General features: G+C 50.7%; 5 protein-coding genes, 1 non-coding gene and 1 pseudogene across 11 annotated transcripts; 2 read left to right on the forward strand and 5 right to left on the reverse strand.

The window, feature by feature from the left end:
- Positions 1 to 18,361: 18,361 nt before the first annotated feature.
- HM13 (histocompatibility minor 13) lies at positions 18,362 to 57,844 on the reverse strand. 5 transcript variants are annotated; one of them, XM_026503223.4, is made up of 13 exons: positions 57,523 to 57,844; positions 48,566 to 48,664; positions 43,539 to 43,621; positions 38,477 to 38,565; positions 36,664 to 36,749; positions 36,454 to 36,579; positions 35,172 to 35,229; positions 31,944 to 32,027; positions 28,497 to 28,533; positions 26,495 to 26,597; positions 21,596 to 21,681; positions 19,702 to 19,848; positions 18,362 to 18,802 (listed from the first exon to the last, which is right to left on the reverse strand). In XM_026503223.4, the coding sequence occupies exons 1-13, from the start codon at positions 57,703 to 57,705 to the stop codon at positions 18,700 to 18,702; spliced, it is 1,284 nt and encodes a 427-aa protein (XP_026359008.1). In that variant the 5' UTR covers positions 57,706 to 57,844; the 3' UTR covers positions 18,362 to 18,699. The 5 variants fall into 5 exon arrangements, with proteins under 5 accessions (XP_026359008.1, XP_026359007.1, XP_026359010.1 ...); XM_026503222.4 differs by having other exon boundaries at positions 36,664 to 36,803; XM_026503225.4 differs by lacking the exon at positions 19,702 to 19,848 and having other exon boundaries at positions 36,664 to 36,803; positions 57,523 to 57,823.
- Positions 57,845 to 79,402: 21,558 nt separating this feature from the next.
- Positions 79,403 to 87,860, reverse strand: REM1 (RRAD and GEM like GTPase 1). 2 transcript variants are annotated; one of them, XM_026503221.4, is made up of 5 exons: positions 87,756 to 87,860; positions 86,351 to 86,908; positions 85,185 to 85,267; positions 81,313 to 81,514; positions 79,403 to 80,060 (listed from the first exon to the last, which is right to left on the reverse strand). In XM_026503221.4, the coding sequence occupies exons 2-5, from the start codon at positions 86,733 to 86,735 to the stop codon at positions 79,789 to 79,791; spliced, it is 942 nt and encodes a 313-aa protein (XP_026359006.2). In that variant the 5' UTR covers positions 86,736 to 86,908; positions 87,756 to 87,860; the 3' UTR covers positions 79,403 to 79,788. The 2 variants fall into 2 exon arrangements, with proteins under 2 accessions (XP_026359006.2, XP_057168588.1); XM_057312605.1 differs by having other exon boundaries at positions 79,549 to 80,060; positions 85,185 to 85,264.
- Positions 87,861 to 89,304: 1,444 nt separating this feature from the next.
- Positions 89,305 to 92,423, forward strand: DEFB124 (defensin beta 124). Its single transcript, XM_026502853.2, has 2 exons — positions 89,305 to 89,362; positions 92,275 to 92,423. The coding sequence occupies exons 1-2, from the start codon at positions 89,305 to 89,307 to the stop codon at positions 92,421 to 92,423; spliced, it is 207 nt and encodes a 68-aa protein (XP_026358638.1).
- A 4,922-nt stretch (positions 92,424 to 97,345) lies between these two features.
- Positions 97,346 to 97,452, reverse strand: LOC113258839 (U6 spliceosomal RNA). Its single transcript, XR_003317363.1, has one exon. It is a non-coding gene; the product is annotated as a U6 spliceosomal RNA (small nuclear RNA).
- Positions 97,453 to 102,812: 5,360 nt separating this feature from the next.
- On the reverse strand, positions 102,813 to 110,017 carry DEFB123 (defensin beta 123). Its single transcript, XM_026503220.4, has 2 exons — positions 109,743 to 110,017; positions 102,813 to 103,421 (listed from the first exon to the last, which is right to left on the reverse strand). Exons 1-2 carry the CDS (start codon positions 109,798 to 109,800, stop codon positions 103,276 to 103,278), a joined length of 204 nt encoding a protein of 67 aa, XP_026359005.1. The 5' UTR covers positions 109,801 to 110,017; the 3' UTR covers positions 102,813 to 103,275.
- Positions 110,018 to 112,396: 2,379 nt separating this feature from the next.
- On the reverse strand, positions 112,397 to 112,671 carry LOC123001261 (small ubiquitin-related modifier 2-like; annotated as a pseudogene).
- Positions 112,672 to 131,983: 19,312 nt separating this feature from the next.
- DEFB121 (defensin beta 121) lies at positions 131,984 to 133,362 on the forward strand. Its single transcript, XM_026502852.2, has 2 exons — positions 131,984 to 132,041; positions 133,235 to 133,362. The coding sequence occupies exons 1-2, from the start codon at positions 131,984 to 131,986 to the stop codon at positions 133,360 to 133,362; spliced, it is 186 nt and encodes a 61-aa protein (XP_026358637.1).
- Positions 133,363 to 139,639: the final 6,277 nt, after the last annotated feature.

Below are 139,639 nucleotides of genomic sequence, written 5' to 3' on the forward strand. Positions count from 1 at the left end.
CTCTTCCCCGCCGTACCCCAGGGTCTAGTGCAGTGCCTGGCACACAGGAGGCACCCAGGGGAATATCTGTCGAACGAAGAAAAAATGATCCATGACCTAAGTAGTAATGTTAATGCTCCCTTTACCACTGAGGCCACTGAGGCCCAGAGAAGTTGAGTGGTTTGCTTCAGATCACACAGCTGGGATGTGGCATTGAGTCTAGGGGGTCTGGCTCTGGAGGCAGTGGCTGTGTGGGGCTGAGGGACTTGTGTGTGTGCATGTCTACACTGCAGAGTACATCCTTTCTGACGCGGGTTCATGTCCGGCATGTTCACCACTGCCCCTCCTGGAGTCTTGGCCTTGTAGGCTCCAGGGCGGGCCTGCCTGTGCCACGTGACCTGCTCTGGCCCTGGCCCGGCAGCTGTTCCCCAGATGTGCCCACAGCATGGTCTTCCAGCCGCCAGGCCGGCGCCTCTGGGCTGGGACTGCCGGAGCTGCGGGGGAGAGACCTTTGGCTCTGACTGTCCCCGCCCCCTCCCTTGTAACAGGAGACGACAACCCCCCCCCCCACACTCTACCCCCAGAACCATGCCTCCGCCAACACTGCCTCTCTGCCCATCACACCAAGAATACAATCCAAACCCCTCTCCAGCCTGCAGCCCCTGCCCACCGCTCAGCCCTCACTGCCTGCCCCGCCCTTTCTCTCCCGGGCCGCAGGCCTGCGCTACTACTGAGCAGGTCCTGCCTCAGGGCCTTTGCCCTCGCTGTTCCCTCTCCCTAGCACACTCACCCCGAACTTCACAAGACTTACCCTTCTTCAAGTCTCAGGTTAAATGTCACCTCCTCAGAGCCTTCCTAGAACCTGCCTTGGGTATTCACTTACTTGCACATTCTCCTGGTCTTAATTATTCATAGAATTTATCTCCACGTGAAATGATTGTTGTTTTCTTGGTATTGTCCATCATCTTCCACCCCCTGCTCTCCCTGGCTTGTGAGCTCTAGGAGGGCAGGAACCGTGGTTCCTTTGGTCACTACTATGTCCCTAGAGCTAAGCACAGGGCCTGGCCCAGAGAGGGTAAGTGACTTGCTCAAAGTCACACAGCACCGGGGGCGCCTGGCTGGCTCCGTCGGTAGAGCATGCAATTCTTGATCTCAGGGTTGTGAGTTTGAGCCCTGTGTTGGGCAGAGAGACTACTTAAAAAAAAAACAAAAAACAGTTGTGAAATTGCACTAATTATCAGTGATGTCAAGGTCACACAGCATGGTACTTAGAGTAATGTTTAGAGTAATATCTGTTTAATCAATGAATTGTTACCTGATGGCCTTCGGTTTCCTCATGTACAAAATGGAGACAAAATTTCGACTTAACCTACAGTCATGAAATATCAATCCTCAGCACATGGTAAGCACTCAGAAATGGGAACCAGAACACAGTTGTGTGTCCTTCCAGGGCTTTCATTTCTCTGTGCCCCAAACCCAGCAGGGGCCACGTATGGGCACACGAGGGTGCGGTGGCTTCAAGTTCTCTGTCCTTAACAGCTGTGAAACTTCTGCCAAGTCCCTTTCTCATGCTGGACCTCAGTTTCCCCATCAGCAGAGGGGACTGCTGCTGACCCTCCACCCTGGGGGTTCTTTGCTGGACTCCCGGGCCATGTCAGGGAGGACAGGGGTCCAGGCTTAGGTCCACCTTTTGCCTCTCATCCTGTTTTCCAGAGAAGCCCCAGAACAATGGACAGGGAGGCTGGAGCCCGCCAGTCTGGGCCCCTCCCTGGGTCCCCTGCAGATGGAGGGAGGCGGGGCCTTCCTGTGGCCTGACAAAGGACCACTGCTGTCCTGGGGTCTCAGGGGCCAAGAGGAAGAGCAGTCAGGGCCCAGGGAGCTCCCATCTTAGGTCACTCAGCACAGGCCAAACTTGCAGGGCTGCACAAACACACGCTACCCACACCCACACGCACGGGGCGACAGAGAGGTGCCCATCTACACAACCTGCACAGCGTATGTGTGTCGACTGCCGTGTCCATCGGCAGCAACACCTCACTGCGCACAACCACCAGAGCAGCCTCCCAATGCACAAGCCCTAGCTACACCCCTGCGCACAACTGACGACGCAGCTGCACCCCTGCGCACAACCAACAACGCAGCTGCACCCCTGCACACAACCGACGCAGCTACACCCCTGCGCACAACCCCACGCTGACCTCGAAGTCAGCATCAAAATGTGCACACCCAACACACGGACGAACACATGGGGACCAAGGAGGTAACACATTAAAACGCCCGACGACCACACCTAACAGAGGCACACTAAAGCAACACACCACAATACCCCCAGCACACACAGCACACAGACGCACACACCCTGCCCTGCAACGTGCCTTGACCACACACACCGCCCGACACTCACCCTCCCCAGCTCAAGCCCCCACACTGCCTCCTCCCACCGCAGGCTTTTTAGGTGTAGACGTCACCCCCCCACACACACACACATACACATACACAATTCAGAATCCTGCAGAAATCCCCAGGACACACCCCATTCAAGCATACCCAGCCAGACCCCGGGAACTCGGGCCGGGAATGCAGGCCTGAGCCCTGCCCAGGCCATTGGTGTGGGACCGGGTCTGACCCCGGCAGCCAGAGGCTGACGCCACCAGCCAGAAGCGTCCCAAGTCGGGGCCTCTGCGGAGCCCCGCGGAGATCACTGCCCCTGCTGCAGGGCTGTGCAGGGCTAGGGGTGGAATGGGGGAAACTGGGCAAGAGGCCTGCAGGGGCTTTCAGTGGCTTCCCCCCGTATGCCCTCTGGGGATGGACAGGAGGCCCCCGAAGCCCCCCTCCCGGAAGCAGCGCCTCTCCTACCTCTCCTGCTTGGTGCCCAGCCAAGCCCTCTCCTGACTCACCTGCCTTCCAGGCCCCTGGCTCCTCCTCCTGCCTGGGGGCCCGGAACCTGGAACCCGCAGTGGGTGCGCCTCTCCCGACCGGCCCTGTTCCCTGCCTACCCAGAAGAGCCTGGAGCAGTCCCCACCCTCCCGGCTCACCCCAACCCTAAGTACCCTGTCACTAGGGGGTGGCACCTCCAGCTGCACCCTTGCCTCAGGTCGCAGGAGTGGCTATACTCCTCAAATACTATGACTCAGGACGATCTCGAAAGTCTTTAAAAAGGCTTATTAATTTTTGCTGATGCAAAAGCAGAACCGTCCGGTGAAAAGGAAGTGACATTTCAGAAACACTCAAGGAAGGAAGGGACCCTTTTCCTGGAAGACTGCAGTGTGAGGTCTCTCAGAGAGCCAGAGAGCCTGGGGTGACATCCTGCCCACCGCTGCTGAGCTGTGGGACCGCAAGTCATGCCCTTCTGTCTCAGTGTTCCTATCTGTGAACGTGAGGGTGCTATGCGCGCCCATATCTATGAGGCTTAAGTGAGTTAAGTCACGCAAAGAGCTTAAACAGTGCCTGGCAAAGTCCAGACTCATTAGATTCTAGTTGTTATTACTGCCCCCCCCCCTTTTAAAGTAGGATCCTTGCCCAGCGTGGGGCTTGAACTCATGACCCTGAGATTAAGAGTCACGTGCTCCACCGACTGCGCCCGCCAGGTGGCCTGACTCCGCTGTTATTAGTGCTGTGACGTTTCCACCTCTCCTCCGGGTAACCCCTGTTAAGCAATTGGGTATATGCTCCACGACGGAATTACAAAACTGGAGAATCATGAAGTGCCAGCCATTCATGCCATAAACCATTAGCGCACGCTACTCCGCGCGAGGCCCGGCAGTGAGAGAACAAGATGTGGGTTCGTGATTTCAGGGAGCTGTGTTCGGCCGGGAGTGACCCAGTGAAAATAAACAGCACTGGCCAGGTGGTTGGTTTCTGGCTGCTGTGTCCACATGCTGGGGACGCGGATGACGCCGGAACGTGGGCTGCTACCATCGCGAGGGGGCACTTTGTAGGAATTAGAAAGAGAAGCCCTTTATTTGGAGCGGATGAAGCCTTCCCGAGGGCGCTCTCTGTAGCCCCTTCGTGCTTCTCGCACGCAGCCTGTGCAGGGGCCCTGCAACCCTGGGCCTGCTGGGCGAGCGCTCAGTCTGGTGGGGGGACGGTCGCTTGCCAATCCCCAGTGCTGTGATGGGGACGCACAAGGGGCTGGGGATGCCTGGCCGGGGAGAGACCTCAGTTCGCCAGCCGAGGGGGGTCAGGGAGGACCTTCTTGGAGAAGGAGGCGGTATCCCTATCCTGGCTGAGAAGAAAAAAGGGGAGGAAGGTTCAGGCAGATGGCCCTGAGTCCCAGCGTTTGCACATCTGGGACGTGCAAGGGACACAGCTGCCACGTCCAACTGCAAAAGCTTCGAAGTCTGATCATATAAGATGTGGTGAGGATGTGGGAAAACTACTCTCGTCCCCATCTCATGAGTGTGTAAACTGGTATGATCACGTCAGAGCTCAGTTTGGCAATATTGAGTAAAAGTGAACACTGGAACACCCTATGACCCAGCAATTCACTCCCACGGACATTCCCCTCCAAGTCCTGCGCACAAGACACCAAAGACACGGGCAAGAACTTGGCGGCTGTGTCTAGAGCCGCAGCAAACGGAAAACTCCCTACGTGTCCCACCAAGAATGGGCAAATAAAAAGGCGGTGACACCGTCCACACAGTGCGTGGGAATGAATGAGCCCCCAAATCTGATGTTGCTTAGGGAACACGCAGAATGATTCTTTAACGAGCGTAAACACGGAAACACACATGCAACGCTAACACATTTATGTGTAGTAGAAGTGTAAGGAAACATGCCCAGTCGTGGTGCTAGCTGGGGAGGAGGTGGCAAAAAGTCTCGGAGAGAAGGGTAGGGCCCCTGGTTACAGGGTCAGCACGATCTGTGAAGTTTTATTTTGTAAAGAAGATGAAAGGGGAACAAATACAGCGAAGGGCCCACAATCGCCAGCTCTGGGTGCTGGGAACATGGTGTCGGTAACACACACAAAACAAGTTAGACGAGCAATGAGAGACCCGGGCATCTCCAGGCAGCGGGGCCCCGCAGTTACGGGTCTGGGGGCTGGAGGCGGAGGGGCGCGCAGGGGCACCCGGGCGGTCAGGTGCGGGCGGGAGAGGTGGTGGCGGCGGCCGGCGGGCAGGTTGGCAAATGGGCCGGGCGGGAAGGGCAGGAGGCGGGGAGGAGCGCCGGCCGCCCTTTGGCCGGGCAGCCCGGGGCGGGGACTGCGGGCCCAGCCGGGTAGGAGAGGCCCCGCACCCCGGGCTTTGTTCGGGGCGCGCACCCGCCTGAAAGGCATTCCTGGGCACGGCGCCCCGCCCCTTGGGGACGCCTGGCTGCTGGACCCGCCGCGCCGGGCAGATGGGCAGCCCGGCTTCCCGCGCTCGGCCCGTGGGAACCAAGCCTGGAGGGCGGGGGCGGGGGCGAGGGCGCCGGGAACCGCCCCGGGGTGGGGGTGCGTGCAGATGGGGCGGGGGCCGCGGGCGCCGGCAGATGGGTGCGAGGCCGGCCTGGGGCCGGGCGACAAAGGCTCGGGGCAGATGTTCGGGTCCAGATGTTCGCGGGAGGGGGGAGCCTGGGAAAACCCAGCTTGCTCTCCCGCCGCCTTCCCCCTGCGGCGGCCGAGGGCGTGCCGCGAGCAAGGTGCGGCTGCGGTGTCCACCGCCCGGGGCGACCGGGAAGGGGGGAGACGAGGCGCGGTCTGAGGGCTTCTCTGGGGCAAGTAGTTTACTTCTAGCCCCGCCCCCCGCCGTCCCACTGTCCGGCTGTAAAGTGCCAGAGAGGAATCCGGGCTGAGCGCCCTGCCCCTCCGCCCTCCCCCCGCCAGCCTCCGGTATTCCTGCGGCAGCCTGCAGGTGGACAGGTGGAGGTGTCAGGGCGCACCCCCGGGGCTGCACCACCACCGCCGCCGCCGCCACCGTCATCATAACAGCAATGCTGGCGGACATTTATTCAGCATTTATCGGGCTTTAAATAATTTCCTTACTTAAGATGTCACAGCCTCCCCCCCCCCACCACCTGTGCAGAAGTTGCCTAACTATCGCTTCCAGCTGAGGGAGGATGAACATGGACTTGGGGAATAGGTGACTTGGGGAAGGGCACAGCAATTCTGTGGCAGGGCTAGGGTGGGAGTTCAGGATTCTCAGAGCATGTGGATTCCTGGATACCACACCTCTCTTCTCTTCTCCTGGGCTCAGTGCTTTAGGAACCTTCTTTCACTCAGTAGACCGGTATCTGCGGGGCACCTACTGCATGCCTGGCTCTAAGCCAGCGCAGGGACATTGTCGTGAACACAACAGACAGAACTCCCTGTCCTGTGGAGTTTGTATTAGGGAGAGGGAGGCACACAGTGGACAGGGTCAGTGCAATATATATGAGCTTATCTGGTGATAAATATTATGAAGAAAAATAAGTCAGGAAAGGAGGGGATCGGGAGGGCTGGGATTTGGGGGGTGGTGTCGGCAAAGTCCTCTCTGAGAAGGAGATATTTCAGTAAGGAACTTGTTCTCTCACATCCTTCAGCTATCAGAGGAAAAACATTCCAGGCAGAAGCCACAACCAGTGCAAAGGTCCTGAGGCTAACAGTAAGAAGTGTGCCTGCTGTGCTCAAAAAACCAGTGTGACTTCAGCTGAACAAGCAAGGAAGTGGGTGCTAGGAAGTGAGGTCAGGGAGATGTGCGGGAGTGGGTGGAGGGCACAGCTGCATCTGTAGGCCGTGTGAGGACTCCGGCTTTTACGCTGGGTGAGGCAGGAGCCACGGGAAGGTTTTGAGCAGAGACGACTTTGACCTCACTCTGTGCTGAATCTCAGCTTCAGCAACTGCCCACCCGGGGCCTTGTGTTTCTCCATTTGAACGACGACAGCCCATGGTTTAGATCAGAGTTTCTTCACCCTGATGCTTCTGGGTAGGCTTCAAAGTTGGGTGAATTTAATGCCTTTTTTTTTTTTTTTCAGTAGCGGGGAAAGACCCACAGCTTCTAACACATTGCCAAAGGGGTCTGGGAGGGATGCATAAAGTGTTCATAGCAGATTTGTTCATAAGAGCAACCAACTGGAAACAGTCTAAGTGTTCATCAAAAGGAGAACGGTTAAATAAACTATGAATGCCACGTGGCCCTGGGAAATCATGAGACAGCACTTCCACTTTCAGGAATTTATACTAAGGACACTCTCCGATGCGGGAAATGATGTATGTACAGGAAGAACAGGTAACTGGAAAAAACCCATATGTTCATCGCTAGGGGACTGCTTAATTAAGGATGTTCTCTCCATATAATGGAATACAAGCAGCTGTAAAAGAGGAGGAGGACGCTGCCTGCTCTCCGGATCTGCTAAGATCTCCAAGGTTCATTATCACGTGGAAATCAACCCCAAATGAAATGAGTTGACAGTAGTATGCATAGACTGCCACCATTTATATTTTAAAAATAAAAAAAAAATTTAAATTAAAAGGGCACCTGGGTGGCCCAGTCGGTTAGTTAAGCGTCTGCCTTGGGCTCAGGTCATGATTCCAGGGGTGGGGGTGTGGTGGGGGGGCTGGGATCACATTGGGCTCCTTGCTCAGTGGGGAGCCTGCTTCTCCCTCTTCCTCTGCCCCTCCCCCTGCTCCTGTGCGCACTCTCTCTCTCAAATAAATAAATAAAATCTTTAAAAAAATAAATAAAAAAATTAAAAATTGAAAGAAGAAAAAGGAAAGAAACAAGATCACATACGTGTTTTGCACTTGCTTGTGTCTCCCTTCAAGACTGATCAGCTCTGCCTCTGAGGAGGAAAAGGGAGATGTTTACACTTTTAAAATGCTGTACTGTGACCATGTATTATCTATTCAAAACTGAAATGAAAATGTCAAGGGGAGAGGTCTAGACCCAGACAAGATGAAGGCAGAGTGCTGTAACCCAGGAGGGACTGTGTGGTTTGGAGACACCTGTGAACGCTGAGTCTGAGAAACACACTTGCTCTTGAGAATCAGAACCACCTGGAGGTGGGACCCAGAACGGGGTGGCATTTGGAGGTGGTGAACGCCCCGCCCTGTCTCTAGGCTGGAGGCTCAGAGACAAGGGCCTCTCTGGAATTTCCTTTTTTTTTTCTTTAACAGCTTTATTGAGTTACAATTCACATATCATACAATGCACCCATTTAAAGTGTACAACTCGGGGCGCCTGGGTGCCTTAGTTGGTTAAGCGTCTGACTTCGGCCGGGGTCCTGATCTCAGGGTCCTGGGATCGAGCCCCATGTCAGGCTTAGTGGGGAGCCTGCTTCTCCCTCTCCCTCTGTCATCTCTCTCACTTTTGCTCTCTCAAATAAGTAAATAAAATCTTTGATAAATAGGGGCGCCTGGGTAGCGCAGTCGTTAAAGCGTCTGCCTTCGGCTCAGGGCGTGATCCCGGCGTTCTGGGATCGAGTCCCACATCGGGCTCCTCTGCTGGGAGCCTGCTTCTTCCTCTCTCACTCGCCTGCTGTGTTCCCTCTCTCACTGGCTGTCTCTCTGTCACCTAAATGAATAAAATCTTTAAAAAAAAAAAAAAATCTTTGATAAATAAATAAAGTGGACAACTCGGTGGTTCTCAGTCCATCATGGACTTGTACAACCTTCACGACAATTAATTGTAGGACATTTTCATCAAAATGTTCTAAAGAAAAAGAAATACCACTTGTATTAACAATCACGCTCGCTCCGTTTGCCCCGACCTCTCAGCCCCTGGCAGCCACTAACCTACAGTATCTACTCTCTGTCTCTGGGTTTGCCTGGTCTGGATACTTCATACAAGCAGAGGACTTGGATTGAAGGTGGGCCTTCCCTTTTCATTGTATGTACTTCTGTACGGTCTCCTTTCTCATAACAATGTATTCTTTGTATAGAAGCTGGTTAAAATGATAACACATACTCCTTATAGAGAATTTGGAAATACAGATAAACTCGAAACAAAATTAGAATCATCCTTAATCCTATCCCTGCACCCATAAATGCAGAAAGAAAACCTCTGAATATTCAAATGTGTGCGTGGGCTGCCGGATTTGGGCAAGTTGTAGGAAGGCACTTTCTGCGCCAGGGAGCAGCAGGGGTGGTGGGGGCAGAATCTGGCGATTTCCAAGGCTCCGTTTATTTATTATTTATGTATTTGAATAGGTGATACCTTTATTTATTACTTTTTTTTTTTAAGTCAGCTCTACGCCCAGTGTGGGGCTTGAACTCAGGATCCGGAGATCAAGAGTCGCATGCCCTACGGACTGAGCCAGCCAGAGGCCCCCAAGACTCCATGTAAAGAGGCAGTGATTTTGATTTTCTGTTGCTTGCTGTAACTGGTAAACTGTCCCTCCTCCCCGAGACCTGCTGGGAATGCTCTCCCCCTGCACCGCCACCCTCGTCCCTGTTACTTGTTGCAAGGCCGAACTATGCATCCATTTGGGGAATCATTTATTCAGGAGCATTGGGGTTCCTGGGGGCTGTGAACCAAATAGGGACAACACTGCCAGCCTCGCTCAAAGAGCAAGCAAGGCCGAGAGAGTTGGGCAGCAGGCAGGGCGCAGGGCCCGCACTCGGGAGATGCTCGGCAGAGCGTTAGAGATGAGGAAGCGGACTCCGCTACGCAGAGAATAAAGACGTGCGCTTCATTTCTCAGTGACCTCCCCCATTCAGTCCTCAGTTATTAGGCACCTACTGTGTGCCAGGCTCTCTGGCCAAATCCCATGGAGACAGAGATGAGTAACAGGTAGGCCTGCTTCCCTGCCCAGCTTCTTTTAAGGACTTTCTGTGACCTTTTCCAAGATCATTATCTAACTCGGTAATCGTGATGGTAATAATGATGGTGGTGATCTCATGTGGTTAAGACTTCAGGCTCTGAGGTGAGGCAAAAGTGGATTCCAGTCGTGGCTCTGCTGCTTTGGGGGACTGTGGTGCTTGCGGCCCTCCATCCATCTTCCCCGGGCCTCTGTGTCTTCTTCTGCAAATGGGATCCTAATGGTGCCACTCCGTAGGGCTGTGGTGGGGACACACCGTGACAAGGGTGCCGTGATTACTGACAGTTTGTCATCCATTGGGCTCTCTGTTGTCCGCAGTCCATGCTTCCTGGAGCTTGGCGCTTAGCGCCATTCCCCAGAGAATCCTTCCAGCCACACTGGGACCCAGGTGTCATCACCTCCGTTTTGCAGATGAGGAAACAGAGGGTAGACTGCTGAGCGGGGTGGGCAGTCGAGGACACGGGCGCGCTCCCTATCTGACTCCCAGGACCAGGGGCAAATGGGGCTGGGAGCTGGGAAGAAGGGGCTCTTCTCCTCCATCCTCTCCCTCCCTTCCCTGGGAAAGTCCAACAGGTGGCAGGCCGAGGCGCTGGGGGCCATTGTGCGGGGGGCCTGGGAGGGTCGGAGGGCCCAGTGTGTGTCTGGGAGAAGATGGATGCCTTCATTACCATGTGAATCCTGGGAAACTGCCGCCAGGGGCTGGGTGGTGGGTGGGCGTGGGCCCCAGGGCGGGGGGCTTGGCGTTCTCAGGCCTGGACCACACAGCAGCTGGGAAGGGGGTCCCCGTGGAATCCTAAGGGACCCATTAAAAAAAACCTAGATAATGGGATTTCCTCTCGTTTAATATCTTATTTTAGGACATCTCCATCCTGTGGGGCTTGAGAGACACAGACCGAAAACAAAAAGATTTTTTTTTAAAGGACAAAAAGCCCCCTTTTTCCTCCTCTCAGTGGATTGCGTGCACATTTGGGCCTGAAGGGTTGAAGTCCAAGCCTTGCAAGGCCGCGCGGCATCGGTCAGCAGCTCTGTGGGGGCGGTTTCCAGGCTGTTCCCTGAATGGCTCTTTCATTCCAGTAAAGTCTGATCTAGGTAAATCCAGGGGCATCAGCCAATAGCCAGTGAGCAAACTGGGGAAAGCAGGTTTTAGGCGTAAGAAACAAAGATGTCATCAGTTTGGCCAGAGCAGAAAGGACTGGCCGGTGTTTGGAAAGGAGGCAGGCGGTGGCCAGAGAAGGGGTGATCAGAACAAAACGATGTCCAGTGACCACGTATCCGCATCTCACGGATGAGAACCGAGGCTGCGGAGTGACCCGCGCAGACGGGAGCAGGGACAGGGAATGAGACCTGGAACACGGACACGCACACGCGTGGGCAGGGAGACGTTTGCAGCAGCTCCTCGGCGCGGAGCCCTTCCCCAAACCCTTTTACAAGCCCACTGACCCAGTCACGCACGATCTTGCTCTCTCGCTCACACCAACGTAGTCATTTGCTCACAGATGTCCTCACAGACACACACTCTTAAACACACAAGTACACGTCCGCGCAGCCAGGCACAGGCACATCCACAACACTGTCCCACAGAAGATGTCAGCACTGTCACGCTTCCTGCACACTTGTCCAGAGCCGGGCACACATTCTCCCAAGAACACACCCTGCTTCTCCCTCGAGCGCACACACCCATAGAAGCACGGAGAAGCTCAGAGGAGCTCTCCGGCAGAAACGACCCAGGTCAAGCAGACAGGGGCTCGGCCCCTCCCCCAACTCCACACTTTGGCAGCTGGCTTCCCAGCCTTGGCCCCCGGGGTTTTCGCCTCTCCCCCGCCAACATCTGTGACGCGAGTGTCTCGTGTGCCTCCACCTCCCCTCCCCCATTCCAGGGCCCTCGCTGGACCCTGGGGGAGCCGGAGAAGCCGTGGACACCCAGCTCTTAGCAGCAAGGGTGGGCACCTTGCCTGCGAGGGACAGGCACGTGGAGGACTTGAATGCAGAGCCCAGGGGCTCATGCTACTCTGGGTTCCCTCCCCCCACCCCCCTCCCCCCGCAGGTCTGCTCGCAGGCGGGCGCAGGGCCGGGCCCCCAACTCCACAGCTCCGGGCCGGCAGGGCGCGGAGGGGAGGAAGGGCTCGGCGCGGAGCGCAGCGGGCCTCATCCGCCGCGCGGGGCTCTGCCTTCACATGCAGATCGCCTGTTTGTCTCACCTGGTCCGCCTTTAAATGACAAAAAGGTGGGAGGCAGGCAGGGTATTAGATGAGAGGACCACTGACCAAAATGGGAAGGGGAAGGTTGTTAACTGTGGAAACAAAATAGATGTCAAAATAGATGCGCAGTAGATATAATTTGCGTTACAAAAAAGGACATAATAAGCATTAAAAAAAAATCTGAAATCCGTGTTAAAGTGTCAACAGCAATCATCTCTGGGTGGCGGGAAGATGCTGCTTTATTTTCCTTTCTTTCTTTCTTTCTTTCTTTTCTTTCTTTCTTTCTTTCTTTCTTTCTTTCCTTTCTTTCTTTCTTTCTCTCTCTCTCTCTCTCTCTCTCTTTCTCTCTCTCTCTCTTTCTTTCTTTCTTTCTTTCTTTCTTTCTTTCTTTCTTTCTTTCTTTCTTTCTTTCTTTCTTTCTTTCTTTCTACACATATTCTGATTTTCTCCAAGGCATGGATACAGCTTCTGGATAATAAAAGGTTTTTGCAAATGATTATTTAATGACATAAAAAACGACAAGGGGGTGGCGACCTCGTGTAAGTCCGGAGCTCGGGCAGGTTCTCGGCCGCTGTGTGAGCAGGTCCCTTCTCCTCTGGGCCTTTATTCCCTCATCCGCATAACGGGGAATTGCTCCGTGGAGGGTGACGTGAGCTTTAGGGGTGTAACGCACGTAAACACTTGGGGGTGCTTGGCACACAGTAAGAGCTCAACACACGTAGCTGCCTTTTTTTTTCCTTTTTTTTTTTTTTATTTAAAGATTTTATTTATTTATCTGAGAGAGCAAGAGCATGAGCAGCAGAGGGGCAGAGGGAGAGGGAGAAGCAGGCTCCTCGCTGAGCAGGGAGCCCAACTGGGGGCTTCATCCCAGGACTCCAGGATGGTGACCTGAGTCCAAGCAGACACTTAACCCACTGAGCCACTCAGGTGCGCCAGGGTAGCTGCTCTTCTTCCAGTGCAGGTTTCTGTTCCCACTGCCCAGTAGGGACTGGCCACCTCCTGGGTGCCTGCAGGGCAGGGTGTGCCCGGGTCCCCTAGGCTGACCACACGTGCAGGTTCACTGGCATAAAGCTCCCCCCAAAGCATGGAGCATCAGCTCCATGCACAGGCTCATGCAAACAGGGGCCAGGCCTTTGGCCCAGGGCCTCTTGGTGGGAGATGCTGACACCATCTCAGCTCTTCACCCCGCCCAGCACTCTGGTCCTGGGTCCCTTCAGCTCAAAGCTGCTGGAAATCTAGGCATTTTTTTTTAAATGATTTTATTTATTTATCATTTGAGAGCGAGGGACAGAGAGAGATTGAGAGAATGAGTGGGAGGAGGAGCAGAGGGAGAAGCAGACTCCTCGCTGAGGCCAATGTGGGCCTTGATCCCAGGACCCTGGGATCATGACCTGAGCTGAAGGTAGACACTTAACTGACTGCGCCACCCAGGTGCCTAGAAACCTAGGATTTTTCTGGCACCTCACCAGGCCCAGGGCTGCTTCAAGGGTCTTAGGACATTTTTAAGGGTGAGAGACTGGTGTGGTTTGAATAACCTCCAGGGAAAAGGACATTGATAAGGAGAGTTGGGACACCTGGGTTTGTGGCCATGCCATGCTGCAGAGGCATATCTGGATGGCCATGAGTCTGTCTCTGGCTGGCTCTGAGTTCCCAGTCTCTCTTGTCCATTCACGCCCACAGCCCTTGCCCTTTTATCACTCAGAACATCACTATCTAGGGCCTTGTAGCTCCACTCCCGGCTTCCTGACTTCCATTTCTAATGTTTAGAAAGGACTATGTCACCGTGCTTAGAATCCTTCCTTGGCTCCCCAACACCTCCAAGATAAAGCCTACACTCCTTGGCCTAGCCTATTGGACCTGCTCACCTTTCCTCTTCTCTCTCTCTTTCTCACTCTGCTGGCTTTTACCCTCTACTCAGCCTAGGAGCCCTCCTGGAAGCAGTGATCCCTCCTCCTCTGTGTTTTTAATTTGGAGTCCAACTAATTGCCATTCAATTTGCATCTTTGCCATTTCTTAGCTCTTTGTGACCCTGTGCAGTTTCAGACCCTCTCTGAGTTTTAGATGCCTCCTTTGCCACATGGAAGTAATAGTTAATACGTTTTTCTGCTAGGGCTAGATTTCTTTTTATTCTCAGTTGTATCTGCATTATTTCAATTGTATTTGTTTTTGAAAAATATGTTTACCTGGCTCAAAATTTTAAAAATACAAAACATACAGGGGTGCCTGGGTGGCTCAGTCCATTAAGTGTCTGCTTCTGGCTCAGGTCATGATCTCAGGGTCCTGGGATTGAGTCCTTTGCCGGGCTCCCTGCTCATCGGGGAGCCTGCTTCTCCCTTTCCCTCTCCCCCTGCTTATGCTCTCTCTGTCAAATAAATATGTAAAATATACAAAAGAATACATATACAACAGAAATTTCCTCCCAAGCTGATTCCTTTTTACCTTTCTTGCCCTCAAATTTACCCAAATAGTATCTCTTTTTACATATCTGGTAGATGCTTCAGTAAATACCATCTATGGAGGCCCTGCTATGTGTGCTTCCCATGATTGGTTCACTTAGTCCTCACAGCCACCCACGAGGCAGACGGGAAACAGGCTCAGAGACAAGAAGACACTTGCTGGAAGCTATACCTCTCGTGAGCGGTAGACTCAAGATGATGTGTGTCCGTCTATGAAGTGCTTGTTATATGGCAGGTGCCAGGATTGTCCCAGACCTGGGGCAGTCAACAAATACTGAGTGCCCTCATCTTTTGGTCACTGGGCCAGATGCTGGGTTACAACAGTGGGGAGGACGGCTCAGCCCTCCCAGAGCTGGTATTTGCGTGGAGATGGCTCGTCACTGTCACCCCACTTGCTGGCTAAGGAAACCAAGGAACAGAAGGGCAAGAAACTGCTCAGAGTTACAGGGTGGTAAGAAAGTAGGAGGGGTGTCTGCTTGGCTCAGTAAGTTAGGCATGTGACTCTTAGTTTTGGCTCAGGTCATGATCTCAGAGTCCTGGGATGGAGCCCCATATGGGTTCCCTGCCCACTGGGGAGTCTGCTAGTCTCCCTCTGCCCCTCTCCCTGCTCACCCTAAAATAAATGTCTTAAAAAACAAAAAGAGCCAGGATAAGCACACCCGTTTCACTGGTGGGGAAACTGGGGCACAGAGAAGGGGAGGGCCTTGCCCAAGGGAACCCAGCTAGCGGGAGCGGATCTGGGAGTCAGGGCTCTCACAGGCTGGATGTCCCCGCAGGCTCCGCTTGGCCCCTCCCTTCAAGGGGCGGTCCCAGGGCGGTCCCCGCCCCCGGCGCTCGCGGCCGCGTCCCTGGCAGCCCCGGCGGCCGTTTCCTGCCTCCGTCGCTGGGCGGGCGGCCGGCCCATCTGGCGGCCCCCACGGGGCGGCGCGGGGAGGCGGCCCAGACTCGCTGGAGCCAGGCGCCGGCCCGCGCCCCCCGCCCGCCCGGAGAGCCCAGGTGTGGCCGCGGCGGGGGTGGGGGTGGTGCCTTCCTTCCCGCTCGGCCCTTCCTGACGCACCCGGGCAGGATGCAGCCTCCGCCTCCCAAGACCCGGCCTGGAGTCGCGGAGGGAATCCCAGCGGTGGGAAAGCCTGATGGGTCGGAGCAGCCCCGGGTATCCACTCCTTTTGCGACCCCGGGCAAGGTTCGCCCTTTTTTTGGGGGGTGGGGGGGTGCTCAGTCTTCCCATTTGTGCAAGGACAGATGAGGTCTGACCTCCTGGATCTCGCAAGCTTTCGCCTTGCCTCTCGGGGACCCCAGACAAGATTGTGGAAACCAGAGGCACCACTCCTGCCCCAAGTGTTGACATTTTTCACTTAGCCATTTCAAGTCTGTTTCCCCCTCACTGTTTCAGCTCGGGAGAGGGCAGTTGACCTGTTGTGCCCAGCGACTTGACAGGTGCCCAACTCATTCCTGGTGTTGAGGCCTGAAAGGGTACCTCGAGGCTTTACCCCCAGAAGTTGGAGCCGCGCTGGGAGGGTCTTACCCATTTCACAGCTGAGGAAACAGGAGGACAGAGTGGGCAGGCCTCTCCAGTCAGTGTGGCAAGCCAGCCCTGCTCCGCCAGACGCTGACCCTCTTCTCCAGCGCTGCTCCCAAGAAAGGGAACCCGGAATCCAGCAGCCTGATTTATGTCAAACAGCACCTGCGGTGAACATCACGGTCTTGGAAGCCAGGCATCCTGGGTTCAAATCCCCCCCTGGGCACTTAATTCTCTCTGCTGCAGTTTCTTTTATCTGTAAAAACGATGGTACTACCTTATGGGGTGGTTACAACGACTAAATAAATATTTCTGAAATACATGACATATTGCTAGAAACATGTTAAATACCAATGAAATAGTATCAGGGCTCTCCGCAGGGCTGGTCTTCCCCCTTGGAGCCCCCTTCCACCTCCTGTAGTCAGGGGAGAGTGAGGCCAGAGAGAACACCTAACAAATCAGGGGCAGAACTTGGGAATTTTGGAGCAGTTTCCCAAGAATCCACCCCCACCCCGGGGTAAGGCTGGCACTAGGCCCACCCAGAGCCCTGCCCAGTCACCCACCCCCACCTCTCCGGCGTGCAGGCCCAATCCGTGCCCGGCCTGGTGCCATTTTTCCATGGGACTCTGGCGGTGGCGGTTCACATCTGGAGTCTAGACTCCGAGGCTCTGCGGGCCGGGCCTACCGCCCGGGCTGGGCCACCGCTGCCCGCTGTTTGCTCAGCTGAAGCTGGTTAATTGGAATTAGAGTGGCCTCTGCGGTGCCGGCTGGCCGGGCGGGCCCTGGATGGCCGCTGCCGAGGTCTGTGGAACATCTGGCCGGGCCAGGACGGTCATTAGGTGGCAGGCGCCCGGCGCCACTGCCACCTCAGCCTCCGCCGGGGGCCGGCGGTGACTCAATGAGGCCTTTGTGGGCCCTGGGCCGCAGAGCCAACCACGCTGTGTGCCTGGGCTGCCTGCCCCATCTGCTGCCCTCAGAGGGGCCTTGTTCCAGGACCACACGGCCTCCCCTCCGGAGGCGGCAGTCGGCGGAGATCCGAGAAGCCCCTGAAAGGGACCCCCAGGCTGGGAGAAACCTTTGAGATTTCCTACCCTTACTTTCCTTCTCTATAGGCCCAGAGAAGTTGGGTGGTTATATCAAAGGTGTCCAGAACACCAGCCAGTGACTCAGGCCCAGGGGTCTAGAAGGGAGCCGCACAGTCCTTCGGAACTTGGGAATTCAACGTGGATTGCTTGAGGTCAAATCCACACCTGTGGCAACCCACCTCAATTGTCTCATCTGCACAATGGGGCTCATACTAGCACCTGGAGCCGAAGACTGAAGTGAGGTGAAATCCTCTATCGAGGTGCTTGGGAACAATTTAATACCTAGCTTGATTATCACATGGATACTTCCCGTTCTCTGCTCATACTTGTCTTCTGGCCACCTCCAAACTGTCTGGAAACCACTGTTATTTTCAGCCTTTGAACCTGAAGCCTGGGTAGGAGAGAGCCCTGGGTTGGGAGTTGGAGGCCTGAGTCCCAGACTTGTGGTCACCCCCTCCCTCCTGTTTCTCCACCCAGTGGCCCCATACCAGGCAGGTGGATAAGTGCTGTGCCCATGCCTCGCCTGGTCCACTGGGGATTCTCCTGCAGGCCAGGGTTGCTTTCTGTCTTCAGCAAACTTGCACTGGGCCCCATCCCTTCCCACTCCAGCCTCTCAGGGGCCCTGGGCCTTGGGCTGACTGTGGGGAATGGGTGGTTTCTAGCATCAGTATCCTTCTGGCTTTGCATAGTCATTTTGGGAAGAACCCCAGGAATGAGCAGAATAGGAATGAGGGGGCCTTGATCTCCAGGGCAAACTAGAGTCCACATGCTCTCCAGCTGAAGGCATAAAGACCCGGTTCCTGCCAGCCTGGGAATAAAATCTAAACTCTTCCCTGGGATCCATGAGGCCCTGCCCATTTCTCTAGCTTTGCAGATACTGGTCTCCTTGCTGAATCAGGTTAGCTTTGGTACCCACCCCCCCTTATTGTCTCGCTGGCATACGTGGGTGATACATGGAGCACCTAACAGCCTCACTGCCCCCCAAGTGTTGGGAGCAATGTGGTGAAGAAAACGGAGTGGGGAGAAGGGGGAAATGAAGGAGGGCTCGTGGGCTCCCTCTGCTGGCTAGAGGGGTCCCTGAAGTGCTGAGCTAGCCAGGCACTAGGTGGGCATCCAAGAGGATGGAAGGACCTGGAGGTCAGGCCTTCTCCCCGAGGTTTTGAGTTCACAGTCCCCAGAAAGGGGCTTCCAGGGAAACTTCTGAGTGGGAGGGTGAGAGCTAGTAAAGGCAATGCATGATGCCGGGTGCAGAGAACCCCTCCAGGGGCACAGTGGCCTGCCTGAGCAATGGGATAACATTTTTTAAGTGGGCTCCACACTGGGCACAGAGTTCAAGCCCCAACCACGGGGCTTGAACTCACAACTCCGAGATCAAGAGTCGGACACTTAACCGACTGAGCCACCCAGGCGCCCTTGGGATGAATTTTTAATGTAAGGCAAAGTCAGTCCACAGTACAAAAATCTAAAAATCAGACCCACTTTTCCCACCTGGTATCTGGGAGGGTGGGGGAAACTGGGGCTTCTTTTGCCTGCAGGGGTTGGGAAGGGGCGGAGGAAGGCTAGAGAAGGGGGACAAGGGAACAGGCCATGGGAGGCCCTGCTGGAGGGATCCTGTCACCCCCACCCCTCTCCTGGAGCTGCCCAGCCTCCCACACCCTTGGCCTCCGGCGCCCGCTGCCCGCACAGGCCTGTGCTGGCCTGCCCCCGTCTGCCTGGCCTGGCCCTCAGAGGGTCAGGCCCCAGCCGTATCATTTCTCCTTCTTCTCCAGCCCCTTTGATGCCGAGGGCTCTGTTCCCTCTTTGGATCCCTCTGTCACTGCTGCTGCATCCTTAGGATTTGACTCCTCATAACTGACCAAAAAACAAAACAATAAGAACAACACCTTTAGAGGGGAAGAGCAGAACTTCCAGGCCCCGCCTCCCCACCATCCCAGGAAAATCCCTGGGCACACGAGGAACACCAGCCTGGCATTCACGGCCCAGCATCTTCCAGGACTTGGCCCCGGCCCCACAGTATGCCCTTCTCAGACAGGTTGCTCTCCTTTCTCTGTGCCTGGTGGTGCCAAGAGGTGGTAAAGGGCAGAGGCAGATGGAGGAAAGGATGGGCTTGGGTGGATTAACTTAAGCTTCCTGGACCTTCCACTGGAGAGTGGGGAAAAAAATGGGGCAGCCAGGACGAGGCTATGGGAGAGGGTCTGCTTCCCAGGGCGCATGGCAGGAGTCAAAACGATTCGGCCCCAGGGGTGCAGGGAGGCAGGGGGTTGCTCTACTGGCAAGTGGCAAGGTGCCACTCTCGAAGGCCGCCACCTGGCTTAGCTCTTGCTATTGGGCCCCATTTATCAAGCAACTGAGTTCACACCAAGGACAGTACCTATATCTCTTCCCCAGGTCAACTCCAGGAGGCAGGAATGTACCCACTTAGACGAACAGAGAGAGGCTCTGGAAGAGGAAAGTGATCTGCCCAGGGTTTATATGGAGGCCAGCAGTAAGAGAATCTACTCCTGGATGACAAGGGCTGTCGCTACGTGCTGTTTCACAGGAACCCCATACCACCGGTGAGGACAGTGACTTTCTAGAACCCTGCTCCCGGCCCTGAGGGACCGGGACCGCCTGGTGATTGTGGAGGTACCACTTGCTGCCTGCCCCTGGCAATGCTCCCTGCCCCGTCCACTGGAGCTGGGGTGTCTGCCCTACCTTGGGCCCCGGGGCAGTGGGGGGGAGCGGGCAGGTGGGCACCCGCCGGGCATTACATGGCGCTGGGATTCTGCGGGCGCCGGCGGCGAGGGCCAGCTAGCTTCTGCTGCATGGAGTCGGCCAGGCTGGCTGGGGAGCCCGAGACTGTGGGGAAGTGGGTGAGCCTCGGGGTGTGAGGCAGGATTTCCGCCGAGGACTCGTAGCTGTGTGAGAGACAGAGAGAGACAGAAAAGAAGAGATGGAGAGGAAAAGATGGGGTGGGGTGGGGTGGACACAGAGACTTCTCTTGCAAGGTAAGGGAGCAGAGCTGTGTCTTATTTTTACCTTCCTCTGCATTTTCAGACTCAGTGGGAAGCAGCCGGACTTACTAGGTGGATAAAAAAGATGTGCCTCGCCAAAGGGACACCGTACAGCTGTGCAAGAGCAGGACGCTCTAGACGTACGGGTGCTGCAGCAGAAACGTCTCTGAGATCTACCGTTTGTGCGGAAAATCCAGATGCAGACCGCTCTGCCAGCGCCTCCATCTGTGCAGGAACGTGCACGCGCACGGGTGCTGTTAGGAGCAACGCTGTCTCTGAAGGTCTGTGTGACAGGGTCCGGGGTGCGGCTGGGGCGTGAGGGGGTTTTCCCTCTCCTGGCTATGAAATTTTGAGCCATGTGAGTGTGTGAGCTAAGTGAATACAAAAAAGGAGAGCACTTCCCAAGGGAAAAGTAAAACAAAAGGTAAGGTGGAGAATTAGGGAGAGAGATGAAGAAAGAAAGAGACCAACCTGCTTTTTCATCTCGACCCAAGAACCTCCCGGGGGCAGGGGCAGAAAGGGGCGCCAAGTGCCCAAGTGGAAGAACATTTAGCCAAAGCAAGCACCAAGCAGGTGCCCTGGCTCTGGAGGCGCAGAGCGTGACCCAGTGTGGACACAGCAGGACTGGGACTGATGGGGGGCTGGTTACCCCAAGGCAGGGGGGTGGCTGAGAATGGATGAGCCAGAGGGTGAGGGGAGGTGCTGAGTTCCGGGATCAGATAGCACCCCGGTCCCGAGATCTGCCCCAAGTTCATCTTCCAGCCTGGCCTCAGAGTCCATAGGGCTTTGCCAGCCAGGAGATATGGGCAGGCAGCTTGGGAGCCTGGGGCTTCTAGGCAAGACAGGGAGGGCAGAGGCAGGTACGGGGGAGGGGTGAGTCACAGGTTCCCCTGCAGGCAGCCAGGTGCACAGATGGCCTGGCAGGCACTCGAGGGACAACCTGGAGGCCAGGCAGGTGGAGCTGGGTGGAAGGCCCCCGAGTGGGCAGCTTCGATCACAGCTGGCAGCTATTTCTGGGTCCCTGGCAGGCGGGGTCAGTGGTGCCAGGGAGCAGACACCTGTCGGAGTCACGCAGGCCTTGGGGTATGGGTGGGGCTGGGCACAGGGTGTGGCAGCTGTGCATATGGCCACAGGGAAGGGGTATGAGTGCAAGTGAGACACTCGCAGAGGCAGAGCTATGGGTTAGAGCCACTGAGGCGGCTCAACAGGGACTGACACTTGATTTCCAATCTGAGGCACCTCCCACCACACTAGGATCCTCCCTATTACTCACATGGGAAAGCTGAGGCTGGGAAAGGGAAAGACTTGCCTGAAGTCACACGGTGGCACAGTCAGGCTGGGAACCCAGGGCTCCTGACAGTAGGACTGGGGCGGCCTGGGGTGGGAGGGAATTATACCAGCCAGTCCCTTCCGAAGACCCAGAAATCATCTGGATGTGGGGGCTGCCCTCCCCTGGCTCCCAGCCCCGCAGAAAGGTTCCTGCTGGTGCCACAGGCCAGGCACCCACATGCTGGCAGAAAGGACAAGGGGTGGGGCCGGTGGCAGGAACAATGTTCCCCTGGAGACGTGTATAAGTAGCCCCGGCAGGCTCTGTGAGCTGCCCGCAGGTGCGCCTGTGCCTTGCAGATGTCCGCCCCCTGCCCTGCCTTACCTGAACATCTCCGTCACTTCCCCCTTGGCCAGTGCCACCAGGACAGGAAAGCCGATGCAGGCGGGGACCAGGTACAGAAGGGCAGGCTGTGAGAGAACAGAGCTACTGACCAACTGCTGGGCAGCGTACCCGCTCAGGGCCATGCCCATCACTCCAACCCCCTCCAGGGTGTGACTGATGGACAGTGACGGCCCAGGTTCCCAGAGCAAGTCAGTGGGTGCCTGGGCCCACCCCTGGGGCTCCTGACTCCCTGAGCAGGGCTGCTCCTCCCTGGGAGGGAAGGCAAGGAACCCAAAGAAAGTTAAGGGTACCCAGGAGTCTGGCGGGCAGGATCCTAATCACCTGGGACATCAGGTTCAAACAAGGAACCTCCTGGGTCGGTCCTATTCCCAGAGATTCTGCTTCCCTAGTCCAGGGACAGAAGTTTGCATCTTTAACAAACGCTCCAGGAGATGCTGTTAGTTGCCGTTACAAGAAGACGACCTAGGCAGTCTGGCTCTAGAGCCTGGGCGGAGACTCCTGGCGAAGCTGGGTCTGGAGGACAGGACAGCTGCACACGCCACCCTGCGCTCAGCCTGCCAAAGAGCATTTCAGTCCATCTCTCCATCCCCTACGACCATCCTCCTTGTTCACGTGAGGAAAGCTGATGCTCTGGGAGGACAGGGGACAGTGCAGGCCTCAGATATCTAAATGGCCAAGTGGGGACTGGACCTCAGGCATATCAGACTCTAAAGCTATTCCTTTCCCTGCAGCGTCTGAAAGTTGGACATTACTGTTCAACCCTCCATGACCTCCAATGCTCTCAGCGGCCTGCAGTCCTCATGAGATGTGACCCTGCTTCCTTCTCCGAGGTTGACCTGACTTGCCCTACTCTGGCCACAATGACCTTGTTGTGGTCCTCCTTGTCACCTCTAGCCACAGGACCTCTGCATGTGCAGTTTCTGCCGCTCGTGGTGCTCTTCCCACCTCTGCCTAGACGCCTCCTCCTTCGGACCTTCGTTACTGGTGGGGAGCCAGCCCTCCTGTCGCCTACTCTCAGGGCCCCTGCAGCATCTCCGGCAATCCGGAGCGGAACATCACTCCGCCGTTACAGACCTCGATCTCTCGGCTGCTAGGCTGTGAACTTCATGAGGGCAGGGTCCACGGCTGTCTTGGTCACTGTGCTATTCCTGGCATTCAGAAGAGGGCCTGGTAAATACTAAGCAAATGGCTTTCCCATGGGTGCTCACAAAGTTAAGAGGGTGTCTTGGAGACGACTGGGGTAAGGGCGAGGAGACCTCACTCCTAAGGTGAGTAAGGTCACAGAACAGGGCTCCAGAGGCTGCCAAGCCTGACATTCAGACCATTTGTTGGCACCTGCCATGCGTGGCCTGTGAACCATACCACTTCATACGTACTACCCTTGAAGCTAAAAACATAATCTGAGTTCTACTGATGATGCTACTGAGGTTTAGATAGCGGGAAAGGACTCGCCCAAGGTCACATGAGGTGTGTAAAAGGAGCTGAGCTTCTCCCATCGTATCACGTATTTGCTATGAGTTAGGCTTGGGTAAGTCAGGCTTTAGGCCTTTTGGGGGGTAAAGAAATGACAACAACAAAAGTCTACACCAAAACATGTGAGAGGCAGCCAAGGGAGTACTCAGAGGCAAATTTATAACTAAGTCTAGGTGCATTTATCAGAAAACAAAGTGCATTTATTAGAAAACAAGACTTGAAATAATCTTAGCTTTCAAGTTAAGCAGCCAGAAAAAGAGGGGTGCCTGGGTGGCTTAGTCAGTTAAACATCTGCCTTCGGCTCAGGTCCTGATCCCAGAGTCCTGGGATCAAGCCTCCCATTGGGCTCGCTGCTCAGTGGGGAGCCTGCTTCTCCCTCTGCGTGTGCTCGCTCAAATAAATAAATAAATAAAATCTTAGGAGAAAAAAAGAAGAAGAAGAAAAAAAAAAAAAAAGCCAGAAAAGAATAAAACACCAAAAAGTAGAAAGAAAACAATGATGACAAAAGACCAAATTGATGAAACAGAAAATGCAACAAATACAAACTTATTAGAATTTAATTTCTCAACAGGCCTTCTCATACCCACTTTACAGATGAAGACACTGAGGATCAGAAGAGGGAAAGGAATGCCCTCCTCACGCGGTTGGCCAGGATGGGGCTCTAGGTGCCTCCGTCTCAGTCTTCATCAAGGCCAGGCCAGGCAAAGTACAGGGCTTCCCACTGGGGGTGGCGGTGGTGGTGGTGGTGGTGCGGAGGGGAGGGTGGTACAAATTTACCTTCCCTAAGGCCTGCCTTGAGAGCCAGGAGCCACTGAAGGGCTGCTGTGGGAGGTGGCAAGGCTGCTACTCTCAAGGCACCAGGGGACCTCTCCAAGGTCAGTGCTGAGGAGAGGCTGGGATGTCCAGCTCAGGACAGCAAGCTGGGCTTCAGAATCCTGGCTTTCCACCAGCCTCGACTCTGCTGTGTGACCCCAACTAAACTGCTTCCCACTCTGTTACAATGAGGACACCTGATCATCTTGAAGGCCCCTTCTAGGAGGCTGCCGGACCCCCGGCCTGGAGTCTTTTTTTTTTTTTTTTTTTAAGATTTTATTTATTTATTTGAGGAGAGATACAGCCAGCAAGAGAGGGAACACAAGCAGGGGAAGTGGGAGAGGAAGAAGCAGGCTCCCAGTGGAAGAGTCTGACATGGGGCTCAATCCCAGAACTCCAGGATCACGCCCTGAGCTGAAGGCAGACTCACCCAGGCACCCCATGGAGTCGTTTTTTTTTTTTTTTTTTTAATTTATTTGAGAGAGAGACAGAGAGTGAGAGAGTGCACACGAGCACAAGTGCATGGGAAGGGGCAGAAGAAGAGGGAGAGAGAGTCTTAAGCAGACTCCATGTTGAGCACAGAACCTGATGCAGGGCTCAATCTCACCACCCTAAGACCACGACCTGAGACAAAACCTAGAGCAGGACACTTAACTGACTGTGCCACCCAGTGCCTCTGGAGTTTCTGATAGAGGTTACATGGGTTGAAGACCACATAACCAGTGGTGACTCCCACCTAGGGAACTGCTGGCACTGGGACTGCCTGTGTCTTAGAAAGGAAGAGGGTCCTCAAGAAACAGGTTCCCCTTGTGTCCTGGATCCTCTTTCTAAGATTTCCAAGGAGATGCCGAGGTGGATGATGGACAATGGCTGGGCTGCTGCGAGGGAGGAGCACAGGCCTGGGGCCAGGGGCCGGAAGTCCAGGGCTCCAGCTGGGGCCTAGCTTGACTTGCTGTGTGTCCCAGGAAGGCTTCTTTTCCCTCTGGGCTACACTGTCCCCACAGAGAGGACCACCTTTCCAGCCAGTGTGAGAGCTCCCAATGGGATCCTTGGAGTCTAGCCCAGGCAGAAGGCAAGGCTGCCACCTGGTGGCCTCTGGGGGAATGGCTCTCCATTGGAACACAACGGGGCTGGGACCCCAGAGGCCTCTAAACTAGTCCCTTGGGCCAGGTTCAATCACTCTCGGGGACCTCCCTGTCAAGTGTCACTCTCAGCCAAAACAGCTCCCGAGGCCATCTGGAGTAGAAATGAATGAGAGGTGGTTCCTCCCTGGTTCTTGGTTTCTCCACCTATATGCTAGGGGACCCTGGACCGTGGACCTTCTGTAGAATGAGAAAATACTACTATCTACTTCGTAAGTATCATAGATACCATAGGGACTTAAGTGACTTAATGAGCAGAAGAATCTAGCATAGTGCCTGGCACACAGTAACTGCTCAACAAACAGCTATTGTGATTAATTCAAAGGTGGCTTCTCTGTGGCTGGTGACCTGGGGAGGCGGAAAGAGGGAGACCAGGGGAAGTGGAGGATGGAGGGGACAGTGACAACAATGACAGCTAATACTACCTGGGCCAGGCAAAATTCTGAGCACTCTCCTTATACTAACTCATTTCATCTTCAAAAAGCTCCAAGCTGGCTACTATTACTTATCCCAATTTTTTTTTAATTAATCACTGAGGGAAATCAAGCATAACTTCAGCAATCTGCCCAGAGCCCTGCAGCGAACAGATGGAGGAGCGTGGACTTCCTCCCACCTGCGTCCCCTTAGCCTTCATTCCACCCGGCCTTTCTCACTGCCAGGGGTTCAGAGCCTGGGCTTGGATGCCACGTGACACGGGTTTGGATCCTGGCTCTGCCACACGCTGGCTGTGTGGCACCTGACCTTCAGTCCCCTCAGCTGCTCATGAGGACCCTAATGAAGTCAGCAGAGCCTGGCACATTTGGGAAGTGCTTTGATTTCCAGTAGAGAGTAATCCTGTCTGCTGGCTGTCCCCTCCCAGTCTTACCCTCTTCAGGCCACAATGACATGCTCAGCCTTCATCCCACACCCTGATTCACTCTGGGGCATCTCGGTACCCATCTTAGTGGGAGGAAGAGGCAGAGGCTGGCCTGCTTGGGGAGTCAGAGAAGGCCCCTGACACCTTATCACTCATCTGGGAAGGTAGGCACTGGGCTGAAACACCCAACACCCACTCCAACACTGTTCCATCTGCCCCACTATGGAGGCTCAGAAGCCACAGCCCCTCTATCCTAGACTCCCTGCAGTGGGGGCCACGTGACACTGATACGGCCCATGAGATGTGAGCAGCAATCTGCCGGGAGGGTTCTGGGAAAGGTTTTGTCTTCCTGATGAAGGCCACAAGCACGGCTGGTATCCGTGCTACCCCCCTTGCCACTCCCGCACCTGTGCTACCTGCAACAGCTGCTGACATCCTGTGACGGCCGCAGGTGAAAGGCCAAGGGTCACAGACATGCCCACTCTGACCCTGCTGGGGAGCACCTACCTCTGGGCGGCTCGTGTATGTGACAAGCCCTACGCACGAAGTCCCTGCTACCTGCAGTGGGAGCATTCCCGATACAGGCCCACTCACCTGGGCGTGCTTGAAGATGTGCATGATGAAGATGGTGAGGCCCAGGCCGAAGATGTAGGCTGCGAAGCTGGTGTAGAAGTAGGTGTGGGTGTTCTTCTTTAAGCTTCAGGAAGGTGCGGGGAGAAAGAGGGGGAAGGTTAGCTGCAGCCATGGGAGCAGCACCATCACGGCTGAGGGGGCAGCTGGGGAAGACCCTGGAGGCTGAGAGGCTGGCATTGGGCACGCACTCTGGTACTGTCCCAGCTATAGGTCTTTGGAGAAGTCGCCTTCCTTCCTTATGCCTCAGTTTACTCATCTTGGGAAAACCACGATCCATCTGCTCACTGGTTGTGAATATCAAGTGCCGTCACCTAGAACGGTGGCTTTAGGGCTTTAGCCAGCATTCAGATCACCTAGAAACTTGCAAAAAAACTCCAACACAAAAAATAACAACTTCCAGGTCCAATTAACCAGGGAGTCTGACTAAATAGTTCTGGGACAAAGTCCAGGAATCTGCATTTTTGAGAAACCACCCAGGGAAAGCTGATCTGGGGGTCAAGCTTTGGGAGACACTGACACGGAAGCTGCGCTCTTCAGCGCAGCGGACGAACAGTTCAGTGACCTGTCGCGCATGCTAACTAGCTGCTGACTACGTGGATAAAGTGCCAGTGGCTTTCTGGAGGCGAGCCATCCGAGAGCAGCCTCAGGACTCAATCACACCGTTACAGGGCTTCCCTTCAGGACCTCTGCACCATGACCTCTGGCTGTCCCCGGCACGCAGCACAGTGCCCAGCACCATCCGCGGACCGGAGTACTCACAGCTCCCTTTCCCCTTGCCCTGGCTGCCGCCGAGCCCAGAGCTGCGAGTGCACTGGGGGCTCTGCTGCCATGGGGCCTGGGGTGAAGCTGACTGCTGTGGGCATGCTGCACAGATTCTGGAACCAGCTCGGAAAGGCTGGCCGATCCTGCCCACCCAGGCTAGGAATGAGATTCTGCCTCTGAGGGTGCTGGCATCCGAATGTGAATCTGTGTCTCCAGCAAGTGGCCCAGGGACGCTCATGGGGTTCTCTCTGTGTCACCTCTGAACAGCCAGGAGTACAGCCTGCTGGCACAGACGTGCCTCTATTACAGACTGGCCAGGTCCCTCCCCAAGGCTGCCTGTAAGCCCATGGATGTGAGGTCTGAGTGGCACTATACAAATACCCCAGATGTGCGTGAGCGGGGGCAAGTTTCACAGGCAAACTCGATTTCAACGACACTGGTACAGTTTCTTGTTACCACTGTCAATACTATTACTGCTTTTGCAATTACTGGGCAGAAGGAGATTAAGAAAATTTCACAAACCATCTTGAAATTCAGTGTGCGTACTGCGAACCTTCCACTGGAAAGACATCGCCACCTGCTGGCAGCACACCCAGCTGCGTTCACAGTGCAACCTCTTCTGTTGGAAGTAGTGACTCAAGTTGGCCCCCTTCCCTCTCCCTGTGCTCACTTTCCACAACGGACTACACAAATCTGAGTGAGGGGAGCGCGGGGAGCAGCCAGAGCAGCTGGGACACAGTGACCTGAGCCTGGGCTGATAATGCACGATGACGACTGGACTGCAGCTGGGTCTCCCTGCGGCCCTGTGCTCAGCGCTCCCTCCAGGTTTTTTCTTGGTAATGCCGAGGTCGGAGCTCTTGTTTACCATGAAGTTAAGAATGAGAAACCTTAGCCCAGAAAGGTCAGATCACTTGCCAAGGTCACACAGTGAGAAAGCACTATGAGTACCACTAGGACCTTCTGGGTTTAAGTCTCTTGGGAGTGTGATCTTTTTTTTTTTTCTTTTTGGCCACAGGGTCTTTGAACACGCAACCTTCAAAGTGCAAATAAATCAGAATTGCACCGTCTACGCAGGTGGAGAGTGGGATGGCAGGTTACCTCCTCTGGGCTCCTGAAAGCCACTGAGAAGCCCCTGGGGTACCCCACCCAGGAAGTCCCCTCACTCATGGAGCTTGAGGGCTGGAGTTTCCAAGCGGCTTACCTGATGTCAAACCGTAGCAGCAAGGCAATGAAGATCCCTGTGGGCGGAGAGCCAGGGTTAGATGGTGGCAGGGAAGCCGGCACCTCAGGAAGGCTTGGGGATGGAGTCCCTGCCCGGGCCAGGGAGGAGCAGGCACCGAACTAACACGCAGGTGGGTCCCCAAGCTGGTGTTCTCAGTCGTGGAGCAGGCACTGGGGGCCAGCACTGCCATGTGCCGGCAGAAAGCCCGTCTCTCTACCGTCAGGCCTCCTTAGAACAATAAGAAGGTCCCAGGAGCTTGCTTTGGTCTGGGACCACGCTGACCTGGCACCTCACAGTACCATACTGTGTCACACTGGGCCCATCCACCCAAGTGTTTATTGAGGCCTTCTAAGTACCAGGCAACAGGAAGCAAAATCACCATACCCACAGAGCTCAACCAAGGTGACAGGAGGTAGACATGCTGATCAAACAGGAACAAAATTCAATACAAGATCCTGTGAAAGGGTGCTTTCTGTGTCATGGGAAGATATATCCGGGGACATGCCAGACTGGGGGGAGTGGAGGGGAAGAAAAAGAAGGGCTTCTGTGAGGAAGTGACACTTGCCAGGGAGAGGGAACAGCACATGCAAAGGTCCTGAGGGAAGAAGGGCTGTGGTGTGGCATGCGTCAAGGAGCCAGGAAGGCTGCAGCCCAGAGAAGGAGACACGGGGGATGGACGGCCACGCAGGGCTGTGGGGCACAAGGAGGAACTGGGTCTCTACTGTAAGGGAACACACAGAAGAATTCCAAGCAGGGGAACAACCTAAACAGATCTGGAAATCAACCCGTGTGGCAACTGTTTGGCTGGAGTGAGAGGCAGGAGCAGGCAGACCATCGGGAGGCTCTGCGGGAGCAGGAGAGGGTGATGAACTCCGTGCACCCGCCGCACTCCTCCTGGCACTGCAGGTCCCAGCCCAGACACGCCGAGAGCCTAAGACTCCCCGAGACCCAGCAGCCAGGCCGGCCTCTGGATGTTGCTCACATACCACAACCATCAGTGACTGTCTCCTTACTGGGCTCTGGGCTCAGGGCAAGGGCTGAATTGCACTGAGCTGATCAGAAGCACTGGCTGGCAGCGTAGGACTAATTTTATTATTTATTTATTTTTAAAGATTCCATCCTTAAGCAATCTCTACACCCAATGTGGAGCTCGAACCTATGACCCAGAGATCAAGAGTCATACGCTCCACTGACTGAGCCAGCCAGGCGCCTCCACGTACGACTGATTCTAAACTGGGAAATGAGGGGCGCCTGCGTGGCGCAGTTGTTAAGCGTCTGCCTTCGGCTCAGGGTGTGATCCTGGAGTCCTGGTATCAAGCCCCACATCAGGCTCCTCTGTTAGGAGCCTGCTTCTTCCTCTCCCACTCCCCCTGCTTGTGTTCCCTCTCTCGCTGGCTGTCTCTCTCTCTGTCAAATAAATAAATAAAATCTTTAAAAAAAACAAAACAAAACTGGGAAATGAGTTAGTCCTCCCCGAAGACCTTGAGATTGTGTGTGAGTAGGGAGTGGGTGGGTGGAGAGAGAAGACAAACGCTGCCTTTCTGGAAACAAAGCTGGGAACTCAGCATCCCCCTGGCGGCCGAATTTACAACTGTTCTACTCATCCAGGGGTCAGAGCGCTTTCACCGCTAGTTACGCATCTGGGCTTCAAAACAATGGTCTGCAGCAGCCTATTCTTTGAAGAGTATCACTGGGGCACTGTGAGGGTGCGATCGACTTTCAGCTACTGAAATTGCTTAAAGACTTAGATACGTAGGTACATGCAGGGTTGTCCTGCGCATGCCCCAAGCCCAGAACTATGACCACCAAGGACACTGGGGAAGTCTGTGGGGGTGCTGGGGCACTTTCCGGGACTCAGTTTCTTCTCTCTGATGGAGCTGCGTCTCCCGGCCTCACAGCACTGCAAGTTATGGAAAGTCTTGGGTTCAAGACCATACTCCCATGGGCCCAGGAACTTGAGCAAGTCTCTTTGAGCCTCAGTTAACTCATCTGCAAAATGGAAATACCCTTTACCTCACTGGGTTGCTAGGAGCAGCAAAGAGACAACGCAGGAGAAGCAGCCAGCTTGGCGGCGGGCACCCAGCAGGGTCTGACCCATGCGGCTGTGGTCATCACCAGCCTATTACTATCATTGCTGTTACGGGCCATGCCTGCAGACGGACAACCCGGGCTGGGGCCCAGCCTTAGCCCTTATCAGTGCGTGAAGTTGTGAAAGTCCCTTTACTTCTGAGCCTCAGTTTCCTCGCTGGTAAAAGAGAAAACCTCTCCTTCACTGCCAAACAAAATCAAAGTGTCACAATGGAAGTGCCTGTACCATCTCAGATATTAGAACTGCCATCATTGGGGCGCCTGGGTGGCACAGCGGTTAAGCGTCTGCCTTCGGCTCAGGGCGTGATCCCGGCGTTATGGGATCGAGCCCCACATCGGGCTCCTCTGCTATGAGCCTGCTTCTTCCTCTCCCACTCCCCCTGCTTGTGTTCCCTCTCTCGCTGGCTGTCTCTCTCTGTCAAATAAATAAATAAAATCTTAAAAAAAAAAAAAAAGAACTGCCATCATTTCTTAGAGTGAAAAACAGGCTGGCTTTTCATTTGTCCCACACTTTCTTCTTTTAAGCAAGCACCAGGGGCGCTCTGATCCTTGGACTCGGAGCCTCTGGACTACAGGAACAAGTGTGCCCTTTGGCTACCTGTCAGCAGGTCCGGATCTGCAGATGCACACATCCGGGCTCAGCCCCTGCAGCGACCTACAGAGCAGCAGCTCGGCTCTGCCCTGAGGCTTTGGACTGGTAGTTTAGGCTGCTGGCGCCCCAAGGCCGGGCAAGGCTGCAGGCGCCCAGGGCTGTGTGCCCGGAGCCCAGGTGCACTGACTCGCAGCCACATGTAGACGGTTCCGAGGTCCGCTCACGTGGACCAGCAAGTGCGTGCCACACACCCCTTTGCCAGAGTACAGGAGCACACGCTCATGGTGTCCTCCCCCCCACCCCGTGTCCACACACACAGGCGTGTTCTCGCTGGGACCGGGAGAGGAGGACCACGGGGACTTCGGCAGTTCTGGCACACCGGTACTACTCGTAAACACTGGCAAGGGGCGGGTGCGCGTGAGAAGCCTCAGGAGATGCGCTTGTCACAGAACGTATTTCAGTCTGTCACAGACACCTAACTTTTCCTGTTCTTGAGTAATGTCTGTTCAGTCAGACCAGAAGCTCCGTGAGGATGGTCATGCTCACCGCTGTTCCCCCGCTGCCTGGCTCAAGGCCTGGCACGTGACTGCTGCTTGACCCTGGGCTGATCCAGGGCTGGGTGTCCAGAATTGCCTGGCCTCTCCCTTCCCCATTCCCAGTGGCGAGGCTGCGTCACATGCTCGTCCCCTGCCTCCTCTCAGGCCCCTCCACCACTTGCACCTCGACCCCCATCCCGGCCTGCTCACCCGGAATGACGATATCTCCGAGTCCCAGCATGGCAAAGTTGTCTGCTTCGAGGCCCTTCTCCAGCAGGTCCTGGGGAAACACCACTGTGGGGGGAGGCAGGGATGCGAGGAATTGGTGAGAGGCTGATTCAGACTGCCTCCCAGCCCCCCATCTCTGTTGCATGAAACTCACACACCTGCATTTAAGGGGGGGGGAGTGTGGAGGTGGTGATAGGTTGAAGGGCAAAGTCTCCATCTGGAACCACAGCGGGTTAGAGGGGGAAGAATCTAGGATCATCTAGATCGAAAGTTGCCTGCCTTTACTGAGCCAGAACTCACACAGCACACCATCAGTGCTCTTTGGTAGCCATGGAACCCTCCGGTGAAGTGGGATCGACCCCAAAGCCACATGGATGAAAGAGACCAAAGAGCCCACGCAGTGCTGACATCTAATAGGCTTTCCGTCTCATGACGGCACGGGTGGGGACAGGTGGTGGCCCTTGTCTGCAGCAGGGGGAGCCTGGGCTGGAAGCCCTTCCTGGATGTGTGGAAGGAGAAAAGGCCACACTCCTACAAACTCCTTACTTAAAGCCCCTCACTCAGAAATCCTGCTGACCCACTCGTTTAGATAAACACAGATGGAGAGAAATGCCTCCTCTGTGTTCAGTTATGGCAAGAGGGGGCTGTAACCGGATCTCATTCACAGCGCCTATTTTTCTTTTTAGTATTTTATTTGAGAGAGCGAGAGAGCACAAGCAGGGACGGGGGTGGGGGGAGAGGGGCAGAGGGAGAGGGAAAAACAGGCTCCCTGGGATCAGGACCTGAGCTGACGGTAGACGCCTAACCGACTGAGCCACCCAGGCGCCCCTCCATAGCACCGCGTAAGCAGAGAGCAGTTAGGTGTGGGCTTCAGGGCGAGACTGCATGGGTCTGAATCTTGGCTCTGGTCTGTGACTTTGCACAGGTTACTTAGCTGCTCTGTGCCTTAGCTTTCTCACCTGTGACAGGGTATAAGAGAACCGACCCCACAGAGTTGTGGTGAGAATCAGGTGATTTGCACACATTGTTAACGGTCACCCCATGCCTTCTTTACTAACCCAGTTCTGACTTTGGGTGGGGCAGCCTTCCCAGGGGATGGATCAAGTGGCACAAGGCTGGGGCAATCTGGACAACCCTGGTCCCTGAATTCCCCACTTCCCTTCCAGCTAGGGGTGGCCACGTGACCTGGCTCTGGCCAACACTATGTAAGCAGAGGTACACTGGGGGTTCTAGGTGAGCTTGTGCCTCCCTAATGAGCGCACAGATGCCCCCCCCACCTACTTCTTCCCCCCCTGAAAGCAGTCCCAGTGATTCACAGATCTCCGCATTCTATCTTCCCAATCCCAGTACCATTCAATTCTGAGAGGTGGAGGTGAAAACTAGGGCCCAGAGAGGTGAATGGTCTCTTGCCTAAGGCGGCCCAACCAGCTAGTGTCGGATCTGACACACCAGTCCAGGCAGCCCAACTTACCCACTCTGCCATCCTGCTTGAGCTCTACGGCTAGCAGTGGAGGGCAATGGGCCTTCTCCCCATGCCAGAACCCAAGTATGACAGTGTCACTACCCTCTTCAGAGCCTTCCAATGGCTCATTCACTGCCCACTGGGCAGTCCAGGCTTCCTGGCATGATACTCTTGGCTTCCCAAATCTGGCCTCTTTTCTGCTGCTCCCCTAAACTCAGCCACATTCCCTCCCTGATTCTCTGCTCCCAGGGCCCTCCGTGTATTTCCCTGCCTCTGCCCTTTGCTGAAGCCCTGCTCTCTCTTCCAAAGGCCCACCCTGCCCCTGCTTCCTTGGTAAACACATGATCATCCTTCATGAGAGCTTTCCTGGCACCCTGGCTGGCTTCCGCTATCATGGCACATGGGGAGGAGCTGCTGCTCTGGCTGGCCCAGCATCTGTTCTCCTGCTGCAGAACTGCCTTGCTTTACACCCTTGGTTCTGGGGGGGCTGCCAATTCAAACGCTCTGCTCCCAGACACTGGGGAGGGCAGCAACCCAGGCCTATCCGTCGTGATCCTTGCCTCCTCAGCAGGAGGGCCTGGCTCACGGGCCCACTGGTTTATTCAGACCAAAGCTGGCAGAAGCTTGTTTCCCTCGGGGTCCCTGAGCTGAGACCATAGCACCTGGGAGCAGTGTGTAGCCACGAACGTCTGTCCAGCTCATGGGGGCCTGTCTGCAGCAGCGGAGAGCAAGACTTTGCGGAGAACAGTTATTTCCTGCTTCTCGGAGGCCGGCCTCCCCCTGGCTGCCCAGTGCCCGTGGTGCACACTTCCCAAGACCAAGGCCTTCCCAACAGGACTCCCCCTTCTTCCTTGCTATCAGCCTGACTCATTCTATCCTCTTCTTTGGTACTCATGATCCCAAAACGGGGCTCTTCAGTGGTCTGAGCCTTAAACTCAAAGCTAATCACGCTTTTCCACCCCCGCTGCCGATGACCAGTTTGGATTTGGGCCTGTGGGGGGAACCTCCCTCTCTAATGAGAGAGACACAAAGTTCCCTCTCTCTGCCTCTGGACATGGCTGGGTGAGGAGTCAGTACTAGGAGCTGTGGCAGCCAGCTTGGGACCAAGAGGTAATGAGCTGAAGGGACAGGCAGATATGCTGAAGATGGTGGGGTGGACACTGAAGCCAGCCAGCTCTTGGTGACCGCACTGGGGGACGCTCAGGAACGCGCTGCTGAGGCGCTCTGCCATGGGCCCGCTACAGAGACAACACTTCTGCGTTGCTTACTGATGCCTAGATGCCTGTCGCTGGATTTTCTCCTCTTTATCAACAACGGGTGGCTACCCGGAAGAACAAAACCTGAGCCATGTGAGGGGGGTGGGACAGACCACGCCAGCTAAAGCACCCGGTGAGAGGCTTCGGGCCCCAGTGTGGACTCTCCTTTCCTGGAGAGCCCCCGCGTGCCCCGCTGCAGGCTGTGTTAGACACCCCCTCTGTGCTTGCTCCCCTCTGGCTCATCCCCTATCACACTACACTGGGGCCAAGCGGCAGGACGTCAGGGCCTGGGCAGAGGGCAGCTGCGTGTGAACACAGCCGATGAATCAAAGAGGGGAAGGAAACCAGGCTGGAGACACGGGACAGCCTCGAGGAGGAAGAGATGTGTGGGGAAGAGCCAAGGGAGAGGTACTGACCAAAACAGGGACCACGAGGGGGAAGGGCCACGAGGTGGAAGTACAGGGGCTCCCCACGGTGGATGTGGTCACTTACATTTTATTGGTGCCTCAAAGGACTTGGCCACTGTCACCATCACATTGGTGCCAAATACCTAGGAGGAGAAGACAGGAGTCTGGAGGGAGGTGAGGGCCAGGTGGGAAAGGAACGCTGCCTAGGAACTCTTTTTTTTTTTTTTTTGAAGACTTATTTAAAGGAGAGAGAGCACATGTAGGGATGGGCAGACGGAGAGAGACAGACAAACTCCAGGAGACTCCTGTCTGAGCTTGGAGCCTGATGCAGGGCTCGACCTCAAGGCCCTGAGATCATGACCTGAGCTGAAACCAAGAGTCAGACGCTTAACTGACCGAGCCACCCTGGTGCCCCCGTTCTAGGGACTCCTGATGCAATGTTGCCTGAGATCCACAGGGAGGGGCAGGGAGTGAGGAGCTGTTCCAGAGCAGATGGAAGCTGAGATTAGGTAGCTACTGATATTGGTCATAGGAACACCTCAGGGGGCTCCTGGTTCTGGGCAATAAGCAGGGCTATTTGAAGAAGCTGGAAAAGGGCCTCTGACGGCCCAGGCCAGGTCTCCTGTTTGTTCAGGGCTCTGCCCACCCCTAAGAGATAAAGTCCTCCAGCACCACCCACTAAAGGGGGAAAGAGGCTGCCTGAGGCCAGAGAAAGGTGCCTAAGTCAGGCTGACCTTGATCCCTCAGCATGCCTGTGGGGAGTGGGCGCAGCAAGCCCCTCAGCCCAGGGCTGGTGTGTGCCAGAGCGTGCTGCCAACGGCGGCCTCTGTCCTCAGACTAGTGCCCTGGCTGCGCCCATTCATCAGCATTAACCGCCCCTGCCTGAATTTCTCTGAGTCTCAGCTTGCTTGCTAGGAAGACACAGGAAAGGAATAGCTCTGCCAGGCCACCAGGAGGAAGTGAGGGTGGCTGGAAGGCCTGGGGCACAGGGTGGGCTCTCAGCCACCTGGGGAATCTGTTCTCTCATTCGTTTCACAGATGAGGGCAAGTGGGCCCAGAGAGGACCTGCTCTGGGGTCTCGACTTCCAGGCTGAGGCAGCTGCCTTCCATCAGATGACTGCTGCAAGACAGGGACGGAGGAGGCAAGGCCCGCCCCAGCTCCCCGCCTTAAAAAAAATAGATTATTTTATTTATTTGAGAGGGAGAGAGAGCACAGAGGGAGAAGCAGACTCCCGCTGAGCAAGGAGCCCGATGCAGGGCTGGATCCCAGGACCCTGAGATCATGACTCGAGCCGAAGGCAGACGCTTTACCAACTGAGCCAGCCAGGCGCCTGGCAAGGGGGCTTTTGCGTCCCAGGCCGACTCACCCAGAAGACGTCATAGATGAAGAGTCCGCCCAGCAGGATGCAGCCGGTGCTGACGTTGTTCAGGTGCAGGAGCTCCACCCCATTAAGGGAGAAGGCCAGGCCAAAGAGATTGTTGGCAATCCAGTGCTGGGGAAAGGCGGGAGTGAGACGGGCTGTCTGCCTGCCCTGCTCCCGTGTCCCCTCATGCTGCCCCAGGCCCTGGCTCCTCACCTTCCTCAGCAGGTACCAGACGCCAACAATGCTGCTCAGGCCCAGGCATACCAGGTCCTTGGCGTCAAACTCATAATTGATGATCTCTGGGCAGAGAGGCCGGGTAAGTCCACTCCCCGGGGCGGGGCTGCCCCTCCCACCTGTCAGCCCCTGGACGGAGGAGGGCATGGCTGTGGGCACCGTCAGAGCCTCCCCAGCAACCCTCCCCCCCGACTTCCTACAGGAGGGACTGGAGGCCTGGCGCAGGGTCAGTGGGAGGTGGTCTGTGGTGTTGGAAGCACAGACTCTGCATTTGTAGCTGGGTGACCTTGGGGGAGGCAGTTCCCTCTCTGAGCTTCAGTCTCCTCCTGTGTATAAAGGGGACTGTAGCACCTCCCCGATAGGGCTGCTCTGGGGAGCAAGTGAGATGGGTCTCACAGAGCACTCAGCACAGTGCCTAGCACACAGTGGGTGCCCCATCAGTGCCAGCTGCTACTGAGCCCAGGTCTTTAGCTAGGTCCCGGTCCATTCAGCAGTCTTCCTATTTTGCCACCAAAGGAAATCAAGAAGATTGCTCGCAACCCTACATCACCAGCAAAGGAGGAAGAGGAAGAAGGTAAGAGCTGGAGGCCTGGAGAAAAAGCAGGAAGGAGTCCCTGCGTGCTCCTGTAGGGGGCCCTGTGGTAGACATTCCTCTTACAGCCATTCTCCATCACTTCCAAGTTTCCTAGTGAGGAAGCCCAGGAAGGTGGTGGGGCTCGCCCAGGGTTACAGAGCACAGCCATTTCTTTCAGATTCCAGAGTGGAACGGACTGTCGGTTGGCCCCAATTTTTGTTCTCTCCTCTGTGGTAACAGCACCCTGGGGAATTTTTTTTTGGTTTTAATTCAAGTTAGTTAACATAGAGTGTAGTATTGGTTTCAGGAAGCACCTTGGTGACTTTTAACTGGATGTGAAGCCAGTCAGCTCACAGCCACATCTTCTGGCTTGCGCTGTAGCTAAGTGGGCCTGTGACATGGTGATGGTACACCATCCTGGGCCTAAGGGCCACCCGCGTGTGACAGAGCATAAGACAGACGGAGCCTTGGCTCTCAAAGATTCCGTGGTGCAAGCTTAGCACTTTTTTTCCTTTTTTAAATTCAACAATCACCTCTTGGGCACAGACGCACTCGAAATGCAAAAAGGAATGACTTAAAGTCACCACTCTTTAGGAATAAGGCAGAATGTGGCAGGCACCCATAAGAGAGAGAGTGACGTTCACAAGCTCAGACTTTTATGCAAGAAATACTTTTCATCTGGTCAAGTCACTGCCAATACTGTTACAGCACTAGAACGCATACTCGAACAAACCCCCAAAGCCCAGGCATTCCCCAAGGTCCCAGAGTTTTCATTTTTTTTTTTTTAAATCAAAGAACCCCCTTTCCAAGTCTTAGGTGGGAGAGCCATCACATTAAAAACAGGTATAACACAAGGAGGTACGCCAGCCACCGTTATCGGGTGCTCCCTACCACGAGCCAGGCTGTGTGCTGAGTGCTCCCCTCATCACGGACTCCCATCCTAACAACATATCTATGAGGGAGGTACTAGATGGATCATTTTCATTCTACACATGAAATAAAAACGAAAACACCCAAGGCTCGGAGGAGTAAAGGCATTCACCCAGAGTCCCCCGTGTAGGCAGTGTAGGCAGTGGCAGAGCGGGGGTGGGAAGCCAGGCAATGTAATTGCAGAGCCCACCTTTTCCATCCCTTGCTTTGTTGAAGAGCCCCGATACTGGAGACAAAGGGGAAGGGGGTGAGAGATCCCCAAGGCAAGGGAAAGCGGGCAGCACTGACCTTCCTTGTTCTCCCCAGAGCCCTGCGTGAAGAGCAGCTGGTACTGTCGATTTGGAAAGTTGGCTGGAAAAAACTTATTCATGAAGGGGCTGGAAGGAAAGACAAAGCAGGTTGGCAAACAGGACCCCCACGGGCAACTGCAGCCCCAACCCATCCCAGAAGCACCCATTCACAGCTCTTTCCTCCCGGCACCCGCACAGCTGCCCTGACGGGGAGGACTTATCAGCCCTATTTCGCAGATGGAAACAGAGAGTAAGTGACTGCCCAGGGGTGACTCCCCATCTCAGCTGAGACTCAAACACAGGTCTCTGGAATCCTAGTGCTTCCACATTGCCTCTCGGTTATCATCCAAGAAACAAAGCAGGGCCAGACATCCACGTAAAATGCAGTTTTAGAACAGGAATGGATGCCAAAGCCTGGTCCGTGCACTGTCTCTGAGAGTCCATCGTCAAGAATGCGTATTCCTCGACTCTCTAGAATCCTAGACTTACCAAGTCAGATGACCTGATGGTTACTGCCTACCCCCCACGCCATGACTTGTTAGGCCTGAGATCTTTCATAAACTCAGCTGGACTCAATCACCTAGAAGAATCACAGCCCTAAGGTGCAGGTGGGAGGTGACCCTCTCATTCCTCCCTTCCACGAGGCCTCTGTTGCTCAGGATGGGCTTAGCCTCATCTCTGGAAAAATGGTCTCTGAATACCCAGCATACTCTATGCCTTGGCCAGGCAGGGAACAGAAACTTTCTTTTCTAGATCATCTTCAGAAAAAGATTAGCAAATCAGGGCCTCCTGGCCCAGCCTGGCCCTGGGGCAGCTCAGCCCAGAAGCCACACCGCTGGTGTGGCTTTGGGCAAGTCACTTTAGTGGCTCATCTCCTCAGCTGTATACGGGGATAACAATACCACCTGTCTCAAACGGCTGCGCGAAGATAGGCGAGAAGGGAGGGGAGAGGCTTAGCCCAACTCTGGACCCACAACTGGGTGGGGTGTAAGAACTCTGGGCTTCCATCAGCACTGGCGCTTGTCCAGAGCCTGAGCTCAAAAGCATCTGGCAACAGCGGATCAGACTGACAATGACTGATGAGGTGGGCAAATCCAGAATGGTGCTCCCAACTGGTAGGTAAACGGAGGCAGGCCAAGAGGTACCCAGGGCACAGCAGTGAGGTACCCAAGGCAGGGAAAGGGAGCTCCCTTTCTAAGACCCTGGGGGCTGGAGAAAGGAGACGTGGAGTTAAGAACTATTTCAGGGCCTCCTTCCCCACTTGTCGAACAGCTTCCCTGTCTGCAGGGCTGCGGCACGAAGGAGAGCTTTGTGAACAGAAGTGCAGCGGGCACGAGGATGGCGCCGGGAGGGGCTTCCACAGGAGGGCTCTGAAGAAGTGGGGGCAGAAGCTGGGGCAGATGAGGCTGGAAGCTACTTTCAGCTCAGTTTGCTGAATCCCTTTTGGGAGAGCCTGAAGCCAGAGCGTGTGGGCAGAGGCAGAGAAAGGCCTGAGGAGCTAAGCCCTTCGCTGCAGGCTGGCCTCTTCCTTGGGAGCTTGATGCTTAGCTTCTGAACCAGCAGAGCACAGTGACTCGGGGCACGGACTCTGGAGCCAGACTTTCTGGATTCAAATCCTGACTCTACCACTGATAAGCTGCGTGATCTTGGGAAAATGACTTAACTGTTCTGTGCCACTGTTTCCTCTGGAACACTACAGTATATCTTCCTTTTAGTCATTAAGAGGATGAAATGAATGCTTGGCAGCCTGTAAGCTTAACTGTCGCTTTGACTTGAGGTAAGAAGTCTCCAGACTGATGACCTGTTACCCCGAGCAACGAAGAGCTGCTGGATAACACAGGGCAAGAGTCAAGCAAGCTGGCTGGTGAGCCTGAACTTGAGAGAGTAGGGGTCCTGTCTCACCACCTTCACCCCACCCACGCAGGCCTGGTGCCTGGGAGGCAGCCGTAAGCGCTTGCTGACCGCTCTGAATGCAGACTTCTGCAGCAGGCAGAGATTCTTTCCGGCCCTCAATGGCTCCCATCAAACCTAAAGGTCACTGCTTCCTGCTGGAAAACCACATCCTAGTGCCCTTCTCCCCTGGGAGTGGAAAGCAAGGGTTGATAAAACTGACCTTTTCTTCCTGGGGTGGCAGATTTTGGCCTTACGGGCCCTTATCCCTCTAAAGGTCAGCTGGATGGGGTGTGAGCTCAGAGATGATAAAAATAAGCTGAGGTTCCCTTGGCAGGACGGGTTCTGGCATGGGCTTGGAAGTCTTGGTGGCTGTACAAGGTGGAGGCAGGCAGCAGGGGGTGGCGGCAGGGGTGGAAGGGTCCAAAAGAATCCCCACTTGGGGCTGACGTGGCTCAGGGCCGGGCTCTTCCGGCCCTTCAGCAGGTCTGTCCCCCTAGTCCTCTGGGGACCGCAGGACTGCTGGGCGGGGCACCCTCTACAATCTGTTTCCCCTTCTTTCTCACCAAACTGGGAAGAACATGGGCCATGAAGTCAGACAGACCTGGGCTCAAAACCCCCTCTGCCCCCACCAGCTGTGAATCCTAGTGGTCACACGACCCCTCAGAGCCTCACCTTCCCCGAATCCCACCTTCAGACCCTCTGGTTTGGATCCTGATGGAGGTCTGACTCCAAGTTTGTGGCTATAAACAGCTCATGGAAATCCTAACTAAACTGTAGGCTTTTTTTGAGAAAGTATTTCAGAAAACTCACATTTGACTGAAGGAGAAAAATAAATTTAATTTTTGGCACAGCTTTCTAAATAACATGATTAAATTACGCCTTCCTCCCTTTTTGCTAAAATTATGTGCATCTGATTCAGTTCTTTTCCATGTAAAGTTTTCAAAGCCATTTCTCTCATCCCTCCCATTTTTGGTCCATAAGAAATTTTTTACAGGACAGCTCTGACGCTGTGTAGTGAGCGCCCCTTCTGCCCATGGTCATCCGTTGTGTTTATGAGGTCTGATTTTCCCAGGTCAAATACTGTGCTCTAAATTTTATCAAGAAAATGATTCTTCTGTTAAGTTTTAGTCACTAATATATTTCACCATGTGCCATTTCAGTTGATTTTGTTCTATTTCTGTCAATAATTTTTACCAGTTAAAATTATGAATTAGTTAAAAGACAGTGACAAAATACATCGGGTTCTCTGAGGTGGCGGTTGGGCCACGGGGAGGCCTGGAAATCTCAAGCCTCTCACAGATCCAGGGGTGGGATGGACGAGAATTGGGGGGGGGGGGCGATTGTAATCTGCATGGGGAAGGAGGGGTCCCAGTGCCTGGAAGCGACTACCCCCACCCCACCCCACCCCACCCAGATCCATCAGATAGAGAGGTCTGCCCTTTGAGGCTGGGTCTGCCACCATCTTGCTACGTCCGAGTCACTCAGGTCGATTCTCCGGGCCTTCATTTTTTAGGATAGGGGGCTGGACTGAAATTCTTGTAAGACGGCCAGGACAAGATTTTATGGTAAAGGGCAGGTAGAGTTGAAGACAACACTGAACTCAGTCCCAGCTGTGGGACCTTGGACCAGAAGCACGTCACGGTGTGCTGGGCACTGTGCTCCGGGCATGCTATAGCCGTGGCTCACCAGATCCTTCCACGCCCCAGTGAGGAGGTGCTCGTAGTGTCTCCATTTTACAGAACTGATGCTCAGAGGGCTTGAGAAGCTTACACAAATTACAGAGCTGGCAGAGCCAGGCCTTGGTCCCAGGGCCAGCTGTCTCTTAAACCGACGCTCGAGCACCACGCGGCCCTGCCAGCGTGCCCAGAGCAACAAGGCCAAGCTCAACTGGCTTTCGATGTCTCTTGTGAGCAGGCCCGGCGCTTCCTCTCTTCCTCTCGCTCTGACTACTGCAGAAAGATCCCGACTGCGCCTTCACTGCACACAGACCTTCTAGCTCCTGGCTTCCCCCTCTCCTTCGTGCCTCTTCCAGGTTTCCCACCCTTCAAAGCTGACTTTAAGCTGTGTTCCTTCCTTCTGGGAACCTCCCTGGTCTGCTGGCTACCTCATGGTCAGCGGTTCTCAACCTGACACTGGACCACCTCAAGCGGCCAGATGGAAACACCGGGGACACTATTGCAGTCACAAGCTGGGGGGGACTGGGGACGCAACTCCCATTTAGTAAGCAGGGCCAGGGAATGCCAAATGTTTATAACGCATGGAGAACTGGCCTGTCCACGGCGCTAACAGCAACACCCCGAGGGTCCCCGGCTGCAGTCCTTTATCCCCACTGAACACACACAAGCATGTGGCCGTCCCAGCAGGGTGGCAGTGGGAAGATGGCTCTGGGGCCACTTCGACCTGGGTTTGAATCTTGGCTCTGCTGCTTATCCATTGTGCGATCCTAGCAAATTTCTTAATCTCTTTGAGCTTCAGTTTGCAAAGTTAACAGGATTAAAAGCAAAAGCTAACCTCCTGAAGTTACCTGGCAGGTTAGCACAGGAAGTAATAGTAACAATGACAGTTAACAGTTATTAGACACATTAGGTGCCAGATACTGGGCTAAAAGCTTTCCCCCATGACCCACAAGGAAGGTTTGATTATTTTCCTCCACGTTCTGCTGAGGAAATTGAGGCCAGAGATATTAAGTGACTTGCCCGAAGTCACTGGGCTATTAAGTAGCAGAGTCTGGATTCAAATTCAGGTCATCAAATTCCAGAGGCTGCACACCTAACTTCTCACTATACTCACTGCCTCGCTCTCATTAGGAAATAAGCTCATGCGCGAGAAGCCAGGCTGAGCGCTTGGTGCCCAGCAGCCTACGACACCTGGCAGGTGGCACTGGTACTCCCCATCTCAGCACCGCGACAAATAACTTTCCCAACAACCGTGGTGGAGGAACACCCACTGGATACTCTTATCAGTCCTTGTGAGGAAACTGCGTCCCACAGAGGCTACGGTTCTTGTTCTAGGTCGTCCACGGTGTACCACAGGGGAAAGATGCCCTCGTGTTTTACAGCCAGGATTCAAACCTGGCTCTGAATGACGCCAAAGGTCATGTTCTCATCCAAGACCCTGTACTGGCTCCTGACAAAGCTGCTTCAAATGTTGCAGAGATGCCTTCTGACCTGATGGTGTGGGACAGGGCCAGGATCCCCAGCACGAAGAAATACATGGACAGCAAGAGGTTGATGTACTCCTGGGAGAATATCTGAGGCAGAAATAAAAAAAAAGAAACAGGAAGTCAGGGTTGCCAGTGGCTATGAGGAAACCAGAGTCCCCGCTTCTCTTCTGGAGGTTGGTCTCATCCCTCTGGAGCTAGGGAACGGTGGCAGGAAGACTCTCAGACAGCGCTAGGGGCCTTCTAGCTTCTGTGGCTACAGAAGAAAAGGGAGGGACCTCAGGCCCCCGGAAGCGCACCCAAAGGAGTCTGTGTATTTGTGCCTGGTGGCTCCACCATCTGCAGACACGCAATATGGCGTCTGTGCTCAGAGGCCTGGCATGGAATCATGGGGGAGGACAGTCCTGAGTGCGGCGTCCCAAGGGAGCCATCTGAACCTCAGAATGCACTCTTCCAAGGTTCCTTCTCCCTGCTCAAAAATCTAGGGAGCCCATTACACCAAGGCCCGAAGCATGCTACTTATAAGCCGATTGTGCCCTGCCCCATCGTCCACACGACGTTCTTCTGGAGGACTCTTCCCATGGTGATGGCTGGAAGCTGTAACAGCAGGCCCTGCCTTCTGCTTCTCGGTCTTACTGTCAAGTGAAACTGGGAAATGTTCTCTCTCGAGGTACTCTAAAGCCACCTGTCACTGCTGTGAATTCTGGACTCTGGGGAAGGCCCCGTCATCTCCCTCTGCATTCACCCTCTCCTGAGTTTGCTTTCCTGTGGGTCTCCGGCTGGGAGGGAACCACGTGCTGTGGTATGGGGCACAGGGCACTCTCAAGGAGGCTGTTACAGAATCTCTTTAAACGCCTGTCTGCCCACGTTGCTCTCACAAGCTCAAGGCCCACACCCTCATGTGGGCCTCAGGCCCTGCCATGGCCGCTGCAGACCTTCTCAGCTGTGGCTCACAACACGCTGGTCGTCCTTCTACATGCTGGGGCCACACTAGCCTTTCTGCAGGGCCGTGTCTGTGTCACAGCCCCGCCACAGGCAGCCGGCCTGTGCACACGCTCTTCTGCTGCCCGGGACATTCTTTCCTCAGCTAGGCCGCCCTTCTTTCTTCACCTCTCAGCTCGGAGCAGCTCTCCTTGATACAGCCACCCCTCGTTAATTCAGCTTACACATACTGACTGCCTACTACGTGCACGGCATTGTGGGAACCACTGGGGATACAGCAAGGAATACGGCATAAAAGTCCTTGCCCTCATGGAGTTTATGCGCCAGCGAGGAAGAAGGAATCTCAAAAGAAACAAATATGCAATATATTGTCAAGTGGTGATGGGTGCTCAGAAGAAAAGCAAAGCCGGGCAAGGAGACAGAGGAGAGGAGAGCTTCTCTTTTAGACGGGTGGCCAGTGAAAGCCTCCCAATGGGAAGATACTCACCTCGTTGAGGAATAGAACCTTAATGAAGTAAGGGAGCCGCTGTGAAAATATTTGAGGGCGAGAGCATTTGGGGCAGAGGGAAGGGTGAGTGCAAAGGTCCTGAGGTGGGTATGTTGCTTATGTGTGTGAGGAATAGTCAGGGCCTGTGAGCCTAGAGCTGAGAGTAAGGGGATGGTGTCAGGAGATGAGGCTGGGAAGGTTAAGAGGGAGAGAGAGATCCTACAGGGCCATGAGAAAAACTAGATTCCTCCGGGTGAGACAGGCGGTACTGGAGGCCAAGGGCAAGGGTGTGACGTGATTGGATGGCCTGAGGGGATCCCCGTGCTGCTGTGTGGAAGCAGACAGCCCAGTAAGGAGGGTAGTGCAGAGTCTGGAGGATAGAGGATGTTGCCCTCGGCTGGAAGATGGGAAGAGCAGGGAGGACGGAACGCAGGGTTTGCGGCTGGCCGAGCAGTGAGGTAGATGGAGGTGTTGCTGTCGGAGGTGGGGTAGGGCAGGAGCGGGGGTTCATGCTGGCTGGGGGCTCTTCTGTGCTTTCCTGGTGCTACACCTCGCCTCTCTGGCACTTTCCAGGACTGTAACTTCACATTTATCATGTGACTGACTGGTGTCCATCTCCACCAATTAACAAGAAACTCCTTGAGGGCAGGGGTGGTCAGTTGTTTTTCTCACTCTGGGCCTTGTACACAGCAGGCACTCAGTAAATGTTTGCAGAATGAATGGATGAGCAAAGCAGTGGCCTAGAATGTGACTACCGTAAGAAAAAGCCCTATGAACACATTTCGCAGGCATGGGGGCCACGTTTTACGAAGTGTGGTGGACCTCTCGGTAGCGTTCCTTCCACGTGGGCCCTTGGGAAGATCTCTCTGGCTGCAACTTAGAGCCAGCAGCTGGCTTGACTGTGTGGCCTATGAACTGTGCGCCAAGTCTCGCCAAGTCTGGCTTGCTTTGTGCTGTAGCTGCTAGAAACTCAGAGCCACACCGGTATTCGAGTCTCTCCGACAAGAGTACATGTCTTTCACTTTAGAGCCTGGGCTCAGGGTATGGTCCTCACCCAAGGCTTCGTTTTATCCTACTTTAATTTTCTCTTTCACTCCAATTTCTTCCTTTAATTCTTTTACTTATACTGCTGCGTATAATTTTTATAAGCTGTCTCAAAGCAATCAGTTTTGAATGAGGTGGGCTAAGGTAAATTTCAGGGTGTTGAGAAATGTCCCACCTGGGGGGAGAGGAGGAAAGGGGCTGAGGGATACCGCCGTTCGGCAAACCAATCAACAAGCCGCCCGCCTGGAGTCTGGGAGGAATCTGTCGGCTGTGTGGTCCAGGTAGCCTCTTCTCAGAAATCTCAGTGTGGACCCTCTAGAGACAGAGGCAAGAGGTATGCGGTGTCCTCTGGCGCAAGGCAGGCAGGGGCTTACCTGCCTGGAGAAGGGGACAGGCTGAGCATCCAGTGCCTTCAAGAAAAATGCTCATACCCTCCACTGCCAGAAACTTCTTTCTGAGGGAACCTAACTGAAGGAATGAATCCTAAGTACTGAAAATGTTGGAAGGCCTTGAGGCAAGGGCCTGGGTATGTATCCCTGGCAGTCAGCACAGCGCAGACCTGAGACATATCTGCCAAAAGCCAAGTTGGAGGCAATGGGCTAGATGTACAGACGGCCACAGATCTCAAAAGTACGGGGGGGAGAAAAAGCAGACAGATGTACTGCACAGCTCTATCTATGGAGGCTGGACTCTCAGCAGACACAGATATGCTCATACCATACGTTTTACAAGGAGACACACATCTGAAGACAAAGCCAACGCATCAGAGCAGGTGCTTCTCGTGGAGACGGAAATGAAGGTGGGAGATGAAGGCGGGCACTAGGGGTGAAGGGGCACCTGGCATGGACTGATGATGGTGTGCTATGAACCAGAGCATGGAATAAATTCAACTCTTCACCCAAGGTTCAGGGGAAAAAAAAATCAGTGCATACCTAACGTTATCTGACGCACTCTCATTTGTAAGAGTAAAAGTTGAGATGACTTCTGTTTAAAATGAGGGAGATGCTGGAGGTGAGCTGTGGTCAATCTGCCCTTGGGGGGATTCTGAAGCCACTAAGAAGTGTAGTTCTGATCCAACAATGAGGGAGTGATGGGACAGGAAACAGGTGTTATATTATGCTGTGACTCGCTCACAGACCGGTAAAAGTAAGGAATTCTGACGCTACTCAATGCCTGTGAGAGTGCAGGGCAGCCTGCCAACTCCCAACTATCAGGGCAAATGGAAACGGGTGCCACCTTTCGTGGGGATTTGGTACTATCTGTTCAAATTACAAACGGAGATGTTACGTGACCTGGTCCTCCTACTGCAGGTACACTTGAAGATACGGGCCCAGGCAAGACACCGTGCCCGGTGCTCGCGGCAGCACTGCTGTGATATTCCGGCACTAGGCAGCCCTCAGGGCACAGCCATGGAACAGGGCCACAGGCAGGTGTTAAGAAGAACGAGGCAGACGTGAGTGCGTCAATATAAAACATAGCTCTCCGGTAAAAATCCTGTATCTCATACATATATTTGTTTTTAAATATTAACATAAATGTAGATCTATGCATAAGACTCACAAGAAACTACACTGGGGAGAAGATTATGGCTCATTTACACCCTGCCTGAGATTGAAAACGTTTTTTTCTGCCATCTACCTGTGTTTTTAACATGTGAATTCAAGTCGTCCTTGAGGGCTTTTCAGTGCCCAGGGAAAAAGCGCTTGTGAGGCACGAGTGCAAAACGAAAGACACAACACTATAGCTAGGATAAGACTATAATTATGTGAAAAGCATGCTTATTAAAACCCTGAAAGGAGACATGCCCAAACGTTAATAGTGATTGTTACCTTTGTATTATTTTTCCCCACTTTGAGATCTTCCCCTCCCTTTAATTTTTTTGCATATCTTACTTTCATAATCAGAAAATAGTACGTGTTATATTAAAAAAAAAAAGAAAAGCTTCAGAAGAGTTTGCAGTAACATGAGAGAATGCTTATGATGTTATTAATGGGGAGTGAAAGCAGCAGCTACAAAACTGAGTACGCCACGTGGCCACAGCTACAGAGAAACCATGCACCGGGAGAGCAGCGCAAGGACACACCTCCAAAGGGAACCTGTGATTGTCTCTGGTAGTGGGGTTTTGGATCACTGTTGTTTTCCCCTTTTTACTTTTCTGTGCTTTCCACGTTTTCAACACTGAGCCTGTGTAACTTTTATTGGGAAAATAAACCTCGGTAAATTAAAAAAAAAAAGGCAATTAGTATGGTAGAGGCGTACTGGAGACACAAGCTAGACCCCATCCCAGCATAAACAGTACAACGCAACCAAAACTGTATCATGAAAACGAAACAAAAAAGCCAGGTGGAGAAAAGAAATAATGACTATGGGAAAGAGTCCCGAATGCCATCGGTGGTTATCTCTGTGTAGTCGGTCTAGAGGTGAATTATTAGGACTTTTTTCCCCCCCTTGCTCTTTATTTTCTACAAATGAACATGCATATCTCCTGTGATGGGAAAAATAAAACAAAACAAAATAAAGTTACTGAAACCAAATGACACAACAGGTGGCAAAGGACTTACTTTGAAAAAGAGATAGAGCCCCAAGAGCGTGCAGCTGGCGATGATGGGGAACCGGGCAGCGTCCCGGCTGGTGATCGTCTCAGGCATGTCCGAGGCGTTCTAGAGCAGATAAAAAAGGGGACTGTGATTAGGGGTGCGGTTCTGGCCTCTAGGCGCTGGAGCTCACTCATCTGCCCCTCCACATCCTCCTGACCCCAGGCTTTGGCAGCGTGGTCCCCTCTGCCCATCCCGGGGGAGATGCTCCATCTGCCGTTCTGCCACTGGGGCCATGTGGACCCCGAGAGCGCACGTGGGGGCAGATCTGGAGAGAAGAGCGAGGGCAGAGGCAGTTACAGCATGTAATAACTGAGAGAAAACCCTGGAAACTGTGCAACAGGGTAGCCCTAGACCTCACGAGAACCATTCCCAGTTTCCTTATGGATTAGCTACCAGGTAAGCATGATGAATTTGTTATCCAGTAAGTATGAGTAGACACAAACCACCAACGGATAAAACTGACAGCAACGTAAACTACATGGGAAGACACCGACCGCAAGGAGAAGCAAATCCTGACAAAACGTACACGTAAGAAATCCGACTGGGAAAACCGAATCTGGTAAGAGTAAAAGCCACAATTACATCCACAATGGCAGATGCTATAGTTGGCGACAATGTGCTTTGGGTGAAGACATGACAGAGGATAAATATTTACATGAAAAAACCTGAATGTAGTCAAAATAATTTCAGCACTTTAAAAAAGGAAAAAACTGGGAGTGGAGCGACAGCACAGCATAGGGATTTCATCAACTTCATAGAATTCCTGCCAGAGAACTTTCTAATGAGAACCCATCCATGGTAGTATAATTCTGGTTTGAATTTATATTAAAAAACAGAGATGAAAGCTTTCGAGATCATCACGCTCTCGCCATGCTTTCTCTGCTACGCAGAATCCTTAGTCATCAAGGACCTGGTCAATGCCACTGCCATGAAGCATTCCCAGATTTCCCACTGGGCTAAGCCTACTCTCCCACTGCAATTCCCCCTGTGTTTTATAGGTCTATTCTATTTATATCCTAGCTACCAGAGGTCCTGGTAATGACAGATGAGACTTCTGCTCCAGTCAAAGTGAAGCTCTCTCCACAGGCTCATCACAATGCCTGAGGGTCCACCATCACGATGTCTGTCCTGTGAATAAGGCACCAGCATCCCTGCCCATGTTCAGCGGCAGAGCCTCATTAATTTTTTTGGCTCACAGCTGCCTCTTGAAGACCAACAGGACAAGACATGCTAAAGGGGAAGCTGCCGGGAGAGGGCAGATTTCGGGTCAGGCAGACCTTCTGCCCAAGGATGGAAGGAAAATTGCAGAACGGGAAGGAGATGGGGGCAGAGAGCAGTAAGCCCATGAAGTGGCCACGAAATGGAGCTGGGGCGGGGAGCTGGGATGGGCACACACTGTTGGCTTTAGTACAAACTGGTCCAGCCTTTTGGGGAGGGCAACTCAGCAGGTGCATCAAACTGTAATTTGCACATGCCCAAGGACACAGAAAAGGTTCACAGAGCAGGCACCACAGAGAGCTCTTAGTCACAGGCAAAAATGTTCATCCTCACTCTTGATAAGAGAAGTTCAAGTTGAAGTACACTGAGATTTCAGTTCTTGTCTATCAGAAGAGCAAAAGTCCCCACACCGGGTAACAGACTGAGCTGGTCAGGCTACGGGGAAACAGGTGCTGACCCTTGGTACCTTCAGGAAGGTAAACTGGTCTTCCTGCAGAGAGCATGTTGACAATATTTGTCAAAATCACAAGTGCATATACCTTTGACCAAGAGATTCCACTTCTGGGAATTTTTCCTAAGATAAAATTCACACATGTGCAAATGATACACGTAAAGTATAAACAAGGTCCTCGGTGCTCTATTAATGGCTTGCTGGGTGACCGAGGCAAATGCTTTGCTCTCGGAGTCTCGGTTTACTCATCTGTCAAACAAGATTACAATCTCTAGCTTTATTTACCTCTAAAAGGGCCAAGAGACTTCAACCAAAGGAGATATGGGATGCGAAACAGCCTGGCAGATAATAAAGTACCGTGGCGAACCCCAACATATGCCTGACTGAGGTGGCTGGGAGGGAGCCCCTCCTTGCTGGAGTACCCAGGGTGACTCTGCTGGGAGGAAGGGGTGGGGCAGGTGAGCAGTACTGACGCACAGAGGCAGGGTTCTCTCCCTCCTTCTCCTCCAGCCCTGGGTTTTTGCTTTCGGCAGCAGTGTGCTGTGGGGCTTGGGAAAATTTCTCCACCCCTCTGTGTACCTCCACAAATTCAATGTATGTCCCGTGTAGCAGGAACAGAGGCACAAATGCTAAGTTAGACAGCTGTTAATCTCAAAGAGTCCACAGGGAGGCCGGCCAAGACCCTGACATGTAAACCGAAGCTCACGATACAGCGTGACAAGTGACCAAATAAGACATATGCTGCTGTGATACCCAGTATGTGCGCCCAGTGGGTGGGAGAGGGCCGTGATGTCAGAAAGCCCAGCCCGACCTCCAGCTCTGCCTCTTCCCGGCCGTGGGGCCCAGGAATGTTATTCTCTCTCTCTGAGCCTCAATCTCAACTGTATGACGAGTTTCAGCATTCTACTAATTTTTTTTTAAAAGATTTTATTTATTTGAGAGAGAGAGAGTGCACGCACACAGGGGGCGGGAGAGACAGCGGGAGAGGGAGAAGCAGACTCACCACTGATCGGGGAGCCCGCTGTGGGGCTTGATCCTAGGATGCTGAGATCATGACCTGAGTTGAAGGCAGACGCTTAACCAACTGAGCCACCCAGGCGCCCCAGGATTCTATGACTTTTGCATTGGAAATACTAGTGTTGTGCCTTGAGCTGTCACACAAGCTGTCTAGACTCTGTATTATTGTTAGTAGTAGTAGTAGGAATAGTATGTATATGGGAATCAGAAGCAAGCAGGTGGCACTTCGGCAAAGCCTTGAAGGCCAAGCACAGGTTCTGGTAGGGGTAGGGGGCAGGTACACACGGAGTTGAGGAATTTGCTCCGTGTACAAGGAAGGGAAACCCGAGGCAGAGGGACCTGCAGGTTCAGAGCACATGGAACTCTGGCCTCACCTACAAATCAGTGTTATGGCTCATTTCCACATATTCCTTTCAACTCAGCCCTGTATCCTGGGTGGGAAGAGGCTTAAAATTACTTGATGACAAGCTAAGGTTGGACACACGTCCCACTATACAAAAGACTCTGGTCTCCTCTGTGGATGACTGTGTAAATATCCATGCTGCAATGCTGAGTCAGAATGGGAGACTGGAAATCCGACAGGAACAGTAATATGGGTAACATTTACGGAGGGCGTTCTATGTGCCAACCCCTGTCCTACGTGCTATACATGATTTCATCCTCACAAAAACTCTACAAAGCAGATATTTTAAGAGCTCCACTTTACAGACAGGAAACTGAGGCTCAGGGAGGTGAAGTAACTTGCTTAAGGTCACAGAGCTGGTGAATGACGGAACTAGGATTCAAATGGAGGCAGTCTGGTTCCAGTGTCCCAACTCTTAGCCACTACTTCCTAGATGACCTCTACCTTTCCTACCTGGAAAGTTCTGCTGGCAAGTTGTGGCAAGATGCTCAGGGAACCTGTGACAATGAAACAATTAACCTTTGGGGCACCTCGGTGGCTCAGTCAGTTAAGAATCCGACGCTTGGTTTTGGCTCAGGTCATAACTTCAAGGTTGTGAGATAGAGCCCCACGTCGGGCTCTGCACTGGGCATGGAGCTGGCTTGGGATTCTCTCTCTCACTCTGCTCCTCCCCCCACAAACAAACAACTCCAAACAGTTAATCTTTGTCGTTACAAAAATACAAAAAATTGTTTGGATTCTAAATGCAGTAGCTCCCAAAACGCAAAACATAATTGTATGTGTGTGTGTGTGTGTGTGTGTGTGTGTGGAGCTGACACAAAGAGCAGAAATAAATTTAGCTTCCAGTGACATTCTGGATGTTCAGTTATCAGGGCGGAAGCAAAAGCAGCAAGGGAAGACAGATGCCCAGCCTCAAGTCACTGGCTCGGCCCGAGCTCTGGGAGTACTGCTTCCAGGCCGTGCCCTAGAAATGACCTGGGACTTGTGGACCATTCTGTTACTCTGTCACCCCAGCTGGAGACCCCAGGGTCTCCTCTTCTTTCCACCACATTCACTCACTCACCTCACCATGACTCTGCTTCCTAAGCATTTCTAGAACTAACCCCCCACTCCAATCCTGTGCCCCACTGCAGTCTTCATCATGACCCCCTCACCAGCCTCCTTCCTGTTCTCCCTCCCGCCCATCACTGGCTCTACCAGGAGCTCTTTCTGAAGCCCAGACCTGACTGTATCACACACCTGGCTCAGAAAGCCCTGGAGACTGGGCTACTGCGCAGCCACTACACAGGAATTGAGGTCACTGCTGGTGGGGGTATAAACTTATACAACCGTGAGGGTGCATAATTTGGTAAGTGCCATCTACACCAAACATGTACATAGCCTTTGACCCAGCAAATTAATTTCAAAACAAACACCTACAAATACAGACAAATGTGAAGTAACAAACATATAAGGAGATTAATTTCAGCACGGTTTGTAATAGCAAAAGACTGACACTCGTCTAAACACCCCGTGGAGGACTCTAAATCAGAGGTTCGCACACGAGCACACAGAAGAATTGTCAGGAGGACTTGTGAAAACAGACTGCCAGGCCCACCTGGAGTTTCTAATTCCGACCCCTGCCGCTGCTGCAGGCCCAGCGACCACACTTTGAGAGCCAGTGCTCTAAACAAACCGTGGGACACAGGTAGGGTACCACAGAGCTGTTCAAGAACGCGGCCGCTCCGTACGTACTGGTGTGTCTGGTCTCTACCATATATTTGATGGAAAAAGCAAGATGCAAAAAAGAGAGTATTTGTAACAAAATGTAAGTTACACTGAAAAAATGGGAAAGCATATGCTTATTTATTTGTGAAGGCACAGAATTTCTTGGCTGGGTATCCAGAAACAGGTAACAGGTGCTGCTTCTTGGGAGGGAAATCGGGTAGCTGGGTGGGATGGAGGCTTTCACAATGCCCTCTGCACCTCTGGAACTCTATACCATAGGCATGCATTACCTCCTCTCCCCGTCATAAAATAATGAGGCAGATCTGCAGGTACTGACAGGAAAATGACCAAGACAGTGTTAAAGAAAAAAAAAAAAGGGGCGCCTGGGTGGCACAGCGGTTAAGCGCCTGCCTTCGGCTCAGGGCGTGATCCCGGCGTTCCGGGATCGAGTCCCACATCAGGCTCCTCCGCTACGAGCCTGCTTCTTCCTCTCCCGCTCCCCCTGCTTGTGTTCCCTCTTTCGCTGGCTGTCTCTCTCTCTCTGTCGAATAAATAAATAAAAAATCTTAAAAAAAAAAAAAAAGAAAAGAAAAAAAAATCAAATTGCAGAGCGGTATGTACTGTAAAATCCCAGTTACAAAAATAAATCTATATTTGTGTATACACACAGGCACACACACGTTCATATATACACAGAAAAAGCTCTGGAAGGTTCCACACCAAAGAGCTAACTGGGTTCCTTCAAGGAGTGGTGCTGAGGAGGCTTTTCCTTTATACTTCTGCATGGCTTGGATTTTTTTTTCCCTACAGGTGCAAGCGTGTGGTCATTTTCTAACTATGAAGATGAACTATTGTGTTGTCTTCAGGATTCTGTCCTGCAGAAAGGCTGCAGGCTGCCTGAATACCTTCCTGTTATGGCCTCCAAGGCCCTGCCCCGGGGCTCCCATCATACTGCTCGCTGCCTCCCTGAATGCACCCTGCGATGCCATGCCTCCCTCTCTCCTGTTTCGCCTGCAGAACTTTCGCCCATCCGTGCAAAGGCAGCTCTGGCCTCCTCTGGAAGGCATATCAGGATTCGGTTTAGTCGGCTGCTCACACATCTGTTTCTCCGTGGGGCACTGAGCTCTGGGAGGGCAGGGCCTGGCTTTCTTCGTCCCAGCACCCCTGGTACCCAGCCCAGGGCCTGGCACAGAGCAGAAGCCCAGTCCAGTTGGCTGAGGGGCTCCTCTGATTTACAGGCCAAGGGCCTTTGAAGTAATCTGATCCCCAGCTATTGCTTGGGCTGGGATTTGCTCCCTTCTGGGAACACAGGTCTCTGACAGGTATGGGCACACCTCTAAGACTGCTCCTCCCATGGCTACTTCTTCCCAACACACTCCTGGATGCTCCACCTTCTTCTCCCCATGATTTCATAATTTGCCCTGCCTGTTATGGACAACTTGGCTCCTGGGAGAATTCTGTCCTCACGTGCCCTCTCAGCTGGCTTTACGGTCTAACACTGGTGGGAAATCAAAACTCCTGGGCCCCCACACTAACTTTTCTCTCCTTGCCACGTGACCAGGGAAACATGACTCAGGGTAGAAAAAGGGAGTCGTTTGGTTTGTTTTTTTTCCCGAGGCCCAAATGCCACTTGTGTGGGTCTATAGAGGTACCTGTATCAAGGACAGCCCTGGACGAGGCCTAGAAACACCTAGTTCCGCCCCTTATTGGCAGAGAGATCATGAGTAGTCATTTCTTTGACTCTCAGTTTCTTTCTCCGTGTGACACGGAAAATAAAACTGGATCCATCTGTAACACTCAGTTGCTGGGAGAATCAAAGACGGGGAAGGCTTTGTAAATTTCAGAACATCCTGGTTACTGGTGGTGGGGCCGGCCGCCTGCAGTTTCACGCAGCTTGCAGGAGATGGTGGGGCAGGGATTTAGAGGCTACAGTGGATTGAAGGCTCCCTTCTGTGCACACCCACTGCTCCCGCCACACCAGATCTTCCACCAACTCCAAAACTGTCTTTTTTTTTTTTTTTTTTTTTTTTAAGGATTTATTTGACAGAGAGAAGGAGAAAGAGAAAGAAAGTGCATGAGCAGGAAGGGCAGAGAGGGAGAGAGACTCCCAAGCAGACTCCAAACTCAGCACAAAACCAGATGCAGGGCTCGATCTCAAAACCCCGCGATCACGACCTCAACAGAAACCAAAAGTCAGATGTTTAACCGACTGTGCCATCCAGGCGCCCCTCTCCTAAACTGTCTTGTACCGCGGCTTACCTGGTTTCTTCTGCCTGGAATGTCTTCTGGCTGAAATTCTACCTCTGCATCAAGGCTCAAGCCCATCTCCAGCACAAAGCCTCTCTGCCCTGCCTCAGCTGTGCTCAAACTTTCTCCCTAAACCCCACAGCACTACTACACTGCAATCACACAGCTAGTTATTCCTCTCTGCCCAGGCACCTAAAAGTCCTAGGTGACAGGGCTCTGACCCACTCATTTTTGCAGCCGCCCCCCCCTCCCCGAAAACAGTGGAGGTTCAGGAAATTCTGTTGTTGGTAAAATGTTTTCTTAAGAGACTAGTGATCCTTGCGTAGAAGACACCAAGGAGAATCACTCAGTTTTGGGAGCCCCTCAGAACAAGCTGCGCAGTTTATGCCATGCTGTCTTGACTTCCTTTGTCCTCGTCTATTTCAGAACCTCCCCCTGCATCAAGTGTTTGCCAAAAAGTCATGCAGGCAGGTTGACGGCCACCTGAACTCTTCTCAGAAGAGGCAGAATGGGAAGGCAAACAGGGCCATCTAAGCCTTACCTGACTATTCTTTGTGTCTGCCCATAAAAGGAGCCAACAGAGAGTTCTCTGATCTTGGGTAAGGAAGGTGGCAGATTTCAAGTTGGGTAATCTTTTGAAAACCTGCACTTGAGCAGTTTCAAAAGTGGCAGCTGCTTTGTGGACCTGCCCTCTTCGGGTGAGACAGCTTCCGCTTAGGTTCAGCTTCAGGTTTGGGTGGGGGAGGAGCTACAGATTAGGAAGGGAGAGGGTGCCAGGAAGTGAGAAGCCATTGGTGCAAGGGGCTGGAGAGGGCTTAATATAGGGAAGAAGATGGAGGAAGAAGATGATGGGGTCCTCTTTGGTGTCCAATGGGACATATGTTGAGAAAGGTCAGGAATGGGTCTGCTAGTCTCCAAAGACAGGCCAACAGCAGCTCAGTTGCTCGGCAGGTGAGCCCAATCTGGTGGCGGGACTGTCTTAGGAAGCACAGGGAGAAAAGCTACTTTGAGGTAGGGTCGGGGTCTGGGGTAGAAACAGGGTGAGGAGTTGGGAAGAGGCAGGGTCTGGGCTCAGGCTAGGACAGGTCCAAGACTGGGACTGTCTACCAATGAGGGAGAGAGAACCAGCCAAAGAAGGGGTCTAAGCTTGGTTAAAAAGAGAGGCACTATGGTGCCGGGTTCTGAGGGGCTGGCTGAGTGAAACTGGTCTGAGAAGTGAAGCAAAAAACTGGGGCCTGAGCTGCGGTTATATCCTTGGGTTAATTTTTTCGAAGTGGTGCAAGGGCCTGATTTGAGGTTCTAGAAGAGCACACTACAGGTCACAGATTCCAGTCAGACAGGTGTCACAGTTTCAGGATGGGTCTGGATGCTAGAATTTGCCCTAGGGTGGATGAGGCAGGATTCCCAACGGAGGAATGACAGGGGATTGTACCATTCAGTTGTCAGAGCCAGCGCCCCATCAGGTACAGATGGGGTTGACCTGGAGCCCAGGAGGAGGTGTCCCATATGGGACGAGCAGCCAGAGCAGAGGGTGGGGCCGGCCTGGCTGGGTCCAGTAGAATCAGAACAATACACTGCCCGAATCGTAATGTGAGGCTGACAGTGTTTGCAGCATGATGGACAGAGGGAGGGATGTGTGGAAGCCAACGGGGGTGGAAGCCGGTCCCTATCAGAGAAGGTGTCAGATCCCGGAGCACGTAAGGCCAGCTCCCGGATGTGGGCTCGGGGTGGGGAAGTGGTGGTGATCCATGCTGGGAAGGGTCAGCGTCTGGGGAGAGGAGGTGTCCGTCCCGCCTACGGCGGGCGGGAGGAGGGTCCGCGTCAGTCGTGGTCCGGGTGGGAGATGGAAAGCGCGCGCGGTTTTGTCTCCGAGCCTACCTTGCCGCGGGCGCAGCGCACGGAGCGCAGGGCCCCGAAGAAGATGGGCAGCAGCGCCATGAGCAGGAGGCTGCCGTAGGCCAGCGCGATGCCCTCGGGCGTGGAAGGCGGCCGGGTCGTGCCGTTGGCTGCGCCGCCTGCCTCGGCGCTGCCGTTGTGCGGGTCGCTGAGGGCCGAGTCCATGGCGACGCTGCGCTCGGGGTCCAACTCCAGCTCCGGCCGCCGCAGCAGAATCGCAGACGGGAGGACGGGCGCTGCGGGAAAAGCCACGTTCCCTTAAAGAAACAGGAAGTGACGTGCCTCCCTCGCCGGTCCGCGCCGCGCACGCGTGCGCGTTCACGTCTCCCCGCCCGCGCGCCCTCTAATGGTAGCGGAGGGCCGGGCGACCAGTTGCTAAGCAACTCGCGATTGGTCGGGAAAGGAACTCTGAACCACTGTGCTGCGCATCCACCCCGAGGGAGACCCGAGGATCCCACGCCCCAGTCCTAGCCTACTTCCTCAATTCCAGGCTGTTCCGCTCCCCACAAGTCTTCACCCTAATAACTAAGAATTTGTTCATTCATGCATGATCCATCCAATATTTAATTGTTCCTTCGCTCCTTAAATAGTTGACTATCCCATCACATGCCGGACGCTCCCCTAGGCTCTGGGAACACGGGGAAGAACAATACAGGCAAAAGTCCGTCCCTATACTCGTGAAGCTTGCATTTTTAGTGCGGTGGTAGGGGAAGGTGTTGGGAAGACAATAAAATGATAATAAATAAAATATGAAGTCTGTAGGATATTCGTGTGTACTTATGTATTACACAGTATGTTAATGGACATAAATAATTCAGAGAGAACTCCCTCTCTAGGAATCTAGTTCACTTCTGCATTTGGCTTGGGCCAGGGTGGTTCCTGTCAGTTCCACAGGACGAAAATCAGGTGGTTGGCTCTGCAGATGAACAGTACTGTTGGCACTTCCAGTGTATGTGTGTCTAGGGCTGAGGAGAAGGTGTGGGTAGGAGTAACCTGAACTTGGGTGCAGACCACGCTGTCTGGGGCTCCTGGCTATGCAACTGCTACCCAAGTTAAAAGCTGCAGAAAGTATGTGGCAGGCAAACTGAGAAATTTGCACAAGTGCAGACATGTAGCACTGGAGAAACTTTGGGCCAAGGAGTGGGGAAAAACGCATGCTCTCCAGGAACCCAGGAAGTAAGTCAACCTGAAACCAGGAAAGGAAGATCCATTCCCTTCTGATGTCCCTTTAATACACTGTAGTGAAAAAAGCTTAACTATGTCGGTTGGAAAAGGAGAAATACTTAGAAGGCCCAGCTCCATTAGTACAGAGCAGGTACAAAGAGTGGATTTAGAGCTGAGAAGCAGTAAGTTGCTAAATGACACAGATGGTATAAAATCACATGGTCTGGTCCAAGCTTGACAGGTGGTGAGGTGGGGTTGGAGCATGGGGCTCATGGTGAGGGCAGACAAAGGGAAGGAGTCAGACTACAAGAGTTTTGTTTTGTTTTTGTTTTTAGAAGGTGGGGATGGAGGGAGAGGGAGAGAGAATCTTAAGCAGGTTGCACACCCAGCAAGGAGCCCAAGACAGTCCTCCATGCAGGGCTTGATCTCACAACCCTGAGATCATGACCTGAGCCAAAATCAAGAGTCGAGATGCTTAACTGACTGAGCCACCCAGGTGCCCCCAAACAAACCTATTATTCAAACTCTTATAGTCTGAGGCAACCGGGTGGCTCAGTTGGTTAAGCGTCTGACTCTTGATCTCAGCTCAGTTCTCAGTCTCAGGGTCATGAGTTCAAGCCCTCCATGGTGGGCATGGAGCTTACATTAAAAAAAAAAAAGTTGTTTGTCTAGTATGTGCCAGGCACTGAGCTAGCAACTTCATGTGTGTGTAGGTGTGTGTGTGTGTCTCTGTGTGTGATTTATCTCTGTAATGCTAGTAAGAGATGATTGGTCCCATTTTACAGATAAGGAAACTGAGCCTTGCAGAGGTAGGCTAAACTAGCCAGCCCAGGTTACTCAGCCAGAAGTGGAACGGAGACTCTTGAACTCCGGTCTGTGGGACTCCGCAGCCTTTGCTCTTTGCAACATTCCGGATACACAGGAGGGTCTGGAGTTTGCACCAGAATAACTGAGTTCTGAGCAGATGGCGTACAGTTTCAGGCTGTGTTTTTCAATAAGCCAGGCATGACCTGAATGGATGGATGAAGGCAGTGTGCCTGATGAATTCATCCATCAATAATTCAGGCCACAGGATTTGCCCAGCAACCAGGCCTCCTCATCTGAGAGTACATGACTGGAAATTGGATACACCCCTGCTTCCCCCTAGGCTGAGCATTTGATTTAGTTTGTTCTAGGGCAGATCTGGCCATCTCTCTTTACTCTCCAGAGTGGGAGATTGTGAGTATGACCCAGGGGACTAGGGGGGGACCCAAGTTCAGAAAGCTCCTATCAAGGCTTCTGGAGGGTTGGATTTCCGGCTTGGAGCAGACCTGTCTTGATATTGTCTGAAGACAGGGGTGAGAGTCTGCAGGTGGGTGTCCTGAGGCTGTATCTGCTGAAACCTCCTCTATGGGGTTACTTTCCCAGAGGATATCTGAACTGGAGGTCAAGAACAGAGCTTGTTCAGAGCCTGGGATAGTTAAATTACCAAATACTTGTTCCAGAGAAGGCTGCGGCCCCATTCTCCTGTTCACTCGTTCCTGTATCTAGTCACTGTGAATGGATTTCAGATAGTCCAACTTTTTTCTCATATATGCTCACACACGTACTCACCCACACTTACGCATACTATTAAACGTTTAGTTGTTTCCAAAATAACAAGCAAAGATCACGAATGGATGCTGAAACTGTTGTAAGGGTGAGGAACAGGTTAGCCATACAGTCTTAGAGCGGCCCTCTACAGGTTACCTACTAACTACAAAAGGAAGAAGTTTCCTTCGTGATGGAGTGACAAAATGGGATGGGATGGGATGGGATAAAATGACCAGATGTGCTGTGATGTGTGGGACACATCGTCTGTGCGGTCCTCATGCCAAACATGTTTGACCCACATCTACTCAGGAAGGAACATCAGAAAAAGTCAGAAAAATTATAGACTGGAATATTCTACAAGACAACTAGCCTGGCGTCTTCAAAAATGTCTGCGCCGCCGTGAAGAAAAACTCCATGGGGGTGTTGCGGTTGAAAGGAGACAAGCGAGAAGTACCATCTGTGATTGGATTCTGGGTCATAACCTTTTTAAATAGGCTGTAAAGAAAATTTTCAGATAAATGAGGACATTTGGATATGGATTGTTTGGGTGTGACTGTATTGTGATTGTAGGACCTTGCTCATCAACATAGGTGCCCAGGTTAGCCCCATCAGTATCACCTGGGTGCCCGGAAGCTAGGCAGAATCTCTGCCCCACCCCAGACCTACTGGATCTCCCACTGACCCACAGGCACACGGCCCGAGAAATGCTGGTGTGGGAGACTCTCCTTATGTGTGGGTGGCACATGTCTGCCTAGGGCCCAGGTGGTCCCACGTTCTTGATCCTTGTGAGAGAATGGGCAGGAAAGCAGGAAAACTGTATAAATATTCACTGTTCTCATTATCTGCCGAGGACACAGGGCCCTCACACGTATGTGCTCGATAAATGTTTGTATATGAGTAGGTGAACATATTGGTCTCTCCATCTAACCTTCACTTTCTCACCCCACAATCCCCCAGAGCTTGAGTCGAACGTCAGCTCCATGTTAGGTTCCAATGTCGGGGAACCCCAAGGAACCCCTGTATTTCTAGCAGGGCGGAGCTGGCATGAGTGCCTGGGGGGTTTTACTAAGATCAAAACAAAACAGGGAGAAACACTTTTGGTGCCTCCATACCTCCTTGCCTTAGGGCTGGAATCCTCATTTGGGGAAATCTTTCTGGAGGCCCAAATTGCTCATGGGAATTATTTTCAGCTTCACGATCTTAGAGAAATTCTCACACAGGTCTCTTAGGGGACATATCCAAGGATTTCCAGCAGTGCTTGTTATTTTTCTTGGTAGCAGTAAGTTAGGGCAAACTTAGGTGTGTGTCACTGGGGAAAGGATGGACAAGACGTGCTGGAGGTAGACTGTGGGATGCTGGACAGCGGCGGAAGCAACAATCTGAGCATGCTCAGCGGGGGTGATGCTGCCTCCTGGTTTGGGGAGGACAGTCGTGCTCTACGCCTTTTGCCCTGGCTGGATTAAGAGAACCCCTTGCACTCTCAAAAGGGTACTGGTTGGGATGATAATGTATGGTCACTTTCATGGGCCAAGTGGAAGCAGAGCCTGAGATAAGGATTCTTGTTTAAGTGATTCCGAGGGGGAGTGTTCTTGGGAGGAAGGGTCTGAGGGAATGCGGGAGATAAAAGGCTAAGTGAGGAGCTGGTCCCCGTTCACTATGACCCCAAGGACAGCTCTGGGGCACAGACCTCACCACAGAATTGTTCCTGCTTTGAGGCCAGACCTCGTGTACCCTGTACCTGTCAGTCACTGGCCACAGTCTAGGAGTCCAGGGGCGAGGTGCCCTGGCTCGTTGGCTCCCGTGTGACCAAGGGCAATTCTCCAGAGAAGGTGGTCATCGTGAATGGCTTTCAGGCAACACTCTCAGTAGCTGGGGGCTGGGCCACTATGTCTGGTAAAGGGCATGTGGGTGAGGCACCAAATGCCTTCCTTATAATCCCCCTAACCTTCAACAACATGTATAGAACTTTAAAATGTGGAGCTGAGCATTAAGAAATGTGTGATATGATTTGCATAAGTTAAAAGTACATGTCACATAACAACATTGAAAACCTAATAAGAATATTTACATATTAAAGAATATACATTAAGCACATTAGAATGGTTCTATAGAGGGATGGGAATGAGAGTGGGAACTGGGGATTAAAACAACAACAACAGGGGCTGGCTCTGTTGAAAGAGAATGGGACTCTTGATCTCGGGGGCATGAGTTCGAGCCCCACATTGGGTGCGGAGATTACTAAAAATAAATAAACTTTGAACAACAACAACAAAATCTATGTAAGTAAAATAAAACAGGGGCTTTGCAGAAAATGGTGAAGATAGTCTGCCATGAAGGAATGAGCACAATGAACTCATCCCTCTGCTTCTGAGATTTAAAAAAAGAAAATACACGGGGTGCATGGCTACCTCGGTGGAGCATGTGACTCTTGATCTCTGGGTCGTGAGTTCAAGCCCCACGTTGGGCATGGAGCCTACTGAAAAGAGAGAAAAAAAAAAGAAAATACAAGATCTTCGAAGACTTTGAGAAACAACTGTCATTTCAGAGTTCCCTTTGTTCTTTGTTCGGCTGGGGGCAGAGGCTGGATTTGCAAAAGGAATGACAAGCGCCCTTCTGACAGTGGGTTGGGTTCTTTGGTTGGCAAGGGCTGAAAGCCCGGCTGGAAGCACTTTAGGTAAAGGTGGGACTGCTTGGCCCTTGAACTCCAAGGAAATCGTAAATAACTGAATCACTGGGCAACTGGCAGGACCCACAGGGACAGAGCTGAGCCTGTTACCCCGAGCAACCAGGGCATCTATGCTGCCGGATTCTCTCTGTGCTCATCTCTGTGTACTGTCTTTATTCTCTTCCACAGCAAACCCGTGTGCTACAAATGGCACCCTCCTGAGCTGACTTACCATGTAATGATTTGCCTCAGGAACCCGGAGGCTCTTGGGTTCATGAACCCTCTTGGTTCAGGGTGGTTATGGTGTCTAGCTCCACTGTCCAAAGGCCTCTGGGGTGGGTGAGACTTCCATTACACAGTCTGAGTCGGGGGTCAGTGAGGATTTCCGTAATCAGTAGCCAAGCCCAAGCCCTAGGATGTTGGAATGATGAAATGTTGAGTCACAGGCTGTTAACATCCCAACGTGCTCAGGGTGAAAGTGTTATCGGCTTGGCATTGGTACTTTTCCTAGGGAAGGCATGATGCGTGTGTCGAATATGGAAAGATACCATTACAATCTGCATGAGCTGAATGGGAGACCCTAAGAGCCCTGGCTGGCAAGTGCGGAAGAAACAGAAATGGCAAATCTGCTTTGCATTAGAAATGAAAGGAGGGAGAGAACGAGATAAACAGAGACGAAGGGAAGGGGCGGGTGGAGGAAGGAGAGGAACCAGCGAAATGGCCCGAGTCCAAGACACCATGTGGCGAGAGAGGAAAATTCCCAAAGGTGGCACGGAGTGTCTATCAGGGATTTCCCTGTTGGGCTCAATACTGAACAGAGCGAGGAGCTACCAACCGAGGAGAAAGACTTTGGAATCAGAGGATAGCATGAGAGCTCCGGCTGCTGAGTGGGAAACGGCTAGAATGGCTAGAACAAGAGAAATAGACCAAAGAAGAGATGGTGTGGCTTTGGCCAGGCTGGGCTGGTGGACATGGAGACCCGTGGGTGTGATTAAGATATACTCAGGAAATCTCTTGAGTTAGGATTTTATTTAGAAAATAGAATCAATAAGACTCCTGGATGGGGTATAAGGGAGGAGGAGAAACGGAGTCTTGCATTTCTGAACTGAGCTACTGGATGGATAATGTGGCCATTAACGGAGAGAAGGAAGATTTTGGGGGGCCAAGTGTCCTCTTTCAATCTGGTATTCTGTTCTTTGGGAGGCAGCTGCTTCCCTTGTGCTAGTGTCGTCTTCTGCCAGCAGAGGGCAGCCTAGGCCAATAAACAGACTCTGTACTGGGCTCTCCCAGCCGGTCCTAGGGAAAGCCGTTGCCTGGCTTCCGGAAAAGCAGTAGGTCTGCTCTGAGGCTTAAATCCAGCCTTTGACTTCGAGGGCAATCCAGACACAGAAATCTGGGCTGTCCATGTCCAAGGCTGCTGGACAATCCAGGCCGCGTCATTGCTTCCAAGCTATTTCAATAGCTTTCTAATTCATCTCCTGGAGACCCCTCTGCGTCTTATCTCTTTGCTTGAAACCCTTCAATGGTCCCCCTGCCCTCATGGTAATCTCATTCTCCTCACCGTGGCCTTCAAGGCCCCACATGCACTGCCCCAGCCAAGATGTTTAGCTCGTCCATTATTACTTCCCTCTTTCACATCTAGCTCTTTTCTGCCTCAGGTCCTTTGCATAGGCTGTTCCTTCCTTCCTGGTCTTCTCTCTTCCCAATTTTCTTTTTCTTTTCTTTTCTTTTCTTTTCTTTTCTTTTCTCTCTCTCTTTTTTTTAACGTAGGCTCCACGCCCAGCACAGAGCCCAACACGCAGCTTGAAGTCACGATCTGAGCTGAGATCACGAGTTGGACGCTTAACCGACTGAGCCACCCATGTGCCCCTCTCTCCTGGATTTTTTAGCTCCTTCTCACTAGTCTTAGCTTAAACTTTACCTTACATTCTTTATCTCAGCATCTTAAAAAAAATCCTCATAGCACATAACACTGCAGTGGGTAATGTGCTAGGTACCAGGATAATTTGATAAATCAATTTGTGTTTTTTTTGTCTCTATTTTCTCCTTCCCTTTCTGTATTTCTTGCTTAGGGAAGGTTTGCCTCGGGAAGGTTTGCTCATAGAGTTCAAAGCAGAAGTTGCCTCCAAGGCTCTTCCCTTTCTGGCTTCCATTTTCTATACGTTTAAACATGGGGGAACAGATATGGAACCTGTCAGCTCCCTAGGTCCAGTCCTGCTCACAGATGTGTTTTGTATGACCTTTACCTTCCCAGGTTCAACAACTGTTTTCACTCTGTTGCCAAAGTTAAAACATAGAGCAATTTTAACAATTTGGATATTTGACTTCTCTTGGACATGTAGAGGGTCTGGCCATCTCGGGCTTGCATTTCCAGGTGATGGGCACTAATATTTATTGACTATCTACTGACGGCAGGCCCTGTTCAACGTGCTTCTCCCGTGAGCTTGTGATCCAGGTGGGGACAAGTACTATTCTTTTCCGTGGCTACAGAAGCAGGCACAGGTGGTTAAGTGGCTAAACAGCAGCACCTGAATTGAGCCCAGGCAGCCAAGCTCTAGAATGTGGGCCCCTACCCATTGGACCATGCTGCTTGATGGCAGGTGTGGGCTGAGCTGTGTTCTCTAGTTTCCAAGCTCACACTTTTTTTGTTGTTGAGTTTGTAAATTCTTGTTGTAGAGAGAGTAGCTCATTTCTTCTGAGGGCAAGGACAGCAGGAGCCACAGAGGACCTCTAGGAGCTCTAGGAGGAAAGGAAGGTCGATGGGGTCTGGGGTAAGGGGATCCTCCTGCCTCCTTCTTGACGGTGCCCGAAGAGGTGGACAGACTCTGTGGGGACGGATCCAGGCCTGGTGATCCCAGCCTCCAGCAAGACTTTGAGGCCCCAGGCTTGGAAACAGGGGCTGCAGGACTTTAGGGCTTGCTGACGGCTTGGACGCAGCAGCCAGAGGCCTCCTGTGGCCCAGTGCTGGGGAGAGCCCCCTGGCTTCCCTTGTTGTCCCCCGGCAGGGAATAGCCTTCAGAAGGGCAGAGACTGAATTTCTCTCTAGTCCAGAAGGATGAGGGTAGTAGGGGTAGAAATTAATTTTTTGTTTGTTTGTTTTTTAAGATGTTATGTATTTATTTGACAGAGAGAGGGGGGAGAGAGGGAGAGAGAGAGACGAGAAGCAGGGGGAAGAGCAAGCAGAGGGAGAGGGAGAAACAGGGTCTCCATTGGGCAAGGAGCCCGACATGAGGCTCGATCCCAGGACCCTAGGATCATGACCTGAGCTAAAGGCAGACACTTAACGATCTGAGCTACCCAGGCACCCTTGTTTGTTTGTTTTTTAAAGATTTTATTTATTTATTTGAGAGAGCAAGAGAGCACAAGCAGGGAGAGTGGCAGAGGGAGAGGGAGCTGAGCAGGGAGCCTGATACAGGGCTCGATCCCAGGACCCCGGGATCATGCCCCGAGCTGAAGGCAGATGCCAACTGGCTGAGCCACCAATTCGCGCCCCTTCTTTCTCCCTCCCTCTCTCCCTCTCTTTCTTTTTTATTTTTTATTTAAAAAAATTTTTTTTAAAGATTTTATTTATTTATTTGACAGAGAGAGACATCCAGCGAGAGGGGAACACAAGCAGGGGGAGTGGAAGAGGAAGAAGTAGGCTCCTAGAGGAGAAGCCGGATGTGGGGCTCGATCCCAGAACGCTGGGATCATGCCCTGAGCCGAAGGCAGACGCTTAATGACTGTGCCACCCAGGCGCCCCTCTTTCTTTCTTTTTAAAGTAATCTCTACCCCCAACGTGGGGCTCAAACTCAAGACCCTGAGATCAAGAGTCACACATTTTTCCAACTCAACCAGCCAGGTGCCCTGAAAATAATTTGGTTTTTGAGAAAATAAAGAAATGAGTATTTCTTGCACACCTGAGTTTGGGGGTTATGATGGTATGATGCAACAATCTAATTTTTTTTTTAATTTCTGCTTTTATGCCGTTTTCTTTTTTGGTTTGTCTCTTGCATTTGTCTCCTCCCCTTGACGGCAGGATGCGGTACGACGCTCACCAGGGTTCACCTGCACATCTACCGTCTAGAGAGTGCCAGGCATACAGTGGATGCTCCATCATCCTCCTGGTACTGATGACACACACCCAGGGGGTACTTTCTTCGCATGCGCCGCGCTTGACATTTATACACAATAACTAACCCGGTTCATCCTCCCACCACCCCACGGGCAGGCATCTTCATTGTCCTCGTTTACATGTGAGGAATCCGAGGTACAGAAAGGCTAGATCATTTGCCCTCGGTCACACAGCCTGGGTCGCGCCTAGTAAGTATTCATGAGTGAATACTTAGGGACTGACTCCTGGTGTATTCTCGTTGGCCCCCGGGCTGTCCCTCATCAGACACGCTGTGTCCCACCGTGTCAGCAGTACGTGGGTCAGACCCAGGCAGGAGACCGTGTCAGGGAGTCCCTGAGGCAATGTTCTCACCTTACAACTGGTGATTGATTGTTTTTAGTCACGTCCGGCCTCTCCTTCTAGCCTCTTCTCCCTTCGTCCCCAGCATTATACCTACACTTCAATACACCAACGACTCTTAGGCCCCTAGATTCTTTCAGCCTCCCTGCTTTGGCTGAGCTCTTCCCTGTGCTGGGACCGTCTTTCCAATCCTGAGATTCCATTCTTCTAAAAGGAGAAACCGGGAAGGGAGGTTGGTGAGAGCCAAGTGGGGATCAGAGTCAGAGCTGTGCTGGAATCTGGGCTGCTGGCCTCCCAGCCCAGAGCCCTTTCCACAGTGGGCAGCAACTCTGTTTGGCGTTACCCAGAGCACAGGGCCTGAGCGCCCCCAAAGAGCTCTTCAATTCTAATAGTGCCTGACATTCTGTCATTGGAGATCACTTCCTTTAGGGGAGCAAGGGGTGTTGAAGGCTCTTTGGTCTCTAGGGAGCCCCAGCTAATGATGAAAACCCCTGTGATGAGTCCTACCCCGAGCTCATGTCAGCCCATTCCCAGGAGGGTGATCTGGCTGACAGGCAGCCAAGGGTGAGATGCCGTGGGAAGGAGATCCTGCCTGAGGCCTGGAGGAATGTGGGAAGCACCAAGGCAGGCAGAAAAATGGGTCAGGGGTGGGGGTGTCGGCCAAAGGGCGGGGCAGCTGTGAGAGCCTTGGCCTGGGGACTCGGGAAGCTTGGCTTCGCCATCAACTTGCCGTGTGATGTTGGGCAAGTCTCTTTCCTACTTGGAGCTCTGATCTGGGTCAGTGCCGTGGAACAGAGTGGCTTCTGGTTTATTGTAAGTCTCTTGGTGTCAGGAAGTTGGGGCGCCAGGTGGTGGTTGCTATGACAACTATCTCTCTGAAGCTAGTGACCCGGGACTCCGTTGCCATGACTATGATCACAAGGTCCAAGAGCCAACTGGCTGGCTGTCAGGTCTGCCTCGAGACAGTTTCCTCCCTGTCACCTCCTTCCATCGCCCCTAAAATTCAGTGTGTGTGGGGCCAGGGAGGTGTCAGGAGTCAGGGACTTGCATGGCAATTCTTTCTCTTCTACTGACGGGCCTGTCACCTTGGCTGAGTCTTTGCTTCTCTCTGGGCCTTTTTCCACATCTGGTAAATGAAGAGGTTGCCCCAGGCCCTTTTCACTCTTGATTCCTACAACTTGCCTCACATAAGAGACAAAGTTTTAAGCCAAAAGGTTGTTTCCAGGAATGATATGAAAAGTATTAACAACTGTTATGAACGTCACTCCCTGACCTACCCACACAGGCCTGGGCTGCCCTGCCAGGCAGGGGTCATCCCTTTAGTAGCTAGAAGTGGGGAGGCCTGGCTCGTCCCAGAGGAGGGTCCAGAGCGGCCAGTATGCTTGAGGGGTACGTGGAGGGCACCCAGGGCAGGGGCTATGAAGAACGAGTAGGCAAATACCGAATATTCTGACGACTGGTATGGCCATAACTTTGCACACTGGCTGGACACGAGCCCCTGCTGTATCGGGGATGGCGGAATGGCAGGCACCGTGAGGAGCGAAGGGAGATTGCCTGAGCGGAGGGCCACACTGATGTCCTAGAGATCAGGCCACCGAGGAAGCTGACGGCCCTCAAGCCCTGCCCCGGTCTGCGAGGAGGATCGATCCTGTCTCCTGCTCACTGCACCTTCTCTAACCGTGCTCTCCCTGGACAGTCGGAGCTGCCAGCGTCTCAGTTCCACGATGGCTGCTGCCCAGACCCACAGGGAGGGCCCAGCAGGAGCTGGCAGAGCCGGGCAGTGAAGGAGGAAGCGGAGAGCTCGGGGGACGCCTGCTCCACGTCTCCCAGGAGACCGGGCCCTGGGCAGATGCCAGAGCCTTGGCCTCTGGGATCTGTCCCTCTCCACGCACCCCCAGCCCGCTTGTCTCTCTCAGCAGGACTTTGCAAACAGCGTCTCCGGATGGACGGATGGACGCGTCTGCTGCCTCCTCCCTGTACACTTTCTATTCCCAGCCCTGAGCCTCAGCCAGGGTTCCTCAGGAAAATTGGCTGAAAGAGACATTTTCCATACTCTTGACTCCTCTGCTGGGGTAGCTGTCCCTGCCCCCACTCTCTCCAACCGCTCCTCCAGCTGGTCACCAGGACCCAGAAGGGGGGGGGGAATACTTGGTCAACTGGTTGCTGCTTCCTGACCCCTTAATTTTGTATGTCATTTTATCTTCCTGGGCCTCAGTTTCTTAATCTATGAAATGAGCCAGCTACCCTGAGAAGCAGGCTTGGGAGTCAGACTTTTTTTTTTTTAAGATTTTATTTTTAAGTAATCTCTACACCCAACATGGGGCTTGAACCCACAACCCCGAAATCAAGAGTCACATGCTTTACCAATGGAGCCAGCCAGGCACCCCAGGAGTCAGACTTTCTTGATTTAATCCTTAGCTCAGCTGGTTACTAACTGTGCGACTTTCGACAAGACATTCAACATCTTGGAGCCTCAGTTTTCCCCATCTGTAAATGGGGTTGTCTCTTACTGTTGTGAGGATTAATGAAATAAGCCGAGGAAAGGGTTTCGCTCCGCGCTCTGCACATGGCAAGTGTTCAACGAATACCTATTTTTTATTAATTGTTATCAGAGCTTACGTGGTGCCAGATGCCATGTTAGGGGCTTTATGTGCCCAGTTTCTAGTCCGTACAACACCTATGCAAAGGGCTTATCATCCCCTTTGTAAAGCTGAGGGTCCAAAAGGTCAGAGAAGCTAAGTAACATGTCCAAGGGCACATACACCAAATGGCTGAGCCATAGGGATTCAAACTCAGATCTGGCTGATTCCAGATTTCCTATTCTAACCAAGGATCTGGTACCTGAAAGAAAGAACACCCCTCTGCTTCAGGAAGATAATGAAGAGCAGAATGGCATTGGCTGAGATTTTAATCCAGCCCTTGCAAGCTGTCATTTCAAAGCTTCAGCTGGGGTTTTGGGCAGCTAAGGGGCTCAGTCCTTGAGACGAATATTGTTTAACTTTGTTACAATTAGCAAAGTAAGCAATGAGGCACCTTCATTCCCAACCTTCCCTCATCCCGTGCCCAAGAAAATGTCAAATGAGAAAAAACTAGTAATATCTAATATGGGTCATGGTGTGGGGAATTGGGCACTGTTGGTCTGAATATAAACAGAAGCAGTCTTTTGGAGGGCAATTTGGCAGTATCTGACAAAACGTAAAATGTGCTTGGTCTTTGACCTAGTAAATTTGCATTTGGTAATTTTCCCTCTTCGTCCAAAAATATTCAGTGCCGCACTGCTTGTAAGGGCACAACATTTACGGTAACATAATGTCCTTCAAAGGGCAGAATATATACCTCCATATTGTGGAATATTTTATACCCATGAAAAAGAACAAGGTAAAAACAGAACAAAACACACTGACCGAACCAGAATAGACACAACACAATTATAATCAGAGATTTCAACGTGCCTTTCTCAGCAATTGATGAAAGATTAAGGATAAAATCACTAAGCACATCGAATACTTAAACAGCATTGGTAATTACGTTGACCTAATGGACATTTTAGAACACTACACCCAGTAATGGCAGAATGAATGTTATTTTCAAGTGTGCAATGGAACATGGATCATGATAGACCAGATGCTGGACTGTAAAATAAGTCTCAAATTTGCAGCCAAATTAAATTAGAAATCAATGACCAAGAAGATACGTAGAGCCCCCCTAAATATTTGGAAATTAAACAACATACTTTTCAATAACCTATGGGAAGAAGAAATCACAGAAGAAATTAGAAAATATTTTGAACTGAATGATCGTGGAAACACCACACACCAAAATCTCTGGGTTGCATCTAGAGCAGTGCCTAGAGGGAAATTTATAGCTTTAAATAAATTATATGGTTTTTTTTCTAAGATAGCTTTAAACGCTCATATTAGAAAAGAAGAAAGTTATCAAATAAATGATGTAATTTCCTATCTTCAGAAGCTTGAAAAAGTGGACATGTGGACGGCTCAGTTGGTTAAACGTTGGCCTGTGGCTCAGGTGATGATCCTAGGGTCCTGGGATTGAGCCCCATGTCGGGCTCCCTGCTCAGCGGGGAGCCTGCTTCTCCCTCTCCAGCTCCCCCTGCTTGTGCTCTCTTCTCTGCCTGACAAATAAATAAATAAAATCTTTAAAAAAAAAGAAGCTAGAAAAACAAAATAAACCTCAAAATTGCAAGGTAAATTACATGTACTTGCATAGATAGAAAGCTTGATGAGTGAATGAAAAAAGCAAATTATATCTAACATATACATATCATGGCAGAAATTGCTTGTTGCCCCTCAATGCCCATTCTCCCCTTCTTTAGACGAAGAATCCCTGATTTTGAGCTGACACATGACTCTTCAGGATAAGATACTATCGTAGACCCCTTAGCAATCAGATGGTGATATGACTAAGCACTGGCCAGTGAGATGTAATCAGAAGTCATGCGTGTATTTTCTGAGAAGCTGTGCCTCCCCCCCCACGCCGGCTTTTTTTTTGCTCCCTCCCACTTCCTGCTGGCTGGACTGGGGATGTGACTGTGACAGCTTGGGCAGCGTACTGTACTGAGAACGGTGGAACCACAAGATAGAAGGTGTCACGTCCCTGTCATGCCAGCCTTGGGCTCCCTGCCCCTGGACTCCCTTTACAACGAAGGAGAAATATACTTCTGTCTTATTTCCATCACTGCTATTTTGGGTTTCATTCCTTGCAAACCGACTCAGTGCCAACGCATATAACTCTGATTCCATTTATGTGAAAAATAGCAAACAAACATATATATGTAGATTAAATGGATGATTTTGACTTGGGTACAGAAATCCCCGAGATGATTTGCTTCTTCACTGAAGACATATTACCTTACATAACAATAAGTCCAGAGGTGGACCAGCTGAATTCAGTGGTGGCTAATTGAGTGACTTGACTGCATCATCAAGGACTTGGGTACTTCCCATCTTTCTAGCTTGCCAGCTTCTGATTAGATCCTGTTGCAACTGGGAAATGTGGCTACGGTTCCAGGCATCGCTTTCATACACTTCAATGACCGGTAGAAGGAAAAGCTTTGTTTATTCTCCAGCTCTTTTTTAAGAGAAAATAAACTTTTTTCTAGAACCTTGCGGCGAAACTTCCTTCACGTCTTATTGGCCATAGCTGGGTTGTAGGTCCATCTTTAAACCAATCTCTGGTATAGAGCAATTGGGATTTACTTTTGATCCCTTCAAAAAGAGAACCACCAAGCAAAATCATGGCACTGACAGTGTGTAAGAAAAGAAAAATGGCTATATATATGCTGAAAACAAGGATACACCCCAAACTGCTCATGATGGGAACCCCCGGGGGGAGAGGAGTGGAACTGGGGGAGAAAGGAGTTCTGTGGCAAATCCTAAAGTTGCCTCTCCAACAACCTTCCCCACTTCTCCTTTGCTCACAAAAACCATCTTGTTAGGGCAGCAAAGGGATGAATCGTGACTGGCCCAAGCCAGCTGTGGCAACCTCTCTCCACATAGTTGCTTTCTCAGCTCCCCCTACAGCTAGTGGTGGTCATGAGATGCAGTTTGGCCAGTGAGATATGAAGGGAAACTGCTGGGAGGATGCTTTCCCCTTCGATAAAAAGAAACCCTCTTTCTGAACTCTCCCCTTCCATTCTGGCTTGGGATACTGGTGTGAAGATGTGATGCTTGGAGTTGTTGCAGCCATATGGCAACCATGAAGGAAATGCCGAGAGAATTATGGAGATGCAGACCCAGTGTCCTGTGTTTTTAAGGCCTCTGGACATCTTTTAGAAAATATCCTTATAAGGATTTCTGTCATGTGTAGCAGAGGGCAGCTTAACAGATAAACGCATCTTTACTTTTTACCATATATTTTCTGTTGTTTTGATTTATTCTTATAATTAAGATGCTTTGTTGTTGTTGTTGTTACTCAAAGTTCAATTTAAAAAATATACTACTTGACATTGGGCACCTTTGGTATCCCAATAGGCTTGAAGAGGCGCTCTTGAAAAGGAGGAGGGAGGAGTTAAAGGGAACAGGCTGTTCCTTATAATTAAGTACTAGCTTCACGATCTGAGGGTTGACCTTGCAGATGGGGGGAATGGCTGAGAATACATTTCTCTATCACTCTTTGGGTTTAGACCAGACGTTACAAACTGTGGGCCTCTGGTCAGAATCTGGTTGGTGGACGTGTTTTGTTTATCCTGTCCAGGGTTTTTAAAAATTAAAATTAGCAATTAGTACTTGAGAATTGAAATACTTTCACATAAATATCTGGCTTGCTGGCTTTCTTGGAAAAAATTGAAATATTAGGCAATGCTGGGTTCATTTCCAAATAGCAGTGATCGGCGGCTTCGATCTGTCTCTCCCTTTATGCGAGGCAGGTACTTCTGGGGGGCCGCAGACCTTGGTGCTCCCTAATGTCTGCTTTTCCAGTCTATTTCACTGATGTCTATTACTTATATGACTCCGTGAGCATTTGCGCTAGTGACCCCTGGGTTTGGGGTTTAGAATTAATGCACAAGTGCATGTGCCCATATGTAAAGTTCAACAACTGCTTTCTAGGCAACCGGCCACGTACACGGCATCTATCCTCATTCACCTAGGTGGGCAGATCTTGAAGAAGGCTGGATTTGGAGCGGGCTGTTCTCTAGGCTGTTCTGTAAGACCAGAAGAGCTAAGAGTACCCTTGACCGCCCTGCTGCATCACTTGGGGTCTCAACCCAGACTTCTGAGGATGCACTGCTAGGGAAGAGGGGTAATTCTGAAGCAAGACCTCCATCTGTGGCTAAGGAGTAAGGCTTTCTGAAAGGTGGATGGAGATTTGCCCAGTGGAGGTCGGAAGAAGCTGGTGCTCCTGGAGAGAAGCATGAACCTGAGGAAGGCAGGCAAGGCCAGATTCTAGAACAGTGTTCTACTGCCCCCAACATCCCACTTAGGAGGGAAGCTCTTCATTTAGGGTTTTCTGTATTTATTCAGTAGAACAAGACTGAGTGTGTATGTATGTGTTGAGGGAGACTGCAAACCCAGCCACCACCTCGCCACACCCTCCATTCTATCCTGCTGTGATAGGCAGAAAACCAGTTTCCCAAAACATCCATGTCTTAATACCTGGAACCTGTGACTATGTTATGTTACATGGCAAGAGGGAATTAAGGCCACAGATGGAATTGTTTGCTAATATGCTGACTTTAAAATCGGGAAGTTGTCCTGGTAAGGTCGCAGATGGAATTGTTTGCCAATCTGCTGACTTTAAACCGGGGACGTTATCCTGGATTATCCTGGGGGGGCTGAATGTGATCACAAGGGTGGGGAGGGAGGCAGATGAGGGAGAACCAGAGAGATGGAAGCAAGAGATGGGCTTGGCCTCACAGTTGTTGGCTTTGACGATGGAGGGAGGGTCATGAGCCAAGGAAAGTGGTTGGCCTCTAGAAGCTAAGAAAGGCAAGGAAACAAGATTCTCCTCTAGAGCTTCCAGAAAAGAATGCAGCCTTGCTGACACCTTGATTTTAGCCCAGTGAGACCCCCAGTGGACTTCTACTATATGGAGCTGCAAGATGACAGATTTGTGCTGTGTTAAGCCTCTACATTTGTGGCGATTTATTACAGTGACAGCAGGAAGTAAGGACACCTGGCCACTTGGAGGGGCCACGTGTAGGTGAGATCCCAGCTCCCTGTCAGCATCAACCTCCAGACTTGTGAGGTGATTCCAGTCACTCCCATCTTCAAGTTTCCCAGCTGAGGCCCCAGAGAGGAGCCGTACCCGCTCTGCTCTGCCCTAATTCCTGACTCACGACATCCAGAAGCATAATAAAATGATCCTTTTTATGCCACTAAGCTTTGGGGTGGTTCGTTAGGCAGCATAGTAACTGGAACGGCGACCTATCCTAGCCTTGAACTTGAACCAGATGCAACTGGGGAAAATTGCACACATTGCTGAACCCAGAGCTCCCATGCCATCATTAGTATTATTTTTAACTGAACCCTGATCCGAACAGAAGGGAACACTGCTGAAATTGAAACTGAACTTGTATATTTTTTCAAGCTGTTGAACTAGAATATTAAAATATTCTTGAGACAGAGACAGTCGCGTAGAGGATTCTACCCAAACGCCTTCACTCTGTCTGTTCTGATTTGCCTACAGCCACATGGTCATGGCAGAACTGAGAGATTCTGAGTCTTTGTAAAGCAGCCGGCTGTGACGCCCTTGGCCCTCTTTACCCTCCTTCAGAGCACACACCCTTGTCAAAGTTTGCTAAATAAAGGAGCTTGAGTTTTCCCACCATCCAAGGACAGGCAGTGTCAGCCTGAACCTGATTACTAGGCGGGGGGGTCCCCCGAGTGGAAGCTTCGTGCCCTTTGGCCGAGAAACTGGAACTTTCCATCCAGGCCAGTGATGCTCAGTATTCAAGCAGCCTGGCTGGGGTGTGTCGAGTTCCAGGTGGCCTTCATCTCCTCTGGATCAGGCCGACACAGTTTGTGGCCCTCTCCCCCTGCAAGGAGAGGAGGGACTCTGAAGAGACTGGGGGCCCCTCGGGAGACATTCATCTTTCCAGAGCTTTATCATTTTTTCCATAACAGTACTCTCGCTTCAAGGTGGAAAGTCCCAGCTGGCGGCTGAGGATACTCTCAATGTGCTTTTGTTTCCCGCCCTGCCCCCAGTCCAGGCAGCGGGGTGCTGGGCAGAGCCACCTCCTCTTTTACACCAGCCTGCTCCAGACTTGCTGTACTGACAGATGGTGTAATGTAGGCAAGCCCTTAACAAACCACAGGACTAGACGTCCCTGGTTCGAATCCTGCCTCTGCTATTTGCTAACTGTGCAACCTTGGTGGGGTACAGAGTCTTTCCGTATTACAGTTCTCCATCTGAAAACTGACATGGTGATAATGCGACCAGTTTTGAGGATTGAATATACAAAGAGCACTTAGAACAGGAGCCAATACATAGTGAGAGCGATGTAATTGCTTGCTGTTATTACATGCCTTTGGACAATTCATCTCCTTTCTCTGGGCCTCAGTTTCCCCAACTGTACAATGAGGACAGTAGTTGCTACCTGACCTGAGTGCAAATCCTGAGAACCCTTTCTAGGACAAATTTCTTGGGTTTTCTTAGCCTCAATCTGTTAATCTGCTCATCAGTTAAATGACATTTATTCTTAATAGATGGGTGTGGTGACAATTAGATGAGAAAATGTGTACCAAGCATGTAGCATGGGGCCTAGCACATAGAAAAAGCTAAAACAGTTAGTGTTTTTTTTTTTTTTTTTTTAATGGATGAGAAAGAACTTTCTAAACTATAATGGGCCATGTTCCTGGGAGGAGTATTGTGGTTTTGTCACGTGCTTTCCCAGCTATGCCTTATTCACAGACTCCTAGAATCAGAGAAGTCAGGATTGGAAGGGCCATTTTGCAGATCTGTTCATCGATCCATTCAACATATATTTTCTGATCACCTATTATGAGCCAGGCACTGTTGTAGGTGCTGGGGAGAGAGCAGCAGCGAGGGTCCTCCCCTCATGGGGCTTTCATTCCTGTGGGGGAGATAGACAGTAAATGGGTGAGTCCATGAATATATGCTACAAGTTCACATTGAATCCCTTTATTTTACAGATGGGAAAACTGAGGCCTAAGAGGGGAAGAGATTTTCCTAAAGTCCTCCAGTGTCATAGCAGGGCAAAAACTTCCAAGCAAGTCTTCACAGTCTCAGAATATCCTACCCTTAACAAGGCCTGGTTTCCCCAAGGTCTTAAGATGTGCTAGTGGGAACCAACATTTACTGAATCGTCAGCTACAGGAACTGTTTGAAGTACTTTACACATCTTAAGTCATTTTTTTAAATTTATATATATATATTTTAAGACTTTACTTATTAGAGAGAGAGAGAGAGAGCAAGCGAGCACGGGGAGGAGGGTGGGGCGGATGAGAGGGAGAGGGGGAAGCGGACTCCTTGCTGAGCAGGGAGCCCAACTCGGGGTTAGATCTCAGGACCCTGAGATTATGACCCGAGCTGAAGGCAGACACCTAACCGACACCTTAAGTCACATTTAATCCTCACAACAACCCTGAGGGAGGGAATTGCCAAGAAGCCTATGCTATAGATAGGGGAGCTAAGAAACAGAGAGATGGAGGATTAAACACAGAGCCTCTGGTTCAGGGCGCATGACCTGCCTCAACCACTGGCAGTCCTGCCGTCCTGGCTGCACAGTCTTCCTTCCCCTTGACCCTGGTCTGCGCTCTTTCCTTCTTCCTTTCCTCCCCTTCCATCCCCAGTCCTGGTCTCAAGGACTTCTTCCACACTGAGTAGCCTGGGCTAAGCCCCCCCTTCTCTCTGGTTCTCAGTTTCTCCATTTGTGGATTTTGAGGATTGCGTTGGATTGTCCTCAGGGCCTTCCATGACCGCCCTGATTTTCAGCCCCTTATCAGTTTGTAACCATTTTACGCACTTGTTTTCTAGTCTGCTTTCCCTACCAGATGGGGGGGCTCCAGGGAGCAGCACCCTACTGCCTCTGTTCACTTCTATCTCCCTAGAGCCTGGCTCTGTGCCTTGCACTTAGTAGGCCCTCAATAAATATTTGTGGGTGAAGAAAGGAAGGAATGACAGCGGTTACCTGCAGTTTTCTCAAAACCAGCTCCTGTGCTCTCTCCCTGGCTCCTCTTCCTTTCTCAGCCTGTAGGGCCCCCTCCCTCCCTCCCTCTCACCTCCCAGGGCCGACTCAGGCCCTCCATCCGGCCTGCATTTTTCCGGGTTTGATATCATTTTTTCCACTCTCCGGCTGCTGCCGGAGGCCTCTGCCAACTTTCCACAACTACAGCCCCTCCCCCACGACCGCAGGCCAGAGACAACTTGGGGTGGGGAAGACCCTCCCCCTCCTCCCTCCCCCAGGCTGGAGTTAGGATGGGGAAATAAGTGCCATCAGTGCCCTGCTGGCAAGACTGGGGGCTTGAAGACGCAGGATATGGCCTATCTGTCCAAGCTCCGGTCTTCCTTGCCTCTGTGTTCCTGGTGGCCGAGGCTTGTGGGCAGGCAGCTGGTTGGGGGCAGGGGTGTCAGGCCTCAGGAACATGATGGTCCAAACCATTTGCATCTTGTTCTCCTCTCAAAGCAGTGACACCCCTTTCCCCTTCAGCTGGAAACTCCTGACCTGACCCCTAAGGCCCAGCCCTAGCCCCACAGCCTCAGCCAGGCCGCATGCCTCACTACCTCCTCCTTCTTGCGCAGACAGAGGAGGCTGGGCCCTGGGGTCTAGTCCTCACCCTCCCTGTCTGGGTGACCCTGGGATGCTCCCTTCCCCTCTATGGGCTTCAGTGTCCACATTCAGAAAAATGAATGAGGTGGATTAAATCGGTGTCCATCTTGGGGATTAGTGGATTGACTTTCATGGAGACAAGCATCCCCCTCCACTTTAAATTGTAAGCAAACTTGTGTTTGAAAGTCCCTTTCTCTGGGACTCTATAGTTTTTGTCACATTCTCCAAGAAGATTGTGGATAGGACACAGACTGTAGCCTGACAAGTCGGGGTTGGAATCCTGACAACTTCACTTAAAGTAGTTATATGATCTTGAGTATGAACCTTCACCATCCCGTGCCTCTATTTTTCTAATTAGTACACAGGGTTTGTGAAGATTAATTATTAGTTGTGACAGCTTAAACCACAGCTCCTAACAAACAAGAGCTATTATATTGTGAGGATGAATGCTGAGATTCCTTCCAGATAAGATTTTCTGAATCTATAATCTAAAAAATGGGTTTATGAGAAAATAGGAGGTCATCACACTACTAAATTGTGGTTGTCTGTGCACCACGGGGTCTCCCTCAAAGACCGGCGCCAGGGGCCATGCCCAGTGGTTGGGAGAAGGGCCTGAACACACAACTGGTCCAGTGATTTTATTGACTGACCTTGACCCAGGTCAGCGGGCTAACCCCGTCTGCAGCCAGTGTAGATGGGACAGTGGGAGGTGGAGATGCTTGGAAGAGCCCAAAAGAAGAGGTCTGGGCATTCAGACTGGTCACCCTTCTGGTCTGGTTTATTGTGGGGAGTTGGCCAGAGCCCAGGGACAAGGAAGATTTTTACAAAAAGGCTCGCACTTCGTAAAAAACAACAACAACAAACCACACACCCACCCACCCACCCACCCCCACACCCACACCCACACACCCACACACACCCCTACTCTGTGTCCAGGGTGAGCCTTCGGCCCCATAGTCTGTCCACTGCTTCCCGGGGCGGAGAGGTCCCTGAAGCTGCGGCTCCGGGAGATGCTCCGGCCCTGGGGGCAGCAGGCAGGCGCAGCCCGCTGTGCTGACTCCAGGCAACTACGCCGTGGCCCCTCGGTGGCATCGGCGGAGCTCAAATGCAGCCCCGTGTTCCGCCAGCCCCAGGGCGCAGGCGGCTTCAGAGCACGGCCAGGTTGTGGCAAGACTTGGAGCGGGCCTTGAGTGCCCGACGGCGGGTGCTGCGGGGCGTCAGGCGGGCCAGGAGGCGACGAGCCCGCTGGCCGAGGCTCGCCCGCCTTCGCGGCGCGGACGGCTCCCTGGCCGAGCTGTTCCGGCGGCGCAAGCGCAGTTGGCGGACCACGCCCTCGAAGAGCTCGGCCACGTTGTGCTGCAGCGTGGCCGACGTCTCGATGAACTTGCAGTCGAACACCACCGCGCAGGCGCGGCCCTCTGAGGGGCGGGGTCAGGCGGGCCGGGTTGGGGGGAACATAAAGGTGGGAAGAGGTGTGTTGAGTCTCAAGCTAAGCACTTTTTCTTTTGGCCCTGCGTTGTGCCGGGCGCCAGGGAACTCCGCGGTAAATGAGACCCGGCCCTGAGGAGTTAGTTCACAGGCTAGGAACTGATACTGGTAGCAGAACGAGGCTGGGAAGACAGAGAGGCTGGAAAGCGGCTTGAATGCCAAGTAAGGGGTCTGAGCTGTGCATCAGGGTTATCTGGGGGAGCTTGTTAAAACGCGGATTCCTGAGCCCACCAATAAAGAATCTGATTGGGTAGGTTTGGGACGAGGTCTGTGAAGCAGCATTTTAACAAAATCTCCTGGGGATTATGTTGGGGAGTTTGGGGCTGTCTGCTCACGAAGCACATGGTCTTCCATCTTTAGGAAGCCACTTGGGCTGGGAGAAAGGGGCCTGGGTTCCTGTCCTTGGTGGCTGGTGACCCCGTGGAACTGGCTCACCCTCTCTGGCTCTCAGTTTCCATAATTTTTAGCTTTTGCCCTGTGAGAAGGGCCATTTTGAGATCTTTACGGGTCCCACACGATATTACCAAACATATTGAAATTTTCTCTATACCACTTTACATGCAAATTATATATAACTAAACGTTTTGGTTTGCAGTTGTCAGCTGCCACAATATTGTGTTTGTAGATGATTAAAGCTTTGTGAAATTTTAATTTGCAATTTTCTCACTGTGTTTTGGAGCTAATAATTGTTTCAGATCCCAAATGCAAGCCCTTGGAAAGCTTGTGGGCCTATCATGTCCAGTGGATAAAGTGTCTCTGACTGAGGGCATGGGAGAGCCATACGGGAATTTTTAAGCAAAGTAGTGACAAGGTCAGATCTGGTTTTGGAAAACTCTGACAGCTGGCAAGGAGAACTGGTTCAATGGGGAGAGAGAAGTACAGGGGCTGGCCCAGGTTAAGGTGGAGATGCCAGGATGGGGCAGAGGTTGTGGGTATAGTGGAAAGGGAACGTGGGGTTAAGGGAGGTGGACCTGACAGGATTTGGGGACTGGTTTGGGGGAGTGGGATTGGGGGGAGTGGGAGAGGAAGCAAGAACAGTTCCTAGCTTTCAGGCTTAGGCGTGTACATGTGCGATGGGGGCGGTGGTGGGGTGACAGTCCCTGAGATGGAGAGCACTGGAGGAGGAGCAGTGATAGCAGGCTGAGAGGAAGCTGGAGGAGGAGGGTGGAGTAGAGGGCTCACCTTCCACGGAGACTTCCCGGCAGCGTGCCAGGTCGGCCTTGTTACCCACCAGGATGATGGGCACGTGGTCCGCCTGATGCGTGCGCCGCAGCTGAATGCGGAGCTCAGAGGCACTCTCGAAGCTGCCTCTGTCTGCGATGGAGTACACAATGACATAGGCACTGCCCGCCTGCAGGCACGAATCCTGGCTCCAGCCTCCATCCTGCAACAGAGTGGCCCCAGGCCCATTCTGCAAGGGTACCGACCTCTCAGCCAGAGGGCCCTGGCTGAGAAAGCTGGGGCTGGGATGGTCTGATTGGGAGTGCTGGGGCTGAGGCTTACACTTTGGACAGGTTTGGGGGACAAATTCTGCCATTATTCTCTGTGTCGCCTTGGGTAAACCACCAATCCTCTCTGAGCCTTAGTTTCTCTGTGTGGAAAACTGGGCTAATAACACCTCACTACGTTTTCTCATTTGTCGATTGCTTCCGTAGGCCAGGCACTGAGACAAAGATTTCTTTGGTTCCCCTTCCTGCTAAGGAGGGTTCAGCTCTTTGGTTTCTGATCAGTCAGTCTTGCTAGAGAGTCCTTGTGGCCTTCTGCAGTCCAATTAAGAGACAAAAGGGGGGCTTCTGGGTGGCTCGGTTGGTTAAGCATCTGACTGTGGGTTTTGGCTCAGGTCATGGTCTCAGGGTTATGGGATCAAGCCCGGCATCCGGCTCCGCGCTCAGGGTGGAGTCCGCTTGAGATTCACTCTCTCCCTTCCCTTCTGCCCCTCCCCCACTCACTACGTCTCTAAATAAGCAGACAAACAAACAAAAAAACAAACAAAAAAAGTCTTTCAAAAAGAGAGACGAAGGGAAGGGAGAGAAGTGAGAAGGGAGGCTGACTTCAAGGGGAGGCATTTTCCAGGCCAGTGGTGAAGAGAGAAGTAAAAAGGAGCAACTGTGGAGTGTAAGGGAATGGGTGGGAGAGGCAGGGGCATTTTAAGAAGCAGAGTCCTTGCAAGTTGTTTGACAAGGAAGGGAAGGACTGGAGAACTTTTGATATGCCATTTTGGGTGGTGATCTCTTGTCAGGGATAACACTCTGAGACTGGACCATCTGGGTAATAACTTTGTAAGTGTTTAGTAAGACACCGTTCCTATCTTCCAAAAGCTCATGGTCTGGAAGGGACGCTGTGAAAGTCAAGAGTTCTGATGCCCTGTGATAAGTACCATGAAGAGGCAGGAGCACGTGGCTGGAGGAGCCATGGGGGAAGAGGAGAGGAGGTCAGAAGAATTCAACCTGGCAGAGTGTCGGGAGGGCTTAAGAGTGGACTGGCGAGTGGGGTTTGAGAGGATGAATGGGAGAGGAGAGAAGGCCAGGGGTAGGAAATACTGAGTGCGGTGGAGGCATTGGTTTTGAGGGGGGAAGAAGCCAGAAGAATTTTCTGATAACCCAATAAGACAGATGAATAGGAAGGCCTCAGATCCATGGTCAACACACTGTCAAAGGAATTAAGTTCTCAACAGCCATACTGATCCTTCCCCAGGCTGAATAACCATGGGCTGAGTCAGACGGATGTGAGTTCTTAACCTTACCATGAACAGGTTCCTTCCTCCCTCTGGGTCTCAGTTTCCCCATCTGTAGAATGAAAGTGTGGGGCTTGAGCATTCAGTCATTTATTGCACAAATGTTTATGAAGGATTTGCTATGTGTTAGGATCACAGAAACCAGTTGGAACATGGATTGGTGGGTAAGACCCCTTGGGGGTGCGACTAGAAATATAGGTTACAGGACCCCATTTTTGTAGGTTCTCATTCATTAGGTCTGGGGTGAGACCTGAGAATTTAATTTTTTAAAAGATTATTTATTTATGTGGAAGACAGAGAGAGAAAGGGAGAGCATGCAAGTAGGGGGAGGGGCAGAGGGAGAGAGAGAGAAAGAATCTCCAGCAGACTCCCCGCTGAGCATGGAGCCCTATGTGGGGTTCCATCTCACGACCCATGAGATCATGATCTGAGCCAAAATTAAGAGTCTGGTGCCTAACTGACTGAGCCACCCAGGTGCCCCAGAGATTTGACTTTTTATACTCTCTAGGTGACCCTGATGGTCAGGCCAGCTAGGGAGCTATGGCGTGAGCCAAAGGGCCACCCAATTCTGGCAGGTCCTGCCTCTCTGACATCAGAGGGCACCATCTATTGAAAGGATGGATGTTTATTCCGGACGCAGCTACTGTGTGGACCCTCTGTGGAAACTGCCTCCACCATCACTAGCCAGCGAAACTGGTTCAGTCTCCCCATTTTACTTGTAGGAAAACCAAGGGCCAAAGGAGAAGAGAAAACATTCTCAAGGCCATACAGCCAGCTGGGCACAGAATTCCAGTTCCAGTGCTCTTCTTCCTGGTCTCCCAAATGGGACACCCAGGCTGATCACTTTTCTTAATTCACTAGACTTTGCCCCACAGGACTTTCAACTGCATTCAAAAAGTGCTCCCTCCTCCCCCCCAGCCTGTGAGCTTCATGAGGCCAAGGGACACGTCTGTCTTACTCACTGCTGGGTCCTCAGTGTCCTTGCCCATGATACATACCCAGCCTGTGTTTCTTAGTGAATGCATGAGCGAAGGAGTGAAACCCCAGCTGAAGGCTTGGAAGGTGATGTTCCCAGCGGGGCTGGAGAGGGACAGTCCTAGTGCATAAGAGTACAGGCTCGGGGGCTTATAGATCTGTGTTTGAATCCCACTTGCTCTCTGAGAACTTTGGACGCATTACTGAACCTCTCTGAGCTTCGATTTCCTCATCAGTAGGATGGGAATCAGAATACTCACCTAGGGTATTTGTTTTGACTGAACGTCATAATGTATATCCAGTGCTTAGCACGGGGGCTGACCCTTGGGAAGAGGGTGCTCCGCAAATGCCAGCTGCTGCTAGGAAGGCCACCATCATCATCATCATGCTCATTTGGAGCTGGGTGCGTTTCATCCTTGCGGAAAGGAATTGGCCACTTAGCTCCTTCGTCCCTATCCTTTCCTCCTATCACTGGGGCTGTCAGCCATTCTTGCCAATCACCCGACGGTACCCTCCTAAGCCCCACCCTGTGGGCGGGGCCTCCCTGCAAGTTAGGGGCGGGGCCTACCCCTTCTTGAGATAGGCTCCCAGGTGATTTTTACATCCTTCTCTCTGCTTGGTTGTATTTCTTCAAAGTTCTACAATGGGCATGTATTATCTGTATAGCAAGAAAAAATAAAACTCAAACAAGGTAAGAAAAGCATATCCCTGTCTGTTGCTTTTTTCCTGCTCTGGAACGGGGTAGGAAAGGACATCCTTTGGTTTCCTTCTTTACTAGCTACCAAGTTATGAGGAATGAGAATGATCGTTATTTACATTTCTTCACCTCTGTCCAGCATTGTTTCATGCTCCAAACTGTACTCACCACTGTGAAATTGTGTAAGAACTTTAAAAAACCAGCTGGTAAGGAAGGCAGGAATGAATAACTCATTTATCAGGTGAGAAAACTGAGGTCAGCTCAGGGCACAAAGCCATGCAACTGGTAAAGAAGAGAAAGGGGAGTTTACCCTCAGGCATTCTGGTGCTAAATGCAGTGTTCCTTCCTCTGCACAGTGTGCGTGGGGAGCGGGCAGTGGGATGAGGGTGCTGAGGACGAGGTGGAAGTTTACAGGGGGAGAAGCACGCCCTGGGGTGGCTGCAGAGGGGATCAGTGGAGTGGGAAAAGGACTCGGGGTCATGAAGTTCTTCTGCCTTCACTTGCAAAGGCTTCTTGGGAGCTGTGGGTTTTAGGGGCTGCTGAGGATGGCCTCTGCCATGTCCCTGCTGTGTCATGTCCTAGGAGGGGACAGGGGTCTGGTACCAGGCTCAGCACCCCTTCCCCCAGGTCCTGGGTGCTGTGCCATACCCGTTTCTCAGCCTCCCAGGTGTCCATGACCACCAGCGTGGTATCCTCACCATCCACCGTGAGGGTCCTCTCGTACACATCTTCTGCAACCAAGGAAAGAGCCAGATCTCAGGGAAGGGGGGTAGGCATGGGGAGGGCATGGCCCCCCTAGTCTCCTTTCTGGTCACAGCACTCCCTCCACTTGTGCGGGAAGTGCTCGCCACACTTGTTTGATGTCTGTCTCTCCTGATAGGTCAAGAGCTCCATGAGGAGCCCATGTCTCCCCAGCTGCCAGCATCGTATCTGGCACATAGCAGGTGCTGAGAAAGCTTTTGCTAGTTTGGTTGATCAATGAGTGTGGGATGGTGGGGTTAAAGCTGGGCTGGGAATTCTCCCAGTCCCGCTCTGGCCCTGACTTAGTGTATGCTTTGGGCAGGTCATATTACCCTCTTCGGGCCTCAGTCCCCCACCTGTCATACCTACAGGTGCACACATGTACACGTCTCATCTAGGGTTCTCACACCCAAGGCTAGAGAAGGGGCCTGGCCAGAGTGTCCCCATTTTCTCTTTGCTTTTAAACAACCTCCCTCTGCACTCATCCTGTGTCCTCTCAGCTGGTCCTGTAGGAACCCATCTTCATTTCCTCTGTCCTGTCCCTGTCTCCCCTCCTCCTGGGGCCCACCGACCCTCTTGGCTCACTGCATCTCTCGGGAATAAGGGAACCTGGGGAATCTCCATTTGGGGCAGGATCTTACTTTTGCTGCAGGTCGTGGTGGCCATGGATGGTTGTCTGTGGAGCTAGGAATATCTGAGAGTCAGGGGAAGTTGGGGCTGGGAGTTTCTGAGCGGGGTGGGAGCCTACCATTTTTTTTCCATTTGAGACTCATAGAACTCAGAATTGCTTCCCTTATGACATGGAAATTAATCATACACCTCTCACCCATGAGAAATTGGCAACCTTCTCACTATTCAAGTCATCTCCATCCTGTAGACCATTGTGCGGGCTGTGCCCTGCACCACTCTCGGGGTGGGGGGGAGGCATCGTTCACTTCATAGTCTATGTGAATGATGCCCTTTAGAGTTGAGCAGTGTGTGAGTTGCACAACTCTTCTTAGCAGCCTTGTGCCCCTGATGACAAGGCTTTCCCTCCTTTGGCCACATCCCACCCCAGCTCACAGGGTCCCTACCTCCCAGCTGTTCATGGAGGTCCCGCTCTTGCTTCCCTGCAAAGAGGCTGGCCAGGCTGGTCTTCCCTACGCCAGGATCTCCCAGCAGTACCACGCGGTAGAGGGCCTCCCAGGAGCCTTCAGAGTCACTGGATTCAGAGGACCAGCCACTGGGGGCAGGCGAAGGTTGCCGAGTGGGAGGATTGAGGGAGGCAGACTGGCCCAGCCGGGGATGCTGGGGTTTTGCAGAAGGTGTTGTACACAGGAGGCCAGGCTGGTGGCCCCGGGGGGACAGGGGCAGTGGAGTGCTGGCTCGCCGGCGCAGGGGGGTCTTTGCTTCTTGCTGGGTGTTTAGTGTCATCCTTGGGGGGGAGGGGCTTTGCTCCTTCCTTCCTTCTGTAAGCATGAAGCCAGGGTGGGCAGTGAGCCAGGCACTGTGAGCCCCTTCTGCAGGGTCCAGATGAGTTTCTGAGAGGACTTCCTCCAAAGCCTTCTCTTGTTCAAATGACGGGAGGAGGCGCCTCAGCTCCTTGGGATGGGGGCTTCCTGGCGTCGGGGCCAGAGTAAACCTGGGTCAGGCTGGGAGGGGTGAGTAGGCAAGCTGTGAGCACACGCGTGCACACCCACAGGTCGCTTCCTCTGCCTCGAGGATGACCCAATACCCCAGGACACAGAGACAAGAGACAGACAGAGGGGCCGCGGCAAGGGGGCATGTCCATGCAAGCACGCGCCCACCCGCGTACACAGACGTGCCCCTCCCATTTGGAACAAGGGACCCGCGTTCTGAAAGGAGCCTAATTCCCGGGTTCCCCCCCCTTCCCCACAGCTCTCTTCCCCAAGGTTCAGATCGGGGCTGGAGGGTTGAGGGCCCCTGGGGGGTTCACTTCCGCTGCCCCATCTCCTTGAGGGCTGAGGAAGAGGCAGGACGGAGTGGGTTGGTATTCCGAAGGCCGAGGGGAGTCTGGGGGTTCCCTCGGCTGTAACCCGAGCGCCCTGGTGCCTTGGGAACGGCGTGTCCGGCCCGCCCCCTACGTGAAAAATTCAGGAGAGGCTGGCGCGACGGCCTCCAGCGGCTGTTGGGGGGCTGGGGTTTCGAGGCAGAGAGCCCCAGTTTTGGTGACAGGACAGGGTCCCGGCGGGGGGGGCGGGGAAGGGACCTACAGGACCCGGGGGCGCATGTCCCATTCCGAGTCTGAGTCCGAGCTTTCCCCCGCCCCGGGTCCTGAGTGTGAGTCCCCCGATCCCGGGAGGGCTCCTCGTCCGAGGCTATCCAACCCACCAGGCCCCAGGCCGGAGGACCCTCACCCCGGGACGCGGGTTCGAGGCCTCTCCCGCCCCTCCCTGCACCGCAGATCCCCCCGTGCAGGCGCCTGGCGAACTCCGCTCCAACTTCACTAAGTTGGCGGCAGGCTGCGCGGGCCTTTACCTCGCGTGGGGAGGGGTCCAGGGTCCCCGGCGGCCGCTGCAGCTGCCGGGTGCTCCAGGCTGCACCACCGCCTCCGCGCGCAGCCCCTCGGGCCAGTCCCGCCCAGCCGCCCGGGCCGGGGGAGGAGCCGCGACCCCGCCCCGTCCAGCCCCGCCCCATCAGGGCAGCCCCGGGGTCCCCGCCCCGAGGCCTCAGCCGCCCAACGACTTTCCGCAGAGCTCAGTTGACCCACTGTCGCAAGGCCTTCGCCTGGGGTGGTGGTGGCAGTGTCGGGGTCGGGGCGGGGGGGCGGGGAGAGGAAAGAAGGGATTCCTGAATTCCTGGGTCTGGATCCCCTCTGCATCCACGCAGGCAACGGGGCGCACCAATTTCAGCCCTCGCAGAATCCACCTGGGGAGCTGGTTGAATGTTGATTCCCAGGGGCCACCCTCCAAGAGAGGCGGATTCTGCCGTTCTGGGGGAGGGCTTCAGGAATCTGCATTTTAAACAAATGCCCATTGATCTTGCAGAGTCCATGGACCCCACTTTGAGAAGCTCAGGTCTGGATGGAGAATTAATTTTGGGACGTGGCTCCACCTAGGAGGGAGCCTAGGAAGTCTGCACCGAAGACTTCTTAATATTTGATATTGGCATTCCATTCGTTCATTCACCAAATTCTTGGTTAAGCACTCTTTATGCAGGGGGCCGTCCTGTGCGGGGAGAATGGCTGTGCCCTCTCTGATGAATATTTACTAGGTGTTTGGGCTGTGGCTGGTTTGATTTGAGCACTTCGCCTGGATTATTAGCTCATTTAATCCCGTCACCACACTGACGCTTATCTGGGTCTGCGACTCAGGATTCTGCCTCTCAGCCAACTGTCCCTTTCCATCACTGACCATGGCTTAAAAAAAAAAATCTTCCTAGGCCCTTGGAGGAGAGACACACTGTGATCCTGGTGGAGTAGGGCAGTTGGCTGTAGGGAACCGGCGATTTTGGCCATCTAAGGGGCCAGGATCCAGGGTCTTTGAGCAGGGTGCTTCCTTTGAGGTCTTGAGGGACTGGGGCGGGTTTGTATGTGGGCTCTTGCAGACCAGGCTGTACCTGTGGGTGGGGTTTATGGTCATGGCTGAGGGGGTCCAGGTGTCCAGCTCAGACCAACTCCCACAGCAGTTTGTAGATTAGCTCAGCCCCCGCAGCGCTCGGGACAGACGCTGAACCCCCTCACGCCTGGCCTCCTTCTGTGGTTTGGCCTTTTGGGCATCTCTTTCCTACCCACAAGACAGGCTGTGACTGGGGTCTGTCGCACATTGTCTGGGAGTGAGGCAACTTAGCTTCCAGTCCCAGCTCTGCGGCTCAGTGGCTGTATGGTTGACCAGTTCCCCACACAGCTGGCGGGGATCCAGCTACATCCTTGAGATCACAGAGCCTCAGCCTCCCACTCAGGTCTCCCGCTGCCCACACTCCAGCCTTGATCTGCAGCCTGATAAAGGCTGGGCCGCAGGCAGCAGCGCTCAGTATGCCTGGCTCCTCTGGTGTTCTCGCCAGTGACCTCCGCAGAAGCCCTGTGGCCATGACCCAACTGCTTCTGCTCATTGTGGCTCTCCTGGCCCTGGGTCATTTGCCTCCAGGTAACTGACTTGCTGGGCCCCTTAGGGCAACTTCCTAAATCAGTCTGTTCCTCAGTTTCTTAATCTTTAAAATGGGGTTCACTCAACACATATTTTTTGAAAAATATTTACTGTGAGCCGGCACCATGACCACTGCTGGGGATCCAGCAGGGAAAGAAAACCAGGCCCATCCTTTCATGGTGCTGATGTTTTAGACAGAAAGAACCAAATAAACACATAATATGTCAGGTGGTGATAAGTGCTTAGAAGAATAGAAGCAGGACCAGGGGTCGGTGTGGTATGTGCATGTGGGGGGTGGGTGGGGAGCTGATGGGGATGGTCAGGGGAGGCCCTGTGTGAGTTGTTTTTGAAGTTATTATTTTGAACAACTTGAAATTTACATGAAAGTAGAGAGAATAATATAAGGAACAAGGTGAGTTTTTTTTTTAAACATTTTATTGTAGAAAAATGTAAATTTATGCAAGCATAGAGAATAATGTAATGAAAGTTTTTTAAAAAGACCTTTTTAATTTAAGAAAACGCCAAATGTAAATTAAAAAATAGTATGAAAAACCCCCGTGTACCTTCACCCAATCTCAACAATTGTCGACTTGAACCAGTCTTGTTTTAGGGAACTATCGCGAAGTCGGTCTCGGGTATCTTAACCGTTTTGTGTAAGGTCGGTTTGAGCAGAGATCTGCCTACAGCGAGAATACTAAGACCTTCACAAGCACCAGGAGGCAGGAGGATGACCGATGTGTCTGAGGAGCAGTGGGGAGGCCAGTGCGGCTGGGGTGGGGGTGCACTAGGAGAGAAGATGAAGTCGAAGAGATGAGGGCAGTGGGGATACAGATCACGTAGGAGACGATAGCAACTCTGGGTCTCAGGGTCATTGGAAGGTCGAAATGTGATGCTGTGTTAGGAGTAGTCGTAGGAACTGCCCTCACCTGGGAGTCAGGGTCTTGGGTTCTGGTTCCAGAACTCACCACTTCCTGACTAGGAAAAGTGGGATAAGTCGCTTCCTTTCTCGATCTATAAAAGGAGAGGTTTGGCCATGACTGAGCCCTCGTTGCTCCACGTTCTACGCTGTCATTCCAATAATCTCACTTTCCATTTACTGAGTATTTACTATGTGCCAGGCACTGTGCTAGAATGATTAAGGCCTGCATGATTGCCCCCTGAAAGGGAGTTATAATGAGGAATCTGAGGCCAAGGTCACTCAGCTGGGAAATGGCAGAGCTGGGATTTGGACAAAGGGGGTCTGAGCTGGGTTCACACCATGCTGCCTTCTTCCGAGTGTGGATCCTTCTCCGTGTAGAGATTTTGAGCCTAGTCTGTCTCATTCTAAGATTCCCTACCTTGGCGGGATGGAAGGTTGGCTGGTTGACAGGGCAGAATAACACCCATGGGTTGGTCCATGTGAGGGTTCCATGGGATCTCTCTCTCTCTGTCTTTTTTTTTAAAGGAATTATTTATTTATTTTAGAGAGAGAGCAAGAGAGCATGGGGGGCAGAGGGAGAGGCAGAGAGAGAACCCCAAGCAGACTTCCCTCTGAGCCCGGAGCCAGATGCAGGGATCATGACCTGAGCCAAAAATCAAGAGTCGGATGCCCAACTGATGGAGTCACCCAGGCGTCCCCACGGGATCTCTTTTAATCCAGGGAGAGGGAGGGAAGCCTTTCCCCTCAACCTCCCACTCAGCCCCAGCTGCTCTCTGCCTATCTGGGTCACCTGTCTAGAAAGAATGCTATAGCAGACAGGCCTGCCTGAGTGGCCTCTCTCCTCACGTTTGCACACCTGCCCTAATTGGCCATCACCACATCCTGATGGTTTCCTTCCGGGCGCTTACCACAACTCTACTAATTGTATTTATTTCCTAGGGTTGTAAGTGCCTTTCCTTCTGGAAGCTCCTTGAGGGCATGGACCTTGGCCCATCTTGTTCATTGTGGTATTCCCAATGTCCCGTGTTTGTTGAATGAATGAACGAAGGAGATGCCTCATGCTGTGACCGAAGACCCTTAGAGGGGGTACAGGACCTGTTCCTCCAAAGCCCTACTTTTCCATGGCCCCTGGGGTGGTCCCTGTGGGTGCCATGCAGTTTATGTCATGGTTATGAGTGTGGACTTTAAAGCCCAATTACCTGGGTTTGAATCCTGGTTGTGCTCCTTAATGACTCTGTAATCTTGGGCAAGCTTGTTAACCTTTCCGTGCCTCAGTTTCCTTATCTTGTATTATGGGGATCATAATAAGACCAACTATAATTGTACAGTGTTGTGATGAAAAGTGCCTAGAGTGTACCTGAGCAGGGGGTGAGCTAACCTGGACAAGAAATTAGTTTCTAGGGGCGCCTGGGTGTCTCAGTCGGTTAAGCATCTAACTCTTGATTCTGGCTCAGGTCGTGATCTCTGGGTTGTAACATCGAGCCCCATGTCGGGCTGCAAGCTCAGTGGGGAGTCTGCTTGAGAGTCTCTCTCCGTCTCCCTCTGCCCCTCCCCTCACTTGCTCTCTAAATAAATTAAAAAAAAATCAAAAAAAGGAAATTAATTTTTAATTTATAACCAGTGGTCTAACCTGTGACCTGTGGGCTAACCTGGACTGGAATCTGTGGGCTCATTTGTAACTAGATGTCTCACCTGTGACTAGGGGTCTAGTCTGTTCCATCTAGTCTAACCCCTTGACCTGTGGTCAGAGTTCATGTCCTGTGGCCTAAGTTATCACCTGTGGGCTGTTGTATGACCAGTCATCCAACCAATGACCAGAATGCTAACAAAAGACCAGACCTGGGCTCTGATGTGGGTCCTGTGGCCTAACTTGGGGTCAGTGGTTTTATCTGTGACCCGTGGCCTGTGCCTTGATGTACGGTCAGAGCTGGGAACAGCGGTCTAACCTGCAACCCATGGGCTGCTCTGTGACCTGTGGTCTTCCTCTGCGTAGGGAGAAGTGAATTTAAGCGGTGCTGGAAGGGCCAGGGGGCCTGCCGGACTTACTGTTCGAGGCAAGAGACCTACATGCACATGTGCCCAGATGCCTCCCTGTGTTGCCTCGCCTATGGAGCCAGACCTCTGGCCTCTAAGCCTGAATAAATATGTGTAGCGGGTCCTGGGGCTGGCACGCCTGCTCTCCAATAAACACCTGCCGCCACCTGTCTCCTCTTGCTGTTTGCTCAGCCCCGGGCGGGGTGTGGGGGTGGACCAGGTCCTGGTATGGGAGGGATGGAAGGATGGCTGGTGGAGGGAGGTGAGGTGCCCGGGCCGAGTGGGTATTAATGACCTCAGTAAATGGCTCCAGCCTGCCTATAATATCCTGTCTGCTCTCTCCAACTCCAGAAAAATTACTTGATCTCCGTAAGCATCCTGGGTCTTCTCATCCATAAAACGGGGATAAATTATAATATTAGGAGATTTGGACTTTATAGAAGGGATGCAAAAAGGAGGTTAGAGTTAATCGTAACAATATGAGTTAATAATAATAATGAGTTAATTATAGTGAGGATTAATAATGGTAGAGGTAATATACTTTGGCATTTTGAAAGGCAGGCCCTCGAGAGTGGCAGGATTTCTCTAGGTTCCTTTATCTCCTATTTTAGCATTGCAAGGGCCTGCCCAGGTGGAAATGACCACAGGATTTCATGAAAGCAGTTTTCACGTACACAGGGAAAGCAGAGAGAGGAGAAGTGGGCCTCGGCCAGGCTCAGGGAACTGTGGGCAAGGGAAGGCAGGGAGAAAACGTGAGCCGAGTCAGGGAGGTAGGCGGACAGACTGACATTGCAATCACCCGGCATCAGGACTGGTCTGGCTGAACACAGAGGTGGCTCAATCTGCAGGGGATTATCTGGGGTTAGGCGGCAACCACATCAGGGCGGACATCTTGGGATCCTGTTGGGTCCCATATGGCTACCAAAACTTCAGGCACCATGTCATTGTTTAAAGCAGGAAGCAGGGGGAGGGTTGGATTGAGCTAGACTTTCACTTTTACCAGGAAAGCAAACACTGTCCCTGGAAAACCCCTCCGCAGACTTCTGCCTCCTTCTCAAGCGCCAGAGCTGTGTCCCATGGCTACGGCTGCTCCCGGTGGTGTCTCGGGGAGGCTGGGAAGAAGGTATTTGCCTGGATAGTAGACGGACCTGGGGCTGGGGGAAGGGGGGGGGGAGACCCCTACTGTTGACCCGCCTTGTCCTGGGGCAGAGCCCAGAAAGGGGCAGGCACGGTCAACAAGTACAGAGGGGCTCTTATCCACTGTCCTTTGAGACTTTTCAGAGAAGTTCAGGGTGGTCTTGGAGTAAGAGAAAGGACCCTGCTTGGCCGGGCTAAGAAGAGTGGTGTTATTCAAAATACTTAACAGGCCGATGAGCCTCAGGGCTGGGGCAGAGTCTTGGAGACTAGCTGCTGTGTTAACCCTTTAGTTTCTGCTACAAGAGGGACCTGGGAACGTGCCAGAGGCAGCTGGAGTGGAGGAGGCCGTACCGAAGGGTCTTGGGCAACAGCTTTTTACCAACCAGGAGGGAAGCACTGAATTATTTAATAACAAAGCATACCCCCCGGAGTATCAGCCCTGCCTCTGTACCCCCCTTAGTTTCTGGGTGATCTAGACGTTGAACTGATGGCCAGTGGGACTGTTTTAGGACCCAGTGTGGTGGGGATGAGGTGGGCTTGGTGTTGGGAGCCTAGACAGAGGACAAGATAAGAACCCCAGAGCCACCATTGTGCGGTGCGGTGCTGTTAGCCAGTATCTCCACTAGGCCTCGATGAGTCAGGAAGAGGCCTGACCGGTTCACCAGCAACCAGCTGCGGCTAGAAAGCCAGTGGATGTTTCCAGTGACATCCAGATCCCAGCAGACGCCAGCCGGCAGCTGACCATTGAATCTCCTCACTCCTAGCACAGCCGTCATATTGGGGAGGAGCCGGGGAGGAGAGAAGGAATCTGGAAGCCTGAGCAATTATACCAGAGAGACTGAGTCTCTCCGAATTCAAGAAACCTCAAGAGAATATTTAAGTTGTTGAATTAGACCAAATTTTAAACTGGAGGCAACTAAGTTTAGCTCTGCCCTCTGACCCCTGCCCTCCGCGGTGTTCTGCAAAGAGCGAAGAAACTGTTTTCTCGGCTCCGCCCCAGACACCGTGCGAGGGAGTCTGCGACCTTGTTGCCGCGAAGGAAGAGGGCGATGAGCTCGAGGAGTGAGGCGTCGGGTTCAAGTTCATACGCAGCTCCGCCACGTCCAGGCCGCAGGCTGTGCGAACAGGGCAAGTCACCACCTCCTCCGTGAAACGGGGGTGCTGGCTCTGAATGCGGGGGCCGCGGGGTCCGATGCGATCCTGGGGGGCTTTGTAAGCGCTCGGTAAAGCTGTCCCTGAGCAAGGGGCGCGCCGCTGGCCGCCTTCTTCACACATTTCAGGCTTCAGAAAATCTGCAAGAACAATGCAAAGAATTCCCACAGATCCTTCACCCAGTTTCCCCACATATTAACGTTTTACCACTTCTCCCTCATTTCTCTCTATGTGTGTGTGTCTATAAAAAATATAAATATACGTGTGTGTATTTGTCTGTATATCAGACATGAGCCCCTTTATGCCTAAATACTTCAGTGGTTTTTTCCTAAAAACAAAGGCATTTCTTACATGACCACAGTGTAATGATAAAACTCAGGATATTCGCATGACAAAATTCTATTGTCTAATCTTCAGATCTTGTTCACCTTTTACCAGCTCTTCCAAATAGGTCCTTTCTAGTAAAACAAAACCTCGGGATCACATAGTCCGCTCAGCTGTCGAGTTCCCTTGATCTCCTTTAACCCGGAGCAGTCCTTCCGCGGTTGTGACGTTGACGTCTTTGAGGAGCCCAGGCCAGTTATTTTGTGGAACTGCCCTCAGTTTGGGTTTGTCTCATGTTTCCTCATGACTGAATGTATTCAGTCATGCATTTTTGGCAGGAATACTCCAAAAGCAATGCCATGTTGCTCTCAGAGCGTCGTGCTGGAGGCAGCCATCACCCTTCTGGGGGCTAAACCAAGACCCAACAGTCTGGACAGTTTTTTTGAAGCTCACACCTCACATGTGCAGGGCTGTTTCCCACCCCGCACCCTAACAGACCATCGTCTAAGCCTACATCTCATCTCCTAAGTCATATGAATACACCTAACAGGCCAAGGAGATGAGACAATTCTAGGTGGAAGGTTTCTCAAGGTACTTCACAGATGAGGCTCCCAAGCTCAGAGAGGGAAAGTGACTTGTCCAAAGCCACACAGGTCCTGAGACACAGAGCTGAGACTTGAACTTAAATCTTTGGACTTCAGGTCAAGGCTTCTTCCGAGACAGAACGATAGCCACATATTGGTATTTTGGATGGTGGATGATGGACAGGCCATCATGAAGGGGAAGGTTTGGGAGGAAGAGAGACTCCCTGGTCCTGGAGGTATGCAAGGTGAGCTAGGGGGCTGGGCAATGCTAGAGAAGGGATTTTTGCTGGGTGTTGGCATTCAGAAGTACTACTCCAGAGCACAAACATTCATTCCCCAGAGTCACTGAATGGCTGAGCTAGTGATAACAATACTACCAGTTGGTCATTAGTAAGGACCAACTGCTTTACACACTTCATCTCATTTAATTCTCATAGTCATGGTACTATTATCCCCGCCTTTTCTAGAAGGCAGCTGATGCTTTTAGTGAAGCGAGTTGTCCAGGTCATACATCCAGTAAATGGTGGCGCTGGGACTCCACTCTGGTCCTCTGACACTTGATTTTATCTTCCAGACTCACCCTGACTTGTGTTTTTAAAATAATATTTTTTTTTCTAATTGTAAAAGTAATATATGTTCACTGGAGAGAACTTGGAAAACAGAACCACAGATAAGAAAGCAAACATCATCAGCATTTTCACTACACATAAATACCCACAAATAAAATATATGTCAGATGTGATTTGCAAATAAGAAGGAATAAAACTGCACATACTTTTTGGTGTCCTGGTTTTTTTGGTCTTTGTTTTGTTTTGTTTTTTACTTACCAATGTATCATGAGCATTTCCATATGTGCTTAGCTAGTCTTCCAAAACAAGATTTTTAGCACTAAAATGCCTCCCAAAACTTCTTTAAAATTTTCCAATTTTTATTACTTGAGTAGAATAGTTAGAACAGATTGTAGGAAAATAAAGCATGGATGAGCTTCAAAATATTTACCGCTCTCATAAACTCTGTTAGCTTTTTAAAAAAAGATTTTATTTTTATTTTATGTTTTTAAGATTTATTTATTTATTTAAGAGAGGGAGAGCATGAGCAGGGGAAAGGAGCAGAGGGAGAGAGAGAGAGAGAATCTTAATCCCTGAGATCATGACCTGAACCAAAATCAGGAGTCAGATGCTTCCCCGACTGAGCCACCTAGGCGCCCTTAAAGATTTTATTTTTAAGTAATCTCTACACCCAATGTGGGGTTTGAACTCACAACCCTGAGATCAAGGGTCACATGTCCCCCTAACTGAGCCAGCCAGGCGCCTCCCCCCATTAGCTTTTGTTACATATTTTCTCAAGATAGAGATACCTGTATATTTTTTAAAAGTTACAAACCTGTGTGTGTGTGTGTATACGATTATATACGTGTATATACTATTCATATATATAATATTAATGTATAATATATAATATGTATTATATTCATATATATACACTTTAAAAAAGATTTTATTTATCCATTTTATTTTTATTTTTTAAAGATTTTATTTATTTATTTGACAGAGAGAGAAACAGCCAGTGAGAGAGGGAACACAAGCAGGGGGAGTGGGAGAGGAAGAAGCAGGCTCCCAGTGGAGCAGGGAGCCTGATGCGGGACTTGATCCCAGGACGCTGGGATCACGCCCTGAGCCGAAGGCAGACGCTTAACGACTAAGCCATCCAGGCGCCCCTTATTTATCCATTTTAGATAGAGAGAAAGAGAGGCAGAGTGGGTGCCCGAGCTGGGGGGAGGGCCAGAGGGAGAGGGAGAAGCAGGCTCCCGAGCAGGGAGCCCGACACTGGGCAAAAAATAGGGCACACTTCACAAATTTGTACATCACTCTTGTGCAGGGGCCATGCCAATCTCCTCTGTATCGTTCCAATTCTAGTATATGTGCTACCAAAGCGAACACTATATACATTTTCATAGAAATTCTTCTGTTAGAGATTAGAGGAGTTTTTGTTCCACTGGAGGGTGGATCCCTTCGGGCTTACAAGAAAGGAAGAGAACAAGGGGGTGATGAAGACAGGTAGTGTAGGGGGTTCGGGGTAGGATTTGGTGACTCGCTGCTCCCTTCCCCACCTGGCTTTTCCATGGCAGAGTGTTGAGTGGAATTGCTTATTGTACCAGGGCTACCTCGAAGTCTGAGAGCCGGGCAACAACCACGTGTGGCCCAAATGATCCTTGACAAGGGCTCAGGAAGGCACCTTTCTGGAGACTGACGTACAGAGTGAGCTTTCTTCCATCAGTGGAACACATCAGGCTTCTCTGGTGATACAAAGGAAGTTATCGGTTATGTGTATGGGCTATTTCTTTTCTTCTCTTTTTTTAATTGAAAAATAGACTTATTTTTTAAAAATGTATTTTATTTATTTATAAAAGATTTTATTTTTTTAAGTAATCTCTACCCCTATGTGGGACTCAAACGCACAATCCTGAGATCGAGAGTCACACGCTGCTTCCTGCTTCACGGACTGAACCAGCCAGACACCTCTTATTATTTGTATTTTCATTGGGGTATAGTTGATACACAATGTTACATTAGTTTCAGGTGTACAACAAGTGTAACTTTCATCTGTTACCATGCAGTGCTATTACGATACCGTGGACTATATTTTCTATGTAGTACCTTTTAATGATGGGCCATTTCTATGAAAAAGAAGTATCTCTCCAGAGTGGAATCCCATAACACAGTGGGATGCGTTCATTGCTGTGTGCTTTTCCTGCAGGGGAATCGAGGCAGTCCCCATCTCTCATGCACACAGCCACTGGCTCCAAGAGGGATTCTTCCAGTTTATTTGGACTACTATTGCTCATATTTGCAATACATATATTAGACAAAGGACTCATTTCCAGAGTATGTGAAGAGCTCCTATAAACCAGCAAGCAAAAGACAATCTAATAATATAGTGGGCAAGTATTTTAGACATTTTCCAAAAGTAGGTATACAAATGGCCAATAAGCCCATGAAAAGATGTTCAAAATCATTAGACATTAGGGAAATGCAAATTAAAACCATAGTGGGATACCATTGCACACCCACCAGAATGCTTAAAATAAAGAAAATGGACCAAAGTGAGTGTTGGTGAAGCTATGGAGCAACCGGAATGCTAATTCCTTGCTGATGGGAATGTAACATGGACAACCCCTTTGGAAGAACAGTTGATAAGTAACTTTTATGAGTTACTTATAAAATTAAATAGAAATACGTGTATATATAGAGACTTCTCTATTAATGTTTATAGCAGCTTTATTTCTAATATTCCATAACTGGAAACAACCCAAATGTCCAGCAAGGGACTGGATAGATTGAATTCCATCCATGCTGTACAATACTAACAACAATAAATAGTAAACAACAATAACAATATACTGATACGCACAACATGAGTTAATCTCAAAAACATTATGTTAGGCAAAGAAGCCATATACAAAGCTGTACACACGGAATGACTCTATACCACGTTCAGAAAGGCAAAGCTTTGATTTAAAAAGTAAGAAGGGGGGGGCGCCTGGGTGGTTCAGTTGGTTAACAATGTCCGACTCTTGGCTGTGGCTCAGGTCATGATCTCAGGGTCATGATCTCGGGGTCTTGAAATGCGCCCGTGTCAAGCTCTGCGCTCAGCAGGGACTCAGCTTGAGGATTATCTCCCTCTGCCCCTCCCCCTACATGCAAGGGGACGAGCTCTCTTTCTCTCAAATAAATAAAAATTAAAAAAAAAAAAAAAGTAAGAAAAAAATTGAACACCCCCCCCCCAAACCCTGAAACAACCCATTTCTCCCTTTGCCTCTTTTCTTCTGAGCACACTTAGTTAAACTTGGGTAAGTTATCTGTGCTTCTGATGCAGCTCCATTGGTCCCACAGAAACACACGGGAAAGGACTCTTAACGGCAGATGGATGATTCTCAACGGGAAGACACTGCCCTCTAGGGGTGATTTTTGGAATTTGCTGGCGGCCTTTTTTTTTTCTTTTGATAGTCAAAATTAATGGAGTCTTTACTGAATTTTAGTAGGCTGGGGACCCGGGATGCAAGATGGCATGCAATGTGTGTGACTGACCTGAAAAATGAAGTATCGATCCATTTCCCAAACAAAATTCAAATATCCTGCTAGACATTCATGCAGGTGAGAAACCCATTTATAATTCTCTGAGCCCAGAATGTAAGGCTGTTTTGCAAGGTTTTTTTTTTTTTTCATATTGAATTTTCCTGGAATGAAACTACTGTGTAAATCAAGAGATGATTATACTTTGTTTTGGTTAGAACTTTACCCAAGCTGTTTACCATTTTGGAAAGTCGGGATACAGAGAGCAAACTCTTGGGGTGGTATTTGAACGGTGCATATGGCGCATGCGTCTGAGTCCGCACTTGTAGCTCTTGCACTTGTGCTATGTATAGGTAACAGATCTGACGTTTTTCATTATGTCTTTGAGTGTATTTACACATCAAAATGCATATTATTCTAAAGTAGTCTCTTTTCTCTTTTATGTTATAGTTAGGGCTTAATTAGATTTTTTTTCTTGCAATTATGTGAGTAGATAGGTTGCGATATTTATGAATTTTATTTTAGGGCAGAAAGGGGGCACTGCAAAGTATTTATTATAAAAAGGAGCATTGCGTCTAATAGGACCCTGGGAATATCGAGCCCTCACCAATAGATTAGTGGGACCTCATGAGGGGATAGAGAGAGGGGCCTAGGTTCCCTTCCTCAGAATTCCACCAGAAAGATCCACGTTTCATTGATGCCTATTTCTCCCTAAACATAGGGGCTGGTGTTTCACAAAGCAAGAACAGACCTATTGCTCCCTACAGAAGTTTAGAGCAGGGATACACGGAAATGTGAATACAGGGAACACTGCCTGACCCAGCCATATCCACTCTTGCAGCCCTGCTCACAGCCTTGACTTCGTGACAGTCATATGCAGACCAGGAGACCACTCTCCCCCATGCCACAGACACAGTTGATTGGACAAGAGGGGGGCACCTCCCCAAGCCAACCTAATCCTATAGGCTAGCCAGTGACCTACGAGGTGGGTGGGGACAATATGAACTGCATCAGTCAGATTCTGTTTCAAGAAATTGGGAACAGCATTGGGAAATACAGAGAATAAGCAGTTTATAATTGGAGTGGAAGCTGAAAAGATGCCTTAGTAAAGGCAAGTTGGGGGCGCCTGGGTGGCTCAGTCATTTAAGCTCTGCAGTCAGCTCAGGTCATGATCTCAGGGTCCTGGGATCGAGTCCCATGTTGGACTCCCTGCTCAGTGGGGGGTCTGCTTCTCTCTCCTCCCCTGTCCTTCCCCCCACTTGTGCACATGCTCTCTTTCTCAAATAAACAAATAAAATCTTAAAAAGAAAGTCAAGTTGGAAGGGGGGTGGGTGGGTGGCGGGAGGCGGGGTAGAGTAAAGCATAGTTTGAGGAAGCAGAAGCTATGAATAAGTAAAAGAGATTGGAGGAAAAGCAGACAGTCCTCCACTTAAATACATAAATTGTATTTACGGAATATTGTGTATATACACAATGGAATTTACTCAGCCATCAAAAACAATGAAAACTTGCCATTTGCAATGACGTGGATGGAGTTAGAGTATTATGCTAAGTGAAATAAGTCAGAGAAAGACAAATACTTTATGATCTTACTCATGTGGAATTAAAAAAGAAAACAGAGAACATATGGGAAGGGGGAAGGAAAAAAAGGAGAGAGGGAAACAAACCATAAGAGACTCTTAATGAGAGAGAACAAACTGAGGGTTGATGGAGGGGAGGTTGGGGGGGATGGGCTACATGGGGTTGGGCATTAAGGAGGGCACTTGTGATGAGTACCGGGTATTATATGTAGGTGCTGAATCACTGAATTCTACTCCTGAAACCAATATTGCGCTGTATATTAACTAACTAAAATTTAAATTAAAAAGCAAATATTGCTTTGGCCAATGGGATTTAAGAAAGCATGATAAAAGAAGTTTGAAAACCCTGCATATTGGGACTTACCCTCTTAGACCGAGCTATCTATGTAAGAAGCCAAGGTTAACTTCCTTGAAACGGAAAGGTCACATGGACAGAGATGCAGTCATATGGGTGACCCCAGGTGAGAATATGAGAAGAACCGCTCAATTCACATACAGAAATCTGAGAATGAATGAATAGCTATTTTAATCCATTAAGTTTGGAGTGATTTGTTATGCAGCAATAGAAAAACTGTATTTTCTTGGGGCGCCTGGGTGGCGCAGTCGTTAGGGGTCTGCCCTCGGCTCAGGGCGTGATTCCGGCGTTCCGGGATCGAGCCCCGCTTCGGGCTCCTCTGCTGGGAGCCTGCTTCTTCCTCTCCCACTCCCCCTGCTTGTGTTCCCTCTCTCGCTGGCTGTCTCTATCTCTGTCAAATAAATAAATAAAATCTTAAAAAAAAAAAAAAGAAGAAAAACCTGTATTTTCCTGTGTATTAGATTAAATTACTCATCCTTTCAATCTTTCCCTCTAATTTCTTTAACATATTTATAATAGTTATTTTAAAGTTGTCTGTGAATTCTTTTTTTTTTTTTAAAGATTTTATTTATTTATTTGACAGAGATAGAGACAGCCAGTGAGAGAGGGAACACAAGCAGGGGGAGTGGGAGAGGAAGAAGCAGGCTCATAGCGGAGGAGCCCGATGTGGGGCTCGATCCCATAACGCCGGGATCACGCCCTGAGCCGAAGGCAGACGCTTAACCGCTGTGCCACCCAGGCGCCCCTTAAAGTTGTCTGTGAATTCTTTTTTTTTTTTTTTTTTTAAAGATTTTATTTATTTATTCGACAGAGACAGAGATAGCCAGCGAGAGAGGGAACACAAGCAGGAGGAGCAAGAGAGGAAGAAGCAGGCTCATAGTGGAGGAGCCTGACGTGGGGCTCGATCCCGTAACGCCGGGATCACGCCCTGAGCCGAAGGCAGACGCTTAACCGCTGTGCCACCCAGGCGCCCCAGTGAATTCTGACACCTGTGCCATGTTTGGATTTGCTGCTGTTGACAATTTTCATTCTTGGTTATGGATCCTATTTTCCTTCCTCTGTGAATGTCTTCTAATATTTTTCAATTGTGTGCTAGAAATTGTATTTAAAAGAACTACAGAGTGTAGAGTAAGTGTTGCCTTCACTCAGGGAGAGCATAGCCTTTTCTCTGTTGGCCAGTCGGTACTGGCTGTTAATATAACTTTGCAAACCAAGATGACAGAGTGTTCTCGGTTCTCCGTGGGCTCGCACGCAGGTACAAAGGAAAATTGGAGAATTTCAAAGTAGTGATTTATTATTAGATGATCACGAGGTTACAGAGATTAATAATGTAACTAATGATGGCTAGTAAGAGCACAATAGAATTACCGAGAACAACCTGAGTTAATCTCTGAAAATGAACCCCCTCATGCTGTAAGTCTGCTACCTTAAAGAATTCTAGAAACATAAGGATACATAATCATACTTTTCATTAGCTGACGGAACAATGATATCATCATATCCCACATAGATTCCAGAAGATTCCACAGCACACTTGTGAGACAGTGAGACTGAAAAAGGCAAATAATGTCTTATTATTATTATGAAAATATTTTGGCGTCTCCTGAAAGGGGATTTCCTGAGAACTGCTGGGGTAGGCTCAGAGGCGCACACAGAGATCAGCCACGCGTGTTTATTGATAGAATTTAGGAATCCCCTGGACTCAGACTCAGGGCAGCTCCGTCTGCATTTTCATGGCTTCAGGCTTCAAAGAACTTAAAATGGCCATAGCTGTTCTCTTGGCTGGAACTTGGGCTTCACACAGCACAGTTTATTATTTGTGCAGTAAATATAGACCCTTTCTCTCCTGGAGCATTTCTGGCGGCATCTGCCGTGAAGATTCCAGCATTTTTGGGTGCCTCCTGACGCAAAAAAAGAAAGAAGAATGGAGTCTCAGTGTCAGCCCTGAGAAGACGTATTAAAGCAGGTGTGAGAGAGGGCCCTCAGTCTCCCTTGCCTTTGACTGTTGGGTTCCTTTTTCTATCCTTCCCTTTTTAAAAACCGTGGTAAAATACGAAGAACATAAAACTTACTAGTTCAAGCATTTTAGTTTTTTAAAGTTTATTTATTTACGTAATCTCCACACCCAATGTGGGGCTCAAACCCATGACCCTGAGATCAAGATAGCATGCTCCTCCGACTGAGCCAGCCGGGCGCCCCTCAAGCATTTTAAAGTGCACAGTTCAGGGGTATTAAGTACACTCACCATGTTGTGCAACCATCAACGCCATCTAGTTCCAGAACTTTCTAATCGTCCCAAAAAGAAATCCTGCACTTGTCTCCCCAGCCCTGGGCGATCACCAATTTGCCCTCCTCTCTATAGATTTGCCTACTGTGGATATTTTATGCCAATGGAATGATATAATATGTGGCCTTTTGTGTCTGGCTTCTTTCATTTACCGTGTTTTCAAGGTTCATCCATACTGGTTCCCTTTTGTTTTTGTTTTTGGTTAATGTTCCATCACTTTCTTCATAATTTTATTTTTGTTTTGTTTTGTTTTCGCCAAGGCCTATCATTAAGAAGGTGGCTGTACTTAGTTATTTTCATTAATTGTAGTGAAATACACGTAACGTAAAATTTACCATCTTAACCATTTTTAAGTGCGCAGCTCGGGGGTGTTAAATGCATTCGGCTTGTGTGTAGACAGCCATCAGCAGCAGCCACCCGCCTAACTCTTTTCATCTTGTAAGACTGGGACTCTTAGACTCATCAAAGAGTAACCCCTATTCTCCCCTCCCCTGGAGCCCCTCGGCAACAACCCATCCGTATTGTTTTTGGTGCCTTTCCTGTCCCGGAATCTTGGCCAATCAACAAATTGCAAGGTCTGCAAACACAGCTCCCTAAAGAAGTGTTCTGACAGTTTTGGGGGTGGGATGGCACCCGCGGCCTCAACCCAGAGGCACACGAATCCGGGACAGCTGTGGTATTCCAACCACAAGTTTTGGAGCAGTTAAAGACGAAGTTCTCTACTGAGCCAAACAAGGACCTGTACCCTTCTCTGTTCTGAAAAGGCCCAAGCCTGCTCTGACTCAGGTCCTCAGGGGCTCGGGCAGCCGAATGAAGCCTGGAACCTCTAGTTGCGTGTGTTAAACCATTTTTTTTGGGGGGGGGGCAGTTTCAAGCCATGACTATTCTCTATTTCATTAATTTGCAAGTTAATTGTAAGTTTCATGAATTTGTAATCTTTATCATTTCCTTCTTTCTGCTGTAGGTTTTGACCAGGTTTATTTTATGATCAGGAGTAAGCTTTCTTTGAGATGATCTTTTGACCAACACAGGGGAGACTCTCAGGGGAAACTCGTGCTTCAGTGGAAAACGGCATCTTCTGGAGCTGGGGTTCTCAACGGGGGTGATTTCGCTCCTGAGAGGATGTTTGGCAATGAAATGTGTGAAGACATTTTTAGTTACTGCAACTGGGGAGAGGTGCTATTGTCAATGAGTCGGGAGAGGCCAAGGGTTCCGCTAAATACCCTACAATGCATAGGACAGCCGCGACGAAGATCGACTAACCCCAAACAAACCCCCAAACTCTGTCCCTCTCCTTATAGCGCCGGAAGGTCTATAATCGCCGGTAGTATCAATAGTCCTTGGTCCGCGGAGATCGCAGTCTTCAGAGTTACCTGATTTTGGTTAGACAACAACTCAATGAGCTGTTGAGAAATAACAGTAGGGCAAAAATGATTATTTCTCTGCATTCGCAAGTATATTCTGTTGTATACTCCTTCTCCTCCCCTGCACTGGGGGGGGAACAAAGCCAGTTTCTATTTATGCTTTGATCCAGTTATAAAATCTGCCTTGCTCTCTCATTATGAGTTAAATAAAGTCTTTAACACATGTTCATATGTGTATATATATATATATATATATATATATATATATATACACACACATATATATACGGGCCAGGAGTTTGTTTTTTTTTTAATTATCCTTTAAAACTTCTTTTGAACCTTGAGCAAACTGCCATCACAAGAACTAGGTTCTGGAAAAATATACTGAGAGAAATCTGATGTGTTATGGAGACACTAAGATGGCTAACTGGTGTTTCTGGACCGTCGGAAATGGAGCTTGGTAGAAAATTCGACCCATCACAGCAAAGAAAAACTATAAACTCTCCTTCTTCCTTTTTTAAAGAAATCTCTACACCCAACGTGGGACTTGAACTCACAGTCCCATTGAGAATCACGTGCTCCACTGACTGAGCCCAGAAACTGGTGCCTGGAAAACTTATAACCTATTCTTTTTTTTTTTTTTTAAGAGTTTTAATTAATTTATTTGACAGAGGGAGAGATGGCCAGCGAGAGAGGGAACACAGGCAGGGGGAGTGGGAGGGGAAGAAGCAGGGTCCCAGCGGAGGAGCCTGATGTGGGGCTCAATCCCAGGACTCCGGGATCACGCCCTGAGCCAAAGGCAGACGCTTACCGACTGAGCCACCCAGGCGCCCCGACTTATAACCTGTTCTAAGACAACACTGGTGGAGAAGTTTTAACCAATCAGTGAGGGTAGCTCCAGCGTATGTCCCACTTGCCAGCCTTGTAACCCTTGGAAAAACAGTAAAAGTGGGACACGAAAAGGACCCACTGTCTCAGGGACTCTATCCAGCTCGCTAAATCTCAAGGATTGGAATCTGTACTCACTACCATCTGTCTTTTCTGTGGAGGGCTAGATGCTTCTCCTTGCCAGAAAGCAACTGTGTTTCTTGTGACTAAAAACAATTGTCGTTTGTCTTTCCTATTTGGGAAAGCCTATCTGCCTTTGTCATGACTGAGGTGCTCTTTTTACTGGGGCTTTAATTAAGGAATGGCAATTTTGCAAAAAATCATGCCATCCTTATCATTCTCAACCCTCAGAAAACACAGAACTCACCGTAAGTTAAAATTAAAACTTGCTAAACTGACAGAAGGCCCTGAAGAGCCCAAGTGACTCATCATTTGTTTGTGGGTCCAAAGTTTACTGTTTTCTCCCCCGTCAGCAAATTGTGGAAGGCCACGATATCTTGCCTCTTTTTCCTCTTCTTTCTGTACAATTGGATTAAGTTGGAACAATTTATTCCCTTTTCGGGAGTCGAATGCTCCCTCTGGAACTCAGTGGTCTCACGTGGTGATGAAAAGAATTGCGTGAAGAAGCTGAAAAACTTGGAATCAAGCTAGATGGGCTTACTAGCCCTGGGAGTAGCTTTTATGCTATGGCAATTTCTAGAGAAACAGTCCTGAGGGCACTGGAGAAGTTCAGTGCAGCTCCTGAGTTTTCCACGTGATCATTCGTGAAGTCATCGGAGCTGCTGACAATGTCACTAAAAATACTACCATAGTCTTTTGCCAATTCTAGGAGTTCCAGAAAACCATTGTCCATCACCAACTGGCATTGGACATCATCCTGCCGTCTGAAGGAGCCACATGTGGCATTGCTGGTAATGCCTCTGCCACATTTGCATTTCTCAGAAACCTTCCTGGTGTGTGTGTGTGTGTGTGAATATATCCGCGTAAGCAACCAAAGCAAACCAAAGTATTTGTTGAGTGATCAATATAGTCTGACCTCTGGGACCCATGAGTTTGCTTCTGGTGGCTTTTCCTGGATATTCCCATGTCCTATCATGTCTAATCAAGGTCACTTTGAATAGGAAGTATTCATATGAATTCATGAGGTATTTTATATGTATTCAATGTGTTCATTTTCCCACCCAGCTCGGTCTACTAAAATGATGTGGAATGGAGGACTAATCTGTAGGACTATCTCTAGCACCTAGATCACGGTTGTGAAATACCATTTTCCTACTTAAAAAAAAAAAATCAGCGTTTCTCGAAGAAATGGGGATCTCAAGATCTGGGGCAGGAATTGTACAAGATGAGCCTTGAATATCTTGTCACACCAGATAACCACTTATGAACCAGTGAACCTCCTTTTGTCACTTCACAAAAGGACAAAATCTTAAGTCACATCTTTCTGAAACTTTGTATTAAAATCATATGGGCAGGACTGGAACATTACATCCTTTTCTGAGGAGCCAGTCTTTCAATACAGAAAAGTATCCTTGATTTCAGAGCCAAGGACAGAGTGTCAGAGAAGGGGTTTGAGATACGAAGTTCCACATCGCTCTTAATTTTGTACTTTCCATGGAAATGGGACCCTGAATCCATTTCTCAGCCTTGGCCTGGTGTTAATCCCTTTACGCATGAAGTCTATCCAGCATTGCTTCACAGAGAAAGACACACACCATATGATTTCGCTCCTAAGTGGAATTTAGGAAGCAAAACAGATGAACACAGGGATGGAAAAAAAGAGAGAGAGAGAGGGAAACAAACCATAAGAGACTTTTAACTATAGAGAACAAAGTGAGGGTTGCTGGAGGGTTGGTGGGGGAGACGGGCTAACTGGGTAATGGGCGTTACGGAGGGCACTTGTGATGAGCACTGGGTGTTGTAAGTAAGTGATGAATCACTAAATTCTACTCCTGAAACTAATATTACACTGTAAGTTAACTACAGTTTAAATAAAAACTTGAAACAAAACACATAACTTCATTTACATTTTACCTAAACTCTGCCCCTCTCCTTAAGCCTATAAAACCTTATCTGTTCCTTCTTTTGCCCCACGGTCCCCTCCTTTGCTGTGCCAAGCTGACATGTCTAACTCCGTCAGACCGCAAGTGCGTCTCTTGCGGTGTCTGTAAGCTGGACCTTATCGCAAGGAAACGATCCCGACTAGCAGGGATATATGTAAAATAAGGCTACCACAAGCCAAAGATGGGACAATTTGAATTTCCGCACGAATAAAGATTGCAATGAATGAAAATTCATCAAATATATTAAAAACTATTTTGTCACATTTGGGGGATGATAGAAAAAGAAATCGTTATCTTGCAGGTTCATACATACAGGAAAATCACCAAGCATTCATTCTGTCTTTCTTATATAAACTGTCCCACTGAGTAACCACACAGATGATGAGTGTTTTTATTATTTTAGTATAATAAATTTCCAGGGAACTAGTGAAAATCATATAAAATAAAGATGTGTGGTTTTGCACACCCCCATTTCCGTGTTCCTTGTCTTCTCTCCATCGGATACCACTACAAACGCTATTGTTGTAGCAGGTCGAGACGAGGAAACTGACACGCTGAGCCTCAGAGCCCCTTGCTGGAGGTCACGCAGTTAGCAAGTGGGGGGGCGTTCTGACCCGGGTTCTACCCTGTGGTGAGTGGTGGGTCAGGCATCTGCCCCAGGCAGATACAAGGGCTGAGGTCAGCTTGGTGGAGGAAATTCACGCATTCTGACCCTGCGGGAATGTTAGGTGAAAGCCCTGGTGTGGGCAGAAGCTTCAGCCAGTCGAGCAGGAGGAACGGAGAGCGAGGCTGCGGGCGGTGGGATGGGCAAGTCTGACCACGGCCCGAAGCCGGTTAGCCTTCCCATGGCTCCCTCACCTGGTAGTCAAGGCCCATCAAGACCTGGACCTTGAATGCTTCCTCAGTTTCCCCTTCGCCATGCCCCTAACTCACTCAATTGTGCGCCAGTTTTCTGAAGGCGCCACGCTCTCTCCCACAGCTGGACCTTTCTTTGCATGAGCTGATTTCTGCCTGGGACACCCTTCCTACTTCCTTCTCTTCTCCTTCCCCTTCTAACCTCCACGTACTTCTCAGGACTCAGTGTATCCCGGTCAGGAGGACTCTCCTGGCTCTCAGGGTGGGATGGTCCCTTCCATGGGCAGCTCAGATCCCTAGACTCCCTGTGTCACAGCTCATGTCACTCTGGGTTGTACATGCCTTTATTGTGTCCCCCAGTGCCATTGTCATTCGTCTCTGTGGTCCTGGCCTCCCACTCAGCGTCTGGCACTGAGGCAGCAACAGTGTATGTGATCTTTACAAAGCCTAGATCATTCCGGGGACTATTTTGTAAAAGGTCGACGCCTGCCCTCTTCTTCCTGCTTCCCCTTCCGTTCTTTCTCCCGCGCAAGGCCACCTGCATCTGCTTCCCGAGAGAGCAGAGATGGACCGGGTGGCTGAGCCAGAAGCTCTGATGTCGTGGGGGGCAGCTCAGCTCTGGCACCTGCTGCGGGCGAGGCCGCCTCTTCTACGTGCTTCCAAAAGGCGAGCTCCCGAGGCCCGGCAGCCCACCCTCCCAGCCTGGATTCCGGGACCAGGCCTCGGTTTCCACACCCTGCCCCTCCCGGAAGAGGTCCAGGTTACCTGGTGTGAGCTGGGACAAGAGCAGCAGTGCAGCCAGAGTCAGCAAAAGGAGCTTCATGGCTGGAAGTGGCCCAAGGTGAGGCTGCAAGTCCGAGGCGACGGCAAAGCGAATGGGGCAGGGCTCCGGCCTCCCCGGCTGGAGGTCCCTTTGTTCAGCCGGAACGATGTCAGCCTCACGTGCCCTCAGCCGCCCACGGCTTTGGCCCCCACGCTGCCGGAGCCCAGGGTCTGCAGCCACCCACTCCGAGCTGGCCCGCCTCCTGTGGTCATTTGGGCAGCCGTGGTGGGGTGGGGTGGGAGGTGGGGGCAGGCACCCCGGTCCAAGGTCCTTCCACCCACTCTAAGCTGCTTGCACCGAGCGACCGCCAGGGGGCGCCACGCACGTGGAACGCAGAAGGGCCGGGGAGACTTCACCCAGAAGGTGCCAGCACCTGCGGGTGAGCCCAACCTGGCGTCCCAGGCAGAGGAAGTCCGTCCTGAGGCTTACGTTGGGGTTGAAAGTGAGAAACATGATGTGACTGGAGGGAAACCGGGAAAACGGTGGTGAGATGAAGCTCCCAGCACCAGCCTGTCCGCGCCCCCGCCCCGCGCGGTCCCAGTGCCAACGGCGCCATGCACCTGACCCCCGGGGGCACGTCTTCGGGACCCCGCGCTGAGCCCCTCCCCAGAGATCCAGGAACCAGCTGTTGAGGTCCCTCCTCTGAACGCCCAGGCCTGGAAAGCCCCTTGTCTCCCTTTCGTTCCTGTAGTAACTATTCTGTTTTCAGGGTCCTCTTGCTCTTTCAGTCTTCCAACAACGTGTGACCAATTCCCTGAATTAAATATCCTGTGTGGGGGCACCGGGATAGCGCAGTCGTTAGGCGGCTGCCTCCGGCTGGGGGCGTGATCCTGGCGTTCTAGGATCGAGTCCCACATCAGGCTCTTCCGCTATAAGCCTGCTTCTTCCTCTCCCACTCCCCTGCTGTGTTCCCTCTCTTGCTGGCTGTCTCTGTCAAATAAATAAAAAATCTTAAAAAAAATTAATATCCTGTGTGGCTTCCATTTCCTGACTGGACGCTACTTGTACAGACGTCAAGGGTGTAAAAGCATATATAGGATTTAAAGACAAAACGACTCCAAAACTATTTCTGTAGGGGCAACAGAATGAGGAGGTTGAAGACTGAAAAATAGGAGAAATAAGGAGGTCAGGATGTATAAACAACTTTGTTTTAAAAAAAGATTATTTATTTGAGAGAGAGAGAGAGATCGAGCGATCGTGGTGGGGAGACGCAGAGGGAGAGAGGGAGACAGTCGCAAGCAGACTCCCTGCTGTGTTCGGAGTCCATTGTGGGGTTCGATGACATGGGGCGGGATCCCAGGACTCCCAGATCAGGACCAGAAATGACCACTTGAGCGGAAACCAAGAGTTGGTGGCCCAGTCAACGGCGCCACCCAGAGCCCCCTAAACAACTCCTTCTAAAACCTTGATGTTGAAGAGGAGACAGTGGGGAGGAAGGACTCAGTGCCTAAAGCCTAGAAATCCCCCATGTCGTGTTCGCTTCCATTAAGGAGGCTCATCTCTTTTAACGATGTGTTCCTTGAGGTTCGGTCTGGGCAACAGCAGAACTGTCATCGGTATTACGGGCCAAGGAATTTCTTATAAGAATTAAACTCAGTCGGTTAAGTGTCTGCCTTAGGCTCAGGTCATGATCCTGAGGTCCTGGGATCAAGCCCCGTGTTGGGCTCCCTGCTCAGCAGGGAGTCTGCTTCTCCCTCTCCTGCCACTCACCTGCCTTGTGCTCTCTCTCTCTCTCAAACATATACATTACAAATCTTAGGGAAAAAAAAAGAAAATTTCTGTTATTTTAAGTCACCCAGGTTGTGGTCCTTTGTCATGGCAGTTCTAGGAAATGGCTACATCATCATATCAAGTTTATTATTGCTAAGACACTAATGTATCTTTAGGTGTTTATGACCATGAACAAGGAACATTGTTGTTTCTGCCCCAATGGAAACATCTGTGCCCTTGTTCCTTCTCCTTTTCTAAAGAAAAACAAAATCTGCTACAGGCCATTTAGGTACGCAAACTTTTTTTTTTTTTAAAGCAAGAAGTTTATCTAAACAAGACGTTTGACTTGAAGGGGAGACTATCTAGGATTCATTTTTTTTTAGAGTAATTTATCCCTACTTAAAGACATTGCCTTACATGTAACAACTACGTACAAAAACTTTATAACATTGTCCTTGGTTTTACAATGATGAAGGAAAAACATTAAAATTCCCCAATCAGACAAGGGATGCAAGGATTTTTATGTTGTTTTTTTATTGTTAAACAGTGAGAGAAAAATAACTTACTGAAATAAAAAGATAAGAGCTGAATGAACACGCCACGAATGGAGAGAGGGGTATTTTCATGGACGCAGTATTTTCCCCATCCCATCTCCACTTGGTGTCGACCAAAACGTACCGTTGGCCATTTAGTTAATGAAAATGCAATAGGCACGCACATGGTTACTGTATGTACCATAAGGAGTGGGGAAGGGGCAAATGAAAGAATCGAGAAAACTGTATCGCAGTAGTCAGGATGTGGTGGAACCAAGTTGCGGTTTTCTCGTTGAGAATGTCTTCTCGGTCTGTAGAAACAAAGTTCTGGAGTAAAGTAACGGGTTCCCTTCTTAGTAGACACCTGTCTGCTGCTGGAACACATCAGGGGTATCTTCATCCTCCATTTCCAGCTGTGCAGGTGTGTCTGTTTCGTGGATTGGCTGCCCATGAAATCGGAATCTGATCTGCCCCATTGACAAGCCCCGCCGTGGACAACCGGCTTTCATGAGTTTACTAAGTGGCGTGTTGCCTTCTGCACCGCAGAACCATCCTGCCCCGCCACCTTCAAGTTCACAGGATCGTTGTTCTCAGTCTTGACTCCTTCCTTGGGCTTTTCCTCAGCCATAGCGGGCGCCGGAGTCAACTCAAGGGTCGCTTCCCCAAAGAGGCCCCAGGTCCTCACCGATGGAGCACCCAAGCCGCACCGGGAGCCGCAGAAGGACAAGGCGGCGGCGGCGGTGGAGGCAGAGGGCGCGTGCGCGTGGCAGGCACGCCAACTTGTAATGTATGCACTCGCTTTCTTTTGGACACTGAAGACATGAAAAAGAAAAAAAAAGTATTGCATGCCCTAGCCCATCTGCCCCCATCTCGCACTCCAGCCAAAGAAGTCAAAAAAAGAGAACATTTCTGCTGCATCTTTAAAAGCTTGAATAGGTATTGCAAGAAGACGTACTAAGCGTTAATGCTGAGCAAGCTGAAAGTGGGAGCCTGGCGTGCTGTGGACGACACAGAAACCTCTAAGGCTGAGTGAATGTCATTGTGGCTGGACACAGCATCGAGAGTCTTCGAAGCCAACTGTGAGAAGAGACTGTGGGCTGCTGTTGGTAGTGGTAACGAGTGGCTGTGTATAGCTTTTCCAGAAAGATACTCAGGCAGGGGTGCCATCCTTAAAACGTTTACCTGGGTCTCCAACACCACCTTGGTGGGGGGTGCTGGTGTTGTCAGAGGCAGCATCTGCCAGCCACCACAGGTGCACTGGGGGAAGGCCTGGGAGCCCATGTGGCACCTAAAGATGACGATGAGACCACTAAGAGTCACGGGCAGGCAGCCTGGTCTTTACCACAGACATGGGAGTGCCAGCCTCCTGGGACTCCTCAAAATACGGCCACTCTCTCCAATCAGGTTACCAGAGATGACACGTATGGTTTGTTCCAGACATTGCATTCCAGACAAAAGTGAAAGGACAGGATCAGGTATTTGTTGAGAAACCAGATAGATGGTTCCCTGGGACAACTCTGGCGGCGGAGATTTCCTTTCCGAGCGGCGGGGGGCTGCTGAAGCTGTTGCCGAGCGGGGCGCCGAGGCTGCGGTAGGAGGGTGTCTCCCGTCCCCAGCCGGGTGGGGGGCACTGGCCCGGGCCCTCCGTCGAGGGCAGTGGAGAGTTGAGGCCGGTCAGCTGCTGTTCCGTCCATTCCCACCTGTGAGGTTGTCCCAGGACTTCCAAGTTCCTCAAGGACAGATGAGCAATCCCTTCTCAGTCACGGTGGGCATCCAGTGCTGGCTTCTTCGTGGGGCTCCTTTGTGGGTGTTTCGGAGGCATAGTCTATATTGTTCCCCAAAGTGATGGTGAGCTCCCTGGCTGACTTCTTATGATTCTTCCAACTCCTGCTTCTGGGGACTTTTTGCCTTGGCAGGAAGCCCTCTTCTGTAGAGGGTGTCCCATCAGGATGGTTTGAGCGTGAACGAAGCCCTTCATATGAACAATAGTAACTAGACTCAGTGAGGGTGCGTTGGACCCACTTTCCTCGGGAAACGTCATGGACTCCTCTTTCGGCCCATCCGGTACCACACGCTGCACACAATTTACTTCCCCAGCCCTCTGTGGGGACGTCTAGTTTGCTTCTAATTGCTGGCATTGTAAGCAGTGCTGTGATAAACACTGTTGTTGTTCTAACCCCGTTATTATTTACAGTAGTCAACTTCATTCAGGGAAGCGGAAACTGCCAGATATTTCAACCAAGAGGACTGGATAGAAAGAATTGGCTAAACAGGTATTTGAGAACTGACAAAGGGAGAGAGGATGTTGAAGTGACACAAAAATAGTAATTGCTGGAAGCAGCTCCAGTCCCAAGGGTTGAGGGACTACAAGGAGGAGGTTGGGAGTATTAGCTTGGACAAGAGCCCCACAGGGTCGGGACCTAGACCTTGAGGGAAAGGAACTTTCTAGCTCCTACAGGTACATCTGAGATCTGAGGAGATGCTTTGCAGATGGGGGACTCTGACCTACGAGGAGGGGCACCAGACAGTGGATGCTGTGCCCCTAAGAGAACATACAGAGGCCTGTGTTGGGGTGCCTGGGTGGCTCCATTGTTTAAGCACCCGACTCTTTTTTTAAAGATTTTATTTATTTATGTGACAGAGAGACAGCCAGCGAGAGAGGGAACACAGCAGGCGAGTGAGAGAGGAAGAAGCAGGCTCCCAGCAGAGGAGCCCGATGTGGGACTCGATTCCGGAACGCCGGGATCACGCCCTGAGCCGAAGGCAGACGCTTTAACAACTGCGCTACCCAGGCGCCCCAAGCACCGGACTCTTGATTTCGGCTCAGGTCATGATCTCAGGTCGTGTTGGGCTCCACACTCAGCAGGGAGTCTGTTTGCGATTCTCTCTCCTTCTCCCTCTCCCCCCCCACACCCCACGTGCATGCTTTCTCTCTCAAATAAATAAAATCTTTAAAAAAAAAGAAAGACCTGTGTTAGGAGTGCGATTCACAAAATGTGGAAAACTCAGTAGCAAGAAAGCAAACAGCCTGATTGAAAAAGAGGCCAAAGATCTTAACGGACGCCTCACCAAAGGACACGTACAGATGGCAACTAATCATATGAAAAAATGCTCCACGTGTCAGCGAGGAAATACAAGTTAAAACAACGTTGAGATCGCATTAGATGCCTATTAGAATGCCTCAAGTCTGGAACACCGACACCGCCAGATGCCGGCAAGGGCGTGCAGCACGTTGCTCGTGGGAGTGCAACACGGTACAGCCACTTTGGAAAACAGTTTGGTGGTCTCTTACAAAACGAAATCCACTTTTTTCAGAAGATCCAGCAAACACGCTGTGTGGTATTTACCCAAAGGAGTTGAACACTTATGTTCACACAGAAACCTGCACGTGACGCTCAGAGCAGCTCGAGCCGTAATTGCGCAAACTGGGGAGCAACCAAGATGTCCTCCCGTAGGTGGATGGATAACTGAAGGGGTGCACCAAACAGCGGATGTTATTCAGGGCTAAAAGGAAAGGAGTTCGCATAGACATGGAGGAATCTAAATGCGTGTTACTGAGTGAAAGAAGCCAACCTGGGAAGGCTGCGTTCTGTATGATTCCAACTACAGGGCACAGGCAGAACTATGGGGACTATAAAAAAAGTCAGGGATTGCCGGGGATGGAGGGAGGAGAAGAGAGATGAGTAGGCGGAGCCCAGGGGACATTTTATGGCACTGAAAATACCCTATATGATATTATAATGATGGATATGTCATGTATTTGTCCAAACCCATAGAATGTACAACACCAAGAGGGAACCCTAATGTAAACTATGCACTTTGGCTGATTATGACGTGTCGGTGTAGGCTCAGCGATTGTCACAAATGCTAGGGGTTGTTGATAATGGGGAGGCTATTTATGAGTGTGAGCAGGGGACCGCTGGGAAATCTCTGTAGTTTCCTCTTAATTTTATTGTAAGACTGCTCTACAAAAATAAAGCCTTTAAAAAAATCTCAAGGAGCCTAAAACTAGCTGTTGCACACAGGTGAAAGGCCGCTGCTGAATGCGCACGGAGAGGACAGGGAGAAAGGGGAAGGAGCAAGTCCTTTCTTCTCCTTCAGCCTGCAGTCTCCCTCTATCGCCCCCTGTTGGCAGGAGCCCATCAGGAACTGGCAGGGAATCGAGAGAGGCAGTTTGCAGTCACAACCCCTGCATCACAGAGCGGAGGATAGAAGGGTTGGTTTGCATCTGATACATAGTAACTTAATAACTGGCACGTTATTCCTTTAATAGTGGAAGGAAAGGATGATTTTTTTTTAGCTTTTGCTGTGCAACAAAGCATTTCAAAACTCAGTGGTTTTATACATTAAAACTTCATTATTTCTCAGGGCTCCTGGCTGGCTTAGCAGGTGGAGCGTGCAACTCTTGATCTCAAGGTTGTGAGTTCGAGCCCCGTGCTGGGCGTTACAGATGACTTAAAAATAAGATCTTAGGGGTGCCTGGGTGGGGCAGTTAGTTAAGGGTCTGACTCTTAGTTTTGGCTCAGGTCATGATCTCAGGGTCATGAGATTGAGCCTGGAGTTTCAGTTTTAGGTATTACCCATTGAATTCCTGCTCTGAAAAATGAGAATTTAGCTGTCTGTCATCTCCTTTGAGTATGTCCAGAATCATTAGATCTCTTATCAATTTTACCTGCCTGAAGACCTTGCCCCCAGGCCCTTGCCCCCGCTCCACACTGAGCCGGGTGCCTCCATGCCTGCTGATCTGCTGCCCCCGGGGTCACCATTTACATCATCCTGGAAGATTCTCTTTGATTTCCTCCTGAGATGAATACCTGCTTTCTGGATCCGAGGACTTTCCTGATCTACTCCTTTATTTTGGCAGAGAATCTCCTGATGGCTCTGGAAAAGTCTGACCTCCATGGACTAACCTCACACTTGGTTAATTTAGTGTGGTCACTCATTCCGTATTGGAAATGATTTCCTCTCAAAATTTTGAAGGCATCGCTCCATGGCCTTTCAACATCTAGGGTCACCATGGAGAAATCTGAAGCCCTTCTGAAGCTCGTCTCTTTGCATATAAACTGTGCTTTCTCTCTGACAGCTTTTACGATGTTCTCTTCACTACAGATGTTGAAGTTTCATGATGATGGGCCTACATTTTTGTAGGATTATTCTAATCAGTTCCGCTGAGCTCTCCAGGGCCCCATCAGTCTGGAAATGCCACATCCTTCAATTCTAGGACTTTTTTTCTTGACTTACGTCTTTGATGACTTCCTGCCCTTTGTGTTTCCTGATCCCGATTTCTGGAATTCTTATTTTTCCAATGTGGGATTCCCTGACTAATTCTCTCATTTTCTTCTATTTTCCCTACTGCTTGGATCTCTTTCACTAAATCCGATTTCTAGGAATTTTATCTTTGTACTTTTACTCACTAAAGTTTTTTTTTCTCTCTCTCTTTTTTCTTTTTAAAAACAGTATCCTGTTCTAATGTCATGGTCTTAATAGCTTCTTTTATTTTGATGATTTTTCTGATGACGTTGTCCCCTGGATAATCTGTTTTGTTGTTTTTTTTTAAGTTGTTTTTTCTCTTTGTCACCCACCCCTCTTCTCTTTTTTTTGTATGTTAGAAGCTTTCCTCATCTGGCTAGTGGTTGTTGGTTATATGTTTCTGTTTTGGGTGGGCCACCACTAACTGGCTTATTTTCGTGAAGAACACACAGTGCATGTGTCTTCAGGCATTTGCTCTTGGACTGGTCAAATTTTCCTGGGAAGAATGCTCTGCGATCTTTATGACCTGAACGTTTGTGTTCCTCTCAAATTCGTATGTTGAAATCCCAACCGCCAATGTGATGGTGAAAGGGGGCCTTTGGGACGTGCTTAGGGCCCTTGTGAAGGGGATTAGTGTCTTCATAAGAAGAGACCCCCCAGAGCTCTCTCCGCCTATCTGCCATGTGAAGACGCAGTGAGAAGATTCCATTTATCAACCAGGAAGCAGAGCCTCACCAGACGCTGAATCTGCTCCGGAACTGGGAGCAGTGAGCGCTTGCCGTGTAAGCCCCCCGGTCAACGGTAGTTTGCTACAGCGGCCTGAACAGTGTCTGCGTCCTCAGGGGTTTTTTCCTCTGGGTTTGCTCAGATTTCTCCAAATTCCTGCTCAAAATGTATAAATCTGCCTGTCACAGTCCTCAAAGCCGAGGTGGAAAAGAAGGCTGTGTGTGAACATTAAATGTGTACAACTTCACTCGACTCTCCCATGTTCAGTATGATATCCCTGCTCTCAAATGGCATCGTGTCCCCTCTCCCCTGTCCAGAGACCATGTGTCAGCCTCTGCAGATAAGAAAGCTCTAGTTGTCTGCTCAGAAAGGAGAAGGAAAGTCAGTTGTGACACGGGAGAGGAGATCTGGGCTGTGCAGATTTTCATGGAGCCTTGCGTTGGAGACCCCATTTACTCTACTCCCAGAAAGAGCTGGCCACGGCCAAGCCTGTGACCCCTGGGAGCTTGGTGGCCCAGATCCCGCCTCCTCTGAGCTGCTGGCTTAGCGGTTTCTCTTCTCAGCTCTCTTAAGAACCACTTCTGCTTCCGGGGTTCACAACGGTTTGTTACTGTTTCTTTTACTGTTTCCTTTCGTCCCTGTGGTTTTAATACCACAAGTAACACCCCTTTGCTGTTGTCTCCGTGGTGTTTCAGGAACAAGCAAGTGTGGATTTAGGTCACCATATCTGAGCAGAAGTACCTCCTCTCCCTCTTTACCCTCACTGCAAAGAGCTACGTGTCCCCTTTCTCTCTCTCCGTCTGTAGTAGTGCAGTGGGCTGTGTTCCCCTGGAAGGGCACTGCCTGGCCTCAACTCTTTCTGCTCCCCTCAGTGAAAAGCTTGGCTCTGCCCTGGCCCTGGAACCAGAACTAGTCAGGAAGAGCAAGGGTTTCCCCAGCTTTAGCCCCACAGTGTCGGACTTGGCACCAAGACGCCCCCCCAAACTTGGTTGCTCTTCTGGCTCTGATTCCAAACCTGGGTGTCGCTGTGGGGCTGAGTACTTACTTGATTCCTTTATCAGCTACAGAGTCCTTTCTGTCTCCCCCCTACATACCTGCCCCCTGCCTCCTCTCTAGCCTTCCCTCAGCCCTGGACAGTTCTTTCTCTGTGTGTGCAGGAAGTACAACTTTGTTTTTTATGACACGGTCTGTATTCCGTACAAACCTTCATACCTCCAGAGACTGGAAATGTGGTTTCCATCCAATCAGGGTCCCCTGATTTCCTAAGTTCCTCAAGGAACTAAGTGGGGGGGGGGGGAGTGATATCATTAAGATGGTGACATAGGTCATTCTCAACTTCAGTCCCCTTCACAAAAAGACCAACTAGCAACTCTCCGTAGACAAGACAGCACTGTGGCAATTCAAGAACCTGGGGGTGAGATGGAAACACCCCCTGGACCTCAGAAATGGGGAAAAACCGTACACTTTGATGGTACCACCCCTCCCCCAGGCCAGCACAGTGCTCCACCAGGAGGGAACCCCCCCCCCCCCAGGTCTATGGTTTCTCCAGGGGGAGAAAGAGAACCTAAGATGGACATTCAGCTGCGCTCTTGTGAGATGCTTTCAGAGGGGCTCACTGGGGTCCTGCTTCATGAGCATCATTGGGAGAATCTGCAGGGTTTGACTGCTGGGAATCAGATAGAGATGGAGAAGGGAGCAGGGCTTACACCAGCCAGTACTCAGTTCCTGGACTGCATTCCTGCCTGCAGTGGACCTGAGCAGAGATCCCAGCCAGCATTTCTGTCCCTCTGCAGAGCCAAGCCTGTGACTCCAAATGGCCAGGGAGCTCAGTGGGCAGTTCCACGTGCTTTATGTCCCCAGCCAAAGAGCCGCACCAGCCATGGTGCACATTCTATGGCCTGCCCAGGCAGGGAAGCAAATTTGCAGCCCTGCCCATGCGAAGTACAGCCTCCGGTCCTGCTGACCAGGAGCCTGGCGGGAGAACCTGGACAGCCCCAGAGCCTATCCTACAGCCATGCTTGGGCAGGAAGCCAAGCCAGCAGCTCTGCCCGACGTTAAGCACGTAGCCTCTGGCTCCACATAACCAGGGAGCCTGAACAGTGACTCTGGGCAGCTTTGGAACCCAGCCTATGGTACTTCCAGAGGAGGAGCCAACAGCCTACATCCTTGTCCCGCAGCCCAGCCTAGCCTACAGCCTGTCCTAATTGTTGAAGACAGCCTGTGGCCTCACCCAGGCTGGGAACCCAGCCAGTGACTCCACCCAACTGTCACACATAGGCTGTAGCCCCGTGTGATAAGGGGGTCTGAACAGCAACCCCACTGACCACGGAGCGCAGCCTCCAGTGCCGCCCGACGGTGGAATACAGCCGGAGGCAACTCCTGACCTGAGTACGGCCGGGAACTTTGCCCAACAGCAGAGCACAGCCACTGGCCTTGCTCAACTTCAAGACACAGGCTACAGCCCCACCGGACAGCGGAGCACAGCCCAAGGTCTCATTGGACCACACCACGAAGCCCTGCTGTGGCCCTACCTGAACATGAGACTCAGCTGGTTGCGCCAGCTGGTCTGGGAGCACAGCCTGAGATCCCACTTGACCAGGGGTGATTACGGAGCCCAGCGTCAGCTGGGTCCAGTGGCAGATAACACCCAGTGGTACCAGCGTGTCACCAGCCTGAGAGCTCATCCAACCAAAGGTGACTGCAGAGCCCTTGCAGTGGTCCCCTCTGACCGTGGAGCCCAGCCAGCAGCTCTGCCTGAATGCACAGCCCAGCCAGCAGGCCCACCCAACTGTGGAGTCCAGCCAGACACAACATCCCCTGCCCCCAGACCTCAGAGCACGTCATACTCAGCTGTGAAAGGTTGAAAGCTTTCCCTCTAAGATCAGGAGCAAGACAAAAGGGGCCACTCTCGCCACTTATATTTATATAGTACTAGGAGACTTAGCCAGAGCAATCTGGCAAGAAAAAGAAATGAAAGGCATCCAAATTGGAAAGGAGGAAATAAAATTTTCTCTGTGGATGACATGATCTTATATATAACACATCTTAAAGGCCCCACCAAAAAACTTAGTACTAATAAGCAAATTTATCAAAGTTGCAGAATACAAAGCCAACATACAAAAATCAATTGTGTTTCTGTACACTAACAATGAATTATTTGAAAAAGAAATAAATAAAACAATCCCATTTACAATAGCATCATAAGTAATAAAGTACTTCAGAATAAATTTAACCAAGAAAGTGAAAGATCTCTATACTGAAAACTACAAGACTTTGATAAAAGAAATTGAAAAAGATACAAATAAATGGAAAGGAATCTCACTTTCATGGATCAGAAAACCTAGTATTGTGAACACGTCCACACACCCAAAGACATTTATGGACTCAGTGCAATTCCTATCAAGACTCCAAGGACCTTTTTTTTTTTTTACAGAAATAGAAAAAAAAATCCTAAAATTTGCATGGAACCACGAAAGATCTTGAATATCCAGAGCAATCCTGAGAAAGAAGAGCAAAGCTGTAAGCATCATGATTTCAAACTATATTACAAAGCTATCTATGGTAATAAAAACAGTATGAAACTGATGTAAAAATGACACACAGACCAATGGAGCAGAATTGCGAGTCAAGAAATAAACCCACACGTACATGGTCACCTAATATTTGACAAGGGAGCCAAGAGTATTCAACAGAGAAAAGATAGTCTTTTCATAAATGGTGATGGGAAAACTGGATACTCACGCTCAAAGGAATGAAAATATCTTTCACCATTTACAAAAATTAACTCAAAATGGATTAAAGACTTAAATGTAAGACTTGTACCATTAAACTCCTAGAAGAAAACGTAGGGAGCTCCTTGACATTGGTCTTGGCATTGATTTCATGGATAGGATACCAAAAGCACAAGGGACAAAACCAAAAATAAACATCAAACTAAAAAGGTTCTGCACAGCAGAAGAAATGATCAACAAACTGAAAAGGCAACCTACGGAATGGGAGAGAAGACTGAAGGAAATGGTGCTTCTCTTAGTATCAACAGCAGTGCTGTGACGAGAAGGACTCTGTGTTCCTTCTGTGTATAACTCACACCATTTCACTGCTGGTCACCAAATGTGCGGGCTTCCCCCCCCCCCCCCCGCCACTGACCAATTCTCCAACCCCAGCTTGTGTCCTACAATTCATTTCATTGCTGACACTATTTACTGGAGTTAGACTCTACAAGGTAAGGACTCAGACCCACAGGACTGCCCCCACCTCAGATACTAACTCCAAGTCCCAGCTTGTCACCTGTACTTTTGACCAACCAGCTATAAATTGAGGTCCCCACGACACCCTCCTTGGGATTGATAATTTGCTAGAACAGCTCACAGAACTCAGGGAAACAATTACACGTATCAGTTTATTATATAATAAAGGATATGATAAAGGATATGGATCAACAGCCAGATGGAAGAGATATATAGGGAGAGATGGAGAAGGATCTTGAGTGCAGAGCTTTTGTCCCAATGGAGTTGGGGTGAGCTACCCTCCTGGCACATAGGTATGTTTACCAACCTGGAAGCTCTCTAAACCCCGTAATTTAGGGATTTTTATGAAGGCTTCCTCATAAAGGCTTTATCATGTAGATCAATCATTAACTCAATTTCTAGCCCTTCTTCTCTCCTGGGGGTCAGGCTGAAAGTTCTAAGCTTCTAATCTTTCCTTGGTTTTTCAAGTGACCAGCCACCATCCTGAAGGATACAGGTGCTCACCGAGAGTTGCCTCATTGGAAAAAAAAGATGTTCTTATCACCCAGGAAATTCAAAGAGATTTAGAAACTCTGTATCAGGAACTGGGGCCCATAACCAAATCTTAGAACAAAAGATGTGGGGCGCCTGGGTGGCTCAGTTGGTTTTAGCTCAGGTCATGATCTCAGGATTGTGGGATCGAGCCCACGTCAGGCTCCGTGCTCAGTGCTGAGTCTGCTTCAGATTCTCTCTCTCCTTCTCCCTGTGCCCCTCCCCACTCAGGCTCTCTCTGTCTCTAAAATAAATAAATAAAATCTTTAGAACAGAGGATGCTCCTAGGACATTTACTGCTTAGGAAATTACAAAGGAGGAGGGAGCCAGGGACAAAAACCAAAAAATACATTTCTTTTCTTCAACAAATGCGAACATTTGTTAAGTAATTTCTATGTATCAGACATTCAAGTACTTCATCTGTATCATTTTAAAACAATTTTAACATTTTTTGAGTGTATCATTTTGTCAAAGAAAAAACAGACTTGAACAGTAGTTAAAAATGATGAAAACAGGGGCGCCTGGGTGGTGCAGTCGTTAAGCGTCTGCCTTCGGCTCAGGGCGTGACCCCAGCGTTCTGGGATCGAGACCCACATCGGGCTCCTCTGCTGGGAGCCTGCTTCTTCCTCTCCCACTCCCCCTGCCTGTGTTCCCTCTCTCGCTGGCTGTCTCTCTCTGTCAAGTAAATAAATAAAATCTTTAAAAAAAATGATGAAAACAGATTTTATTCAGGACTGTTGCAATAGGGAAAAAGAAATCTCATGGTGGAATGGGACTCAATCCTGAATATGGCGTGGACAGGTGGGAATTTACACCCAGGGAGGGGTGAGGGTCAGCGGACGGAAAATTACCAAGAGTAAATGTCTTAGTCCATTCAGGTTGCTACCACAAAAATACCATAAACTGGGCAGCTTATAAACAGCAAACACTAATTTCTCACAGTTCTGTAGGCTGAGAAGTCCAAGACCGTGGTGCTGGCAGGTTCAGTATTTGGTGAGGGCCTGTTTCCTCGTAGATGGTTGTCTTTTCTCTATAACCTCACACAGCGGAAAGATTGAGGAAACTCTGGGGAGTCTCTTTTTATAAGGGCACTGATCCCATTCATGAGGGTCCCCCCCCATGACCTAATTACCTCCCAAAGACCCCTCCTCCTAATACCATCACAGTGGGCATTAGGATCTCAATTTACGAATTTGGGAGGCGGGGGATACAAACATTCAGACCACAGCAGAAAGCATCAGGGGTGTGTGTGTGTGTGGGGGGGGCATTCTGGCTAAAATCACCTAGCAGGATTCTTGCTGGCAGTAGGGTGAATAGACATCACCTGGGGGGACCGTGAAGGATCAGGAACCTGATCAGATATCAAGGGTGATCAAATATGGAGGATGGGGGGATTCCACTTAGACCAAGTTGGCAGAATTCTTGCTAAAGTTGAGCAATGCAGAGACAACCCGGGGAGCCTACAAGTTGAGACCCAGTTGAAAAAGAGTCCAGGGGAGGCTGAGCGGAGTTTAGTTGAGGAGAGAGTGTTTGTCACTTTCTGTAACTGACACTGATAATTTTTTGCAAAATATGCTATTGTTTTACTATCGACATTATTATCAGCAATGGTGGATGCTGGTGATGCTTTGACCAGACTCCTTCGTGACCCAGGGCGCCCATCCCCAGCTGCCGTGGGTGTTGCTGTGAGGGTCACAGATGCCCCTTTTCAGAAGAATTGCCCTTGGCCAGATGGCATGGACGCTGCCTTGCCCCGAGGCTTTTATCACCTTCCCTTCAGAGGCAGTCTGTCACCAAGACTGACTGACACAGAAATACACAAGGAGGGTCTTCTTGCCTCCAGGCAGGACGGGCTCTGGTACAATTCATGCTGCAGGTTCCCCGTAGCTCAGGCCGAAGACGCTCTCCAGCTGGGAGCGCACCCTTGCTTAGCCCCCCCGCCCTGTCCTGCTCCCCCGTGCTCCTTTTCGTAAGAATACCCCTTAAGAAATCATGTGCACCAAATCCCTGTTTCAGACTCTGCCTCCAGGGAAACCAGACCTAAAACAACCTATTTTATTGATCAGAAAAATTTCAAGGAAGCTAAGTGATGTATGTATCACCCACTTAATAAGGGTTGGACCTAGGATATCACCCAGATATGTCTATTCCCAGGGCCTCCACTCTTTTTTTTTTTTTTTAATTAATAATGATTTTTTATTATATTATGTTAGTCACCATACAGTACATCCCCGGTTTTCGATGTAAGGCTCGATGATTCATTAGTTGTGTATAACACCCAGTGCACCATGCAATATGTGCCCTCCTTACTACCCATCACCGGTCTATCCCATTCCCCCACCCCCCTCCCCTCTGTAGCCCTCAGTTTGTTTCTCATAGTCCATAGTCTCTCATGTTTCATTCCCCCTTCTGATTACCCCCCCTTTCTTTATCCCTTTCTTCCCCTACTGATCATTCTAGTTCTTATGTTCCATAGATGAGAGAAATCATATGATAGTTGTCTTTCTCTGCTTGACTTATTTCACTAAGCATTATCTCCTCCAGTGCCGTCCATGTTGTAGCAAATGTTGAGAACTCATTCTTTCTGATTGCTGAGTAATATTCCATTGTATATATGGACCACAACTTCTTAATCCAGTCATCTGTTGCAGGGCATCTCGGCTCCTTCCACGATTTAGCTATTGTGGACATTGCTGCTATGAACATTGGGGTGCATATGGCCCAGGGCCTCCACTCTTAACCACGACAAGATCCTACCTGAGGTGCCTTGGTTTTCTTAAGTCCCTGGTTATTAATGGGGTTCAAATCGAAGGACCACATAAGTTTTCTCCCAGACCCAGAATATACTCTAATTTGGAGGGAGGCCTTGTATAGACAAGCTACTGGGCCTTCTTCTTCTTTAAACATCTCCTTTGGGGTGTCTGCCACTTTAATAAAGGAAGAGAAGTATGTTGAGAGATCTCATGAGAAGAAGAGAGCATGTAGCCCTACTTTCAGTGTAGAGAGAAGAAATTTGGGATGATGAGCCGGAAGAGAAAAGACCAAAGGGACCCACGGTAGCTGTCTTCCAGTATTTGACTTGGACTTTTTTTTTTTTTTTTTTTTTTTTTGTCTTCTTCTCTGTAGCTGTTCGAGGGCAGAAATCTGGATGATGGGGAAATGTTGTGGAAGGTACATTCTGGTTCAGTAGAAATAATAACCTCCAAAATGACAGGACTCCAGGGACGGAATGTGCTATCTTGACATGTACTAATTTTTCCATCACTGCAAGTGTTTTAAGAGAAAAGGTGAGGGTTGTTTAGAGTGAATTTTTGTTTTCAATACATCACAGATGAGACAGCCTCTTAGTTCTGAATTCCAAGAATCTATGCTCAAAAACTTAAAAAAAAAAAAAAGGCCCCATACTTTTAACATCAGGGATTTTCAATCTTTTTTTAATTTTTATTTATTTATTTATTTATTTTTAAAAAAGATTTTATTTATTTATCCGACAGAGATAGAGACAGCCAGCGAGAGAGGGAACACAAGCAGGGGGAGTGGGAGAGGAAGAAGCAGGCTCATAGCGGAGGAGCCTGATGTGGGGCTCGATCCCATAACGACGGGATCACGCCCTGAGCCGAAGGCAGACGCTTAACCGCTGTGCCACCCAGGTGCCCCTCAATCTTTTTTTTAAAGCAGCAGAAAACTTTTTAAAAACAAAAACTTGAATGGAACTGCAGGTATCAAACAGATCAAAGGAAAGATGCTCAGGTTACAGCTGGAAGGGAGAAGGGAGGAGGGACCAGAGCCCAACCTTCTTAGCCTCTCTCGATTTTTTGATTTTGACCCCAGAACCAAGTCTAGTTTCTAATATTCGCATTCAAGACTTTGACAGTCTTACGGCTGTGCAATTCTGTCACATCGTAGCGTGCATGAACTCCCAGCTGCAGCCATGCAGTATTTTTCATTGTTTCCAAGCAGCTCGCAAGCATGCCAGCTGCCACTGCTCTGTTCACACCGCTCCCCTACCTGCAATATGTCCTCACACCCTCCCCTCTGCCATTTCTCTGAAACCTGTCTTCCCGCAAGACTCTGAGAAGCTCCTCCATGAAGCTTCCCTGACCACTCTGGCCTTCGCTGATTGTCCCATGTCCTGTTCTACTGGAATATGGTGTTTTTTTTTATTTTAATTTTTTTATTTTGATGCAGCACAGACAACTTTGTATTGCTTTTACTCATGTGGCCATTCCACCCGACCACTGTGATCATGTATGTCCTGCTTTCTGCTTTCTGGGTCTGTGGGAGCATCGCACTTCCTGGCCCTCTTGTGGCTGGATGGGGCCACGCCACTGTTGTAGCCAGGGAGTTACACCCTGCCTATTACTTCCAAGGTCGGGCCATGCGAGGGGCGGTTCAAGACCCCCAGAGCTCTGTTTTTCCGCTGCCGTGGCACTCAGCAACAATCGAGTGGCTCTCCATCAGTGCATCAGTTGGGCTCCTGAGTAAGAAGATGTGGAGCAGCGTCTCCAGCCAGCCTGCGGCGGACACGCAGCGCGAGGGAAAAATAAACCTCTGTTCTTATAAGCCACCAAGAGTCTTCTCCCTGCCCCCCGACCCCCCGCGGCATCACAACGTAGTTTGTCCTGATACAGTTGGCTACTAGGGGACAGTGTCCTACAGTGTTTTGTACTTCTGAGGCTCAACAGAGTACCTTGTTCATCGTAGATGCTTAATCAAGATCTGATTTATTTAGCAAACATTTTTGAAGTGTTTTTGGAAGCTCATCTAAAAATGGTTGCTTTCCATTTTCCTAAAGAAGCTGTAAGCATTTTAGGGACCGGAACCCCCTTAGATAGTTCCTCTGTCACTATGTCCCGAGCACTAGTCCACAGGAAACTTAACGTGGTCTGCATACGGGCGCCAGGTTGTGGGGTGGGGGCAGTTAGAGAAAGATATTCTAGGAGGGATGAAAACAAGTCCTGACCTGGAGACAGCAGTGGTTGATTCCTGGGAAAGAAGACAAATGAAATGATGCATTGAGAGAAAGAGCAGCTTCTAGAAAGGTCTGGGCCACTGTAAAGAAGCCAGTGAAGTCATCCTGGGAGGCGCGAAAGAGCTAGAAACGGATACACTTTGAAACATGCTCTGATAGCTCTTTCCCCGGAGCTCGAAAAGAGATACATTGTATAGGCTTCGGACACAGAGGACAGATCTGTCCTTGAGCCTGGATTCTGGGTAAACACTCTGGATCTTAGGCTTGAAATTAGTTTAGTTAGTTTTGATATTTTCAACCTTGACTTGAAAAAGCACAGGGAGCAGAGAGGTCTCTGAATCCCTGACAATCCTTGCCCCCTTAATGGAATACTGACTGTGTTGACAAGAGAGCAGAGCCAGGAGAGCTGCAGGGAGGAGAGAGACCGACGGTCAAACGCTCCAAGAAGTCAAGGCAGACGAGAATCCATGGTAGATACCGACAGCGACCGGTCACCTGGGCTTTCCTGTATGCCAGACACTGTTCCACACCGTTCTATGTGCTTTACAACTATTACCTTCTTCATCTTCACAGCGAACCTCTGAGGTCAGCGGTGCTGTCTCCGTATTAGGAATGGCAAACTGAGGTTCAAGGGCATTAACTGGTTTGTTCAAAGTCAAAGGCATTAACTGATTTGTTCATATATCATATATATACACATATATTACTCGGCCATAAAGAAGAGTGAAATCTTGCCATTTGCAACGACATGGACCGAGCTAGAGAGGGTAATGCTAAGTGAAATAAGTCAGTCAGAGAAAGACAAATACCATATGATTTCACTCATATGTGGGATTTAAGAAACAAAGCAAGCGAGCAAAGGGGAAAAAAAGAGAGAGAGAGGCAAACCAAGAAACAGACTTAACTACAGAGAACAGACTGAGGGTTACCAGAGGGGAGGTGGGGGGAAGGATGGGTGAAACAGGGGCTAGGGATTAAGAGCACACTTACCAGGATGAGTGCAGGCTGTTGTACAGAAGTGTTGAATCACTATATTGCACACCTGAAACTACTATTGCACTGTATGTTCACTAACTAGAATTTAAATAAAAGCTTAAAAAAAAAAGCCACATGGCTGATCAGCGGTAGAGTGAGGATTTGAACCCAGATTTGTTTGGTTTCAAACAATTTTTTTTTTTTTAATTCCCCCGCACTGGCCCTGGTGATAGATTGTCATACAACATTTCAAGAAACTTGAGGGAAACATGCCGGCATATCCACTGCCATTGCTAATTACACATAACCCAGGAGCCAGAGGGCCGACATGTCATAGAAATAAAGAGAAAGCCACACAATCTCCGAGCCTCGCGTGGGCCAGTAGCCTCATCCTCTTTCCCCACCACCCTCCAGTGTCCCCACCCTCAAAGACGGCAATGAAGCAGGATGTAGACGGGAAGTGGTCTTTTATGAGAGTCTCCTTTACTGCTGAAAACCAGTGTTGCTGGTGCTAGATGACGTACGTGTTGGATTCAGGTCATTTCCTCATTAGGCCACCTGTCCTCTAATCAGCATAACAAACACGCAGGGTTATGACGACGTCCTTTACTGGAGGGGAAGTGGATCTCGAAACAGTTTAGTGTGGGACAAATTCTGTGCCTTAAAGCGTTCTTTGGACGTACAAAGGAGGTCCCGTCAAGACTAAGCTTCTGCACGAATGGGGTTCCCATGAGTTACTCTCCTCTCTCTCTCTCCAGTCCTTCACGACTCTAGAAACAATCTTCTTCCTCAAAATGGAGGAAGCTGTGCCTTTGGTTTTGCCCTGGGCCTTGTGAACTCAAAGGGCACCCTGGGCTTCTCTTCAGCCACCCTTTCTGGCACGAAAGGAAATGAGTTCCAGTTCACAGCGCTGATTTCCTCACTCGTAATCCTTAGAAGAAAGCCCCTGTCGAAGAGCACTTTTTTCTTTCTTTCAGTTGTCTGTTGCAAGGATTGAGTTAATTATTTACAGCAAATTTGTCATTGTTGGTCTTATGAGAAGACTTTCTTTTGTTTTATTTTTACTGATTTATTGATTTTTTTATCCCCACGATCAGCTCCCATCCATGTCCTTCATAGGCAGCTCTTCCAATGTTTTAATATGAACCTTTTCAGAGTATTTTTATTTATTTATTTATTTTATTTATTTATTTTTTTAAAGATTTTATTTATTTATTCGACAGAGTTAGAGACAGCCAGCGAGAGAGGGAACACAAGCAGGGGGAGTGGGAGAGGAAGAAGCAGGCTCATAGCAGAAGAGCCTGATATGGGGCTCGATCCCATAACGCCAGGATCACGCCCTGAGCTGAAGGCAGGCGCTTAACCGCTGTGCCACCCAGGCGCCCCAGAGTATTTTTATTTTATGTAAGTGATTTTAGGTCATGTATTTCATTCTGTTGCTTATCTTTTAAAATGAGCACTAGTTTTTGGAGAAGTCAACTTCACTCAGCTATAATTTCCATAAAATAAAACACACCCATTTTAAGTGGGTAAATTTTGATGTTTTGACACCTGTGTATAGAACATTTTCATCATCTTAATAAAGCTCTCTTGTGTCCCATCTTAGTCAACGCCCGCCTCCTCCCACCAGCCCCAGGTAACCACTGATGTGTCTTTTGTTTTTTGGTTTTTGTCACAGTAGACTCGATTTGTCCTTCCTAGAGTTTCATACAAATAGATTTACTCAGTATATTCTCTTTTGGCCTGGCTTCTTTCACTCAGTCCAATGCTTTTTAGATTCCCGCAAACTGCAAAGTTAAAGCGTCTTTATTGCTGAGCAGTATTCCATTATATGGATAAACTGCCATTTATTTCTTTGCTACTTGATGAATATTTAAGTTGCTTCTATTTATGATAAATAAAGCTGCTGTGAAAATTTACGTACACTTTTTGGTGTCGACATAACTCTTTTTTTATCTTGGATAAATACCTAGGAATGGAATTGCTGGATTGTATGGTAAGTGTGTTTAACTTTATAAGAAACCATCAAACTAAAACAAAACAAAACAACACCAGGGCTCCTGGGTGGCTCAGTGGGTTAAGTGTCTGACTCTGAATTTCAGCTCAGGTCATGATCTCAGGGTCTTGGGACTGAGCTCCGCGTTGGGACCTGTGCTGAGTGTGGAGCCTGCTTGAGATTCTCTCTCTCTCCCTCTGCCTCTTCCCCCCACGTCTTTCTCTAAAATAAATGAATAAATCTTAAAAACAAAACAAAACAAAACCCCCATCAAACTGGCTTCCAAAGTGGTGATTCCATTACAGTGAGCCAGCACGTTCTTCTCGTGGGGATGGCGGAGGCACAGAAAGGCGAGTGAAGACATTCATCACCTCTTAAAGCCTAGGCTCAAGACTGGCGCATTGTCGCTTCTGCCCATGCGACACTGGCTAAAGCAAGTCACATAGCCAAGACAACAGTGAGGGAGAGCGAAGTGTATTCCTCCTGGGGTGAGACCTTACAAATGCGTGGGTTCAAATAAGGGTGTAAAATTGGGGTCGATAATGCAATCTACCGTACATTACAGGAAACACCACGATGGGAGAAAGTGGCCTTTCCTTTGGCCCCTAGGAAGATGCTCCTTGTTCTTCTCAAACACACACTGTTGGAAGAAAGCTCTGTGGCCTTCCCGCTCATTCCACTCCACAAATGCTGATGTGTGCGTTGCCGGGAATGATGGCCATGGGGCCGTTAGGTATTCCTTCTGCTTCTGCCCTTCCCTTACTATCCTTTAAATGAACCGCCAACATATGGGACATCATAGGGTGTCCTCATTGCTGGAAGGAACCCAAGGAACACAGAGTATCACTCCTTTTCTGTCTCATTGCTCTCTCTCTTTTCTTTTACCAGACATGAATCAACAGTAAAAACATTTCCCCCCTTCTGGGCTCCCCAGTTGTGTTAGAAACCTCCTCAAAGGCAAGGCTGTGTCCTCTCTTTGTTAAGGTCTCTTCCCCCTGTCCCGGCCCCCTGGAAGTGCAGACAAGCTGGTGGATTCGGTAGCCAATCAGCCAGTGTGGTTGACTACTTGCCTGTCTGTCCAATCTTAAATGACTGTTCCCTTTCTGGTTCACTGATCATGGGTCCGCCATGCTTCTCAGGGCAATAAATACCAGTCTCGACTGCCCCGAATGGGGACCTCTGCCTGTCTTGCCAGCCCAGAAGGCTCCAAGCCTCTTAATCTCTCCCTGAGCCCCCAGCATTCATGAAGCTCATGCTCCTGGTTTTGGCTGTTATCCTGCTCCTGGTCCGAGTCACCCAAGGTAAACAGGATCTCTCCCAAGGGGCAGGGGGTCATGTTCAGGGAATTCCGGGGGCTCTCGCAGCCTGGGTGAGGAGAACCGCAGGGTCCACGGAGGCCTTTGGATGATCTCTGTGGCCAAGGGAAAATTTGAGTTGTCTGATAGCAGCTGATCCTGCCAGCGCCATTACTTGACGACTCTGATCTCTGGTTTGCTCTGGAAAAGTGGAGCATGGTGACCCGGGCAGAGGGTACATGCGAGAGAGAGACTTGGGTGTGGAGTACAGTAAAACGGGGTACTTTTCCAAAAACACTGGGGGGGGGGAGATTTGAATTTTGATCTATTGTTGCCTCTGTGAAAATGGTTCCTGAATTTCTGATTGAGGATTCTTTTAAAAAAACTATTTTATTTGTTTATTTGTCAGAGAGAGAGGGAGAGAGGGAAAGGGAAGCACAAGCAGGGGAGCAGCAGGCTCCCTGCTGAGCAAGGAGCCCCATGCAAGACTCGATCCCAGGACCCTGGGATCATGACCTGAGCCAAAAGCAGATGCTGAGCCACCCAGGTGCCCCTCTGATTGAGGATTCTGATTCCATTCTTAGGCAACCTCAATTTATCTGGGCTACTTTAGCTTGTGGGTTCTGCAGAGCAGCTGTTCCTAATTATCTTGGCTGGTTAAGACCAGCGAAACGGCCCAGGATGTCATGGAGAAGGGAGTATGACATTCTTGGGAATTTTACCGGTGCCCTAAAAGACCTGCGGGTAGGTGTCCAGATGGGTGTATTTCCGATTCCTGTACCGTTCATTGATACGGTCAGAGAGGGAACTGAGGGCAAAGGGGAAAGCGAGCTGATATGAGCTACCCTATACTATGGGGGAGATGAAACCTTGGAGAGACGGGGACCGCCTGTCTTCCCCAAAGGAGCTGGCCAGGGAGGGGAAGCTGCCTCATAGGTCCTAGGCCACCAAGTGGACTTTGGGATTGTGACTGAGGACACAAATGGGAGAAGAAAGGATAATGGCCCATCATCTCTCCTAAATCTTGTAAGGCTGTCTTGTAAGGGCTTTTCCCCCACATAGGTCCTATTTCCCTCACTATTGTCTTCTCTGCTGGGCTTTGACCTCCCCCTTTCTCAGCCCCCTGCTTTATTTCAAGACTGACCCTGCCTTCTCCTTTTTTTGTTTTGTTTTGTTCTCTCCTTCCCTTTTAATTTCAGCCATGCGTTGCTGGGGCAAGTTGGGAAGGTGCAGAACAACGTGTGAACAGAATGAAGTCTTCCATATATTATGCACGGATGAAGCTAAGTGTTGTGTCAACCCCAAGCACATACCTGTCAAAACTTGATCCTTACGTGCACCTGGAAGCCTGGGGTAACCCCTGTAGTCTGACCACTCTCGCCCAACGTTGAGTCCAATGTCGTTAGAGCCCACAGTTCTATTAAATCATTCTTGGCTGTACCATTGTGTCTGCAGCTCGGCCTCATTATACTTACGAATCAGTAACAAAGGAAGGTGTGTGTGCGGATTAGGGAGAACGGGGTGGACCAGTAGGTAGTAACAGTCTGTTTTGCACATTCCTCCTTGCCTGCTGGCCCACGGCTCGTCCCAGATGATATAAATGAGGAATGTTCGTTCTATCCGTTTGATTCTTGCTTCCTAGACCAGCACTGCCAGGAGAACTTTCTGCAATGATGGAACAGCCCATCTCTGTGTTGTCCAATATGGCAACTACCCGCCACAGGTGGCTCTTGAGCATTTGAAATGTGGCTGGTGAGTCAGTGCACAGAGACACCTGTGGCATCCTTGCTTGTAACACGGAAGCAGAACCGGAAAGCATTCTAAACGTCCCTCAGTAGGGAAATGAAGTCTCCATGCTAATGACGACTATGTCTCACTTAAAAAAGGTGACGTAAACATGCCTAACTCTGCAAGACATACTGTGGGTTGAAAAAGGAAAGCCATCCCCTGCGATGGAAAACGAAACATTAACGAGCACTGTATGTTTTCTAAAGGTGCGTATGTGTGCAAAGTCAGCAGAGGACAATCACGCAGACGCAGATCATTTGTTTTTAAAATCATTCTGTAAATACATATTATGTGATTTTTATTAGTATCTTTTCCCCCAAAAAGGCATTAAGTTCCATGAAGACATATAAGTAAAAAGAAAAAGAAACGTGGCTAGTGTAACTGGGGAACGGAATACTTAATTTAATTTAATTTAATTTAATTTAATCTAAACTTCTGTTTCGAGAGCTTAATGTGAGTACTGGTTATCATATTGGACACTGTAGCTTTAGGGCCTTGAGATACAGGCTGCTTCTTTTTCTCTATGTTCACTCCAAAAGGGTGCATCCCTCCCCTGATAAGACCTGCAGTTCTACCCGTTAGGGACTCTAGGATCGTGTCTCCTAGTTTTCTTCAACCAACAGAGAGCTGGTATCAGGCCCCATGTGGGTTCCTGCTCCGTCTCTTTCCTTTCCTCCCAGTTGGGGCCACATGATATTGAATTGTGGGCTCGTCTTTTTCCAGGACTGATCCTGAACTGAGACAATGGCGATCTTCCCACCACCAGCTCCGTGATTTCAGGGGTGGCCTCAAGTATTCCCCACCCTTGCTGCTTAGCTGACTAATCAAAGAGGACTTGGTTATTCTGAGTTGGGAGGTTCTGTTCGGCATCACCTACTCACTCTCCAGTCCCTTCATATGAGAACACTGAAACTGGCCTTAGCCTTATGGCTTGCCTCCGTCATCCCAGCACACCCCTCCGTTGAAACCTCCAGCCCCAGTGTTGAAGTCTTACTGAAAGTGCCAAAGGAAGAACACTGGATTCAGAATCAGAACGTCTGGGGGTTCAAATCCTTGACCACATATCTGCTGCATGATGCTAGGCAAGCCATTTAACCTTCTCCGTTTTATCTTCTCATCTCTAAAGTGAGGATTCACCCTACCTGAGGCACAGGGTTGTCGTAAGATTAAATGAAATAACTGGTAGGAAATGCCCAGCACAGAGGCTAATGCACATTCGATTCCCGTTAAGACTTCGGATGCCCTCCTCTTCCCTTCTCGTATCAGGTCGGCCATTGTGGCCTCTTGAGTCTTCCTTGGCAATGGCTTCGTGCAAACCTTACTATTCTGCACTGTATTCAGAGCTGCTCTCTCCGCTCAGTCCCTCCTTGGCGTCCTCCCTCCTCTTTCTCACACTCCGGGCTTTCTACCTTGAGTTTTGCTGCTGATCTTTTCATCTCCCTGCTAGGTCATATTGCCCCACATCCTGGCACCCTATCTCACAAGGGTTCCTTGTGGCCTACAGCAACATTCTTCAACATATTTCATGATGACACACCTCAAATTTGTCATTGGATGTCATGATTTGAGTTCATCAGAGACCAGCTTAAGCAGAAAGGGCATTTCTTGGAAAGATACCACATAGCTCATAGAACTGATAGGAAGTCTAGACAATTGGGCTTGGAAGGACCACGGGAGAGTGAGCAGCAGAGGGGATCTACCGGGGTCCCACCAGCAGCATTGCCATCCTGGCACTGGACACGTGGAGTCTTGCCTGGACTTCTCCCACGGCGGCTTCTGCCTGCTGGCCACCATGGGAGTGTTGTCTCCACCTTCTCTGTGGTTTGAATTGGGTCCTTTAAGATTCAAAGTCCTTTGCTGGAGCATCCAGTTGGCTGAGCCTGGGTCATATGCCTGCCCACCAACTCTCAGAGTGGTGCAAAAGAGTATTTGCCATTGATGTTTTCTGTAGTGTTTTCTGTAGGACAGCAGCCCTCCTTTCCGCCGAAACCCAAAGAGTAGAAAGGGATTCAGTTGCTGAATGTCTGCAGATGCTCAAGTGATCGCTACCAGGGATTCCCCTAAGCCTCTGCCTTCGCTCGGAGTGTTCCCTTCCACGGCTGACCTTTCTGACTGCCAGGGCTGCGAGTAGGGCAAGCAGGCAGGGGTGCCTGGGTGCAGCATATAGGGGGGCACGCGCCCTCAGGGTCACGTGAGTGCCTCCTGGTACTTCCCTTGCCACCCCCCCCGCCAGTGGCATCCTGCACTTCTCTCACCACCCACCACGCCCAGAGCTGCCCGATGAACGGCTGGTGGAATTCATCCGCAGTAGCCTGAGCGTGAGGAGCAAGAGAAATGAAGATCGTCGTCATGAAGTAAGGAGCAGATTCTCCTCGTTTCCTGAAATCATGGGGTCTTAGTAGGATCAAGAGGAGGAAGACAGGAGACCCCAACAGTAACTGACATTGGGCATCTCCCCAACTTTGTAAGTGGCGTCTTGGCGTTGAACTTAAAATACAGATAAATAAAGCATTCGCTGGGACTTGAGTGTGGCGGCACCTTCATGACTGGTGTGTGACTATTACCATGTTAATGACTTTTAGAAGCAACGCCCCCCGAGCACCCACAGTGCTTGAAGCAGGGCACAGTCAGGGACATACTGGTGTAGGGGCTTCTCCAGCTGCCAGCCCCTCTTTCCTAGCCTCGCCACACTTTCATGCAAACTTGGCCTCATCTCGCCTCTCTCAAGCCAAAGCCCCTCATCTGGATACTTCTCCTGCCTCACTGGGAAAGCGAGGAGAAGACGTGAGAGCGTGCAAGTCAAAGAATCTGTGAACGCCTGTGATTTTATGGTGCGATTTTCTTCTACCTTCTTGCCATATATATTTTTTTAAGATTTTATTTATTTGAGAGACAGAGCGCACAAGCAGGGGGAGCAGCAGGCAGAGAGAGAGGGACAAGCAGACACCCCGCTGATCAGGGAGCCTGATGCGGGGCTCGATCCCAGGACCCCAAGATCATGATCTGAGCTGAAGTCAGACGCTGAACCGACTGAGCCACCCAGGGGCCCCCCTTCTTGTCATATTATTAGCCTCACAGGTTAGAGGGAGGGTTCGCCGACATAGAGTAGAAGTCGATGGCCTGTGTGGGACCTGCTGGGAATGCGATCGCTAGCACCTGCCTTCCCCTCCGCACCGTGGGATTCAGGCTGCGGGGCGTGGGCAGCATGTCAGCACCTGAAAAGTGCAACTGTGCGGATTTCGGGGGGTGGGTGGCGCAGGTCTTAGAGAACTGGCCGGGCTGTACCGTGTGGGAGGCCTTACAAAGGCCAAAGCCACGGTCTGTTCTGGCCTTGGCAGGATTCAGGAGATACCGCACGTTCCCAGGGGCCAAGTTGGCTCTCTGACCAAGGTCTGCCTCTTTCCCTATCTCCTGGTCTTTTCTCCCACAGTGGCTTCTCCCCCACTGGCCACGTTGGCAGTCCTGCCCCCTGCTGCCCACTGCCCTTAGCCTTGGCCCGGGTCTCCTGGCTTCCCAGAAAATCACCACGCAACTGTCATGCTCTGGAGTCAGAGCACGTAGGGCCTCAAGGGGGACCATGGGGCTGAACTGGACAGAACTCTAGGCCCTGGCACTTGGTGGTCGGAGCACAAATCCACACACGCACATGTACTTGAGAACACACTAACACACACCCATCCAATTACAAGCCTACACACAGATGACATGCAAGTATAAACATACACATAAACATTCAAGTACTCACATATACAAAATACGCACAAATAACCCAGGCACACAAAGTATACACAAAATACACAAAATGTGAGCATACACAGCTTTGCACAAATTTACACACACACACGTACATATAAACACAGTGCAAAGCACATATAAACTCAGATACCCAAGTAAAGACGTGTGATACCAATGAACCCATCTTTTTCTGTTTCTCCTTATCTCAGTCAGGGCTGTTTCTCTGAATCACCCCAGTGCTTCCTGGTCATCTCTGCCTACAAGGATTCATAAAGGGGCTCATGAAATACTGCAAAGCACTGTCACAAGGAGGGGCCTGGAATCTTCTGGTCTGTTACAATAATAAACCAACTCCTTCTATTGCTGTCAGGAAGTGTCAGGTGTGTTACGTGTCCTCACTGAAGGCTTCCTGTGGATTCGCTCATTTGGTCCTCCTTAACAACCCTCCGAAGTCGGTACTGTTATTACCCCCATCGTATAGCCCAAGAACCAGGCTCAGAGATGGTAACACGTTCCAAGGTACTACAGGCAGGAGACGAACTTCAGAACCCAGGCTTGCCAACATCCGGCTCTGGGTCTCGTTCTGCGCCAAGTCCCACGGACGGTGAATGACATCGTCCAGGACACACAAGCTGCTCGGTGCCCGGGCCTGGCGCAGATCGAACGCCTGGCATCTCCACGGCACTTGTTGGATGTTTTCTCCTTTCACCCCTGTTCTGCTCGTGCGCTTCCGGCGACAGTGCTGGCCTTGCGATTTCTCCCCAGAGGAGAAACAGCCTCCTTGCTACTCTTCCCTTGCTTGCCTCTGGCCTGGCAATTATCTTCAATATGGGCCGCCAGAGTGATTTTTCTAGGCTAAAAAATAAAAATCTGACCGTGCCCCTACAGTCCTCTCTAAACGATCCCTTGCTCACAGGATGGCTTCCCCAGCCCTGAGCACGGCACTGGTGAGGACGTGGTGGCTGCCCCATGTCCCTCGGGGTCTCCCCTTCTGTCTCAAACATTCCCAACCACCACTGTTTGCCGACCCTTCTCCTGACCTTCCTCTGTGGAAATGGGCCTTTCTGTCGTCCGTCCTTCTCTCTGCCCGGGAAGCCCTTCGCCAGTTCGTGTCACCTGACCACGCCTCAGTTCTGTCACACTCAGAGGTTTATGATCGCCCTTCCGAGGGCAATAAAGAAGATAAATGTGAGGATGATGATAATGACAATGAAAGACAACAATAACGATGGTGAATAGTTAGCACCTACTAGGTGTCAGGGGCTTTGCTAAGCAATTTAGTAAGTTATCCCTCCCATTTAATTAAATCAGGGAGAGTTCTGATTTGTATTTTACTGTAGGATGCTCAGGAAATTCACCTCGCTCAGGGGCAACAGGTATCAAGTGTCAGGGCCAACCCTCAAGTTCAGATCTGTGTGAAATCAAAGCCCATGCTCCAATCCTGGTCTTCTAGGATTCTAGAATTCTCTTCTGTCTTCTCCTTTTATAGTCTCTGAAGTGCTGCCCGAAGCCCAGTCCTTAGGTCAGCTTCTTGAGATGCTGGACTGAAGGGACACAGTCACGTGCTTTCTCTACACTCTGGAAGGACTTGGGTTACTCCCCCCTTAGATCACTTCTCACAGGTCACTTTCTCAACGGAAGTTATTTATTCCGACCGCAGGTGTTTACTGAGTACCTGCGATGTGCTGGGGGTGTCAGCAGTCGCAAGCTCTTCCCCAATATCCGTCCTTCCCTTCTTCTTAGACTTAAGACTACCCCTGAATCTTAGCTAACCATGGTTGCCCAGAATGAAGAAAACTTTCCAGCCCACCCTGCAGCTAGGTGTGGCCACCTGAGTAAGTTCTGGCCAATGGACTGGAGTGGAAGACGTGCGTGCAGATTCCGAGCGGTGTCCCTAAAAGGGAAAGGCACGCACTTCATTTCCTTCTTTCTCCCCTCTGGCCCGTGGAGGACGGCAGAGCGTCAAGCCAGGGGGACTCTCGCTTCCTGTGGAGTCAGGAAGCTGCCACACTTAACTGCTTGACCAGATTTTTCCATAAGAAAGAAATTCATGTCTATCTTTTGGAATCCTTGTTTGGGGA

The sequence above is a fragment of the Ursus arctos genome, unplaced genomic scaffold (genome assembly GCF_023065955.2).
Source record: "Ursus arctos isolate Adak ecotype North America unplaced genomic scaffold, UrsArc2.0 scaffold_16, whole genome shotgun sequence".
In the NCBI taxonomy this organism is placed as follows: Eukaryota; Metazoa; Chordata; class Mammalia; order Carnivora; family Ursidae; genus Ursus; species Ursus arctos.

Bases quoted from the DNA above. Each gene is read 5' to 3' on its own strand.
- HM13 (XM_026503222.4), bottom strand. From the start codon at position 57,705: ATGGACTCGGCCCTCAGCGACCCGCACAACGGCAGCGCCGAGGCAGGC. The intron at 35,230-36,453 runs GTGAGTCGGCCT...TTCTCCTCCTAG, and splicing joins TCATCTATGACGTCTTCTGG to GTATTTGGCACCAATGTGAT. The intron at 21,682-26,494 runs GTGAGTGGGCCT...GTTCTCTCACAG, and splicing joins ACATCTTCAAGCACGCCCAG to CCTGCCCTTCTGTACCTGGT.
- REM1 (XM_026503221.4), bottom strand. From the start codon at position 86,735: ATGCTTACAGAAGGAAGGAAGGAGCAAAGCCCCTCCCCCCCAAGGATG. The intron at 85,268-86,350 runs GTAGGGACCCTG...CCTTGGTTGCAG, and splicing joins CCTCCATGAACAGCTGGGAG to AAGATGTGTACGAGAGGACC. The intron at 81,515-85,184 runs GTATGGCACAGC...ACTCTGTTGCAG, and splicing joins CCTGGGAGGCTGAGAAACGG to GATGGAGGCTGGAGCCAGGA.
- DEFB124 (XM_026502853.2), top strand. From the start codon at position 89,305: ATGACCCAACTGCTTCTGCTCATTGTGGCTCTCCTGGCCCTGGGTCAT. The intron at 89,363-92,274 runs GTAACTGACTTG...TCCTCTGCGTAG, and splicing joins CCTGGGTCATTTGCCTCCAG to GGAGAAGTGAATTTAAGCGG.
- DEFB123 (XM_026503220.4), bottom strand. From the start codon at position 109,800: ATGAAGCTCCTTTTGCTGACTCTGGCTGCACTGCTGCTCTTGTCCCAG. The intron at 103,422-109,742 runs GTAACCTGGACC...TTTTTGCGTCAG, and splicing joins CTTGTCCCAGCTCACACCAG to GAGGCACCCAAAAATGCTGG.
- DEFB121 (XM_026502852.2), top strand. From the start codon at position 131,984: ATGAAGCTCATGCTCCTGGTTTTGGCTGTTATCCTGCTCCTGGTCCGA. The intron at 132,042-133,234 runs GTAAACAGGATC...TTTTAATTTCAG, and splicing joins CCTGGTCCGAGTCACCCAAG to CCATGCGTTGCTGGGGCAAG.